This window comes from Neopelma chrysocephalum, unplaced genomic scaffold (assembly GCF_003984885.1).
Source record: "Neopelma chrysocephalum unplaced genomic scaffold, ASM398488v2 Primary Assembly neopelma1_96942, whole genome shotgun sequence".
Classification (NCBI taxonomy): domain Eukaryota; kingdom Metazoa; phylum Chordata; class Aves; order Passeriformes; family Pipridae; genus Neopelma; species Neopelma chrysocephalum.
Window position 1 is genome coordinate 1,820,424 of NW_020925585.1, and position 144,179 is coordinate 1,964,602.

The following is a 144,179-nucleotide window of genomic DNA, read 5'->3' on the forward strand; positions in this document are numbered from 1 at the left end:
TAAAATACCTGTCCAACACCAGTGTGCTGATAGGAGTCCAAATGACTGATCAACAGTTTTTCAGTAACTTCTCAAAAAAAAAAAAAGGGCCTTCTCATTCTTACTGTTTTTTTCACCATTAATAGTTCTAACCGACTGCTGTAATCACACAGACATATAAAACTAAATTTCCTCAGAGTCCTTCTGAAGATTAGAATCATTGGCAATTAAAGGCATTAATACATCCCTATTGTCAGGCACCATGCACGGCTGTTTTTCCGGAATCTAGCCCAGAGTTCTGGGATATTTCTGGGGCCCTACAGTGTACACTAAGTTTGTGTACCTGGCCAGGTTGTATGGTACACCCAGAATCTTGCACACTGAACAAAACATTTCTCACATGTGGCACTGTGAAAACACAAGCCCTAACACACACACAAGCCTGAACAGTGCAATGATCTCTTCTTGTAGGCAAATGGTCTTTCTCTATCAAATACTTATTATTGCTTTTCAGCTTAACATTAGTGAAACCAAGTAAAACTTTATTTACAGATAAGTAGGTTTTAAAGGAATTAAATGACAGTGGCTTTAAAAGTGTCTTTTCTATCATGGAAATAATATTAGAACAACTAATTCAAGATGATAATATTAATGGAAGTTGATAAAGTGTTTGAGTAGACAGTTGTATGGATTTATCAAGTAAAGCATGCATATTAAATGTATTAGAAAATGATCTTCTTACACTGATTAAAGATGTAACATTTCTTTCCACCAAGAAGTGCTTTACATCTGGGAGACTGTAATGCATCTTGCAAATGGCTCCAGTATTTCCCAGACAAATTGTATGTTTTTCACTTCCATGTGTTCTGTCAATAAGTGAATGGAGGTGCTAGGAAACTCAGCTCTAAAAAATGTTCACTGGATTTTTGTCCAAAATAGCACTTTCGTTACAATCCAACCTTTTTGCAAGGGCTTTAATCCATTTTGAGATGTTTCTCTTGCATACCCTTAGCAAGCTATGACACAGTTATACAGACATGAAGAAACTTCAGCCCTGTGAACACTTGCTCACAAGAGACGTGTAATCCCTGGCAGTAGTGCTTAATCACATTCCTCAGTTAGGTGCCAAACAGAGCAAAAGCACAAACACACAAGCAAGTTTTGTTTAGAGGACCTCAAAAAACCAGCCAAGTGGCAAATTTGGACATCTGTACTAGACTGCGGCTGTCCTGTTTTTTCAGTCTAATCTGTCAGGATAACCATTTCCCCATTCTCTTAAACAAACACAGACTTCCTTGTTTAAACACTGCAACAGTTCTAACAAAGCACAGGTTTTAATCATTCTCTCCTAAGTACACTAGCAAAAGGCTCAGAAAAGAAGCAAAAGATCCTAAATGTAAGCTGCTGATTTTGCTGTGTGCAAAAGAGCAGGGCATGTGACCCTCAGATTTCAGATGAACCCTAAACAGTGGACTTGTAAGAAAAAATAAAGCAACTCAAAAAGAGATGAGCTCTTTTTCGGCCCCTTAATTAAAAGATGCCAAATCAAATTCAATTCCACTCTGTAGGAATAATTGGAATAATTAATCTGGGGGGGGTGTCACTTTTCCTATAGGGTATCCTTTCCAACAGATTTCCTTTATTACTCAGATTATATTAATATAGCACTAGTAAAAGCTATTCCATGTGCATTAGAATAGTAAAATGTGATAAATATTGCACATTAGTGCAATAGATCTAGTCTATAGATGGCCATTGCTTTTAATACCAAAATCTCAGAAAATATATCTCTGACAGAAAGACTATTGAATATTGACAAACAAATCCATTAAAACTCATAATCTATTTTTTTCTAAATATTGACTTATCTTTTTATTCTTTTCAGTCTTTTCCCCTTCTTTTCTCTTTTTTTTCAGTTATGATTAATTTCACTCACATCTCTATTATTTATCTGAGGATTTTTTGTTGTTCCGCATGTTGTTCTCTTGCCTTTCTCTTCAATAACTATTTGTTAATTTTCTCTCTGAAAGGAGTACTTCTTTTCCATTCAGTCTTTACTGCTTTTATGCTTATCACCCTTTACCGACTCACACATTTTTTCTCCCTTTCCTGTGATCTTTCTCTTATTTTCTTTTGTCTGATTCTTTTCATGGCTTTCTACTCTTTCTTTCTTGTTTTTTTTCCTTCCACATTGATTTTTCTGTGTCCTTTATCCCCAAAATCTCCTTTTTCTTGCCATTGAATCCCTTGCTTTATCTCTTTCTCATTAGGGGATTTCCCTACATCCTAATCCTACATCTCTTCCTATCCAACATATGGTGTCTCCCACCCTCCCATTCCTGATGAGCTCCTTCTTCCTGTCATGCTTCAGAGGATAGTTTTACACTGACAGAAATTCTATTCTCCTATCTTGCTCTTTCACCTCCTGCTTTATTTACACCATAGCACTGTCTGAGTCTTACCACATGCTTGCCAATCAGTCTACTCAGGGTTTGGATCTTGTGGTTCCCCAGACAAATGATCCCAAATATTTTGTACTTATGAGCTACCTGTGTATAATGCGGGTGCAGTGCTTCATTGAGAACCTCATTCTCCCTTGGGAAAAGGGTCTTGGACACATCAGTGAAGATATTCTCCATCACAAAGTTTCCTTGGTAGTTCATATAGATTTCTAAGGGCTTCTCTTTCATGGCACTCTGGTCAAAAGCATTTCTCCTTTGAAACCATCATTAAAGAAAATAACACATAAGGATGGAATTTTTACAACACTTTATTCTCAGACAATAAAAGAACCACACCACAAACAAGAATACCTGTGTATGTCTCTCAAATAGAGTTTATCTTCCTCCCCTCAGTGATTCTGCAGGCTCAATTTCTGATTGAGGCAGCTGGACTCCTTTCCTCTTCTTCATTACTCTCTTGTTTTTCAAAATCAGCTCATCAATGAAGCAGGGACAGAGAGCAGGTAGGTCCAGATGCCTATTTTCTGATAAAACTTTGCTCACCTGTCAAGTTACTCACCACCTTGTTGCCCTGGTCAAAAGGTTCATACCTAGTTCTCAGAGAAAGACTGAGACAACTGGCTTCCATTAGCCAGTCTGACTGCTCTTGGCAAAGACAACAAACAAAACATCTCCTTTCACCTCTTACATTCAGGTTAAAAATAATTAGGTGCCTAGGTTTTAGTGGGATGAAGCAATCCAGAAGGAAAATGTCATGGACAGCGAATATGAAACACAGTCTGAAAAGAGATGCAGACAAAACATCACGTTTTCTTGCACAGTAACGTATAGACATTACTTCATGAATGACATATAGGCATTGGAAATAGCACGTCACATACCTGAAAAATATTTCTTCTACCCAAAAGGTGTTCTCCTCAGATCAATGCTTCAGATTGAACAAAACAGTAACTCCTAAGTACTCCGGTGATATAGCTACTCTTTTTGCTTGGTGCTGAATAGTGCAAACTCCCAAACTAGCTTTCCAGAAGTAGTAGCAGCTGAGGATTATGGAGCAGTTCAGATATGGAAAAAGCTGGAAGGTGTGTACCAACATCCTTGCAGGCATAAATTCTCAGAAAAACCCCTGGAAAATAAAAAGGTTGAAAATTCACCTAGAATGTACCCCCACAGGAAGTGCTAGTCACAGCCACATGAGGCAGAAGGGAAAAACCAGGCCTGAACTGACTACTTGAGGGTGGGAGGTAGGAGGGGGGGGAAGAGGGAAACCAACAAAAATACCCCAAACCAAAAAAAAAAGAAGCAAAACCTGGCTAGGGCCTGTGACCCAGGTTCTGATTGTCTTCAGAAGTGAGTTCCCCTCATACTAATCTCATCAAACTCAAACTGCAGATTGTTATAGCAGTTCCTCAAAGTCCCAATTGCAGAACAGCTGGTTGTCCATACTCACCCAACTCAAAACAGCGATTTGAAGCTTTGCAAAGCTTTCTAGCAGTACTTACACAGAAACCTTTTTTGTTGTTGATCAGTGTGAGCATACTTCGAAAACCATTGAATTTATGATTTATATAAAGATAGGCTTTAGACACTTCTAAAATTGTACTGTACTCCTCTGTGCTTACAAAGATGTCTATCTTTGGGTCTTCTTTACATGATATCATCTCAGTATTGTGATAAAAATGTTTAATGTTTCAAAATTATAAGGTCTGTTTTGGAAGATTTCTTCTGCCAACTTTGTTGAGGTCATCCATCAAAACAATATATCATTGATGTGTGGAGTCTCCCACTTAGTGTTGGAAAGTTCTGCTGAGGGCTTTTATGTTTATGCAATATTATGATGTGTTCCATTAGTTCTGATAAGACTAACAAATTCATGGAAGGATCTCTAATTAGAGACACAACATTCAGATTTCCTTCCATATGTTCCTTCCAATCCTGCCCTACAAGGGGGTCAACTAAACAATTTCATAATCCATCAAACGCTTCAACATTCTGCAGTTATTAATCACCTGGGGAAATTTACAGCTTGGGGAAAAGGGCATAGTTCCAACATGAATGCAAATATTAGTGAGGACTGAGGTTATGAAGTTAAAGGATTTTCTCACAAAGGGAATATTGTCCTGAATATTTAAATGTCAGAAGTTTATGTGGAAAAATACTATCTCAGTGAAAAAAAAAATGTGGTTTTCATAGATCTAGATGCAAATAGCATGAAGTAAGGAATCCAGAGGAAGACTATATTGTCACTGCAAGTGTTCAGAATTGGAATATAAAACATCAGAAGCAACAGAATGGAACAAGTGATTAGAAAAGAGAAATCTGAGAGTGAAGAAATAGGGCCCTGTGAAATATGGTATATCAGTCTGACTATCTGGATTTCAAACTGGTGTCACGGCAAGAGCAAAATTTGTCCTAATGTGGCCCAGAACTAGCCTGTCTTGCTTCTAAAGCACACAGCTACCTCATGCTCACCTTGTTGCCCATCGGAAGCCCCAGAGTCCCTCCAGGCAGACTGTGCCTTTGCTTTTGACTACTGTGTCCCAGGAGCAGGAATTTACATTTCCCTTTGTTGAACCTCACACAGCTCTTTACAACCCAATCTTGTTGCCCATCTCTATAGAGAGGCTATTCCCTCCTGTGTATTCACAGCTTCTCCTGTTGTGTCACACACAAACCTGGAGCAACAGGTGCATTAGTACTAGCATCTGGGTCGGTTATAATGATATTGAGCACTGCTGGTCCCAGTATTTACCCTGTGGAGCTCTGCTTATGAGCAGCAGACAGTTTAACTTTGAGCCATTGACCACCACCAGTCAGGTAAGACAGTTTTCCATGCACTTTGTGGTCCATGTGATCAACCCTTAACATAATAGGTTATCAGCAAGGACAGTATGGCAGGTTGCATCAAACATCCTGCTAAAATCGAAGTAAGTGATATCCTCAGTTCTCTGCCCACCACTAAGTTGTTTCACCATAGATGGTGACAAGATAGGTCATGCACCATTTATCCTTGGTAAATATGGGTTGGCTTGTCCCAGTCACGTTGTCCTTCAGAGGCCTGGAAACAATGGCTTATTAGAGGACCTGTACCACATTTTTGCTAGGGAAAATAGTAAAGCTCATGACATTCTGGATCTGCATCTGCTTTGAGAGAATTGTGATTTCTTCCAACCGTTTTCAGTTTAACACCATATGCAGTGGAAGGACACAAAGGCGGTTCTTTCAAAGTTTGTGTATAGCACTTGAGGATGGGTGATGCAAATTGGCACAGCAAATGGAGACGCTCCTGTAACTCATTCTGTCCCTAAGAAGCTCTTGAGGTTCTTAGGTCTTAGAGCATCCTATAGATTAACTCATGGAACAATGGGAGAGCTACAGAGGAAAAAGAAATTAAAAATACTGTCTGAACTGTGAAGAATATCTTTAGTACATATGTCAGGACAAGCACCAGTGATGGTAACTCTCCCCTTTTCCCAGTGACTTCCCGCATGTGCAATATTGTGTTGCTCATGCACACATGGATACAGAAGCTGAGCATGGTGAGGTCTGGTGGGCCTGTAAGGCCAGTACCTTCACTAGCCTGCCCTCTATGAGAACATATGCTTGTCTGTTGGGGAGATAGGCTGTCTGGGAGTGTTTATTTATTCAGGCCATGATATTTTGACCTGCAGCGTCAGATATCTCTGTGTAGGAGCTGAATCTCTTGTTCAGCCACCTTAAAAACCCCGGGGAAAGCACTTTTTTGTTAAATTCAGTCGAACAGTTATCTGAGTGCATTTCTTATAAGACAACACAAAAGATATATATAATAGTAAAGGAATGAAGTTGTTGCTAATATACTTCTACTATGGTATATCTCTGTTTTTACTTTTAGGCAAGGTAATTTCACCTTTTACACTGTACAGTTAGTTCATAAAGTCACATAAAGGCTACATTCTTTTCCAAATGCAAACATTAGCTATTCAATAGTGAGATGGATTCGAGACCCATGTTGGCACAATCGATAGAGTTTTATGAATACTTAGTTTATTAGCATCATATATAATTAATTTAACCCAGGTAGACTCTTTTAAAAAGCAATTTGCTAAGCTGTCCAACAATATAGCAAAAAAAAACTTTGCTAAGAGGCATAGTTTTTAAAAAACATTAGTTAATAGATTAAAAATATGACAAATACTTTTCTTCTGAATCTGCAGTTCAATTGCAGTATTGTCTTCACAAAAATTCACAACTACGATGGGTGGAAAGACAAACAAAAGATATTATTTTAAATAATAAAGATTTTAAAAACATAACATAGTACAAGAGGTATTTCCAATCTAAAGGAGGTAGTAAATGAATGCATTACTTAGTTCAGAATGATTTAAATATTGTTCAATAATTAATGCGCTGCTGTGCTAATGTGGCATTATAGAAAACTAATTCAAAACCAATTAGTAGTATGAGATGAAAGTTTTGCTTTGGGGACTTTTATTATTTAGATGCTACTTTTTATCATCAATTTGTAAACTCGATAGCTTACACTTAGGCTTATATTCCTCTATATGTACTCTCTGCTGGAGATGCATATACTTCAGCTGGTCAGTCCTTGCAGCTCAGAGAAAGCAATGCCAGAATAGCTCCCTGAATTCAAGCTGTCCCATGGGTGTGCAAACATTTTTAACCCTGCCACCTCCTCACTATTGTAGCTAAGATATAAGGGAAGAATTCAGTATCCTGGCATTGTCCTGCACTTCAGTCCCATGGAGAGGCAAAGGTTAAGAATGAGGAAAATTAGGCAGACAGCCTTGTGTGGCCCAGAGAAAGACATGCTATTCTGTGGGGACAAACTCCCCTTACATAGATGGGAGAAAGCTCTATGAATGAGATCATTTTGACTTCCTTTGCTCACATGCTAATGTGGGCTTTCTTCCTTTTTGCTAAAGCAGGTCAGCCATGCAGGAAGGTTCAGCGACGATACATTGTGAACCACTTCTGAAGCCCCAGTGCCTCTCCTGCAGCTCACATCCTGAAGGACGTGGCTCGTGAGGGCTTTTCCCGCCCTGCAACCAGTGTGCTAGGGTCCAGCATCTGTGCATCCTGCCACCCTTTTCCCAGCAAGATCCCTGCAGTAAGGCCCTCGGCAGCCCGCACATTCACAGGAGCCAGGGAGAGTAGGCTGGATTTTAGACCCCCTCTTAGGAGCTGATTAAAATCAGCTGGTGTACACCCAGCCCTACTCAATAGCATTCATTTTCAATAAGGGGGCAGCTCCCCAATATTCAGGAGTGCCAGGGATCATGTACTAGTCACAGTGACAATCTACCAGACAGACACTCTTTCTGTTGCTGTTTGTTGCTGACTTTTTTTAATCCTTGGATTACTTTACTCTCAAACTCTTTTATAGTTTGCTCGCTGAATTATGTTCACTCCAGAGAAGTGCATCCAGTTCCTTCTGTTCCCACAGTAATCATCAATTCAAGCTGAAGTGAAAGGGTCAAATTTAAAGGCAAGAAAACGGTGGTGTAAATTTCTCATTAGCAAATCAATGCAAATCTGTGAAATTCAGTGTCATTGAACCACAGTCAGCCCTGCTTTAAGTGAAAACAAATTCCATTAATTTCTGTGGGAATAGCATATTTTTTACTCTTCATTTGATCTACTGGGCCAAGTTGCCTCTATACCTTTGACACTGCTGTGAATTTTGAATTAATTAGGGAGGTCAGCATCTCTGGCACGCTGAATATAAATCTGTACACTTCACCTGCTGAGAGGGGAATGGAGCTGAAGTAGCAAAAAAAAAAGAGTCACGATAAGAAAATAAACTTGGCCACCATAACATTTTTATCATCCCTTTGAACCTCGTTGGTGGTGGCAGCTTCTACCTCCTCAAAATGTGCACTGCATTAACAGATCCATACACACAATGGACTTGATGAGCAGATGGCTGGGAGGTAGGAGACGAAGTACCGAAAAGCAGGCTGCTATGCATACAAAGAAAATGCCATCCCTGCAGCCCCAAATTCAGCCCTTGACTGGCACTGCCCCTCAAGACCGAAGTGGCACGACCACTCTGGAGTATTGGCTAAGCCTGTGCTGACAGGCAGTATGTTCTCTTACATATATTAAAATCCTCTAATCCTAACACACAGCCCAAAACCTAAAATATGTCCTTCAAGCAAATAAAGAGTCACCTCACAGCTCTCCACAAGCATGTGCTGTCTGATTTCCTTCCCAGTGGATCACTGTGCCTGCCCTGCCAGGGAGGGTGAAGGGAGAGGATCACTCTCAGTGCAGTGATGAGAGTGGTGGTATTTACTGCTTCTGGAGCAAGAAGGGGAATCTACCACAGACATCAGCCAGTGCTGGGGTGCACTCTGGACCAGTGGTCAGCAGCAGCTTACCACTACTACATTCATATTCTTTCTCTGCATATGCTGGTGAGGATCCTTAATTCTTGCTGGTTTAATTCAAAAATAGACTCTAAGGCTTCTGAACTTATTGGGACATTAACAAATTATTTTACTTATGCCTTTGAAAATACAACATGTATTTAAATGTCTGAAAATCAGTTGTAGTTTTACATATACATGTGCATGTATACATACCTACACACATATCTATTTAAACGGTTTAAAAGTAGATTTACATATAATGTATATACATACATGTAATACTAGAAATAAGAAAAGCAGAAATAAATACATTTGACTGTGAAATTTGGTCTACCTATATGCTTTTCAATGAACCTTTAGTCATTTAAAATTTGCATCAGAGCCTATTTTGTCCTCTTTTTCAAAAGATCTTAACTATACTCTCTCACATTACTAACCCACTTGTAAGAGACTTAAATTCTTGTAAAATGCATGCATCTTGCCACCTTGGTTGGTCACAGTCAGTAGTAATGTTGTCAAGGAAAGGTTGCTCTTTTTTTATTATTTATTTTTCACACTGTGCAGATTTGCTTGAAATAGTTTTGCATTTTTAGCACCATTGTCTCTGAAAGCCAAGATGAAATGTTATATCAGATTCATCTTATTATCTCTGAGATAAATATAAACAAAGGCAAATATGAAGTGTAAGCAGTTTGGCAGTAATGCCGTATTCAACACTGGAAATATTCAATGGATCAGATTCTAGTTGGTCCCTTTAGGCAGAACTGGTTTTTCTGCACACGCACATACAGCTCATACTAATATACTTTTAAAGGAGATTTGTGGGAGCTTTTTGCACTTATCTGCCCAAGAGTATCACACAACTCCTATAGGGGCTAAAATGAATTTATGAAGAAGCCAAAACAGGATGATAGCACCTACAGGTGTAAAGGTCACAGAACTGTGTGCCAAACACAGAAGGACTTGCCCCTTTTCCTGCAATAACTGTCAATATATGTTTAGGCAGACCTTCTTGTCTGGAGTAAACACTGGGGCCTGAGTCACTGTCAAGTATGTAACTGCAAAACAAACCCAAAACTGGAGCTTAGTTTGCAATCTGCAGCATTGTTCCTTTCCTGACACTCACTAAATGCACTTTTCTGGAAATGGTAAAAATTTGCAATAAATTTCAGAACTGTAAATGTGAGGACACACAGCTGGATTAAAATTCTTGGCTCTGAATATTTTAAATTTCAGACCTGGATCACAATATAATCAGAAAGTCACTGTTGGATTTGCTGTAGTCAGCGTCTCATGCAAGCTGTCAATTGTATTTCCTATAAAAATGGCAGGAATTTTATGAAAGCAGCTCTTCTAGAGAGATATTTTTTTTTTTTGTTCTCCAGACTGATTTCAGCTGATTTATCTTTACCTACCCTGTACCGTACTCAAACTCTGGAAAACATACTTCAGTGTGCTCTGTGGAGCAACTGAGAGATGAATCTGTGTATCACCAGCAAACTGAAAAGACTCATCTTCCCACTTTACTTGCTGGTAGGCTTAGGAAGAGAACTGTGAGATGTGGTATCTAACATCCAGCACCCTGGTGAAGACTCTCTCTGCCTCCCCACTGCAGAGCTCCATCCCTTCTGCTAGAAACCACAGAAATATCAAGAGCAAGACACAGCTGCTGGAGATTGTAAGACCTCAAGCATGCAAACTAGCAGTTAAAACCTCGTCTGGTCTTTGCAGGTCCACTCAGATGGAAATCACTTTAGTGTAAGTTGGAGCATCCTGCATTGCTTTAATTTCTATGAGCTTTTGATGACCCCCTCTGGATCATTATTCTATTAGGATTGAACTTTGTAGCGCATATGCTCTCTGCTCTGGTACGTACTGTAGATATTACTTCATTCAACTGATGCTCCAGGAATTAATTAGTTGCTCACTTCTCGTGCAATTCTTTAGATCTAACTGCCTATTTTTGAGTAACCTAATTAAAAAACTTGTTAAGGATTTATTTCAACTCCATGTGGATAACACTCGCATCCTGGTCCTGTACCAATTGTTACTAAAAACAAGAGCTGAAACATCCTCCTGCTGCTGGTGCAGTCAAACCTCTTTGTGTCACATCACCTCTTTGTGGCCAAAAAGAACTGGGTTTGTTCAGCCCTGAGAAAGGAAGGAGGAAAGGAGATTTGACTGCTGTCTACAGCTATCTAATGGAAGGGTGTAGAGAAAGTATAGCCAGACCCTTCCCAAAGCTAGACAGAGGAAGAAGAAAAGACAAAAGATACAAACTGGAACATGGGAAAATTCAACTAGGTATGATACAGGTAATTTTCCCCATGAAGGTGGTGAAATACTGGAACAGAAGCCTAGAAGGGTGTGGGATTTGCATCCCTGAAGATAAATTTCTTCAGCCTCAACCAACCTCTTCTAATCAAAACTTCTTTGAGCTGGATGCTGGACTACCCACCTTCACAGGCCTCTTCCAGCAGAAAGTAGTATGTGATTCTAAGAGCAAAACAAGGAGGTAGATTTAACAAAATATGACTGAGGGTACACATTTCTCATTTTCCTGAGTTGTTTTCCAAAAAGTCTCCGAACGACTATGTTTCATTTGCCCTATTTGAAGTGTATCTAAAATCTCAAGACAGTTCCCAGCATAAGATTAAAACACCAAAGCGCTCCCAACCCTAAGTGACTTTACTTCCCTTTCATGCTGGTTGCATTTTCAAGCTTGGCTCCTGTATACTGTTTCTGGCAAGGGCAGTCCTGCCTTACAAACCTCTCGACAGTCAGTGGATCGATGAACATATGGAATAGGGTGATTCAACCAGATTGCCCCTATGACATCGTCTACTTGGCTTTCCAAAAAACTTTTGTCAGGGACCTCCACTCTGCCTTTTAAAGAGACTCAAAACTATAAAAACACATGTTGGAAAGACACCTTGCTAGAATTAGGAACTTAAAGGTAGGAATAAATAGGCTGTTCTACAGCAGAAAGATAGATATGAACATCTAAAATTATAAAGGATATACTAGAAACAGAAAAGTTTCAGAGAATAATGACAAGGATGATTAGTAGGTTCCATATAGGAAAAAATAAAAAAAGTACTAGGCTGGGAGTCTTTAGTGTGGAACAAAGATGACTTAAGGTGGAATATGTTAGAGCCTAGAAAATCATGAGAGCTATGGAGGGAAGAAGACTAGGAGATAAATTGTTTTTCAGCTAATTCCAGTACAAGAATTCAGGGTCATCAAATAAAGGTAAGAAAGACTGAATCCAGGACAGAGAGAGGGTCTCTGTGTGGTGGGCAAAGCATAAGGGAAACTCCTTGGCAAACAGGATACAAAAAACTCGTACTGAATTCAAGAGAAGACTGAAAAAGCACTTTGGGGGGAAAAAAAAAAGCCTTGTAAATTATTGTATAGAGAAACTACACTAGAAACTCCCTGACTAAAAATTGTCAGAAGATGGAAGAGTATTAGTTGAGATACATTCTCTACTCTTGCTCTTCCCTAGGCATTTACTCATGGTCACTACTAAAGACTGAGCTAGACGGAAAGTGGTTGGGTTTATGTTCTTTGACCTTCCCTTATCCAGGGTACAGAGCAGATTAGAGATCCCCATGCCATGCCATGCCTGAGTGCAGCTGACTCACCCACGGCCATCGGCTTTCCTGCCTCCTGGTCCCCAGCACTTTGGACTCCCAGGATGGCCAATGCACATATGATCTCCTGAACAACGTAAGCGTGTCCAGGAGCTGCCACGTAAATCTTGGCCATGAAGCTAAACAGCAGACCTGAGACTGTGGAAGTGGGAAAGTGAAAGCACTGGTGGCCTTAGCTGTGTGGCCTGAACCTTCCTATGGCAAGAGAAGCTAGATTTCCAAAAGCATTTAGGCTCTTCGCAGGCATCTCAAAATGTGTTTCACAAGATAGTTGCCAGATGCCTAACTCCCCTTGACTACAGTGTGATAGCACTTCCGAAAATACATGAGGCACCTATCTACATCTTTAGGTCCTTAAATCTCTCCAGTGTGCTGACCCTGTGCCCTCCAGAACTTAAAAATAACTCTGCTTAATTGGGCTCCTACTTGACCCTGTGTGGTTTGAGGCCTGCTCCATCTGCATAGGCTGACAGGGCAAATGAAAATATATTAATCTGAAGTGAAAAGCACTTTTTGCAGATGGAGTGGGATCCCTTGAGATACATTTCTGATCCCAAAGTTACGGACAGGCACAGCAGTTTTAATATTAATGTTTTAAATAATGGAGAAGCTGTGAGATTATCAATTTATGGTTTAACAAAATACAAATCACACTGTTATACACCAGATTAAAGGACTGCAGTCTATAACTTTTCATGATTCTCTATTACAAGATACTATAGTGATAAGTATTACTAGGCAGGAAATTGCGGTATTTGGGGCTTTTTTTCCTCAACACAACAAAAGAGACAGAATAGAAGAAAGAAAATGTTAGGGACAGGATTCTCTCTGCAAATACGTTTGTGCAGCACTAAATTGAGCAGGTTGGAAGCTTTGGTGGGCAGGGTAAAATAATTTAAACTCCAAACAAAAGAGTTCAGAAAGACAAAAGACAGAGCAGGAGACATGTCAGACAACAGTATTACTGTGTGTGCACATGTGCTGAAGCTGTATCTGATCCCCAGATGATCTCACATATATGCATATTTATCTATTGTTCTACTATTTTTTTCTCTGAGAGAGTACTTTTGTTATCAGTTACTGGCTTTCCCATGTATGGTACACTCAAGATTCATTTCCATGTCTTTGGTAGTTTTTTCCTTTATTTTTTTCCATTTCAGTATAAGGCAGTGTAAACATATTTTTTTGGCCGATGATTAAGCAGAGGGATCTTCTTGTTTAACTCAAGGATGCGTTCCCTCACATTTTCAAAGCAGATGATTAGGTGAAGGCTTTATCAAGACAGTGGGAGTTGCATAACTAAATCCTTGTGCAGGTCTTTGAAATTATTCTCTCTTGATACCTGATTGTAGCAGCTGACCTTCCCACTTTCACATCCATCCAGTTTCCCAACAATATTGCAATGCACAACCTACTATTCCAGTTATTCAGTAGCCATTATTTGCAAAACTCCCCAAGAAAGTTTTTTATCCTCCATATGTAGTACACTGCTTTAAACTCAAAAGCAAGTAAATGGGCAGTGTTGCGATCCTGTATCTGATCCCACTCATCTGACTTCAGTGGCAGCCCAGAGGTGAGGATATTGCTAAACACCAGTTACTATCCTAACCTTTTTAAAAAACGAAAGTTATGCTCATGTGAGAAGCAGCCAAGCAGGTGGTGAGGCTGTGCCCCAGCCCTCCCCAGCCTGGGACAGCCGTGGGCAGCTCTGTGCCAGAGGACGTGTCCCCAGCGAAGTGGACACATTCAGCCATGAGGGTGTAGAGCACGTGTGACAGGAAAACTCTTCTGTTACTCTCCCACCCTCAGCACAGGCAGTGTGCAGAGCACTTGAAGGGCTTCTTTGGGGTACAGTAATTATTAGCTGAATGTTTACTGGGTCACTTCAGACGGAAACAGCATGTCTTCAGCAACACTATATGGGGCAATTGGTTAGTAGTGGAGATGAACCTGTACCACAAACTCAGATACAGAAAATTTATGTTCAGTCTTTGTGGCTGTAACCGTGGTCAAGTCAGGCTGTCCTCTTCCCCCAGCTATTTATTTAGCTGAAACACATAAAGCTCTTGTTAGTGCAGCTAGGGCTGGATATTTCCTTTCTCTCTGTTCCAAGAGAAGTATTGTTCTACAAGACACAGCTTGAGTCTAAAAGTAAAGAGGTTAGCAAAACAGTTGGTGTCAATGGGCAACAGGAGCACTCTGGGTGGTTAAGTAAGAAAATAGAAGTTTGGCTTTAGGTGCCCAAGTTTGAAAGCATTTGCCTGTGTTCCTCAGTGAGTCCTCTTATGCCCTAATTCAATTCATATCAACCTTTCTGTACAGCAGAGTGGTGAATTCTAAAACTGGATGCTTTGTTGTAAACAAAATTAAGAAAAAAAAGAGTCATGGCTACAAGTTCAATGATAGTTATTTGAGCTCATCACTGTGGTGCAGGTACATTCTTTGCTTGATATTTCCTAGCACTGAACGCACATGTGCATGAAAGGGAAAATGATCCCCAGCAGCCACGCCAACCTCATTTGAACATTAGATTATTCACTTTCCCAACTAATCAATAATTGTTATAATTAAAATTGATAGTTGCAAATAACATGACAGAGTGCTGCTGCCAGAATACTGATTGCGTATTTGGCTTGAAAAGATAGGCAGTAGCGTGAAACACTTATTTTCCAATTTGCTTTTAGCTGTGTGCAAATTGCTTTAGCTGTATCCAGCTGATTTAGACCTTGCCTGGAGGTACACTAGATTAATTGGGAGCCACACACTCATTGCTTACAGAATGGACTCTGTAATTGGTGAAATTTGTTAGTGCCAGTTATAAAATAACTATATAGTTCTGCTTTTTAGTTGTCCTTTCATTACTCTTTCAGGAAAGGGAAAAAACAATTAGAACCTTTCAGACGACCAAGATTGCTTTTTAAGTCTTTATGTAAAACCACCAGTGTGACTCTAGTCAATATTTTATGCAAGCCAACGTTAGTGTGAATATAGTATTGATTTTTTTTTGAAACTGAAAAGCTCTTCAGCATACATAAGAGGGATATTTTGTCCTTTTTGTGACTGAACTTTAGGTAATGAAACCATTATGCTGTTACTATCCAGAGCTTTTAAAAATAACTTTGTTGGGTTTTGTATCTTAATTAGCTTATTATTAAACTAGAAAAAATCATTGTTGTTTCTTGGCACCTAAAAGCATTTAAAAAATACTATAGACATAGTTTTTCTTAAATCCAGGCTCCTTTTTTGCCTATGTGTAATAATAGTGACACATAAGTGACACATAAAGCCTATAGGTAAATACATAAATATAATGGACTGCTTCCAAGTTACATATTCTTGTAATTATTGATGGGATTTAGGATTTAAGAGCCATGCCTTCGGTTTATTTCAGTTTCCCTTGTTCATAATTTTAACCTAAACCTAAATAAATTGTGAACCAGTTACTTTTCTATACAACAGCTATGACACTGGATATGTTTTGCATCTTGTGATGCAGAGCATGGTGCAAGACACTGGAGTGATTCCACAGAAAGGGTCTATGCTTGGCCCTGAACATATCCCAACTTTGTAAGGGGAAAAGAAGATGTTATACTCACTGACATTCTTAAGGTTTTTGACTGCTCAGGAGACACACACAACAAAGCCATGCAGAGGAGACCCTTGCAAAGCTCTCATTTAAAGTTTGTGTGACCCTCTAACCTTTCCGTTCCACAAAACATTTTAGCCTGTTTACCAGTTGCAATTAAACTAGGTACTCCAAAGACACTCTTTAATTTCACAAGTATTGGTAAAAAGACAAAGAAGATATGGCCTGTTAGTGCCTTCATTTAGGAAAAATTTAAGGAGTTCACATTTTACTGAACACCTGAGAGTCCAAACAGGAAAGAAAGCCATTGAAAATTGGTCTTTACTAACTACACTGGTCACAGAACTATTTGTAGTTCTTCAGGTCTCCTTTCCTTGGTGATTAGCTAGCAATTTGCTTTTGATGTGTAATTCAACTGTTGATTCAAGTAGAGCACAGGACCTTGATGCTATCACTAGGGACTAATGCATAGTAAACATAAGCAGCAACCTGGGGGCAAAACATAATCTAAAAGGGGTGTAGGTTGTGCAAGGGAGATGGGATGTGGTCTGAATCCCTAACTTCCATCAGCTACCCCATAAAACCTCCTGCGGAAAAGTGTCCTGTGTTTGCCTTATAGATTCAACACAGAGAAGATTTTCACTTCTTATCTTACTGATCATTGTATACAAGTCCAATGAGCTTTAGTGTGAGTCAGAGGGATAATTGTATTATCGATAAATGCTGTCTTCATGAAATCAGTGTTTTTTCGAAATTTGTTTTCCCTACCAGCTACCAGATGCTGCCAAGAATCTGAATTATCTGTGAATTAATTCTGTCCTTTAAAAGAAACGAGGGGGGGAACAAAAAACCATCACCAACTGTCAAAGTCGTGGAAGCTTCTTTTTCCTTTCAAATGAACAAGGTTTGAGGGGAAAAAAAATAAAAAGCAAAAAAAAAACCCAAAAAATCAACCCTCCACAAAAAAAAAGCCAAAACCCCAAGACTGTAAAACATTACTAATTATATGTGGCACTTAATTTGAAATTATAGTACCAATTTTGAACATAGGAACATACAAAATACTGCATCCTGAAGATTCAGCTGAGAGTTCGTCTAAGCTGCACACCGAAGTGCTAATGCTTAAAAACAGAGCAGCCAAAACAAAAGCACAAACAAAACTATTATATCTTGTGATGGAAATATCATTTTTTCAGAGAAAAATACTCAAAATGGCTTCTTAAACCTGTATCAGCCAATTAATGAGGAGATATGGGCCCTTTACACTGGTAACTAGTAATATAATATTGCCATTTAATGGGCCTCAAGAGAATGTAAGAATTAATAATGATACTAAACAATGAAAGAGAACAGTACCAAAGGTTTCAACTTACTGCCACGAGAGGAAGTGTAACTGGAGACACACACTTCTGGTTTGCCGTGTACGGTCTCCTGGTTGATAATTTTCTACTCTGCAATAAATTGTTTCCCTATAATTTACTCCTGCCTTCAGATGGCAGCGAGAGAAGGTATATTTTTGGTGTATGGCAGCCTGAGGCAAGAGAAATCATGTTCCTTTGGGGCAGGGGAGTTACATGTAAGTAATGGGACAGCTGTAGTGCCTTCTAAAGACAAAGTTGCCAAGCCATCCTTGAACTTTAAGACCTCATGCTTTGTTCTGTCTTATCCTCTATAAGTTGCTCAGATGTATTAAGATAACTCCCACCACTCTTTGGATTGCAAACATCCTGTCTCTTGATGTTGCAGGCCTGTGCTACTGATAAAAGCAGAGCATACTGAGATGGCAGTTCCTAAGCCAGTGACATGTGAGCCTGGAGCAAGCACCCAAGTGCTTCAGAATGGTCAGATCTGCCCAACGGCATTTGCTCCACGTTAGCTTCATAAGGAAGGTCTGCTTGTCCAGTGCCAGACCTTCCTTTACCGGGACCCATTGCAGTTTGTAGTATGACTGTTTGGGGACTCACCTGCACTTGCCCAGTGACTGTCAATGCTTCCCATCCTTCCTACCAATTCGGGCCAGCTTTAATTGTTCTCTCCCCTTTCTGTATGCAAATATCTTGATGATTTGCCAGGCCAACACACTGACATATATATCTACTGCTCTTCTTTAATAACGGAGATTTTTAGTCTATGTGCACTAACCCTTTTACAAGTAGGACAGGTTTTAAAAGCTTGTGACTACTGTGAAGTGCAGATACAAAACTCTATAAAGCTGAGCAGTCACTGGTATCATAGAGAGCTATTTTATTGCCAATGGGCTACAAAAAAACCCCTAAGCAAATTGGTATCAAATCATGCATTTATGTGTGACCCCCTAACAAAGGGGAGAGTGAGTACATGAGTATCTGAGAAAGACTTACATGTGCATGTACTCAAGGAAAAAGTAAGGAGCTACACCGAATAGCAATTACTTGTTCTGCCTTGAGGGACCAAATCCTTATCTGAGTTGCAGAAGCAGAGCCTGCCTAAGTCTACTGAGAGTTGTTCTATCATAAAGAACTGGACTCTGTCTTGCTATTTTTAGTGTTTTCTTTCTATAGCACTTTCTTCTACACTTTGTTTCTTTAGGGAAGTAACTCCAAAAATGGGGACAGATTTTGGCAGATCAAAGGGAAAGTGTACATGTATTAAGAGCCAGCTGCTTTTACAGCTAATTGCAAATCTTGTCCCTTTCAGTCACCCACACTGGAAGAGGAGAGGAAAAAAAATGCCTCTCTACCCTTAAGTTATCTCTAGTTTCACTCAGACTCTTAAACACAAGTTTATAAGATTGAGGAAAAAAGGGTTAAAAATTAAGGAAAAAAAAGGGCTGTCTTTTTCATGACTGTCATTAACTACACAGGAGGTTCTTCAGTCTGGGGCTTTTTATTCCACATCTCATTTCCACTGTTCTGTAATAGTTTGATTTGAAACACATAAAGACAAAATTCCTCTTTAACCTTATATTTGTCTATCTAAGAAAACATTAGCAAGGGACTCACTGAAGCCCTTTTCCTGCATACTGTTCTAAAAGAAACAGCCTAAACCCAAGACCCATAAGAGCAGAAATGGCACATCCTTGTTCGTTCTGAAGGTTCAGCCAGGGCTGGGGGCTCGGAGGCTAGCAGGTCCCATCTCACCAACACCAGCCAGGGGACAAGATAACTACAGTGCAGCTCTAGCCCAAGGCATCTTTATCCCTGGGTTAGGGATGAACAGAGACAGCCTAGACTGAAATGGGAGACCTGGGCCGAGGAAGGGTGGGGGGAGGAAGCTTCATGGGAGGCTGGGCAGGTTGAGTAAGGCGTGGTAATGCCCTCAGGGCACTGGAAACAAGAGAACTGCAGTAATTTACTCCACTTGTCAAGATGGATGCTTTAAAATTAGTCTCCTCCATTAAGGGTTTAAACAGGCTTTCAGGGAGTCTTTGCCTACTGATTTAATTCTATTTTTTTATCAGGCATTGCAGCACTGTTTCCTGAGTAAATCCTACAGCATTATGCTCATAGCAGTAAGTAAGCAGTATTCTACCAGTAGCAAATTCAAATGACAGAAATCATGTAATTAATTAACATACATCATTATACCATCCAAAATGACCAGAGAATGCTGCTGAAACGTCTGTGAGGCTTCTGGAACTGAACTACAGGTATCAGCTTGGTCTGCTGGAGTTCATTTGCCAATAAAAAAATCTGCTTTCAAACTCCCCAGAGCACTTCTCTATCATATTATGGTGGAGACCAAGTTTTCTGCATGACAAATATTGTTAGGCTGCAAATAATAATTACCTTTGCTAAATCCTTAAGTTTGCTAATTTATCAGTGCAGGCAAGAAATTTCAGAGTTGCTACTGAATTTAAAAGTCTTATTTAGCATACATTGCCCAAAAATTACTAACAGCCAGTGTAAGGATTTTAATGGTGTCTATCTCTACACCACTGGAACATGCACATCTTCAGCTGATTCTCCTCTCCTGAATGAACGCTTCTTGCATTTCTTGGTCATAGTAAGATTTCCACCCCACCTCCAAAAATAACTTAAGAAAAAAAACTTCACAAAGGAGCGCTGTAACACTAACGCTTTAGAGTGTTTACTAGAGAAAGTTACCTAAAGTGCTAAAACTGAAATCAGAGCTCTCTTTCTAAAGCAGAACAAAGCTGGCACATTAAGTAATGACTGTATGTCTCCAGTTCCCTCTGATGCAGGCAGATATAGCTTCAGACTTCCTATGTGGGCTTGGTATCATTCACAATTTTGAGTCACTAGATGGTTTCAAAATACCTTTGAAAACTGTAATGGTTTTTGTCTGTTACCTTAAGCTTCTTGTTAATAACGGTCTGTACTAGCTACTAATGGCATCTTGTGCTATCATCTATGAGATGCTATAGCTATTATTCAGAGGTAACTATAGATATGAACTATGCTGTATGAATTTGAAGTGAGATATGTTCTCTGTCCCAAATACTTTAGGCTAAAGAGAGGCACAGTGTAAGCTACAGAAAAAGGCACAAGTTAAAGGCAGAAGTGTGATAAAAGGAAAGAGAGAAACTAATTAAGGGTCAAGATAACAAATACATGCAGAAGGTTTTTAGATGTGCAAGTAGAATTTTGATAACATCAGATGGATGTAAGAGGGCTCCTTAAGTGGGCAAGTGACACAGAGAGGTGAGAGGAGAAAGGAGGAGAGAGAGACTGGGGCAAGTAAACATTAGAGTGAGATTATAAGACAGAAAGCTGAGGACAATACATTTGCTAGTTGTGATAAAGATAGTGACGAGACAGCTGATGCCAGAAGGAAATATGAACTAGATTTCCTGCTTGACTCCACTGGTTCCACGAGAAGAGCCACAGTGGTGAGCTACAGAAGGCCAGTGTGGTGTCCTGTGCTTATGCCAGCTTTTGTGCTATCAACAATCCCTGGTGTGTGTTTTAGGATGGATTTGGGGATTCTCTAACTTCATGTCCTTTGGAGGCCCTTGTTCCAACAGCACTTTCAGTGTGACAAGTGGGACTACTGACCCAGTGGTTAAGCTTAACCAGTGCAACTGTCAGAAACAAGGAAGGGATGGTACGGCACAGAATTAGCTCAGTGACTTCTCAGGTGCTACCCAAGGCCACCAGGGGATCTTAAATTACAAAACTGGAGAAATGTTACTCCTAGCCCTCATTTTTACCAGATCTAGTCTAACCCTGATAGCCAGCCAGCTCTCTCAGTCAGAACCCTGTCCTCTTTCAGCCCCTAGAGCTACATAATTGTTAAAAAAACACCCCACCCCTTCTCTGTTCAAATCCATTTTTTCCCAGTGCAAGCACCACAGGCAGTAGCTCCCTGGCTGGGTTTTTCAGTCTGTGTGATGGGCTCGCACTGACAGACCTTTAATTTCTCTAGCTGCATTTGCATGAACAGGCTAGAAACTCAAATTAAGTGTAATGCATAAGCCCAGCTTCACCTTTTCAAGACATCCAGCAACAACTGGAGACCAAGAGCAAGGTTGCTGATAGCTGCTGTTGGAAGGGCAGAGTGGTAAATGTGTCAGCTAGAGGTAACAAAAAGTATAAGCCCATCCTGTGGAAAACAGAGTGCAAATATATCTGTATCATGATGCTTCTGCTGCCCCTTTTCAGTGACCAGCCTCTGTAGGTCTTAGTTCCCACATGTGTAAACTGTGTTCCTTGTGTAACTGCTTCAGTTTACTTATCTTTTGGATGCTCACAGAGCAGTGAGATGACCAAGTAGCTGCACATCTATGCTCAGACATGGATACCTTTTGGCTTTGGGGAGTGCTGAACCACAGAGTCACCCTCACTGTGGCACAGCCTTTAAGGAGGTCATTATGGCAAGTGTTAAACCAAACGGAAGACAATACAGCCAGATGAAGACAATAATCTTAAGTGGAGGAAGACAATAAATGGCAATGGATGTTAGCCACTCTTACAGACCTCAAGGATACAATAAAGCTATAACAATAATTGCAGTTTTAACTGTTGCTTACCCTGTATCAATCAGAGTAATTCATTTCAGTTACTTATGACACTCAAACCACACTAAATCAAAATCACCAATAGTGTGAATTTATAAGATGTGTTTTGCTCTGGAAGCATTACTGGTCTAGGCGGGGAAAAAAAAATCAATGGTACATTTCAACACAAAAGCCATCTGAGCCTTTACTATAGAAGTAATAAGGCATTTATTATTTCAAGAGCCCTGCATTCACAATATCCCCTTTTTCAAAGAAAACACCCCTTCCTTCCCATTTTTTATGAGGCTAACTTGTAGTATGTCACCACTATGAGACTTCTGAATGTGTTCAGAACAAGACAATAATAGTAAGCCACAGATGAATGATGTGTAGTAAAAATCAATAAACCTTATAACTATGCACTAAGGGAACTGATTTTATGCCTATAAAAATAAAACAATTATAGCAATATTAATGGCAGATTCATCATAGTAATATAAAAAGTCCAAGTGTGCTTGTCTGTTGGGAATCTTTAATTCATCCTTCTGTATTAAGTATTCACAAGGTAGAAGAAATGGAACTGACTTCAAGAACAACCTTTAAGTTGCAGCAATTCACCCTGTCAAAAAAAACCACCAACAAACACAAAACAAAAAAAAAAAAACAGTAAAACTTTAAAAAACAGTTTTGACAATCAATGTAACTCGGATATGCAGAAATGGACCAAAGTTAAAGCCTCGAATCCTGACCAATAAATCTGATTTTTTTTCATGTCATGATTAGTGATTTCATATTACTATGTGCTGTGTTAACCACATTGTAACAAAACAATATAACTATTTTGTGGTAATGCAGATTAAGCACAGCAAAGGAATTTTTTTTTTTAATTGACAGCTCCTCTGCTTTTAGGCATCTATTCAAAATGGGGGAAGGGGGACAATACAGACATAATAGGAAAAATTTGCCTATAATTTATAGCATACAGAGCTGCTCTAAAACAGGTTCCACTAATACCATCCAAAGTGTTACTATGGGCCTTTTTTGAACCTATCAGGGTCAACTGAAAGAGGCCCACAGCCATCTGGCCTGGGCTCTGCATCGCCCGCTGGGACAGGACAACAGCACAGGCCCAGTAGGAGCACAACTTGTAGCTGTGTCGTTGCTGCAGCCTCTGCTATCTACAGCTATGACACATCTTTCAAAGTGGCCCATAGACACCCAGAAATTAAAAAAAAAAAAACAACTTTTTTTCTTTATTCTGATTGCCGAATTATTTAAGGCAAGTAAAAAAATGAAAGCATTCGATATACGTTTTACATAAAATAAACTAGATTACAGCATAAAACAAGTAAACAGGTAATGGCATTAAAGTCTCTCCTCTAAATCTGGGTAATTGTAAACATTAAAAAAAAGACTGCAGGACTATTCAAGTAATAGAACAATCACAGATGTCTTCTTGTATGCAGGCTATTAGGTCATCTGCCATTCAAGATTATCAAAAAAGACATTTCATTATTCACAGATGCTCATTATCTCCATTTAAAATCTATACATTATATACAACACAGTTTTTGTGGTACTAGAATCCCCATGCCTTCCAAAGGTATATTTTTCACAATACACAATTACAATGAAACAGTGAATACAGTAACATTTTACACTGATGCATCTTAATAGGAACCACCAAATAGACATCTACATTGTACCAAAGTGTCATCACAGTTAGCCTCTCTGAGAGCTTGTGGGAAATATCAGAAGGGTATGCAAGGTTCAGGCACACTGATACATAACATTATTTATTTACAATTGGAAAGAAAAAAAGAAAAAATAAAAAGAAAAGGAAGAAAAAAGAAACAAACAGCCTTTTGCAGTTAACGCTTTCTAAACGTGACAAATACATATCTCCATTTACTGTGTGGTTCGCAACTTAGCAGCAGACCCTGTGTGCGAGCCTTGGTACTGATACAAAAAAAGTAAAGAATATATATATATTTTTATATATATATGTATATATATATATACGCATATATATATATATATAAAAACAGAAGTCTAATTACAGCAACATTTGTTACTCTGTGATAAAATCTGCAATTTACAAAAATGAAATGACTGGTTTTTGCCTGCCATTAAGGCATTTCAAATTAACACCATGGAACTGATGTCTGTAATAAAGCGCTTCCTCATGTGATCCAGTCACATGACAATGTTCATCCCCAAATTCATCATTCTCTGAAAAGAGAAAGAAGAATGTTTTAGTAAGCAGCATTCCTTCTTCTTACTTTTTTTTGGCACTTTGGATACATCATGAAATGAAATCTGTACTAGTATTCTCAAACTCAAGCAGCAGAAATGGCAAGCCATGTGCTAATCCCTCCCCTGCCAGGAACAACATACAGAAAAGTAACCTGTGCTGGAAGTTACCTTATGGATTCTGATGCCCTATTATCCATCAGCTCTTTAAGGGCTACAAACCTTTCTTACTCAAATAATTCCAGCTAAGAGCCTTTCACAGTTGCTTGTTTTCAGAGTTAGCTTTCAGAAGGAAATCCATAACCCTGGAATTTTCAGCACTATTTAATACATTAAACTCTGAGGCTTAACACAGCAGTGATGAACAAAACCCTAATTTTAAAGATGCTTTGGGTTTTTCACTTGAGATGGGATCATTATAATACAGGAGAGTCTCTTTTCTCTTGAAGAGTAAGGATGATAATTGAAGAGTAAATTCAACTGAAAACCTAGAAAATAACTGAGCAGCAAATATGTGGAAGTAACTTAAATAAGAGTCATCACTAACGAGCTCTCAAGCAAACCTCTCTGAAAGCAAAATCACCAAACGAGGCAGACCTGCAGAAGAGATAAAATCCTAAGTTTTCCTGGTCATAAATAGAACCAACTGAACATTAATTTTAAACTAATTTTATAAAAATCTGGATCTTATTATTATCTTAATCTCATTATTATCTTAAATTATATTTCATAATCACTTGTTTTATCTTAATACAAACCCTTAAGGGATTCTCTATGGAAAATCTCAGAAGACAGACTACTTATTCTTTCCTAATGATCTATGTTACAGTTAAAGGACACAACTGTGTCACCCTAAAGAGAACAAAACTGCAATTAACCCAAAATACCAAGTTTTTCCTCAACCTTAAAAACTGTGTCATATAACGAATTGCAGACAATCAGGCTAAAAAATCTATGATTTGCTTTCTCCTCTAAATGATATGATATATAATTTACTGGCTATTTACCTTCTTTGTGCAGGAAACATACCAGATGCAGATGCCTGTGCAGCCACCTGCTGAGTGGCAACAAGGGCAGCAGAGGTCAATCCTGAGGGAAAGAAGAAACAAAGGAATGTTGATGTACGTCTGGTTTTAATGGATTTTTGTGCTCAGAGAAATGGTAGGAAGCATCTCCAAGGCAAACAGCCAGAAAATAGTGGAGCTTAACACTATATAAATGGCAAATATTCCAGGCAAAATTGTTAAGACAGTCTGTCCAGTGTGATCAATATACCTTTATTTAATAAACTGAATTGTCCTTGACAGATATTTTACAAGAAATTACAGCATTTCTACTTATACTGCATTCCTTTCCAAATACTGCACTGCATGATGCTAAGTGGTTTGTATGAGTTCCTGAATAGGAAGCTCAGTAGAAATTATAGGTACCAGGAAACAACAAGAATCAAAAGACACAGTGAATTACAGAAACGACATGCCAGCTGCTCAGAATACAATACTTTCATAATAACTTACAATTTTTACAGTTTTGCTACTGAACAAGCATAATGCATCCCAAAAGGCACACGGAATCACTGAATCAAACTGAGAAATGTCAAGACTTTTACACAGGAAAAATAAGTACTGAGGCACCAAGTGAACGTAAAGAAACATTGTCATTTAGCCACCGATTGCGGTAGCACATACTTTGCTGCAAGGGAGGAAACCTCTTTTTCATTCAGCCGGAGTCCACAGTTAGAGAAAAAACATTCAAAGACTGGTACAAAACCTAGGGAGAATAAATTGCATCTTACTGTGCTTTTTCCCTGACTGCAACTTTGTGCACGGCATTTGCCAAAATACAAAGAGTCCTTTTTCAGACGGTCAAATTATAACAAGCACAAACCCTTGTGACTGCAATGCCTTGTACATAAAATATGTTCAGTACAAAAAGCTTTTGTCTTTGCTACACTTTCTCCATTGCTTACACAACCCTAATTATACAAAAAGGAGGTTATTTGGTTTGGATTTTTTACTGCCTTTCAGCCAGTTAGTGTCAGTTTGCAGGAGGAATCAAAACATTCATGTGAATGACAGCCTAACTGGTACATCTTTAATAATGCTCTGACACCCAGTTTCGGAAACAAAAGTTGGTATTTCTCAGACATGAAGCTATTAATATACTCTTAGTACATGCTGTGAATTTTCAAGCCCTCTTCATAAATCAGCACTTCTGATTTAACAGTGGGATCTCTACTCAAAATGCTTCCTGTAGGCATGATTTCCAATGTCAAGGCAACAATCCTACAAGCAAGCCAATCCCACCACTGGAAATTTTCTGCTCACCTTGAAATGGGTCATATTGTCCAGGTATGAGGGGGTAACCCATTCCAACATGTGTATGATGGTGCGTATGGAGATGCCGCTGGCTAAAAGGAGAATGGCGGTCTCGCTCCCTTTCTGCTTCCCGTTCACGCTCAGCTGCTGATTTTTCCACAGGCTAGTAACAGAAATTGAAATAAAACTGATGTGGGAATTTTAGAAGGGATGAAATCACAGGAAAACCACACTTACCCCTACCTGTCAAACACTTTTTGAATACAAATGATAAAGCTAATTTTTTCTGAAGAAGTCTCTCTACTGATTATTTGCACTTGATTCTAATCTAAAGCTAGTCTTTCTAGCTAATGGAAGATTTTTCCAAGGCACAGAGATTTTGAGGCAACATACTGCAGCTTGAAGCCACCACAATGACTTCTAGTTTTTCCCTGAAGCTTGGCTGGCTTGCCAATGCGTGGACAACCTAGCTGAGCTGCTGAAAGCTGATGTAAACGAATCCTCAAGCCTCTATAGCCCTCTGGGGATCAAGCCTGACTGAATAGTCAGAAAACCTTTTAAAAATTATAATTACAGTCAGTGACTTGCTCACAATTAAAACTAGCACCAACTTATCTGAAAGTGAAATATCAGTATTTTTTACAACATGTAAATCTTCAGAAATGGGGGCTGGTAATCTGCTCCTTGGAAGATGTGGATTCTTGGCAAATACAAGGAGGGGATATTACCAAATCCCATAGCTCAACTTCTTATTTCATTATCTGTTTCCAAACAGGAGCTTCCCATTTAACTACAATAAACTATGCCCCAGGAAGTACCTCTGAATCTGTGTTTCTGTATGAATCCATTCAAGACAGGAAGATTCTGAGGACAGAACTGTGTCACGTGTCACTTCCAGTTTATGCCACGGAAGCATCCTGACCATAAATTGCTTTTATTTTAAGCAGTGCTATAAAGAAGAATCATGCATTCACAGCTTGATGCCAGATTGTGTGCTTCTTAGAATTATGTTCTTTCTCTACCCCTGCCCATATGTAACCCTCTTACATATGTAACAACAGAGGAAGCCTTACAACAGGTGACTTGCTGCGATACTGGCTGGCATGCTGCTGGAGCAAATCCAGTGCTTTGGACTCAGTGGTTGCTTTTGCATTGATGCTTGGGCTGGTATTGACCTTCTCTGTCTCTTCTCTCCCTGACATCTTCCCATAAACAGGATAATGAAATCCTGGAGAGAGATAGGCTCCTGCAGGTAAACAATAAATACCACATCAAGCTACTGTTTTTACATTTTGGTTATATCAAGGTAGGAGAAGGGAATGTCAGAACAGAGCATAACAGCAAAAGTAGATCACATGACTATCAAATGGCATCTTTGCTCTTCAATTTCATCACCTAATTTACCCTGATGAATGGAGGTTATAAAGAGAGTTCAGTTGATGACCATTTCAGACATTTATGGGTCCTCTTTAAGTGAAAGGAATAGTAATTATAATGTTTCTGACAGTAAGTGCTTAGAATATTTTTATAGGCAATAAACTATCTGTCAGCCTAACAGCAATAGCAGACTGTCAAAGGTTGAGAAACCTGTAGCTGGGAACTGTGAGAGTTCATAAAAGGACCATCTTATATTAAATCAGTTTCATTTACAGAACTTTCCCTAGTAGAAGCACAAGCAACACAACGCCACCCATGAAGCTTCTAATTTACCCTAGCTACTAAAAGAAATATTAAAATGTAGGCTTTACTGCAACTTGAGGGTGAAAATTTTAACTACTGGTGCAAGGCAAATTTCAGAATACATACCAGGATAGCTGTGCATTAGGACAGGAGAGACTGCGCGATAGGCTGGATGGTTGGGATCGTACATCTGTGGATACGGATAAGCATGCAAGTACTGGATATATGACTGGTGCTGACTCATTGGTGAGGAAACTGCTACTCTAGCACCCCGAGAGTCCTTCCAATTTACAGGAGTCTTTTGATCATCATTTTTTATCTTGTTCTCATCCACTGATTGAGAATCAGAACGCTTGACCTCTTTAGGCTCCTCTTTAATGCTTGCTAATGAGACAGGAAGGTTAGGCAGGGAACTTTCCTTGTTAGGTGTTTTTCTAGGGCTGTCTTCTTTTAACTTTTTCTCACGGTCAAGTTCTTCTGATTTTTGCTGATCAAGATATTTGGGCTGATAGACATAATGATGCCATGTTCGTGAATCTGGATCCTAATACAGAGGAGAAAAAAATTTTTCTGAACTTAGATGTTGAAATAAGTTCATTATTGATATTTCCCATACTTCAGTTATTGTATTTTTAATAGCTGTTTTAATACCATATCCACATTACAGAAGAGAGAGGTTTTCTTGCTACAGAGTGCCTTGAGCTCAAAGTCAAACCAATATTCCCATGAAGGAGCAAGAGACTATTATCAAAATTTAATTCAATTGCTTCATCTTATATCCTTCTTCATGCCTTTAACTAGTTTAATCATGAAATACATATGCATTGTAACAAAGTTCTGAGACCATGCTATTCATAAAACATTTTAATTAAAGCCCACAGAGAGATTTTCCCACTAGAGAGCAAAAAATATCTGTGAACCACAAAATTAAAATTAAAACTGGCTAATGATATGCTAGAGCACTTAGAATACCTGGAACAATGCACATGAAAAACTGATCTAGCTGAAAAGATGCTGCCTCCCATTTGGGAATCAGCAGAAGTCAGACATTAAGGCAGACTTCTTCAGCTGACAGTCCTATTTCAAGTTTGTAAAATTACACATGGGTAATTATAGGATTATAGATAGGTAATTACAAATTATAGGATTAGGACCACATGGTTTAAAGAGCATGTACTGGGCACTGTAAATACCTTTTTACACATTATATTACACCAGCTTATAAACATATCATAGGTACGTGATTTCTTTAAAACATCACACCAAATCAGTACCAAGAAGTAACAGGAAAACTTCTTTTTCTAACACAGAAAATGCAACAGCTAACCGTAAACATTTTCTCCAATTGACAGATATTTATGGCACATGCCACAAAAATATAAGCACACAACTAGAGGTTTGGACAGTCTGGTTCAAATACTCATTTGAATCAGCAGAAATCTTCTCCTGCCTAGGGCTAACTCCCACTCCCCTGACCTCACTGTATCTTGAAAGACAGTCCGTAAGGGTGAAGTTTGCGATGTACCATACACCAGAACATGAAAGCATCAAGCATTGAGGCTCCAGTTCAATGCACAGAGACAGTCACATTGCCTCAAATGAAGACATCTAGGAAGGTCAGCAGGAAGCCACTGGATAAAATTCTGGTTCCACTGAAGTCAATGGCAAAACTATCACTGACTTCAGTGGAGAGAGGATTTCATCCATTGTGTAGGTCTGTAGGGGCTTGAGGTTGGTTGAGGAGAGAAGGGGAACTTAACTGCTTCAAAAAGGTCACCATGGGTTAAGATAAAGAGCTATGCTTCAAGTCAACTCTTCAAAGAACCAGCTCACCCATCTTTAGTAAATGCCAACTGTCTTTTAACAAAAAAAAGAAACACTTCAAACCATGTTTCAAATCTACTTTAAGTCCTCTCACAATGAAAGCTGCTTATTTTTCTTGAAATTTCTCATTTCTCAACTAAGCAAAATGCTTAGAATTTACATCTAAAAGAGAAATCTAATTCTATTTTATTCATGCATATAATTTAAAATAGTCTATTCAGGTCTTAAGCATAGCTTCTGTCACCACCTTACTAGAATTTTTAATTTATTTTTTTATTCTTTTCAAATAGCTCAACTAGAAGGTCTATTAGTCTATTTACAGACTACAATACTATCCAGTGTAAAAAAAGGATGGTGGAGCTTGTTTGGCTGCAGAGGTAGAAGAACCGATCAGAACCAAGGAGAAAATCTCACATGACTTAAAGATAAAACAAGACTCTCTTGTTTCATTTCCTGTGATCTCACCTGTTTAAATCTTGTGGTTGGATCTACTCCTGTTTGCTTCATGGAGTCCATAACAGATTTCATCTCCACCGCCTCCTTTATAAGCTGGTGGTTTTCCATTTGTTTTGCTTTGAAACTCTCCGACTGAAGCTGCTGCTGGTGATTGGAAAGGATCTGTGACTTGCTTATCTCCTCACCTTTGTTAGGAACTGATGACCCTATTTTAGTGTTGTTTTTGCTGGACTCCGGAGTTGAAGGGGCCTTTGAAATAGTGGCAGATGGAATATTCTTCTGCTTGTTGTCATCCTTCCCAATCTCCTTCAAGGGGGGGTCATTTTTCCTTTCACAGTCCCTCCCAGTTTGTGCCATTTTCTGTTCTGCTAGTCTCTGGTCCTCATAGTATTTTTCATACTGCTGCCTGTAAGCAGGGTTAGAGGCCATTAAGGACTTTTGGTCCATATAGAGCCCATAGGCATACTGTCCATAATAAAGTGACTGAGCAAGTGCAGGGTGCCTTTGCGTTATTACTGACTGATGTTGTGGTGGCTGCAAATTAGAGGAAGTGTTTTCACTTTTCTTGACATCTGATGCTTCTGCCTTCTCTTTCTTTTCAGCCTCTTCCTCAGCCTCTTTTTTGATCTTCAGTGTCTGTGGGGTACTGCTGTTCCCAGCTGCTGGGGCGCTGACCTGTCCAGAGTGCAAGTAACTTGGGGAATAATACGGATCATAGCCATGGTAATAGGGAGAATGAGACTCTTTTGCTTGAGCCGACTGTGCTGTGGTTGAAGAATGTCCTTTTACAACACCATCTTTATTAGAAATAATATCTGATGGAGAGCTGGCCTTTGACCTCATGCCCTCTGACCTGCTGTCAGAGCCACCATCATCAGCTGCATCAGAAATATCTGAGTAAGCAGGGCTGTTGGTTTTGGCAGCCGTGCTATCTGTGCCATTTTGTGTCAACACATGCAGTGGTGCCATGGCAGATTGTCCATTCACCAAAGTGCTGCATTCCATCCTGGAGGCACTCCCTATGGAAGGGCTGGGCGCATTGTCTGTGAACGTGTAAACTTTATCAGCTTCAGCCTTAATACTTGCCATCCTGCTCTCTTGAGACTCTGACAGTCCATTAGCTAGCACTTCATTCTTGTTGAGATGGTCCTTTAAAAAATGTCCAGATAAGTCCTTCCCAGACCCTTTTGAATCCTCCAGCTTTCCCAGCTTAGAATCCATCTTGGGGCTGCCCGTCTCCTTGCTTTCTTTGTCCTTCAGCTTTCTCTTCTCCTTTTTCTTTTTGTCTTTGAGTGATGTGAGAGCTGGGTTTACAGTGCTTGGCTCTCCCATAATTGTGGGCTTTGGTTGAATAGGTTTCAGTGGAGGGCTCTTTGGTGTAGCCTGAACAATAGTAGTTGTTAGAGAGGGCAGTCCCGGTATTGTCCCTGTAGTGGTGGTTGTAAAGGCTGTAGTAGGTATAGCTATTAATTGGGGAGGAGTTGGTGCTGGCGCTGGGGCAATGGGCCTGGCTGTTTTCAGTTTGGAAAGGTTTTTATCCACTTTGCAATTGTTCGATTTCTTGCCTTTATCACCCAAACTCTTCTTGTCAATTAAGCCTTCAGCCTCCAATTTCGGCATTTCAGTTTGCAAATTGCCATCTGCTACTGAGCAATTATCCAGTGTGGCTGCCATATTAGAAATTACTGGAAGGCTGTTCAGTTCACTGTTCAGACCCTTCTTTTTGCCAGAATTCTTTCCAGTTTTGGAACTGATAATTGAACCAGGGCCATTGCTGGTCAGTTCCCTCTTTCCCTTGGGAGTCCCTGGGGTAGCAATGGAGGAAGGAGATGTTGGTGCTTTTAGTGGATCAAAGCCTGGCAAATTTGTGCTTTGCTCACTGCATTCAAGTGCCACATTACTCAGTGCTTCCTCACAGTCTGAAATTTTGTCTTCACTGTCAGGTTCAAACTCCAGCTTGTTTTCTGGGTCTAAATGTGCATGAGCCTGATGATAACGTAATCCATTAATGTGCTTGTACTTTTTGTTGCAGTTGGGGTGAGGACAGTCAATCAGCACCGGAGAAGAGCAGCCTTGGTCCAAAAAATTACTCTCGGGTTTCCCCTGTGGGGTGGTGGGAGTGCTTCTAGAGTTAGTACGAACACGTTTTCCGGATTTATTGTCCTCCGAACTGGAGTTTAAATCTAGCTCCATAGGAGGTTTAGTTTTCCTCTTGTTCGTGGATGAGGGGCTTGCTTTTACTTCATCCATGGCGCAGTTGGGGGGTGTTCTGCGCCCACTTGAGTTAAGGCTGCCCCTCCTCCCTTTCCCATTGGCACCACCTCGATTCTTATTCTGAAGCCCTCTGGACTCCGTAAAACTTGCATCATTACCAGGTACAGTGGCAGCTGCAGCGGACCTTGCCCGCTTTCCCCTGCCCCGTCCTCCTCGCATTTCCAGGTCGCTTGTTGGTGATTCACAAAACCTGTACAAACAAGAGATTTCATCAGCAGGATCATGAACTAAAAAAATAAAAAACACCACTCCTTCCCATAACAGAACCTTCACACATGTTAAAGGAATGATGCCCTTCTGATAAATGAGAATGTTACAGTCTTAAAGGGAAAGTCATTAAAAAAAGGACAAAAATGGTAAGGACACATCCAACTAATTAGAACAATGGAGTGAAAATTTTTCAAAACTTACATAAATGCATTTCTAAAGTAATTGCCATCTGATGAGTCTCCTGTAATTCCCCTTCCTTCTCAAAAATACAAAAGAAAAGTAAAAAAGAATTTCCACCCCACATTTTAATCCGGAACTACTCGTTTCACTGGTGCATGTTTTCAATTATAATCAGTTGTGTTTTACTAATCCCTGTAGAGTCTCTTGGCCGAGACTGAGGGTTAAAATACAGCAGAGAAAAAACAGAATCACAATGTTTGCCTACCTAGGAGGGGCCCAGTCATGCTTTGTGCAGTCCAGCAGTGTTCCCACGTAAGTCTTGTTCCTCCATGTAACATTTACCACTAGGACACCTGCCAGTGGGAGTAAAAGAAAGTATTATCACAGTTAGAACAATAATCGGGGTAGGCTTTTTGTTTTGCTTTTTGTTTGTTTGTTTGGGGTTTTTTTGTTTGGTTTGATTTTTTTCTCCTTCCTCACAAAGTGAGACATTTACTCTCATTTGCTTTCAAACACTGTGGTATATACTCTTCCTCTTTTCTGGTTTCAGTGACCTCAAGTTAAAACCCACAGGAAAGACAGCAAACAAAAAGAACAAGAGCGTGTGCACACACATGTATGTGTGTAAGAGAGCATGCCTGTGTGACTGTGTGTGTAATCAAGATAGAGCTGACAGAAGGAAATGGGTTTTGCCATGTCCTGCTGTAAAACAGCAACACTCACCTCTTAATTTTGCTATTATTGCACAAAATTGCTTTCACTTGGCAGCCTGCCAGCATAAACTAAGCACCAGTTACAGTGTTTAAATCAGTAGGTGACTGAGAAGAATCTGCTTTGCTTTGAACAATATGATAATGATGCTTCTATTTATTTGAAATTGCACATATCCAAACACACAAACACACACACACATATGCACTGCATATTTTGTTCAGCAGATACAGTTGAAAACATGTATTATTTGCCTTGCTTTTTCTTCTGTGGAAAGCAAGGGACTAGACATGAAACTTCAAACATATAGTAAAGCTAAGAGTAATTGCAATATATATACATAGGAAGAGGGATCCTTTAAAAACATATTGTAATTTAATTGCTTTTCCAGTTTTGACCCTCATTAAAGGCAAATTGTCTGCTCATCTAAAGCAGAATTCTAATTTTGGTTTATTTGTATTATCCCTATAAAATGTGTGAATGGTAAGGATATCATAAGTAACAAGAAAATAAATGTGGGGGATGTCATTCAAATGTTTTCAGGTTGTCCTCAAACGCTTCTTCACATAATTTATCATCATGTTTATGAACTAGCCAGCATAATGACCCCTTTAATTCATTAACTGCCACAGATAAATACAAGATAATATTATTGAACCAGACATCTCTTCTCATTAGAACACACACTAATATAAAAAATATATTTTACCTAACAAAGAAATGCACAATACAAAATGTTCCCAATTTATGAGAGGCATGAAGACACCAGCTCACAGCTGCCAGCCTTGTGACTTGGTTTTCCTCTACACTTCCCTTATTCTATCTGCAGTGTTTCTGTAACAGATATGATGATGGCATTGTGCCAGAATGTTTCCAGCCTGTCTTTTTGCTTTGTCTTACCAGCACAGTTTCTAATTTTGCACTAAAACCATCCCTCTCTGCTGCACCGAGGTGAAGTTAACACACAACCAGCCGCTTATTTCCTTGGGGGTCTTTTAGCAGCAGGGAAGTAATTTTAAGTGTTGTTAGCAGAGGTACCAGGGAAGAAGGGATTTCCTTGAAAAGTGTCTGTAACAGATTTGAAATTTATCCCCCATACGGTTTTTCGTTGCCATTAAGATTACATGACTGGACTTTTCTCTGCTGGGGCAACCTGGTCTGAAGCAAGAAAGATAAAGAGCGCTTCCAGTCAGGGTCAGAGCGAGAACTTGAATACCTGGCTCAAAGAAGGATCATGGTGGAGTCACCATCCCTGGAGGTGTTTAAGAAAGACTGGACATGGCACTTGGTACCCTGATCTAGTTGGCGTGGTGGTGTTTGGTTATGGTGGTGTTTGGTCACAGGCTGGACTCAATGATCTCAGAGGTTTTTCCCAACCAAACTGATTCTGTGATTCTGTTATCAGGGTTTAAACACCATGCTGTATTTTTATGACCCATGCCAACTAGGTGGCCTGCAGAGACTCCCAGGGTGCTTTAGCCTCACCCCCTCCATAGGTGTGGAGGCAGCCTGGGGTACTGGGGGCTTGAGAGGAGGAGGAGGAGAACACCCCAGTACATCCACAGAGGAAATACCTGTTGGTGGAAATGGCGTTTCTCGCAACGAGCAGCTCCAAGCTATGTTCCCACCTGCCACTCACACACTAGAGAGGGGAGATTAAAAAGGTATTTCTCTAGTAACCTCGATGACCTCCTTCCACTGTGACAACTTGTCATCTGTGACTCCATAAGGCTCCAAGAGAAAATCACAGGTATTTTCCACTGTTAAATTCTATTATGTCATGCAGCCTATCTCCCTGTAGCAGCACCGTTGCTCCCTCCTGCCCACGTACCAGTGTTTGTCCAGTCTCCTAAATGGACAAAGCGAGGAGGGCTTTCTGACATCCCACAGCGATGTCAAAAATTCTCCCACTGGAGAATTACCTGTGCCATTTATTTTTCCCCAGATAGTTCACCTTTATCCTTTTGTTACTTGGGGGGGGGGGGGTGAGTGTGGGGATTTTTTGGGTGTGGGATTTTTTTTAAATAAAGGTTTATTTTGACTGAAGCATCTATCTTCCCTGATATTTGTAGTCTTGTTGATCTCTATGTGCACTTTATTCATTTATTAATTTATATACCAGACCTAGGGATAGTCATTTACCTATTGATAGAAAAGAGGACAAAGTAGAAGGCATAGAATAGGGATAATAATAAAAGCCTCTGAAATCAATACATATTTCAGTAATTCATAGCAGACATTCAAATGACCTTCCAGGGTAAGAAAGTCAGTATTTCAAAAGCAAACTCAAGCAAGTTCCTCGTTTAAAGTCAGTTACATTTAGCATCTCATTAAGTTTGTTAGTCTTAGAAAAGGTCCCATATAAGTCGGAGAGAATATTAATCTCTATGATGTGTTAGAGTGGCAAGGAATAAATTTCCTTTTCCTATTGGACAGTACGTTGCTCAGCCATAAGTAAGGTTCCACAGAAGTGGCAGTGAAGGTAGCTCATTTACTCTTCTAAGATTATCATAGAAATTAAGAGAATATATGTACCATGGGAGGTAAGACTGATCTAACAAATCATGCAACTGGTGGAGGCTTATTGGACCAAAGTACTGGAAAATGATAACTGAGGTGGTAATGTAGTCCTGAAGAGAAGGGATTATTCTTGCTGCACCAAGTCAGGGTGTACTCTTTGTCCTGGCAGAGTTCAAGCTCCAAAGAAGAGCCTCTGCTGAGATTGCTCTGTCAAGAGCAAGAATAGTACTAGAGCAGTCTTCACCTCATCTCCAAGTATTGCCTCTGAGTACACTGCACATGCAGTCACAGATGCACTAATCCTTCTCTAAGTTGTTAGTTTCTCTCTTCGTGCATGTGTGTCCTGGGGCATAGCTGCCCACATATTCGTCCATCTTGTGAAGTAACATATCACACATAGGATCAAACCTCACTGGGGCTGTGTCAAGTCATAAGGTCCTGTAATAAGACTTCCTCTTATATTACACTATACATTAGACTACACATCATGTAACAATAATTTATTTAGCATTGCCTGAGCAAGAGAGAAAATTCAAAGAGTCTGAGGAACCCAGAAGTTTCATATTGTCTGAATACAGATATGTATTTTCTCCTTAAAAAAGCCTCAAAGGCTAAACTTTTTAAAATACCTATTACTGAAGGATGGGGGAAAAAAAAGCAGATGCTTCTAATGCAGTGTAACTGAGGGTACACTTTAACATTCCGGTTCAGGAGGAAACCTAGATAAATATCTAATCCTGTTCTTGTGAAGTTGGATGAAACAAAAGTGAATATATTTAGACTACATGCAAATGCTTCTTTGACCAAGTAAGGGTGTCAACTCAAAGAGTTTGGCCAACTACCATAGGACAGTTCACAAGAGTCAGATGCAATAAGCTTATCTCCCCAAATGAGGGTGTAAACTTCTTGGTTAATTTGGTTTATCATTTCATTTGCAAAGTATGTATCTATTCACAGTTACAGTATATCTGAAATTAGCAATATCTTCTACAGTATTTATTATCATATGTCCTGAATTAAAGCAATCAAGAGTAAGAAAATCAAAAGTTCTAAAGTTACTACCTATGCTACTTTTTATCCTTAAGAAGTAGACACAGTAAGCAGTGAATGTTTTATATGTGGGATAAGACGAGAAAATGGGGTCATGTTCACCTACTGTACCTTTTCTGCCAAAATCCATTTTTAGCCAAGGCAGGATCATACCCAAGAGCATTAATGTACAACAATGGTACACATGGTATGTTACCTGGTGCCCACCACTGTTAATAGAAGTCCCTCCTTTATATCAAAGGTAATCTCATTAGCTTGTTAGGAGCAAGAAAAGATTCTGTATTTTGCTGTTTTCCTTCACAGTGCTTGTACTATTAGAAGCTATTTTTCTTAACTCATCATATTCATAATCACAATGTTTATGGTAAAAAATTTCCCAGACAGGAAAAAGCCAACACATGCCTAGAAGAGCACAAAACCATTTTACATAAGCAATTCTGATAGATAAAATGTACAAAACAACTATTACAATTTGTATGGATTTTATCATAATATGAAATGTCACATATCACAAAAGCAATCTGTAATAAAATAATTTCAGAAACCCACAGAAGGAAGTACTTTTTATGAGTTCTGTGGATGTGATGTACCTGTTCTCCTTCCTGTCTGCTCTTCCTCCTTCTCAGGAACTGCATAACTCAGATCAGACCTAAAATCTGCTATTTACTATTAACTGTATTCAGAGAGTGAAATATGTCATCACAAATTGGAAATGAACTAACTAAGCCTTTTGCTAACAAATGCGTATGTGCTATTTTGACATAAAGACATCACAATCTCAAGGCATCTTCAGTACCCAAGCAAGGGTACCATTCATGTTGACTACTTTGGCACTGCACTTCTAGCAGCCACCTTAGGCTTGTAAGGATCTACTCTTGCAGGTTCCTTCATCTAAAGAATAAAAAAGACTGAAGTATCTAGTCTAAAACAGATTTTAATCTCTTTGCATTCTTGATTCTGTTTTCCGCAATGAACATAAGCCACTAATTTTTTTGGCTTTGTATTCAAGACTTTGAAAATGAGATCATGTGGTCAGGAATCAAATTATCACATTACTATCTTAAATGCAGGCCCTAGTTTTTGAAAATCCTGGCTTTAGAAAAGAAACTTGTTCAAATTCCAATATAAGTAGACATTACTCAATTAATCCGACTGGAAAGCCTGACAATGTTCACAGCACAGGCTGCTTTTTCGTTGGTTTTTTTTTCAGATCAAAGCAAAAGCTGCAAAATCCTATTTTAGTTCAAGTTGATTGTTTTCCCAGAGAACTCAGAAGACCAGTTATCTGAATGGGTGAATGGGTACACTTTCATTTTTGTAAAAGAAGCTGTTCCCTCTGTTCTTAGCAGAGAATCTAGCTAAAAGTATCTGCAAAATTCTGGAAAAAGCAGATCTGCACAAAATCTTTCTGAATACTTCTGTAATTGATTTGTTGAAGAATATTTAAATGATCTTTCAAAACTAGAAATCATTTGTCTGCTTTTCAGGCATCAAAAGTCATGTATGTTTAAAAAGTCATGTATATTTAAAAAGCCACATAAGTCACTTACGTTTAAACATAAGTGGAGTCCTATGTGCTCAGAATTCCAAAATTAACCATTCTGCATACTGTCTTTACTATTTTGAGTATCATTTTAAGACAACTTTTGCTCATGCCAGAAAAGATCTCCAAAGTATACTATGCTTTGCAGTATTTTTTTGTAAAATTACTTCTTTAAAAGTTAATATGATACATTCTTGTAGTAAAAATCTCTGTGGCATAATAGTTCTTTAAGGTTGAGATGCAATTCTCAGTATTGAGAAGGTATGACATCAACACTTGATGATTACAGCAAAATCGATTCCTTGAATCTTTGTGATTAGTGAATCCACAAATTTGTTTGCAAGTTAAAGTCCATTTACCTTTTGTCCCAATTTTGCCAAGTACAAATAATACAGACATACCTGGGATAGCCAAACCATGCCATATCTGTTATCTGTGAGTACACCACCACCATTGATTAAACATGTTTTACTCTACATCTGGCACTTCAGTTTTCTTAGTCCTACATTTGACATCACTTTCTAGCAATAACTAAAGTATATGAAGTGCAAAAAGCTGCAAGATGAAAATCTACAATCTTGGGATTATCTCAAGCTTTTTCATTGCCATTGGTTTAGTAAGGGCACCTCACCATCATATCCACCACATCATCATCAATCCCAGATCCGCATATACACCTGCAATTCATCCAGGCATAAAAAACACAGAACAATGTTTATATTAGATTTGCGGTGCAAATGGCTTATTTCTCATTGATTACTTCCATCAAGAAAGTACTCTAAAAATAATAGTAAACATTCTACATATCAAACCAAGTCTTCTACACTGAATGCTGATCTGGTAGACATACAATTTATTTACTACTTTAATCACACTCTCGGTCTAGCATGGCACAAGAACTTTACAGCTACAGCAGGTGCACATGTAACAGGCATCAACATCAGCAAGCCCGAGAATGTAATGATTGTCAGGTGGCCTGGAAATGCAAGACTAGTGGGGGGTTTTCGTTTGTTTTGTTTATGGGGTTTAGGGGGGCGCTTTTTTTTTTTTTAAGAGCCCTACTGCTGTGGTGAATGTTTGAAAAGTCACTCTAACCACATCCTGTAATCGAACCATCTGGAGCACAGATCTGCAATTAGTCATCCTGAGCACTGGACTTTATCTGAATAAATACTGTACAGCAACGAAGATGAGAAGATTGGATAGCATTAAGGAAAGGAGGTATAATCAAATACTGCTGATACAGTCATAAACCTTTGAGACGCTTAGCTGTGGTGTTAATTTTGTATTTTATGAAAGCATAGCAAGCTTAAAGGTTACTGGGCTGAGAGGCTAAAACCTGCTATTTTAGTTAAGCTTGCCCTGCTAACATTGTTGCCCTGGTGGTTAAAGCTGGGCTTTAAACTACAGCAACTTCTGCAACAGCATAACAAAGCATGTTCATATCTGTATGATTTCCAGTTAAGTTCTGAGTAACAACAACCTAAATTTCATGGATATACTTTCTTTTCTCCTTCATTATGAAGTCATTGGTAAAATATATTGAAAGTAGCAGCCACTGTCCTAGTTTGAAAGTAGGCTGTTATACCTTCAACAATATACAAACACAGCATATGTTCCCTGCATTCGCATTACATACTCCCATTAACATTTAAATACAGTGAGGATTACCTCTTGAAACCATGGAGTTGGACCATCAAGGAGTCAACAACTTTTTCATTCCACCTAATAATAACTGTTGCACATTTTCTTAATCTAGAAATTTACCCCAATGCAGATAGAAGAATAAACACTGAAATAACTGAAGAAATCCTGTTTCCCCGTGAGCCCACGTGCTTAAAACACAAAAGAACACAAGCCACTTTTATCACTGTCATGTCTCCTGCAGCCTTTGTTCTGAAGCCTGATGGGCTGTATTGATTTGGGAAAATCATTGAACTTCTTGGAAAACTAGACTCTAGCTTATTCACCACCATCTATTTCTTTCTCATGAAGACAGCTGGTCAATATTCAGTTGAATGGTCAGCTAAAAGAAGCTCTGGTTTCATTTCTTTTTCTTGCCTTCCTAGCAACATTACCCTTTTCCAGCTTTAGTATAAAAAAACCTCACCATGTTAGAAAGACATATTGCTGAGGGTAAGCTGAAATGGTAGTTACTCTGGACTAAGCTAGGACTGAAATGCCGGAGAAAGGTTAGCTCTGGAAAATAAGACAGCATCTAATCAAAGGGCTCATGTCCCTTACTAGTTACAATGACACTATAATTTTTTTTTTCAGTGTGCATTTCTCCTAAAGACAGTATGCTTAACAAATGACCAATGCCTAAGATCTAAATGCAAATGGAGAGTTGAAAGAAATATTAATAGTCCTAATCAAATGAAAGACTAAATTTCACACTCATTAAAAGACCAATAAAAGACTCAATGAAAACAGAGTAATGCCCCAGAAAGTACATCAGATTGGTTCCCAAATGGCTTGTTGATTAATCCACAACTAAACAGCTCTACTGAAATATGACTACTTAGAGCGGTGATTTCAAAAACTATGAAGCCACAGCGACCCACATAATTTTCTCCTGTCAAATTTATATCAAAGTGATCAGATTCTGGCAGAACCAGGAAAATTTTTGGATAAACGGCTGTTACACCTCTTGAATGACAGACCACGTTTGCAGTGTTTACAGGAAAATGTGCAATTATTATTATTATAAACTAACCATAGGTTTCTGACATCTGGAGTACAACTAAAGAGTTTATTTTTGGGCAAACCATACCTTTTCTTTGGCCAGAGTAACTGAACCACTTTTCTGTTTTACTGCAACTTGAGAATGAAACTGCTGTCTTACTTTATTTCAGCTGATACTAAAAATGCAAGTTGAAAATCATTTAACATCTGTGTGTTCTGAAGAAAACCAAATCTGCTTCAGAAATATTTTGTTTCTAGCAGATTTTTTTCTCCTTTAGTTCAGTAATCGTAACTGTGATTCACATTGCCTGTCACTGAAAAGTGTCACATAGTCTCAAACTTAGAAAAAGGAAATGCTGTTCTGTAGTCCTCTGAATTTTCCACTCGCTTCTCAAGGAGTGTTATTTCAGCTCCTCTATGGCTGGCCTGTTGAACACATGGACACTCTTCCGACTTCTTGCAGAGCAAAAGAAAAAGAAGCCCCACAATCCACTGTCTTTTCTTTTAATTTAGGACCATATGTCTCTTGAGATAAGCAATAGAACATAGGGCTTTTCAACTAATCTGTCACACTTGCTTCCTGCACTTTATATTAATTACAGGATCTCTTCAGCTTCTTACTTCTCTCCCATACTTTTTCTCCTTTAAAAGAAAGTAAATAACAAAGCAAGACACACCTGGATTGTGGGGAAAAGCGCTATTATTTTAATATGAGAAGTAAGACCAAAAAAAGGGAAAACCAAAACAAATTTTTCTCACCCCAATAAGCATTCACGAGTTCCTTTTAAGAACTATCTGCCTCATTTCTATTCTTCATCTCAGACACCAGACCACAGAAATACTGTTTTCATCAGCAGACTGTTGAGAAACAGCTGCAGAAATAGGGAAGCTGGTATAAATTTATGTGTGTGTGTGTGTGTATCTATACATAAAAAAAAAAGGAAAACCAAAACCCCAAAACCTCTTAAGGAGCCCATACATTTTTTTTTTTATTCCTAACGTAAGTGTTAGGACATCTCAATAGAAGTTTGTGTCCCCCCCCGAACTCTGCTACTCTAGGAACAATTTACCTGATGAGTAAAACCCAAGCAAATAACAGATAACTAAATGCAACTATAAACCTTCAGGTGTCTTTGGGGATTAGTTCCTCAGTGCTCTACATCATGATAAAGAGCTGCCAGGTGCAAACACTGGTACAATTATTTATCAAACAGTTGAGTAGCTAATGAAACATAAAGGAATGAAAGATAGAAGAGAGAAAATTTGTGGAAAAGAAACAACATGAATAAAGAAACAATTCCCATCCCAAACTATGAAAATGCTTCCAAACCTGTAGACTGCAGATACCAGAATTTCAATTGAGCCAGGCAGACAATTCTGCTCAACCTCAAAGAGCTGCTGCTGATCCATGTACCTCATTGGGATTGAGACGCAGAGCCCCTTATAAATTATGATGCTTTATTTAAAGTCAAAGCATTTACTTGCTTTCGTGCCAGCTTTGGATCCTTTTCATCTCTAGCTACCAGGCCCAAGAGAGAACACACTCCTGTAGCTCTGCTGGCAGCCAGCTGTGGCCTCAGTAAATCATAAAGCCTCCTAACAAGCCATTCCTTACAAAGGGTAACTGCAGTTACTAGACATGATAACTTCTCTATTATTCCACTCACTGTAATTTAAAATAGCAATTTAAAGCAGTGGCCGAAAACACCGAAATCTACTGAATTGCATTTTACATCTCTCTCTCTGCATTAAGCTTCACTTATTTCATGAAGGCTTAGTTGTCTTCAGCCTTGGAAAAGGACAGGTAAACAACCAAAACAAAGGGGAGGGAAATAAAAACATTTGGGATTTCTTTTACAGAACTCCCTTGGATTTTCTTATTACAGCTAACAGGAGACAAGTACCTCTTCTTTTTTTTTCAGTTTGTGGGACTTGCAGTGACACATCTTTTATGTTTGTAGATATAAGCTCTATTAAAATCTTAATACAATAATATGCCACCATGAAACTTCACAGCAAAATACATAAAGACAAAAATGGTGTATAGTCAAGAATTGGGTGTATATAATTCCTATGAAAACTGCAACTGTAAATGAGGAATCCTGTTTCTTCTACCTCTTTCCCACCCATGCATTGAATAAGAATCAATTTAGTATGGTAAGGCCCAGTATTCCACTTTTTCCTCTGTCTAGGAAAAGCAGATCGAGAACCATACACATCTGGGACTCTCCTTCTTACACAATTGCTCCAGTTTAGGGTCTGGTGTAACCTCATTTTAGGATCCTCTGTTGCTATAATTAACAGATTAAAAACAAAACTATGCTTGAAACTTCATCTCCTAGATTTGAAAACCACAAAACAAATATTATACATTGCCAAAGCTAAATGATACATAATTTTTACAGCTCTTGTCCCATAAACTGGTTATTTCAGTTTGAAAAATAATAGGCAGTGATGTCTTTCCTATTATAAAATTCCTGTATTTTCATGGCGGAGTTATGAGTATTTCAGTTACACATTTAAGATACCAGTTCAGTTTTGTAAATAAGCCTAATGAACTGTGACTAATAGTGTTCTCCCTGAGCAAAAGAAAGGTAAAAGGGCTTTTGTTAGCATCTACTGAAGCAAAGTCATTCTGCCGGGACAGAACAAAAGTGAGCTACTTATCAACTAACCTACTTCCATAGGTGTCAAAGTTCTGCAGAAAAGTTCACTATGATTTTCCTCCTGCGTTTTAAATTACCTCCCAAGTGGATAAACTAGTAAAACATCTAGTTAACCAGTTGGCTTATTCCAGCTGTTCATCTACACTGATGCAATGCAAAGGCAAGCTCCCAGCAAAAGAATTTCCCACTAGTGACCAGTATAGTTTCTGTGAGGCTTCCCTTTTTCACCAGCAACTGGTTGAACAATTTTCCTGTTAAGTGTCCCTTGTGCATGCTGTCCCATTTTCTCCACTTATTAATAACAGCCTGGCTAGTTTACCCAGACTTGCTGTGATCTATGACTCTACTACAGCTTCTCTTGGTTTTTTCATGCACTAGAGCTGGTCAACCTTTGACCCTCATAAGTTTGGAAACAAAACTATTTAGACACTGAACACAGCCCAGTGTTGCATAAAATGTAAGCAAAAACTAGGATTCTAGGAATCAGTTAAAAATCTCTACATTTATTTTGGCAATGTAACATCCCTCAAAGGATTATCAGAGGCATGCCCACCCTCATCAAAACTAGAACCAACATGATGACAGAAAAAAATATTTCAACACTGGGAGACTATTTTCCCATGCCACTAAAAGAAAAAAAAATAAGACTGGACTTTCAGACATGACTTAATTATTTCCTTGGTCAGACAAACAGTTTCAAAATAAAGCTTGTTTTACTCCAGAATCTACACACAAATTTCTGTATAAATTATTGACTGCACTTTGGCCTCATCTGAAATGCTGGCCCCGGAGGCTGATAAGCTCTGACCCCAGGTGACACATTCAGCCCTCTCACAAGAGGCAGGAACATTATTGCTTTGCACTGAGGACTGCAACCCAAGAGCCAATCAATCAAGCTCCCTGACAGCTTTTACAGCCTCCTCACATTAGGCCTAAATCAAACTCCATGGCTCCTATTGTTCACATTATTCTTTTTTTCCTGTGCTCTGATGAAGTTAGAGCAAGTCCAAGGCTTCAATGAAAAAGAAAGGCTATTATGAGCAGCTCGGAGTTTATTGACTCTGAGCCTTACAACAATGGCCCAAAAGCCTTTTCCCCCCCCGAAAGTAACACATTCCTGATTGCTAATAATCATCAGTAACAAAGAACAGTCCTTAAAACTCAGAAGTGTGTGAAAAAAGGTGTATCACTGAAATAGCTAGACTGATCATTTTTACATACTAAGAAAGATTTCCAAAGATAATTTTATGCACAACAAGAAGGATAACCTTTCAGTCAAACAGAACTGTCATATAAATGTTGTCATGTACCGTAACATAGCTTGTGTATTAGAAAATCAGTGACCATAACAGATTTGATTAAAAATATCCCTTGTGGAATCATGCTATGCTAACTATGAACAAATGGATATGTTCTTCTTTAGTCACTCTATATTATTTCAAAATCAATATCACATTGTGCTTAAAATGGAAAAACACTTTAAGAACTAATCATGACGTCATTATTTTTTCCTAGTGTTCTTCTGCAGTCTGAAGATCATTTAAGTGGGACTCCTGCATGACTGACATGGAAGAATATTGACTTGTCTTTAAAAACATTCACCTTTCATTATTACTATTAAGTTTAAGCAACTGTGTATCATTTCAGTTGCATGCATAAATCTTACTAACATCAACAGGTGCTGTCACCACATACACAGAAAACCACTTTTGTGCGAGAATTTCAATACTGTGTAACATGACTAGATTTTACAGTTGGCAAGTCTTCCTTGCCTTTTTTTCCTATTTATCAAAGTTAAAACTGAAACAAAAATAAAATAAAGGCTGCTTTTTATGGACTTGTTTTGATAGGAATGGAACTTATAACCAAACAGCAGAAAACAACTGCAGTAACAAGAGATTAGTTTTCCTTGATATTGAAGAGAGAGAAGGAAGAGACTGGGTTTGATTTTTGTGGGTTTTGTTTGTTTGTTTGTTTTTCTTTTAATTAACTCAGCTTTTAGGAAAGGATAATCTGATTTTAAATTACAGAGAAGAAATTGATAGACATAAGTGAAGATTTATTTACTTTCTTAAACCCACGTATCAGTACTAAGACAGTGAGAGATATTTTCAATTAAACTGTTTCATCCACATATTTTTGGTGCTCCGACTTCACAAGTGCACTGAAACCAGTGGTATAAGATTCAGAGAGCTTTCTGGGAAGGTGCTGGCTGAAAGAACAGCCGTTTCCTTCTGCTAAATCCTCTGACACAGCAGCTTGCCTTTTCAGCTGTCATTCAGTCCAATGTGGCTTTTCATACAAAACCAGAGGAGATCAAGTGCAGACTAAAAGCTCATTTCAAATGAAGGATTCCCTTCCCTCCCAGGCTTTCAGCTGAAAGCATATTTATGCCCAGAAGAATGAGAAGAACTCATAATTCATAGTCCATCAAATAGCTTGTTTCCAGACTGTGCTGAAGACAAAGTTTCATTTATTTTGGTGGACACCTGAACAAACAGCTATTATGGAATAGCATAATAACAATTAAAAATACAGCAGGCCTTTCAATTTATTTATGTAGTTACTGTGGATCAAACAGTCACTGTATTAGTAATTTAAGTTTTCATCCTTATGGATATTCTCTTATTCCCTTTCTTTAAAACAGTACCAACGTTAAAGTTCTTGTCCCTACAGGGACATGGCTGAGAAAAACTGGCTAAGCAGTGTGAAAAGGTAAGCACTGCAGCACCCATGACTGTAGACTTGTAGTGTGCAAAGATTCCTGTTCACAGTGCTGTCAATTAGCTCTCACTCCAGGCACTGCATTCAGTTTTAGCATTTTTTTAAGGCAAATAAATGTAATGCTATTCTTGTCAACTTAAAAAGCTGAAAAGTAATGCTGCTATATTTAACCTAAATGATGTTTTTCATGGATGCTCTGTAGGATGAATGATATCTAATTTAGAAAAATGACAGTGATTTTGCTGAGCTTTCCAAAATCAACACCCATTTTAGCTGAACAAAACAAAAGGCTGCTGAAGCACATTTATCTCTCTGATGATGTATATTCACTAAGTACAGCCCATAACCCACCGACTCTCAGCAGCTTTAGACAGCTAGCCTTACCCACACCTCCTTGCAATTTAATGAACAGTCATATCCAACAAATCTTTTACCAATAGCTTGATGGTACTTATTCCTTTGGACTCCAGGCCCAAAAGACAAATCTGTCACTGCTTAAATAAATTTTACAGATGTAGCAGATAAAGGCAATAAAGAAAACATGGCTTTTATAAAACAAAAATTGACAGAGCAGAAATCTGTTCCTCTAGACTAGGCGCAGGCGCGCTGGGCTTCTGTGTGCTGAAGCAAAATAGACAATGAAGGTTAGGAAGCATGAAATGACAGCCTTCTTTGCTTTTCAGGGAACGTAAATTTTATTCACAGAACGTAAATCTCAAAGTCATGGTTTTCAATCTGCATGCATGAACACACAAGATTGATTTCAAGGAAATTTGGAAGTATTTAACTCATTGCTCAGAGATGCAAATCCCATCTTGTACAATCATTATTGTATAAATAGAGAAAAAAAAATTGGTGATGTTTCAACGGCTCTGCCTATACATTTTCATTTTTCAGATAGTCACAGATCATTAAGCTTCCATTTCAAATATGGACATGTCTGTATTGAAGCACTCAAATAAAGCTGTGTAACTTCCTTATGTATTAGGGCAGCTTAAAACTCTTAATGAATAATATAGCTTAAATGAAAGACATTCCTGAATATAAGATGCCCGTTCCTCCCTAAATGAGCAGGCACACATCGTTCAAATGCTTCAGTAAACATGGCAGTAGACCTAATGTGGATGCAGTGCTGAAAAGTTTTTGGAAACACATATAAATATTTCTTGACTTTGGCACATCCATTGCAGCTCACAGTGGGTTTCTTACAATTTGATACCTCTTTCATGATACTTCACTGCTTATCATAAAACCAATCAGAGAGAAAAACTGTTGTTGTTACATTAAAAATCCCAAACCACAGATTCTTAAGCATGGTGTGTCAAGTTAATACACTATAGTATTAAAAATATCTCTGAAGTGCAGCCTTCTCTAACAGAAAACAGATCTACTCTTGAACGCAGATGAACCTCCCCTGTGTCAATAAACACAAACTGACTCGGTTTAAAACACAGAGGAAACTGGTTAATTTCTATATCAATAAAATTTATGAAGCAATAAAAACTTTGTAGTACAAGCTGCATGGTTTGTTTCACTTCCTTATCACGTGAATTAATGAGGAAAATTCTTCCCTTCATTCTTTTATGCAGATTGGTGCTGGGGAGAGCACCGTACGCTGACCAAAAGCCCCAAGAGCCTAATTCTGATTTCCACTCCTCACTCACTACTTCCTTGTAAAGTTTGGCAAGGAACACTTCAATTTCCCATCTTTGTGATGACACTGCTTGTGAACTCAGATCACCACTACACTGTGAATTGTGCTTAGTAACACAGTGTAACTTTTGGCAGGGCAAAAGGAAAGGAATGTCATATCTGAACCAGGTTAACTCACCAGATCATACTAGTATTACCCTTCATCCTCTATTTATGATAATGAAAATGTCAAAAAATTTGAATTTTTGCAACTCATGACTAGGAGTAAGAGGGAGAGAGGGGGAAGTGAACTGGATGTCAAAAAATATATGCCTGTAACAGCAGGAGCAGAGAGGACTGATAAAGACTTTATGCATAGTATTTAGTCAGATTAAATACAACTCTTCACTGCATGTTTTATTGTCATTTATGTTCTCTCTGACCATACAAAGAAAGCTGCTTCTGACAGGCCACAAAAGCAAGGCTTCTGGGAGTGTTTTGTTCTTTTTCTTCAAATCCTCTAATGCATTAATTTTCTGATCTCTCTCCTAATATAAAATTACAGCTCACTCCTTACATGATCATCTTTGTCAGAACAACTTCCACTCAGACAGCAGCTAATCCACTACAGCTAATGGTTTCTGTCAGGATGGAAGCAAGGGAAATGATGCCATCATTTACTAAGTGGAATAATCTGCATACCTTAAATAGACCTCCCCTTTCATGAAATGCCAGTATGATGTATCTAACCCTTATAAAATCCAGCTACCTCAGTCCTAATCTGTGAATGTGGTTTCAAAAATACATTTAGCTAATGTATTTTTCCTTATATCCCTGGAGACTGTGGGGGTTCACTGAGGTGGATATACACCCTTCTCTAGGCTGGGACACAACTGCATGGGCAGACTCCTCCCTTGCTCTCCACACTATTTGTATAGTTGTTACAATCTTTCAACTCACCTATCTGCTTTATAGAATCTTTGTGTTTCAGGACACACGGTCATCTGAAGATGAAGAGATGGGCAATCATCAACTGTAGGAAGCTTAAAAAGGGAAGCATCGGATTCTGCACTTGGGACAGGGAAGCCCTAGTTGTGTGTACAGACTGAGGAATGACAGGCTGGAGAGCAGAACTGAGGAAAAGGATCTGGGGGTCCTGGTTAATGGCAAGTTGAATATGAATCAGCAGTGCGCTGGCAGCCAAGAGGGCCAACTGTGTCCGGGGGGACACCAGGCAAAGCATCTCCAGCTGGTTGAGGGAAGGGATTGTCCCGCTCTGCTCTGCACTGGGGCAGCCTCTTCCCGAGTCCTGTGTGCAGTTTTGGGCATCAGTATAAAAAAAGACATTAGGCTATTAGAAAGTTTCAAAGGGAAGGCCACAAGGATGGTGAAGGGTCTGGAGGGAAAGCCATACAAGGAGTGACTGAGGTCACTTGGTCTGTTCAGCCTGGAGAAGAGGAGACTGAGGGGAGACCTCATTGCAGTCTGCAACCTACTCAGGAGGAAAAGCGGAGGGACAGGTACTGATCTCTTCACTCTCGTGACCAGTAACAGGACTTCAGCAGATGGCATGAAGCTGAGTCAGAGGAGGCTTAGGTTGGGTATCAGGAAAAAATTTTTCATCCAGAGGGTGGTTGAGCACTGGAACAGACTCCCCAGGGAAGTGGTCACAGTATCAAGCTTAAGCTCAAGAAGCATTTGGACAATGATCTCAGGCACATGGTGTAATTCTTGGGGAGTCCTGTGCAGGGCCAGGATTTGGAATTTGATGATCCTCATGGGTCCTTTCCAACTCAGTGTACTCTATAATTATATGACCATCTGAAACCACAAAATTAATCAGCAAAAATAGTACTGTTTTTGCTCCCTTGTACTTTTTGTGCAATATTCATCAGCAGATTAAGGCCACTTAGAGGGGAGGATGGAGTAGAATCTCTCAGATTCAGGACATTTCATCAGGAAAAGAAGGCAGCACTGAGAGAGAAAGTTTGGCAGTGGGAAAAAGGTCAGACTTCCATATGTCTCCACCCATGGGTTCCTGTTGATGGATCGCATCTCTGAGCAGTAGACAACCAAATGCAGTAACAACAGATGCCATGACAAGAAGTTTGTAACACTTTGGGAAGGTGTGAAAGGAATGACAGTTGGCTGCCTATCTCAAATCTTTGGCAGAAGCCTCTCTCCTCACCCAGAAGGCAGCCAAGACTGTGGCACCTTTTCCTCACAGTTTTGCTGTGTTCAGAGGTTCTGCCAATGATCTTTGAGTATTTTAGTTACCTAGATTACAAAGGCAGGGTTTCTTTCTCATGGACCCTACCTCTGTAACAGAGACAGAAAAGAGTACTAGAGATCAAGGTAAGAACATACATTTTTTTTAACTATTAAGGGACACAAGAACATGGGGTCTTTCTGCCTCTTGGGAACCGAGCAAAAGTAGGACTGGTGTCCATTGGTAAGGGGATGTTTTCTCCTAGAAGACCTTTACTGTTCTGGTTGAAGACCTTCTGCAAATGTAATTTTGAGAAAGAAAATTATCTACGAAAACACCACAGAAGGAAGAGACCTGTCTTTGAAACAAGGAACATCAGTGGAGACTTGAGGACTGCAGATTTAATAACAGGAACTGATATATTCTTAACAAAGATCTGAAACCATCTAAAATAGCTACCAGACTACTCAAAAAAAAAAAAAAAAGAAAAGTTAACTAGGTTTTTCATCATTGTCCACGGAAAACATTTGTAAAGGCTATGTATTTTTCCCTTCACTATACTACAGACATACCAGATCCAGTCAGCATTACTTACAAGAAGCCTTATTTTTCTTTGCACAGACCCATGCACAATGCACAATCAGAAACACTCTTTTTTTAGGAGAAAACCTTTGGGGCTAGACAGATAAAACGGCTGCATGATGAATTGAGTCAGAAACCAAGGAAGAAGGTTGGAGGATACAGAAGAGCTACACCTAAAGAAACCCACATTAGGTTTTTGTGATCTCTTTCTACATGTCAGTATTGGTAGGCTGGTAGAAAGCTGCTACCTTTACCCTTCATTTGAAGGTTTTAAAAACAGTAGGATTCTATGGCAAAGATTCCTTGTTGCCCAACAGATCCATTCTAACTTTCCTTAAGTTTTGCAAGCTTATACTATTTTTAGCTTCTGTCCTCCGAAAAGGCCTTTTTTCCTCTTCTTGATAAAACCGTTTCATGAATGAGAACTATTTCTGAGAATATCAAAATCTGCATTTGGTCGATCAGAAATGCAAACTTGACCAAAGAGATCATAAAGACTGTTAATATTTTGTTTACACTGATGGGATCCTGAAGGTATAAGCACTCTCATGAAATAATTTGTATTTCCTAAACATGAATTTAACAACTATTCCTTTCAAAAAGTTTCACTTTTTTTCCTGAAAATATTTTTTTTTTAAATTATCTTTAATCATCTAAAGACTTGCAAAGACTTGACTCAGTATATCAGATGAAAAATGACAAAAGGCAAATCTGCTTCAAACTTACTTTTCTGATTCTACATCTCACATGTCCTGCCTAGAGAATGTAGCAGGCACAATCAAAAGTTGTGTGTTCTTGGTTAAAGATCTCTTTTTTTCAAGGTCTTCTCAATGGGAGACTAGTAAACTATCTATCTTCAATACTCTTAGAAAAGCAGGGCTTTTCTCTTGTTGTCCATGAGAAAATATCCTCTTTTTCTTCAAGATTCTAGACAGAGAGAAATGTAATGTATTTCTAAGCCAGTTGCTCACTGTCAAGAAGATTCACAGTTAGATAACCAAATGGATAACAACTGCTCTTTGACAAAAGTATATAGCAGACCAACTGAGAAATTCATGAGATATTTAGACTTCATAAAACTTCAGGAGTGCAAGGGAAAACTGCAGAAAGAACCCAAATGAACAATGAATCAAAGAGGACATTATTGGTAAAGCTCACTATTACTCTTTCTCTACAGAGAAAACAACATAGAACTAGAAAAACCTTAAATACTATTACCAGTAGATTATAGGAAAGAATGAGCAAAGTGAAAAGACTAAGAGTGAGATTCTGCCTCTTGAGGGCTGTCTGCCAACTGTCTTAGAGATTGCATAAATAAAATAGACCGGACCATATCTCTGAGACCTCGAAGAGTTGTCTTTTTTCTTCTCTCCAAGCAAAACTCAGCATATAACCCATACCCCTCAAAGAAATAAACAAACAAAAATGCTAATAAATATTTACTGCTGGAAAAATATGTCATTGAAAATAGTTTGATAAACTGAAGGAGAAGAGTCATACATCCTCATTACTCTCCAAACGGAAACCAAATGGCTGTCCTCTCAGAAGGAAGATTAGGTGTTATTTATGTGCCTCACTCAGACTTGAATAGTATTCTTGGATCTCAATGTGCTGTGCTATGTTTGTAACACTGTCTTCCCGCATTGCTCATAAGACAGCTTTAAAGGATTGTGTTACAGAAAAGCAAAGGTTACTTGAGAAGCATCCTTCAAAATTATAATGAGATATTTACTAGCCAGGTATCGCTATGAAAAATTAAAGCTTAAGCCAAGCATAGGGGTAACAGTCCAGCAAAGTGTATCTGCACTCACTCCTTCTTCTTCCTTCAGCTGTATTGATTCAACAGTTGGTCTCTTCATTACTAGGTTGTCTATAAGAGAGTTGTTCTCTGTTCCATATTTAGTTCCCAGGAGCCCTTGATTAATAGCTGTCTGCTATAATTTATATATAGCCCTGGTTTAAGCAGCAGAATTTCCTTTTTGTGGCCATTTTAAAATATTTCACTAATTCTGTTCAACTAATTTTAAACCTAAAAAAAAAAAGAAGGTGACACACCATGTCCTAATTTCTTAGGAAATCCCCATGTGAGAAGTAAATTAAAAAAACAAACAACAACAAAACAAACAAAAAACCCCACAAACAAACAAAAAACAAACAAACAAAAAAATGAAACCAAACCCAGAATCAATTATGAACTATCCTGATCTCAGAACTGGACTACAGAGCTAAGAGGACTTAGCTAAGAGGATCAGTCCACTCCTCCTTCTTCTGAAGCAATATCACTATTTATCCTAAAAAATGTTCATATAAGTTTTCCTCTTATGGAAGACTCCACAAGCTGCTAGACAACCTACTCCACAGCCTCATTATCCTTGCTGCTAGACATGCTTTTCTAATGCCTCACTTTAATCTCTCTTGCCACAATTTAAGATCATTATTTCCTGCCCTTTTTGCCATGGTCACAAAGAACAGACCTACCTATGATAAACAAGATCTCAGCTGACTTAATACCCTCCCCAAATCAACTAAAAAAAAAAAACCCAGAACAACAAAACCAACTAAACAACAATTAAAACCCAGACATGAAAAATCAGTACTGTGATATATTTTCTAAGCTATGCTGTGAGGTTGTTTTTTAACCTTTTGTAGTCAAGATTTGGGTTTAAATAGAGTTGAGGGCAAAATGGAAACTTACTAAATCCTATGATTAGGAACATAATGCTGTTTACTAGCCCATTTCCACCAAAGCTGTATTTCCTGCATAAATGCATTGTGGCTGACCCAGCCTTTCTATCATAAACACCTTATACTACAGCAGCAGTTAAGTATTACGTATTTTCCAAAAAGTATTTCAAGGAATAGGTGTGGAGGGTAGGGTTTTTTTTAAAGACAAACTAGGAAAGACTGTTTTGCACTGCTTATAATAGAAACCTCTTGTGAGGTCTTCTAAAACAACAATTCAGCAAAAAGCAAATGCTGAAGCCACTGAGTCAGCCCCTATAAGCCCTTTTCTAAAAAAGGCAGCTTTCAATGAAGCCAATTTAAATGTTTCTCATCCCCCTTCCCCAGTTATTTTATTCTTATATAGAAACTCTCCCTCCCCACCTTTTCTTCTTTGGAAATTTGGTAACCATAGTTTCTGCGTCCTGCTGAGACTTGCTATGTAGAGCTGTATTCTACCTGCTATTTAGCTGCTGATAGCAGTGTTTCTGTTGCAATTTATGAGAAATGTCAGTTGAAGGCAGAAAGTATTGTACACACTATATTTTCCCAGCTGGATACCTTCGTGAATAGAAAGCAAAACCATGAATACACATGCACCATACATTTGGGGGAGGGTAGGAAAGAGACTGTAGGGGAAAAACGGCTGCAGGTTAGATGTGATGTTGGGTGGTCTAAAGCCAATAGAAAATGAACTTGTCAATAGGAAGATACATCTAACATTATTAGAAAACACCAGAGGTTCTTAATGCAGCCCTTAGTGCTCTACCACCAACACAAAGACCTCTCTGTAGACTCTGCAGATGCCTCTTTCCTTTCCATATATAAATTGTATTGTTGCATTTTGAAAACTGTCACATTCAACTATTTGTTTCTCTGAAGCAGGTCTGCAGATTCTTGTTAAATGTTTAGCACAAAGACATTTTAATCCTGAATACAATTTAGCCACTTAAACAGTACTTATACCTGAGGGTGTTTTGGGGTCACCCCCAAGTAAAATATAAACCAAGTCATCAAGCACAGGAAATACAGTTGTGTCTCATCATGTTCATCAGCAGCAGTTCTTTGTACCCCGACAACAGTGATATCAGATAGCAATACATTTGTCGGGGAAAGTATTTTAGTCTTTCCTGGATAACAAGGACAGCAGTTTTCATGTTTCTTCATCATACAGACAGCTGAAGGAATAGACTGAACAACAGAGGAACTGAAGTCCAATTCAGTAAAGAGTGAGTACAAAGTAAAGCAAAATGTTGGTTCTGTCTCCCAAACACATGATGAGACCATTACTTTTTCTACACCAGAAAGTATTGAAGATTACAGTAGAAGGTATACACCAAAGATTACTTGTCTTTAAGCACTGCCTTTCTGGAGATCAGTTTCGTGGCCATGACCTTCTTTCCAGAGAGTACCATATTAAATCAGAATTTTGCAGGCAAATAGTTCAACAAACCCCATAATTTATGTCTACTTCACAATTCACACCATACAGAAACATTCACCTGTCAGTAAGGAACTACTCTAGATGCAAAAGCCTTCAGTAAAAAAGCAACAGATTATTACAGCAGCAAAATCATTCATTATGGAACACACGTTGCTGAATTAGCTTATATCCGTTCCCAAAAATTATTAGCTCTTGTCTCTAGTAACTAGCTTCCAAATTTGCAATTAATCTTTGTCATTCCCCAAATCACCTCCTCCGTTAGAAGCACAGAACTGAAAATAATGAAAATCCCAAGTCTACTAAAGTTAAAATGCTCACAAGTCAAACGGAGGATAGATACAATTACCATTTAAATAACAACATGAAACTCTTTGAAGGAAAGGCCTTTTGATCTCGAAGATCCAAATGCTGAGCAGTAAGAATCTGAGTTCTTTAAATTTCGAGGGAAAAAGCTACAAAAAAAGAACTATGACCCAGGCTGTCAGTCATGTGCTTAAAACCCTAGCATTTTTTACTGTTAAATGTAGCTCTCTTGGCGTGTAATTAGTGGCTATGCCATCATCAATACCACAGTTAATAAATGCTTAAGTAACTCTTTTCTTGCTGGTCATTCTGGTGTGGAGGTGCAGGGAGTAGTAAGAAGTGATGGGAGACAGACCAAAGGTGAAACACGGGTTGTATTTTTCTTCTTTCCCCCTGTGGAATGTTGAATTTAGGATTTCCAAGCTTTGATCAACTCACAGTTATTAATACAGGTTTGAAAATTTGAATGTCTTATTAATTTCAAAGACAAAATAGTGTAAGTCAAATGGCATTAAAAATCTCATTTGGGTAGAATTACAAGCCCTGTGCCTTTTGAGTGGCAAAGGCAAACAATAACTCTGTACTGAACTGCAGTTCAAATTTCTGTCATTTTTTAATCCTTTCTCTAGAGAATTGTGAAGGAAGGATGCTTTGAAAAGTGCTTTAGCCTTTGACAGTCTACGGAGTTTGCTGATGTCACACTTCCTAATTGACACAACACAGGGTCTGCATGGCACACTGCTACAACATTTGTTTCACAAGTGCACATTTCACAGGAAACCAGCGATTAATTTCCCAAAGACTTACAGGCATACATTTCCAAAAAGGGAGAAATAAAACTCTTACATATCCATAAACTCAAAATTTACAGAATCGTGGCAGTCAGCCAGCAAAACTACTCCAGGTCTGCTTTCCCATCTGCTTGGCCTGTTAGCTGAAAGAAAATAAAATCAAATTGCTCCTTCTGTAACTAATTCTCAGAATTATCTAAAAAAACCAGCTTCCAGGACATAATTTTTATAATGAAAAATGTCTTAAAACAATCAGTAAACACTGCTAGCACTGTGCAATGTAGACACAATAGCTTGGAAATCAGTATTGACTCAAGAACAGCTCCCTCCTCCCCAACACTAAAAAGGCACTGTGCCAGGCCACTGTTGCTGATCACACAAGAGACCTCCTCATCCTTTTAGCAAACGGTGCCCTCCAGCAGATCAACTTGGCCAAATCTTGGTATAGTGAATGTTACATCTTCCTATATATCAGCCCCAGCCCTTTGCTTGAGGCTAGGGACCTTGGAGCAGGGAAAGGAGCAATGTGTGTCAGATCCTTGGTCACAACATTAATGTAAATGACACTAGAGCTGGCTTATGAGGTTTGTGAACTTCCTGGCACTGGGGAGAACACACAGTCCCTGTTGTTGCCTCTGCTAAAGGGGAGGTAACTTACACAGATCAACTGGCTGAGCAGTTGAGGTCAACAATGCCTTCAGCTATTTGTCTGGTGGAGCCCTGACAAGTGATTTTCGGTTTATGGCAATGTACCATGTCAAAATCATTACTTTTTCCTCTTAATCTATAAATTAAAAATGTGTCGTAAAGACTTGAACAGCTTTTTTCTGTCTACATTGCAATGATATACAGTAATTAATATACTACAGGTTTCTACTTCACAGATTAAAAAATAATTTGACTGGGACCACTTTCAACAGCTGCCCATAAATCAACCACTCTCAAGAGTTCAACTCAAGAGTTATTGTGTCTATTGTGCATCTTAAGGTTCAAAGACAGATTATTCATGCATTCAATCATAGCCAAGAATGTATCCCAGCAATGAAATTTACCCTTCAAAGCTGACCCAAGCTTAACCACTGGATTGACTAAATAATTTAATTGCTCAATGATGTGCTATATCCCTTCTCTGAAGATTGTAGTTTTGGTGAATTGAGCTAGGTTTCAACCAACGGTATGTTAATGGCACATATTCCAAAAGTGTAAGCAGCTGCTGCCCACAAACAGTGCCAAACTGAGTAATAGAAATGCAAACAAATCTGCTGGTGCACAGTTAGGTTTTTTTAAACTACTTAAAAATTGTAGTGTTACAAAATTACTTCTGTGAAAGAAAAAGGCAGAAAATAGATGAAAGTAAAGCTGTTATTTACAGAGAGCCCCCAATAACTGAGTAACGTTGCCAGTGCAAGAACATTAATTCTGTCACCTCCTTTCATACCCAACAATTTATTTTCCATTCTGAGCAAAAGCATTTCTGCCACTAGATGTAATAATGAAAAGAACAGCAAGCATTCTCCTCACATACTAGAAAGTCAAGAGTCCTGGAATAACTTCTCCTCGCCTGTTAGGATAAGCTATCTGGTGCAGCAAAGACAGTCAACATTCCAGCCTTTCCTACCTACATTAAGCCAATACATCTAGACTGAAGATTAAGGGGAAGGGAAACAATTACATTGTGTGTTACTGCCAAAGATGCAAAGACTCTAAATCTCCTTGAAGCTGAAAACAAATTAGCAGCTTTGCCTACATCAAGCTGTCTGTCCAAATGGAAGTTTCTTTTCACAACAGCATTACTAACTGTGCTTCTCAAAGATAACGCTTTGGGGATACAAAAACATTTTCTCTAAGTTATTTCCTGTCACTTGCTTGTCTAGACCAACAGAACCATTTGTAATGCAATCACCACCCACTGCCTCGAAGCAAAACCAAGCAGATTCACTCCTGCCCCTCAAGAGTCTCTCTTCCCCCTTATTTTTACTAATTTCATGTGCCACTTGTGTGGGCAGAATCAAAGTAAAAAGAAATGGTGTTAGACTACTCGTTCATGTTTCATAAAAATGCACCAGTTGATAAATTCGAATCTCTGTGCCACCTTTAATCTTTATCCAAGGGAGAAACTGACTGTCAGTTCCAGTAGAAAACCCTTCAGTGGGTATCATGAAATAAATTACTAAAATGCTATACAACTTCATTTCCACTGTCAATAGGAATGTGTTTGCAGGGGAAATGCAATCATTTAAAATTCATTTCAAGTTCCCTGGCACCTACAGTTTCCCTGTTCAGCAAGAAGCAGTACTTTGGCATAAGAGTGCAGTTGCTGAGGCCACCAGAACTTAAGTGCTGGAATAAGGAAAATTCAAGGAAATCAGTTCTGTCCAGCTTTTGGGATACACACACAACAAAAAAAGAAAGAAAGAAAAAATAAAGGGGGAAAAGAAAAAAAAAAAAGAAAAAACCCCAGGAAGTTAGGAAATTTCCAAAAGAGCTGGACTGGATGAAAATGCCTGTGGTCCAATTAATGCCTCCACCCTTGTGCACTGGCCAGCGGAAGCCCAAACACTGTGGAGATATCTCAGCCTTCCACTAATACTTGGGAGGATGGGAAGACACCACTGCTGCCACATTTTCTCTCCCCCCTGAAGTATGTTTGAATACTTTCCCAGATAAATCTGTTTGTAACCAACCTTGACTAGCCAGTTTAATGAATAAACTACCATGTCACTGTATTTTAAACCCAAGATCTTTCACTCCCATCTTAAGTAGCCCTGCACCCTGGAAAAAGCGTGGCCTAGGTGGGGTTTGCAAAAAATTGATGAATTTGAGAAAGCTCAGAAATTGGCTACTCTCAAAGAACTAAATTATTTTACCACTTAAAAGTCACACGTCTGCTGTGCTTAAAAATGATGAATTCTCAATTTTTATAAGACTATCAAGGAAAACCTTTTCTTTCTTTCACACAACAGCGGAAAAGTGAAAGGCTTTCTCAAGTGTGTGCAGGCTATGCGGAAAAGCCATTCTGTCTTTCAGAATTCAACAAAAATAATCTGATTTTCTTTAAGTAATAAACATTAGTAGCACTGTCTTTCCTTCAGATTTTATTACCTCTAAACATAGGTCTCTAGCTGGGAATTGCTGCAACACAGGGAAAAAAATTTTTTTTTAAATTGCTTAGTCTTGTAACCAATGATTCTTTTTACTCTAAAGCTACATGAAGTCTACCAATAGCTAGTGGTTCTTCTGGATGAAACTGGCTTGGATGGAAACAAACTTGTACTGGCTTCACTGTCACAGGTGGCATTTGAACAAAATTTCTCAAGAAGCAATATTAATTTATTGCAAAACTTTCTCCACAGAACCTACAGTCATAACTTTCAGGACTTTCATAAAACTGCAGAGGATAACCTATAAAGTAAGCTTCATTTTAAAATCCGTAACACATTAGAAGTCATACTCTGCTAAAAGCTGACATCAGCTTGTCTCTTCCCTAAGGAAAACAGCTCCTTTAGTGAAACCTGAGACTCTTCTTACTGTTTCTAAATCCCAGCTAGAGCAGATCACATAGCCTTGGGCTTTCAAAGATCCACAAAAGCCAGCTCTGTATGAATGCAAGGTTAAGAAGTACAGGTTCAGTCACTGCAGGGGAAAGTAAATAGGCAGTAAAATGTAATTACTTGTTTCAACGTACTTAAATGCAGAAGTTTTAAGTGTCTGGGGGGAAAAAAAACCACCTTAAGATTAATTGAAGATTGATCTGGAACTACCCCTGCTTGAAACTGATTCTCCACAACATTTATCCTCAGTGTTAGGGTCTGGCTGCAGAACTGCCATCTCCTGACAACTAATGTCAGTTCCATTTTATTAAAGGAGATGTTTACACTATTAGCTAAATCAGTAGAGAAATAGCAAACCACTTGATCCACCTCTAACCCTCAAAGAGAAACAACAACAAAACTCAAACAAAAGAAAACCACTTAAATACACTAAAATACTGCCCCAAGCAAAGCCCTAGTAAACATACCAACTAAGCTTAAGAAGTAACTGACATCTCACAACAAGGGGAAGAAAAAGAAGGGGAAAAGAAGGTTTTTCTTAAATATTCTTTTTTATTCTGATTAAATCTTTAATAAGGGTGGTAAAATCTGCCCTTAGAAACTAATTCTGCAGCCTTTTATTTCCATAGCTATATCCCTTTTAAATTCCTTTGAGATTTAAATTTGAAGCTAGTAAATACAAACCAATGTTAATTTTGATGGACCCATAAGTGATTTTGCTTTAGTTGATTCTCCTTAGGAAAAATAAAAAAAAAACAAAACCAAATTACAGCAAAGTGCACTAATACTGGCCTTTTGTTTTCTATCCCAGATACTTCTTGGGTTCTTTTAATCCTAAATTTCATGGCCCTTGGGGATTTAAGATCGATTAACTTCAATTGTATTTTCCATTGCAACACTAGCTTTAGTAAATCTAGATCTAGTTTTTCAGACTAAATCAAGAAAGTATTTGCCTTGAGCTTATCTTTTTTTTTATATATGTATTCTTTTTCTTCACCCTCAACTTCTACATTTTCAACCTCTACATTTCCTGTCTCCTTCCTTTAGAATAAAAACTTAAGATGTAAATTTTATTAACCCTAAATGTCAAAGAGCTCTTCACTGTTCAAAAATTTTAAATTGAGTTTTTCCTTCTGCTTTTGGGATTGCCACTTGCTACCAAAAATTACCAAAAGTTACTAGTACATCAGTAATAACTGGAAAGAATTATGAATATCCCTCAGGATGACAAAATATAAGTTTCCACTGTTTGTAAAAAATGAAGAGCTGGATGTTAGATCAGACACTGATCTTACACAGGAAAGCTAGTCATGATGGTAAAGGCAACTTTTCACTATGTAGCCTGAAAGAAAGAAAAAAAGCATTATTTTTCAATTTTATATTAATCTGTATTAGTAAAAACATGTAGTCCAGCAACTGAGAGAACCTCTCATTCACCGCTGCACAAGATCGGCACTGGTTCGAATATAACAAAACTGGAAGACAACAGCTTGTCCTAACTAGTTAAACTATGCACAAAATTAAGAGTGACTGTGAGAACAACTTTAAATAAGTCTTTTAATCCCTGAACCACACCAACTAAATGTGCCATTTCAGTTGTGCTTTCATCCCTTACTTTAGTGGTATTTACTTAGTAAGAAAACACTTGCAAACATACATACTTCATTAGCAGTCATCTCTCCCCCTGCTATCTACAAATCCAAACATGTTCCAAGTATGTATTAGAACAGTCTCACTTCGAAGCAATCTACTGCTGTTGAGATTTCACTTCTGAGCAGTAAATGCTCAAAACTGTTGCTTTTCTTAAAGCAACTCCTTCAGTGTTCATAACCTCACTGCTCCAGCAGGCTCAGTTTCACATTCAAATAGCCCCAAGCAAATGTTTCCAATCTCAATTATCCTCCTTCGTTTTTCTAGGCACCCTCCCTGCTCCCATATGCTTGTTTGTAAAAGGAAGAATTTTCTATGTATGTACAAGCAGCACGGGGAGTCTTCCTCTGTAGCAGTCTGGTAATATCCACAGTTTTATGTAAGCACTGTCTGGAATTTGTTAAGTTTTTTCATTCTCTGCTTTGGTTTATACCAAGAGAATTGCACCCAGTTTCTCACTGACTTTGTAAAATATGGCATTTGCAAGGTCTTTTTAGATATGCTGGCCATTACTACCCAGGGTAAATACGACACTTCTGATATTTTTGGTCAGTTATCATGACCGTACTGTGGCTATGCTCTGCTTAGCATTAAATCAGTACTCCTAAGAGTGAAGCAACAAGAGAAGCACTAGGGAGTAAACAAATTTCACATCCTTTCATGCAATAGAGACATGCAGCCTCTCTAAACAAAGCTGAAAGACTAGCACTAGTTAGACCCTGTGGTGTGTTTATGTTCAAGAAGGAATACTGACATTTAAATACTAAATTTAACATTTAACAGCACAAATTTCCTAAGTGTTTTTCTTCCAGGGTTGGTCTGCAGTCTTCAAAAAGCTGAAGCAATGGTGTTGGGAAAGAATGGAAGGAGTGATGAGCTAGCATAATTTCTCTAGTGCATTTAGAAAGCCTGGAAAATAGCAGTGGTTCTGCTTTCAACTCTTTTTTCTTTTTTTTCTTTTATTTTCTTTTTCTTTTACAGATCTTCACTAATCTGTGATGCTTTCCATTACCTAGACAAACAGCTTTAAACTTAAATTTATGTTTAAATGAATGACTAATTGAACATTTTTGGAAAAAGAAGTGTTTTGCAAAAGAATCAAAATTAAACTCAAGGAAGTAAAAATATTTCCTATCAGACACATATCTCCCTTCCTCTACCAGCAGAGACCATCCATAACCTATTCTGCATTTCTGCTTCACTGAGAGGGTTTACACTGACATGATTTATCTACTGTTTGCTATGAACAAAGAGCCTGCAAAGGTTTGGTTATTGCAGCCCAGCTGATTCATGGCAACTCATTAGAGCCACATCACAACCATGTGCACCTGGTTCATAGTCAGTCCCAGTGGTTTAAAACCATTTGAGGGGTTTCTGTGGATACTCTAAAATTACCATTTGCTTCATTTACTTTAGATAGAAACATCAAAAATAGACTACAAGTAGTAGGCACTCCTTACCTCAAACATCGGCCAGCACTGTATATTTCAAGGGAGTTCATGAGAAACAGTGCAGAAGCCAGTTACAGGACAATGTCAGAATTTATGTCCCTAAACACGTGCATAGTCTGATAAGGTCGGGCACACTGCTGAGATTTTTAACTACAGCTAAATCCGTCTTGCAGTCTGAATCCTGTAACATTAAACTCTTGAAACTTTTCTCAGATAGTCTGTGTACTGAAGTGCAATCTCCAGACTCCTTTTGTAAAGCACACAGAGCTTCAATAAACCACAAACATTTTTATGCCAGACTGTGGCTACCCATTGTGAGATTCAGCCCATTTCTCTTCTGTTACTAGTTTCTATGTAACGCATACTAGGTGTCAGACTCTTAAGTGCCTTTAAGCCTATAAAGAATCTTATATCTCTGGCTCCTTAAATCCATTGATTTACTGGGTCTGGTATCACAAACAGTAGAAAGAGGAAACATTAAACAAAACATCTGAAAATATACATGTAAAGACTCTTTCTGAATACATGACATTTTCATACTGGTCGACGTTTATACTGGGTCAGCAGATGACTCACATGACAGTAGAAAATAGCTGCGTTTGAGGTGTTCTGTTAATGTAGCTAGCCAAAAACCCCTACTTTCTCCACAGACCACTTCTCTGCAACATGGACATAACGAAGCCTCATTTTTGAGCAATGTCTAACTTTATGCTTCTGTCATATAAATATACCCACTGTCTTTCAATTCTGAACTAAATATGATGGTTAACAAGACCAAACCTCCACTTGCTGTACACAGCAAGCAATGGTGTAGATCACGCAGAAAGGAGAGAATATAAATGCACCCTGTCTAAAAGAGTATCTGTTTTTTACAACTGTATCACTTGGTTTAATAAAGGATATTGCCTCTCTCAATAAACCTTGTTTGAGCTCAAGACAGAGTGATTTAATCATGTTTCTCTGAATTTTGATGAATTGTTGTAATGTTCTTTGATAAAACAGATTTTTTTAAAACTTTTTAATGTCTACATTTGTTTCCTTACATATTTGACACGGCTTTCAATATTTCAAGTTTCATTGTTTCATCATGCCTTTGTATCTATGAAAGGAAGAAAATGTGGTTGTTAAACCACAAAAATGGCTAACGGGAATAACAGGCTGTCAGACTAACTCTCATTCTTCTAATTCTGTTTCTATTGACACATATACACACATGTATATATACATGTGTGTATTACTTATACACACATGTACAAATGCATATCTAACCAAAGACATTTAAAACAGACTGTTCTTTTAAAGTAGTTTTTGCAAAACTAAGGCCACATAGTAAGGCAGGAAGGAATCCACATCAGCTCTGTGCAATACATATGTTTTCAAAACATCTATGGATATTAGCTGCAAAAGTGGCAAGCTGGGAAACCACACACACAACAAGTATCAGCATGCCTCTTTGTCATCTAAGCCTTCTCTTTTCTACTGAAAATTTCACCAAAATAGTGTCAGAACTGATGCTATGATAAATTTGGAATACTCTGAAAATGATCCCATCTGAGATTTCTGAGATCCAGAAGATTCCTATTTCTTGTATTTGTCAACAAGCTAACCCCGATAAGATGACCCTTTAAAATATACAACTAATTTCCCCATTATTTATTACTGAACAACAGCAGGTTGTACCCGAAACTGCAAAAAGAGGAAGAATGTCAGTGCAGCAACGAGAGAACTCCGACACCGCACGTACGCATCTTGTTCTGCACACAAAGGCAGCAAGTTGACGGATGGCTGTCTCCTACACAGATTTCAAGAAAACAAGACATCATCAGAACTAGTGCTTCTCACTTCTAAAGGTAGACTTTACTACTAGATGTAGAACCAAAAACAGGACATGACCTAGGGCAAGCTAAACAAAAAAGTGAGCTCTAAGCAATTTAGAAAGTTTGTTGGCGGTTTCCCTTTTTTTCTGGGTCATTTTTTTTCTTCCAGGCAGTAAGAAACAATTAATGTTCTCTTCAATCTGTTTTCCCAGAAGGTAATTACATGATTTAGTAAGTACCCGATTCTAGATAAACCTTTTTTCTCATTATACCAATACAGACGTATAGCAGCTGTTTCCCAGAGAATCAACATAACCAAACAAACCAAAATACACACTCCAGTTAACACTACCCAAACTGCTTATTGTGAAGGACTTTTACGGCACCATGGTTTCTGGTGTCAAATATCCGCATCACCTGCCAGTTTCAAGTTGACTTGCCTATAATAATTTTTTATTCCTCTACTATAGGGAAACCTCAGCTAGTTCCTTCAATGCTCTTTTTTAATGCCATTAACTTTACTTTGGACACATTATCAAGTTATATCCAAACAAGGTTGTTATGCAGACGACAATGCCTACAGCATACATATGCAGAAATTAAACACTACACAACTTAGTAGAGCAACTGAGAAATACCCAGCAGTTTCAGTCAATTATATGAGTAACCAGCTATGGTTACCAACCTTTGTAATTAAATGTCACAGACTTCAGATGCCAGCTCTCCTCTATGCATTTTAGGATTAAAACACCCTGGAAAAAAAGGTCTGATTTACTAAATCAAGTTAACTGAATAGACTGGTGTGGAATAAATGTAAAGAGCTGTAGTAACAATGCTCTTTTTAATCTTCCACAGTTTTGTCTGAAATCCAACATTACTTTCTTCCCCTGCCCCTCTCTTGGAGTGATTATCTTAAAAATATGACTAGTACATCCAAATATACTCCTTTTTCTAACCTCAAAGAACAAATGCAACAGAATGTGACTACTTGTTTAACACACCTAAAAGAAAAGTTATTTCACATACCTTCATAACATAAATTCTCAGTATATGCCTTCTCTTCTATAAAGTATATATTACATTTATGCTAATAATGAGTTCTACATAAACTATTTGATTTTAGGACAAGAGGGTATGGTCTTAAGCTGTGTCAGGGGAGGTCAAGGTTAAATATTAGGAAAAAATTTTTTACAGAGAGAGTAATCTGACTTTTGGAATGGGGTGCCCAGGGAGGTGCCAGATTCACCATCCCTGGAGGTTTTTAAGATGAGACTGGATGTGGCACTTAGTGCCATGGTCTAGTAACCACAGTGGTGTTGGATCAAAGGTTGGACTTGACGATCTCAGAGGTCTTTTCCAATCCAGTCGATTCTATGATCTTTCTCCATTCACTCTACTATTCTTTTTGTAATAACTGTGATTCACCACATCCTGTCTGTATTTGCATTCCCGCACCTAGTTGCTGCAGCACATGAAGGCTGCTCAGCAGCACATTAGGTTCACAGTTCTTATATGCCACAAGTGCAGACATCCCACAAGCCTATTCCTACCACCTCACAACTCATTTTACACAGAGTAGCTAAACCAGATAAAGAACAATTTTAATATCTCAAAACAAAAGCCAAGATTAGGAACTTTCATACCTTAGCTTTCTAGAATTGTTTTATGTTAAAAAGCTATCAGCTATATAGCCAGCTAGAGAAATGTCAGATTATACATGTTTTTATTAAGTTTTCGAAAGCAGTAAAGGGAGTGAATACCGTAGAAACATATTGACATCATAAAAGAAATTTGTTTGTTAGTTGGTCATTATGAACATCAAGATGGATTTAGATGTGCCTAATTACAAAGATTTCAGTTAGAGCAATCTGAATCTACACCAGTTTAGGAAAGGTCACGTTCTTCCCTAAAATCAATATCATAACTAGAGAAAATGAATATCTGATAATCTTTTTTTCTCTTAAAGATAAATAGAAGACCCATCTGCACCCTGTTTCCTAGAATTTGGCAGAAATGGCTTCACACAAGCTGCTATATAGTGCTTTCATGAACATGTCAGAAAATTTGAATTCAGCTAAATATATACATATATGTGTGCCCTAAACATCAAAACTTAATTAAAATGCAAAAATTATTATTAGGAATTATTTTTTCATAATACAGTGTTGATTGTGAACACTGGGAATAAACAGTCAAGTTTATGTTATTTTCTTCAGTCAGTAGGGTCTGAAACAGTCAAATACAAAGAGCACAGCCACACAATATGAAATCATATCAATTATCTTCAGTCTCTTAATCTACATTCTAGCTATATTTCTAGAGTATTTTAGAATCCCGTTTTATCTGTATTTGTAGTCACTCATAGCTGCAGTGTTGCCAAACAGTATTTGTAAAGCTGTGAAAACAGGCACGTCCAAAACTGTTTTGCTCAAGCATGCCATCATTGAACTGAGTTGTTTCAGAAAATTTTTTTAGACAAACTAGGAAAAGGCTGAGGTAGTTAATTCCCATTAACTAACAAGAGTTTTAAAATCAGTAGAGTGATGAGATACTGCTAAATGGAATGTCATCCTGACCAGAATGCACTCTTTTTTAATACTTCATTTTTGGTGCCAAACCACTCGCAAGGAAGGCTTCTTAAATTCAGTGGGGGTCAGAAGTTTAGTTTATTCAGCAAGAATAACACTATTAACAGCTACTGCTCTTTCATGTCAACATAGTTAACACCCACACATTCCAATTCTGGTTAATGCAGGCCAGTCAAGGAAGATTGCAGTTGCTAAGGGCAGTCATCTCTGCAGGGATATTTTAAAACAGAATTTATACTGTGCTTTAAAAACAATCTAAAAGGATCAATCTGCCTTATGAATCTGCTGTAGACATACACAGAGAGAAAGATGGATGGATGAAAGTATATAAAAGCAAGTAAATCTGACTCTATTGATTTTTGAAAGGACAGTGTAGAGCACTTTGGTGAGGTCTTATATATCACTGCAAAGGACCAAATACCATTTTGCATATGGTGTGAAGCATGTCAGGATTTATCATGAAGCATTACACTGCTGTATTCTGTCATTATATGATTTTGTAAATAATCTTGTTTTCACTGTTGAGGAAGGTAGGTCACTAAAAATTAAATAATCCTCAAAAGCAACATAAGAAAAATCACAGGAAGACTTTCAGGCAGGTATAAATGGAGACATATGCTATTATTAAACCACAAATTGCAGAAATTTAGTGTACACATGCAGTATTTTTAGCAGGAGAAAGCTGGTATTTTAATAATGAGCTTTTGAAAACCAAAATGGAAAAATCTGCATATCACAGCATAATCCTCTTCCTACTTTGTTCTAATTCATAGCAAATCAATGCTTAGTGTTAACCAAAGCTCTCCAGCACTCCTACTTGGACAAATGCCTTCAAAGGATATTGAAGAAATCACTCTGGTTTAAATAGCACTTCTTCACCAGATGGAACACTTTTCTTCAAGCAAAAATGCTTTCATCTTAAATTGTTATATTTCCAATAACCAAAATGCAAACAATAACCACATCAATTTGAATTTCCATGGGGTCTCTGGGGCTTCTATTTTTATGTAATGGTGGCATTTCCTATCATAGTGTCTGAATTCCAAAATATTCAACTTTCTAAGCTTTCATCTAAAATATTCATATATCCACTCCCATCACATATACACACCCTCATTATATATATTTAAATAGCACATTTATGCTATTTTATTAGCGATTTCTTCATATGCTTTTCTTAATACAGCAAGAGGATACAATTCTATTGTTAGCTTGGGTTACATGGTAGGTCATTTGGAAAACACAGTTGCTTTAAATAATAAAAAAACTGCCATTTGTTTTTAAAAGAAAAACTCACTAGGTGAGCCATACAGCTGTGACTGCCATTGTACATAATGGCATCCCAACAGACTAGCAAGCCTTTAGCTAGCACCAAGGCACATACAGCAGAGTCTCCTCCTTCTTAACACATCTCACAGACAAACCTAGTGGAAAAAACAATTTACCTTCTTCAGTTTCATGCCACACAATTCCTTCCAAGTTCACGCTGGTCCCAGGCTCACAGGGTCCAAGGCATTCAGGTTCTGTTACTACTCCAACCTCGCAAGTATTTACACCCACTGAACGAGTCCGTACCAAAAGCTGCTCGACTGGTGCTGCAATATTGGATGAAGATGGGGAAAAGTAGGAAGGCAGAATCTGAGGTGTGATACTGCTGGAAATCGGAGGTGGAGGTGCAGGCACTGTAAACAGGGGATCAACCTGAAAACAACAGACAAACTTACTATAATGGTGCTGTGAGAGTTAAAAAAAAAAAAGTAATAGAAAGCCTAGTTTGCTGAGACTGCATTTCTGTATGCAGGGATTTGGTCTATCACAAGTAATTTCAGTCTTATGAGTTCAATTTTTTTGACATCAGACCAAATGCTGCACATGAAAAATTTAGTACATAAATATCTATCATGCTTAACAAGAGAACCTGCTAAGTTTCTACTAGACTATTCCCTGTTGTCATAGACTGCTAGTACAAAATAATAATAAATTTTTAAAACAAAGATTAAGGTCACTTTTCTCTTGGTGCTGACAGAGACTGATTTGTGGATGGAAATTAATTTTGCAAACTGGAAACTTCATTTTCTATTAAAACAAAAACATTTATAAAGACAGTACAAAGACATAAATGCCATTCTTTCATGTGCATTATAGGGAAATTAGCAGTTGGAACAGTTCTAATATCCATATGGCAGCAAGTATAATCTCTTGTCTTCCAATCATTTAAAATACATTAGGATCACCCACCTAACAGCTTACAGTCAACATTTACATCTTTCTCCTTGAAATAACAGATGAGGACTTTTATAACAATCTACCCAAATCATCTAATTTCTCAGAGTTTCCAAAAAGCGTATTTAGAAGAATACAATGTGCCAGACAAGCAGTCTGTACACAGACAATGCACAGAAACAATAGCTATATATGAACTAAAGAAGTTATCTTTCCCGTATGACTTCCAATATACTTAGTAGCAGATTTTCTGCATAAAGATTTGGCCCAAGGATTTTCAATGTTTTACTATGGCATAAGGTCCTTTGCCACATAAAAGATAGCTAGATGAGGATATGAGTGTGCCCATTCAAACAGCTAAACCACCTAAAACTCCACTGGATCATAGACATCACACAAAGAAATTACCCTTCAATCTAATGATTTTTTAAATGGTTGTTTTCTAGCTGCATTCAAATATGTGATCACGTGCCTTCAAGTCTGCAGTTTTTAATACTGGACGTCACAAGTAGACTCAACAGAAAAGACATAATGACTCAGCGTACATCATCTAGGTTTCATTCTAATGTATCTTAATGTAGGTGAAAGGTAATTTGCTTTCTTGTAAAGCAAAATGGGGATACAAAGAGAAGGACAGATTAAAGAGTATCATCCTTGTATTATAAAATTTTCATATCACAGATCAGCTCACTTCATCATAATGAGAAAATAAAATGGAAATCAAATAAGAAGAATTTTTTTTAAAGTGTAACAATTGTTACCATTGCCCTTTGTGACAATTCTTTGCTTTGAGTATTATTCATAGATACAAACTGAGAGCCAAGGCTTTTAATTGTGCACGCAAGCCTTAAGCATGCTAAATACTTACCAAGAACATAGCAGAAATGTTTTGTATGATCTTTATATGACCAGCCTGGATTTCAATCTCAATTACACTAGAACTAGGGAGGAGAGAGGAGTGACCTATAACCACAATCTTCTCCAAACTAGTCCTCATTTAGAGGGGTTTCTTTTTATTGAGAACTAAATCTTCAGGTAAAACAAAGAAAAAAAAAGAAAAGTTAAAAAAAAAATAACACCGAAACCAAAGCAAAATATGAATACTAAAAACATACCATCAAAACTCTACTGATTAAAGCAGAGTTTCTACAGCATAAGAACAATGCAGTCAAGCAATGGTATCTTTATTCTTCTCTTTATACCAACAGAGTTGCAAAGTTAAAGCACAGGCAGAATGCTTTGCAGAGCAGTCTTGAATGCACTCGGGCAAGTCAAATATGAACTGGCCCCCAGGAGCAGCTGTTACTTGCAATATCTAATGGTGCGCATCACACAAAACCATAACTGTGTATGCCTAGCATGGGGAGACACTGATTCTATGCTACACAGATTCTGGCTGTCTGATGCCAAGTGGAAGCACATGGTTGGATGGCACAGAGCCCTGCTCCCTGGCACTGACTGTGTAATGATGCTCTGTCAACGAAATGGGGTCAATGTGTACCCCAGGCAGAATTTACAGGAGTTCTTAAGATACCTTACTTGAAACGAGAAGAGAATCCAGATCTGTAATCGGCAGGTAAATGGAGCCTAGCACTTAAGAAAAGCTAAGCCATATCCATTTATAAACCCAAGAACTGCTGATGAATGGCCTGTTTGATAGTTTACATGGAGTTTTGTTAAGTTGTGCAAAACCTCCTACTACACATGCAACATTATTCTTCCATCACGAAGCCAGAGGAAAAAAAAACAAAATATTTGCTATTGTCATTCTAAATTAGCCAATGTTTTAAACGGATGTAGACTAAATTGGCAGATGTGTTTTCCATTTTCCCAGTATTATAAACAGTGAGAGGGAGCTAAAGAAAGCATGGATCTAACAGTGTATCCTATTAAGTTCTTTGTTACAAATATTTGTACTCAGTTCTGGCTTATTTAGACCTACTAATAAATGTTCATATTTTCCACTAGAAACATTCACCCAGGACAAGGCCAAATAGTGGCTCTTGAACTAAAAGGGGCTGTTTCTCTGTGAATTAAAACACTAAATTTATGGTCAAGAATTAAGTGGACATTTACTGTCCCCAAGGTGCATGTTCATTACACAAATATGACCTTAGTCACAAGAAAAAAATATGCTAAACTTAAATATTGCTCTAATTTTTACCATGTTTTAGTATTATCCCATGTTGTTTGATAATCATAACATCAGCACAGCTAAGTGGTGCTTCCTAGCGATCATTCTGGTGACACAGTTGTTTTCATGAATTCTCCAAAGGGCACTGATGTAAGCCATTAGAGGCAAAGAGAAGCAGGAAGGCCCCCAACATCCAGTGGAAAAAAGGCACATAAGACTAACATCTGGTGGTGGCAGTCTGTTAAACTGAGGAAAGTTAATGTCAAGACCAGATGCGCTGCAGTTTCTCACTGTTATTTTTTCATTATTATTCCCAGGTGTTGGTGCATATTGAGCAGTAGCTTTGCTGTTTATCACACAAGATATTCCAATATGAGATTGAAAATCTGAATCTGAGGAAAGTTATTTACACAGATGCTCTCCTTATATACACAATCAAAGGAGTACAAAAAGACAGAAATATTGAAGTAATATTTACTTCCCGTAATTCCAAGAGCTTTTGAGAACTGACTGCTGACAAAGGCTACAAGGCTGCAGTGTTATTCATGGCAGTTTTCCACTGCCAAGTGTTTAACTGTATCAGAGAGCTATGATGCTTAGTAGCAGAAAGCTCACAGAAAATGAAGACAGCTTGCCAAGCAATGTAGCCACTGCTCCATGGAGCATTCCTTTACCTGAACACTCACACACACACAAAAAAAAAGAAAAAATCTATCTTGGTGATGCATAACATTAGTCAGTATGAGGAACAGCACACATAAGGGAAAGGAAATATCATCCTAACTAAAAATAGGCAAGACTTTCTAATAAACAAGGTTCTCCTTCAGCTGCCTCTACATGCTGGAATCAATTTCTCGTTATCAAAATTCACCTTCCTGATTTAATCAAGATATGTCTTTGAAGATATATCTCAACCATGACATAGTCTACCAATCTAAGACCAAATGGGGTCATACACTACTGCAGTGTCACCCACCAGGTGATTTTGCACATGCCAACAACCATTTAATCCCTCTACCAATACAGAGCCTGGAGGGAGGCAGAGGAGCAGGTTTAAGGCTAAGCGTAAGCCCTTCCCAGAAAGTACTGCTTTTTAAATTGAGAAAAAAAAATCTGCTGTAAGCATTCTCAGTGGGAACATCTGCATTAGCAGAAAGGATGTGAAAAGAAGATCAGAATCCTATTATAGGATCTACCCAAAAAACAAAGCCTGACTCTTTGCAAAACTAAATCCTTCCTTTAAAAAAGACACCAACATAAAGAATGAAAGGAGTAAGAAACTCCCAACCTTGAAAATTACATTGACAAGTTCTTTAGAATTATGAATTAATACTTCTAAGAATCACTATGTCTGAAAAGGAAAACAGGAACTAAAGGAATTCAGCCCCATATAGTTTATCTCCTACAAATTGCTTTCTCTAGATTTTAAGGTGAAAGGAAGACTAGCTTGTTTTTACATAAGGTATGCTTGCCTCTACTTCAATTTTCTAAAGCAACAGTGACCTCAGAAGACCTCATCGTAATCTCGTGCACAGCATCATAAATCAGAAGTAATTCTAATGAAATCAATGAAACTACTTCAGGAGAAAACAAATGTGGGAGAATGTGACATGAAAAAATGTCTGTGTGCTCAGCAGTGTGTCTGCATTTCTAGACATCTCAGTGATCTTTAAAACTCTTCTTGTTACAAACCTTGCCCCATAAAGAATTTGCACCTCTAAAAACCAATGCTATTCTTTCATACTCTACCATTTAACAGAAATTAACCCTATGAAGAATCTCCATTTCAGCTGAATTATCTCAATTTCATCTCAGTTCAGTATTTCTTGCATATAAATTCACATTAGACACCATCTCAGAAGCATTTTGACACCATGCCTAACAGAAATTATATTTTGTTTCTTCAAATATTCTACATCAAATTGTTGGGGGAGGAAAAAAGGTCAGTGACGTGAAGGGCATGCATAGAAAATAAGAAAGAAATACTACAACACATAGATGTAGAAAAGAATTTCTGTCATAGGACAGACATATTCATTACAAGCCTTACATTCAAAATACAGGCAGGTCAGAGTACTAAGAATGTTATTTATTTTGGTCAACTTAATTGAGAATCACAAGAGCTTATATACAAAAGAAGAATGAAGATTTACACTGCCTAAATTTCATACAAATTTCAGACTTAAAAAACATATGTTCAATAATAATAATAATAAAAGCTTATGCTTTAGAAATATTGTATTATGGACAAGAAACCTAATGCGTAATTGTGTTGAACAGATTAACACAAGTAGCATCTAATTGGAGTTTCCAAGTATGTTCTACTCTTAAAAATAACTTCTCCAATCAACTGAGTAGTAGGAGAGAGCAAAAAGACACACTAACAGAAACTGACACAATTTTTCCTAGTAAAGCAGCAAATTATCACGTCTGGAATGATTTCAATATTCTGAACATTTGTTATTAAGCAAAAGAATATCCACTTAAAACTCTTACTTGCTAATAAACTTTTACTATATGGAACAAGGAAAAAAATCCCCCTTGTACTCAAGATACTCTATGCCACCGGCATCAGCTGCATTAACCAATATGCACAGTTCTGCGAACTCCTAATCTTTCCACACTTACGTGTTCTTCCTACATATTAACCTTCAGACCTCCTCAGACATTAAGAGACTGTATCTGCAGCACCTCCACCTCGTTAATATTTTATTTTTAGGACAGCATTAATATAAAATCAAGACCATGATGAACAGTCAAAGCTTTGAGTAGGGTCTAATGCAGCACAGTGGTGCTAAACAAAAGACAAGCAAACTTCCTTGTTCTCTCTTATATCTCCTATTCTAGCTCAGATGCTTGGGATTTCCCAAAGCCATTCACCCATTTTACTGAGACAAAGATTAGCATTTGACAGCTGCCAGTGATATCCTTCTGCCAAGACTGTGCCTGTGAAAAACTGTATGTCAACTCGAATGTTTGGCAGAGTCCTGGGAGGATGCCCAGATCACCACCTGCACATTTCTAGTAAAGGCATTTCTTCTCATTCAGCCCCAGAAAATCATGTTCATTGAGATAATTGTCTCTAGAACACCTTTCTGCATTGAATCTTCATTTCTTCTGGTCAGCTCTTCAATTTGCACTTCCAAACTTTTATACAGTCGGTCAGCATGCTTTAATATAAAATAAACAAGAACTAAAATTCTCTCAAGATACCTGTCCCGTGTAGAGAGGTACACTGTATTCCACAATCAAGAAATGAATTTTTCTGGACAGTCAAAAGAGGAATTTCTCTGAACTGTCTGGGATTAGACAGAATGTGCATAAGATGTTGTCCAGTATCTGTCAGTGTCACGCAACTGAATATGGCAAAAATCAAGGCATGTCAATATTGTTGGTAAGGGTTGGGTACCGCTCTTTCAAGTTATGTGACCCTTTAGGAGCTTCTTATTTGAAAGAAAAAAACCCCTTCATTTTAAAGATGACAACCACCTCTTTTTCTTCCAAAATTTCTGCTACACTCAACCTGTCAGAGTTCTGAGCCTGAAAATAGATAAAGTATTTTCTTATGGAAATTTCATAGCATTACAAATAAATGTTATCCTGCATTTTCCAATGTTTATTGCTATCAAGTGTGAGACTTGTAAGAAAGAAGGCATGGTTGCTCTATGACATATCAAGACACCACACGACCAGGGTAAAATTTCTCACTCTTAATTGTGTATAGGAAGATAACAGTTAACTTGATTGCACTGTTTAACAGTTTCATTACAAATTTTCATCAATATTGAGAGTTTTTCCAGGAATGCACAATGTATAATAGAGTGGCAAACAAAACTCAGAAGAGAAATGGCTTCCTTGCACCTTTCTGACTTTCTGCATGTCAACTGCCTTTTAGCCATTTGCCAACCACTCATTTTGCGAGTGCGAAGTTGCACACATTATGACTCAGGCTGTTCTTCCACAATTCAATAAAATTTTGTTGGGAAACATCAACTGAACTATTAATTTTTCTTCCAAAAGCTTGTCAAAGAACATCTATCATCTTCAGAAATAGAACTGAACTTTCTTGATGTTCTATGTATACCAAAAGCTTTTACTTGCCTGACTAGATTCTTATGGATGACGTTTTTAGCATGTTCTGAAAATAGAGTATTTGGCTTGATGGCCCCATATTTATTGGTGTCTACAGACCCTAAGATTTTTTATTTATCTAGCCCTTAGGTTTTTTAGGCAAGACAGGTGGGTCTTTGGCTAATATATTCTTGTATTATTGCCCTACATCTCCGGCTTGTGCTTTTTGATAGGGTATAGATCCCATATCAGTTAGTTTTTCTTTATATTTCTTAGACCGACTTTACAGTATTAGCTACAAACTACAAAGTGTAGAATATTGTGTCCTAATTTTATTTAAAAGACAAGACAGTATTATTACTTTTAAGAATGGGATGTACACATTATTATTTAGCAAGTCACTAAAAGAAACACCTCTAAAATGACCTTTCAGCTTTCCTTTTCACTGTGATAGTTCAACTGAAAAAAGAGCTGAAGCATTAGTGTTTAGCTCTCCCTGAAATTGCCTACTGCTGGATATCTATAGTTAAAAACAAAATCTTAATTCTCAAATGCAGTTTGATGTATTTACATTGCCTTCAGGAAAGACAATATATGTCTTTTTTTTCCCTTCTCAACTGGTGTACACCTTCGCTGGTGTTAATCTAAAGTAGTTCCACTCAACCTTAACTACAGGCAGCATTTGTACTGCAGTGGTTGTTTTACCACTTAGCATTTCAAATAAAAGCTCTAAAAAAAATTCTGAAAATCATACACGGATAGTGAAGATTTTTAAAAGGAAAAGAATCCTTATGAGGAAGAAACTGCTGTTTCCTCCAAATTGCTAGGTTAGTGTTAGTTTTTTTTCTTTTTCTAAACTGAACACAGTACTGATGCAAAGTGTTCAATAACCCTTAACAATGAGACTGATGGATTAATCTTACAGCATGAAGGCAAATACAAGAATTGGAATCAGCAGGGAACTCCTTTGAAATTTGCTTACCCACTTGCCATTAAGTAAAGAAACCCAGACTTAGTGTTCTCATAGTTCTTTCTCATGAGAGCATCTACACTATCAACACGAAATTATCTGATTACAGGTTACCTAACACCCAGCCAAATCTTGTCCTTTCAGTGGCTTAGAATGAGGTCGCCTTGAGATCTCTGTTCTCATGTCCCTATCTCAACAACATTTTTCACTAGTGATTTAGATTTAGTACCTTGAGATCTTCACTAGCATGTTCTCTAGGAACTCAAACACAGACAAAAGTTTATATTTGAATAATAAGGGCTTATGATTCCTGTCTTACTGAGAAACAATGCAGGCAAGCAAAGGACCTCACTTCACACAGAAAATCCCACACATCATTTTTGAAAACACCTTGTGCTTCAGTATGTCCTTTCTTACACTCTCATAGATTATTTTTATAGTGTAACAGCATGATCAACACCTGCTGCAAAAGAAGCTCCTTTTCTGTCTAAATAAAGCAAAAGAAATCAGCAGCTCAAATATTCCACTTTTCATGTGTTATATTCTCCAGTTACTTGCACCTTCTAGTCTATGCTCTGCCCTAACTGTGCATATCCTCTCTAATCTATCCACTGCATAATGAGCTCATAACAAAGAACAAAAAAAAAAAAAAAACAAAAAAAACCACACTTTTTTATGCTTGGTAGAAATTCAAATGTCTTGCTCAAAAAAATAAACTTAATCTAAGCTGTCATGAAATCATGAAATGGCTCTGGCAGTTGTATCAAACTATCCAGACACGAACAGATCCTTTGAAGAAATGAAACTGCAGTTTATCAAGTGTGATTTATAAGCAACACTGATTTAGCTAGGAGATAACACTGCTGTCTAATCATTAGTAGTCAGACAACAGCCATGTGAACACATCAATTATGGGCCACTGCCAAAAGCCCTTGAGATCCCAGAGATTAACAGCCAATCCTCTGTTTTACAAGCTCACATCAAAAAGAATATTAATAAGAGGAGGGGCAATGTGAAAGCTTGTCAGAGTAATTCATGCACTAAAACAAGGCATTTTTCCCTTTGCTCTGCCTTGAACTGGTCCATGAAAAAAGCTGGCATCAGCTACAAAGCATGAAGCTGCCAATGTCTCAGAAAATGTTTTTCATTAACATATGGGAAGTTGTGAAAGGCTGGAAAAGCTCTATTTGGTGGACAAAGGCGACAACTTCTATCTGTTCCTTTCCTGAATGTATCAATCCTGCAACTATTACTCAGATATTTGAACATGCATGCACAAAAGTGCTTGATGACTTTTCTCTCCCTCAAAACCAGACCTATTTACTATTTACAAAACAGACAGCCTTCAAGGCATCCATTTACTTGTTTTGCTAATGACTTTGAAAAACTAATGTATAAATGCTACCAATTTATCTTCAGGTTCATTTTGGTGTTCATATGTGGGAAAAAAAAAAACAAAATTATGCCTTTCTTACTGACTTCTATGCAGAGTGGTTAACTAGAGGTTTACTCTTCTTACATATAAATGAATGGAAATGAGACGAATATAACTCCAAAGACAACAGTTACTCTTCTGCACAAAAGTAAACATGCCTATAAAGATGGATGTCAAACAACTTGTTGCTGGCACTTTAAATGCAGCAAGTTTACTGGAGAGTTTAATCCCATCACTGGCTGCTGAGAGTCCACTCTCTCTGGTCTCTACTCAAGGGCCTAAAAACAGAGGTCTTAGAGTATGGCTGCAAAAAACTTACATTCAATTCTACCAATACTGTGTACTTAAGGGAAGAGAGAATTTCGTTTTGGGGGATTTTCCAGAGCTCCCTTTATACAAGCTGCCTCCGTTACTGCTAGTAATCAACCTCTGAGCAAAGAGGAAGCAAGACACAGGAACCTTTTCAACTGTCTTTGCTGCTCCAGAGCCAGTAGCTTTAGGCACAGCTCCACAATACATATTCTGTTTTCAGAGGAGCCAGTTTAAAAGTTCCCACTTCGTCTTCCAGACACTCGTTTCCTTCACTTGTTCTTACATGGAGTATAACACATACACATCCTACTGCAGGATGGCGCACTGTTTGTCAAACTGACACAGCTAAGAGAGTCTTAACTACTCAAGGAAGCACACACAGGCAGGACGTGTTTCAAGCACCAGATTCACATTGTGGAACTCCCCCTTTAGTAAACAGCTGGAGCAAAGAGAGAGATCAGTCCCAGGCTGTTTGCTCAAGCAACCATGGCAATGTTAGCTTCCACAGCTTTATTGCTTCAGGGACACTTGTAATGACAATTTTAACTAAGGGTACAGTCTTGCATCATTCCTTGTGTTACTGCATCTGTGGACAACTTGTATCTGGACAGAATAAAATCCCACAACTTGTCCACACTTTTGGTGGTATTCATTTTGACATGCCAGTTAATTAAAAAAGGTCCATGGGAAAATGTGACAGAGATAGCCCAGTCTGAAATCGGTTTCAGAGGTGGAACCACAGCCTATGTGTATGGTTTGGATGGAAGGAGACAGAAGACTCACACAATCATTCTGACAGCACAGACATGGAGATGGCAACTGCTAGAGAAATGAAACATCTTAAACTCACTTGATTAAGCACAACTGATGTTTGATAGCTTAATACTGTGTAGGAGAGTCCTTTGCTAACTTAGGTTTGCACTTATTTTTCCATAGCAAAAGCAATGCCTGGAACACACCAGGTCCTTAAAGATCTATCACCTGCAGTTTAACGACTGACACAATTTTAGAAATATATTTTTTCTTACACTAGACATGTTTTGGGAGTATATGTACTGTTCTAAGAGACTCTCTGATATACACCCAAAAAAGAACACCATGCTATGAGCGTCACCCAAAAACATCTCAAGTTTTTAATTTCAGTGTGTTCCTTCTTTCTGTCACTCTCTGTGAACTAGTGATTTTGCAATTCAATCGCTTAAAAGCTAACCTGGGAAAACATTTATCAGGCAGATCTCTTCCAAAGCAGTAACTTCCTAAGCTTATCATGAAAAAAGAAAGTGATTCGACCATTGTAGAGTTGATAATGGTGAAAAAAAAAACCAAAATATTCTGAGGCCATGTTTTTGTTAAACTGGCTGAGACAGGAAATTTGTCTTCCAAGCATTCTCTAACATTGTTTTCAAATTTGAATGCATTATTACAATAGCAAATGTTGGACTTAATGCACCAAGTGACATGAGGTAAATTTGACAGCAGTGACTTCCCAGTATCTAGCAAATAAAAAAAGAGACTATCTATTTTTAGACTACTCAAAAAAGGATCAATTTTTTAAGTTTCTGATATAAAGACAACATTTCCAGAAACCGCTGAACAAAAATCCAGGAATTTTCAGATGTCTCATACTAGGCAATTAGATCTCTCATAAATCATCATTGAAAAATTTAAGAACATAAACAACATAGTCCTTGGATCAGTGGGATCCTACCAGAAAAACAGAGATTTTATGTGACTGCAATGACTCTTAGATTGGCTCTTACTATACCTCCTAAGTCACTACCAAGAAATGGAGGACAAAACAACAAGTGAAAAGAAACCCTTTTATAAAGTGGAGGGCAACACTCAAATCAAGTTATTTTTGGTGGCAATCCTGTACAAGTGCTCTGCAGGTTCTACATGGCACCACTCTCAAGGAAGTGTCAAAACAGTATAGACAGGAGTGCTGTAAAATGGGGAATGTGTTAGAATAGAATAATCGGATGACAGCCCTAGTACAGAGCTCCTGATGATGCACAGCAGCACGATCTTTATTCCAAGCAACACTGAATACTTTTTAAATTTACTATTAGAAAGGTTTTCAGCACTAAGTGTGTCAAGCTCTAAACACTTACTTGCTTTAAGGCAGTGTTAATGAGTTGGCTAATCACACAATTTTATAGTTCTATAATATACTGTGCTGTAAAAATTAAATCAGTGTTTATTACACCCCTACTACTTTTCCTTTCCTTCTTACTGGACTGACTCTTGGATGTATTAAATGGATTAAAGCAAGTACTGTACTACAATAAAACCTAAAAAGTGTACTAAGTTGACAACAGTTCTCAATATGTATGTAAACAGTATTTTAGTTCAAAGCCTATCTGCAAACAAAGTGGTCCAAAACACTACTTTCACACGCTGAAATTAATGGCATGCTTATTTTTCAATTTGAGGGAGCTACTCCACCAGAAAATGTAGCAAATTGTATCAACAGTAAAATACACTATAGGAATACCAACAAATTAAAAATTAAGTGACCTTGCTTATATTATTACTAATATTTTTGGCAACTGAAAATCAAAAAGTTAAATTTTCTTGCCATTGTTTTTATTTCCTTCTGGAATTTCACTCCTCTTGGACATTAAAACCAACCTAGTCAGTTTTCCTTTCTCTAGCTCAAATATAAAAGGTGAAATATAACTCAGCTTGTATTTTCACAAAATTACACGTTTTCACAAGGTCTCTTTGATATCAACAATGAGTATGTGACAGACCTTGATACTGTACTGTTAAAACTGCATTGAGAACAAAGCTTTCTTTATTACTGAGAAATCAATATGACTAATGGCCAACCAGAAGAGCCTGGATCAAAGATACCTGATGATGCATTACTTGTGGGAGGACAGAGAAAAAAAGCACACACACACAGAGACATTGGCATACACAGACATCCAAGATACAGACACAGAATTAGTGGATCTTTGAATGTAAGCAAAGAACTTCATATCCATTTTTATGTTTCAACCTAGCTTTGCTGCAGAGAAAAAAGGACAAAAAGAATCAGATAAACAAAAGCTTCTTTGATCTCAATAGGCATGATACAGAAAACTCTTCCCTCTTACATAGCAAAGAAATATGTATTTAAGCTACCCTACACTGGATTAACTTGAGTATCTTCTGAAGACTGACCACTTGCTTTCAATATTGTTTATAATTAGAAGGAAATCATTATGGGTTTTAATAAAATTAGTACTGTGGCACTTAAATTGTATTTGTTTTCTGTTCCATAGAAAGAACATAATATCTATAGTTTTGCCCACAAAGAAGTGAATATCTTTTCACATTCCCAAATCATGTTAAAGAGTCTGATTACAATACAGGAATGGATACAGTCAATTCCTATGGCATGGCATGGCTAATTTTCATGCCATAACGTCATCATTGCTTTGTGGTTCTAAAAGCTAGGAATTCCGAGATAACAGACTCATTTGGTTTGGTCTATATTTAGGCTCTAGAAGACACTTTCAAAGGAACTATTCAGTATGGAAATACATTGTTCATTTTCAATAACTCTATCATCTTGCCATCTCAATTTCACTGACTATAAAATGAGGAAGCTTTCTTTTCCCTCTCCTTCCTTCAGTGTATCGTGAAGCTTATGGCCAGATTGTGTACTTTATTTAATTAGAACTTAAAGACCAGAACTGATGCCAGATTTTCAATACAGCTCACAAATCAAAACAAGGGGCCAGGTGTTCAAAAGGACAAAGCACACTAGGCGCATGAGTTTCCCCTCAGATTCTCATAATGGTAAAAGTAGGTGACAGTCTGTTCAAAAAAATCTTACCATAGTTGTAGGTGTTAACCAGATTAAAAACCTACCCTTCGTAAATTACTTGTAATACCTACAAATGCTTTTTGATCCTTGGAAGAATAATGAAATAACCATGCATTGAAATATTTAGACCCAGTTCCACTTTTCATTCCCAAAAAAGAAATACTGTATTTAGTCTTCTCACTGTTTGGGGGCTTTTAGAAGCAAGGAAGAGACTGTTTCTTGACTAATTTTTTTCCTTAGTATCACACAGAAAGATTTCTGTTTTGGTCGGTGGGTTTTTTTCTGGGGGGAGGACATGTTTGTTCTAAAAAAAAAGAAGAAAAGACACTAAAACTGGAATAGGATAGGATGCCACTGGATAACTGAAAAATTATGCTGTTTTCTTCTGCCACACAGAAGCCTTCAACTTAGTCCAATACATCACATAAGCACAAGGGAGGAGGATGTATTGGCTTTTTCTGCTACACTCGCATTTGCATGAAAAGGAGCAGTCCAACGAAAATTAAGCACTTAAACAGCTTAAAAAAAGCACTGGTTCAGAATACTGTACTTCAATAAAACATTCATTGTTATTCAATGCTTGGCAAATGACATTGCCATCACATACTAGCAGAAGAACCGTGAAGAATAAATGCTATCTGAAAAAGAGGCTTGTACTTATGCAGCGCTAATGACCATCTAAAAGAGCGATTCTGCATGGTTACATCCTCTTTGAGAGTCACAGCTGCAGCTTCACAAGAGCAGCCATACATCATAATCTGCAGCCATTTTAGACTACCCCGTGCTTTGGAGAGCAATATGGGAAGTAAGGAACTTCTAATCTGCAAAGTTACAATCAAAAATAACTTTATTCAGCGGTGATGACTAAGTGTGACGACCCACCTTCCCCTTAAGGCTGAGTCGTCACGCTGAGGAGGAGGAGGTATTCAAAATTTAAAACTGACAACACCCTGTAACAGCAGTGACACATAGGGAAAAGATCTCCACGCTTAGTTTCATCAGAGAGAAAATGTACTCATTATTAGATTTTGATTTCTAATTCATTATAACAGTGGCACGGAGCAGCACACGAACAGTTATTTTAAAAGGTCAGATAATTGTATTTTAAGATTATAACACGTTTTAATTAACGTGAAGAATTTGCTTATTGAACTGATCCTATAAACATAATTAATTAACTGAGATGCAGTGACTTTTCAGAAAGTTAACAGCTTGTGAACAAACATTATGTCACCACACTTTGAAACTGTTTGATAATCAAAGGCAACGTTATTATGCAGTAGATTAATCACAGATTTTGTAAGTGTACCAGGTTGACCCTGGCCGGATGCCAGGCACCCACCAAAGCCGCTCTCTCACTCTTCCTCTGCAACTGGACAGAGGAGAGAGGAAAAAAAAACATCTAAGGATTCATGAGTTGAAATAACAACTGGGAGAGGTCAGATACCGATTACCTTCCCGGGCAAAACAGACTCAAAATGAGGATAGTACTTAAATTTATTACTAATAGGATAAGAGCCAAAGAAGAGAAATAAAACAATCTTAAAAGCACCTCCCCCCCCCGCCCTCCTTCCATATTCTCCCTCCTCCCCCCAGCGGTGCAGAGGGACGGGGAATGGGGGTTACAGTCAGTTGTTGTTTCTGCCGCTGCTCGGAGAGAGGAGTCCTTCCCCTGCTCCCGTGGGGTCCCTCCCACAGGAAACAGTCCTTGATGGACCTCTCCGGCAGGAGCCATCCCTCGGGCAGCAGTTCTTCCCAAACTGCTGTCCCATGGGTCACTCCTCCATGGGGTGCAGTCCTACATGAATGAGCTGCACTGATGTGGGTCCCCAAGTCCTACCCGGGAAAAACTGCTCCAGCGTGGGCTTCCCTCTCCATGGGCTGCAGGTATCCGGCAGGACCCTGCTCCATCTTGGGCCTCCCACGGGGTCACAGCCTCCTTGGGATATCCACCTGCTCCAGCATGGGCTCCTCCATGAACTGCAGGGGCACAGCTGCTCCACCCTGGTCTGCACCACGGGCTGCAGGGCCTCAGCTCTGGCACCTGGAGCACCTCCTGCCCTTCCTTCTGCACTGACCTTGGTGCCTACTTTGTCCTTCCCATGTTCTCACTCCGCTCTTCCCTGGCTGGAATTTTCTTCTGTGCAACAACCTTCTTTTCTTAAATATGTTATCACAGAGGCGTTACTGTTACTCCTGATTGGCTCGGCCTTGGCCAGCGGCAGGAAGTCCATCCTGGAGTCGGCTGGCATTGGCTCCACGGGACAGGGGAAGCTTCTGGCAGCTTCTAAGCCACCACTGTAGCCCCGCCCCCCTGCTACCAAAACCCAGCCACAGAAACCCACTACAGTAGGTAAACCAAAGATAGCCTTCCCTTTCTATATGCACAAGATTTATAGCCATACGCATCACACCACAATATTGACTCCAATTATGCACACTATTTCAAGCTTAGTTCTATGGAAGCAACTATGGCTCTCTACACAATACATATCTGTGGCTTAGTATTAAAACAACTATCTGGATCATTAATTAGGCTAGACAAAGTACAACAGTCTGGAAACTGCTGTCATTACTGTGATTGTTTGCCTCACACATTAAATATCTTTGTCTCTACAACTACCTAAAGCACATTTCTCAGGACAGGTCAAACAAGCTAGCCCTCCACTGCACTGTAAATGGCATCTGTCATCAGCATAATAACTCCCACCATAGCTGTATGTACAAATTTGGAAGAGGAAGCTCTGGAAGAAATGTGAATGGTGCCACTTTAGGCTGTCAAGAGTTCAACCAGAGGTTAACTGTAACCAGGATAGTGTTTTACTTTCAGCCCTCAGTACATATACAGTCAATATATATCTCTTGTGTTTCTTAGGCTTCTCTTGCTGAGATGAAAGTAGCTTGAAATCCAAGTTACTACAAACATAAGCATCTATATGAAAATGGTGGCATACTGAAAAAAAAAAGAAACTTTGGTAATCAGTGGCATAGCCTGCTCTGCACTTTGAAAACATATCTAAGAGGAATACACAAAATGTTTGTTGATTTATAATGGTTACTGAGAAGCTGCATTTCAGCATTAAACACAGCACCATCAGTATCTGGCTGGGGCCACAGAAGGACAAGGAAGCCAAGGGTCACTCTGTGCCATGACTTCAAGTGGGTAACACAGTTCGTGGAGAGACTGTCCATCCCTTGCCAAAGGCTTACAATTGCTTCCTCTTCCTTTACAAAGAGGTGCCTTTTTATTTCTCATCATGGAATAGCTTAGAGAAGCTAGCTAACGTGCATTAAATGCAGAAGAACAAAATGCCATTTCCACAGTCACACCTGGATCCCTAAACAGCACATAAGCACAGAATTTGTCAAGTTGCAATGCTTGCACAAGGAATCCAATGCTTATGTATTTCCATAGGTTACCATTAACTATTTCACTGGGTACACAGGGCAATCAACAGACCAGTGAAGGACCAAAAAAACTCTTTAGCACTCAAGCATGCCATAAAGACAAGGCTGTTCCTGCCTTGTGCCAGCTACAAACAGGTTTTCCAAAATCTAGTGGCAAATGTGCAAAGTGTGGCCAAAAAAACCCCAAACCCAAACAAACAAAAAAAAACCCAACCAAAACCAAACAAAACAACAAACCCCAACCAAAACAAAAAAATCAACCAAACAAACAAAAACACCAAAAAAACCCCTCCTTATGACCATATGACAGATGTTGCTCAATTTTCTCCTACCCTAACCTCACTCCAAAAGAAAAAAATAAGCTTCCCCTGAAGAAGTGAAGGGTGAATTTTCATCTTATCTAAGTAAGCTTCATTTATACAAAGTGACTAAGTTCCAGCTCGTACCATTATGCCTGAAAACTCTGTCCTTCTTGCTGTGATATTCTTAGTTACGTCCAGAAAAACCAGACAGCCAGATAAGAAATTTCAAATGGTACTAAAGAAATGTTGCCAAAGAGATGGAGACATCCAAAGCAGGGCAGGAAATGAGACAAGGATTTCAGCAATGAGGTTTCTACAAGCACTGTCCCTTCAGGTTAATGAAAGCTTTTTAAAAAGGAAAGCCCTGAGAGAGCATTCCAGATACAGAGCTTACCCTGGAGACTTCTTACATTTTTGCGGTTTCACAACACATTTTCCTTTAATTTGGAAATACTTTTCTCTCCTTGGTAACCATTTAATAAGTCCACAGAAACAACAGGGGAAACTGACAGAGTACACCAGAGAACTAGAGACTTGACTACTTACACAATTTAACAAATGAACAGGAGGGTCTTAAGGAGACTTTTCTCCTTATATCCCCCCTCTTCTACTACCACTGAATAGAGAAAAAAGATGAGGAAAATATTAGAAAGGTACAGCAATGTACAATTAAAAGGCGAGAAATTGGTATCTCACAAATGCAAGCAGAAGTCAGAATTATCACTCATCTTGTTGAAAGGAGGAGAAAGAATTACACATAATGCGTAATGTGATGTGATGGCCTTCATGAAGAAAGCAGGCAATGTGATGTTGTTTTTTTTTAATAAATTGCTCTGTTTTTCCAGGAGATAGCAAATGTTAGACTAAATGCTCAAATAAACTCAATACATATAGGTTGTAGTCACATAACCTTCTACAGCTGCAGCTGAGGTAAAGTGAAATGAGGGTATTGAACCTAGCTACTCATCACCAGCCCCACCGCACCTATTCTGGAGATCACTGCCTTTCCCTTCTCATTGCCCATGTAACCTCACCTTTCATCCCAATCAACTTGGACACTGCATTAGAAAAAGCACACTATTGTGATCACCAGGACGTTTTTTTTGAAGCAGGCTAAAGAAAGGCCCACCCTGAAGAAATACACATCAGTGATGAGTATTGATAGTATTCTGTGTAGATGCTGTTATCACCCTGAGTGAGATTACAGCTCAAGTTTCATTTTCAGAAACCTAACAAAACTGTTCACCGATACCTGCAGGCTGAGGTATGCTCTCGTAATCAGCTTCCAGTTTGTGCTGGCACTGCTCCACTCCTACGCATTTCACAGGTGCAGCTTCACTACTTATCCAGATGCAAAGACTAAGGTACAGCCAAGACATTTGCAGGCACTCTTTTGTAAGACCACTGTGCAAAACCTTTTGTGAAAGAATTGAGCAAAAATGTGACTTTTTGTGTCCAGAACTGAAGAAAACAAGATTTACCACAGCCCACTTCCACAGTGGAGAAGCCATATCAAAGAATTTCTGTAGTGCTGTAAGAGGAGTTAGTCTTGAGGTACTGGTTCCTCTAAGCGCAGCCTGACTTAAACCATCCTAAGAAATTATGTTTCCCTACTTTAAAGACTTGTAATGACGTTTTGCTACTGCACCCCAAACCAATGAATGCAGAAATTCAACTCTAAACTGGGCTATAAGTTTAACTTTAAATAAAGCTGCAATTTAAAAGGAGATTCACTTAATCTGAAAGTAACTAGTATTTCCTCCCTGATCATAGCCTGGTCTGTTAGCAAACACTTTACAAATTTAGTAATGACTAAAACAAATTAGCCTAATTACCTGGAAAACCTAGTAGACTTTCAACTGCCAGATCAGATGACCCTCTCAAATCAAAACACTGAAAATACTAAAAATACAAGAATGAACCACAAAGGAATTGCACTTCTCATCCATTGAGCTTATTTTTCTTCACGAAAAGCAAACACAGTGACTCTTTTGTGCAACAGTGTCAAGATCAGATCAAAACCACCTATTGGCAATAAAAATGCAGGCCAAATTGGACAGAGGAAATTGTACTCTCACCTCTATATTTAAACTTAAGAAAGTTGTCCCCTCTAAAGTATTGAAATTTGTTAGTGCAAGTTACACCACTCACTCCACATTCAATTCTGAATGTAATATTGTATTGGCATGGCTCTTCCTGAAAGGATTAAAAGATGCTAAACATAATTATAAGAAAAAGAAGCCCTTATGCCACCATATTACCCAGAACTATAGTTATCTTACTGAGTTAAACTGTCAGCAATTTCCTTTTTCTCAGACTTTAATCATCTTCTTGGCTTCCAGTACAAGAACAACAATAAAAAAAATTAAACTAAACCTGTATCAAATTTCCCAAAATTCTGAGATTAAATAATTTCTTTGTCTTAAATTGTTAATTTAGACTGCAAATTTCCTTTTGAATTTACTGAGACCACATTCACGGCAACATTGCTTAATCATTGGTTATACTCTACCAAGGATACAGACAAGTTCATTATGTCTATAAAGCATTTGGTTATGGTGCTACTGCTGAAGGAATCCCTTAACTTTCTATTACACACTTCACTTTGTTGATAAAAAATGGAAGACCTAGCTTGGAGTGAATTTGCCTACTGGTAGTTAAAGCTCACACCCCCACACACACAAAAAAAGAAATAATAATTCTGTTTTGAGAATTTATGAAACTTCACCTGTTATTTCAATGTTATAATTTTTAACTTGTGGTATGAAGACCATCCATGTATCTGTTAGAAGCAGTAGCAATAAAATTATATACTTGTAAGTAGATGCAAAAAATAGAATCATTGTGCCTTAAAATTTCCTACTGCAAATTTCTTATTAAAGACTGGGTTTATAGTTTTGCTAGTCACATGATACAGGTTTTAAAGTATGATGTGAACAAAATCACAATATCAGCACATAAAGTTCTTTAACGGTCATCACTGAGAACATTGCTTTCAATCACTTCAAATATGTCAATGCTCTTTTTACCAAACAGGTATCAGATAATAGTCTGGTTTAATGTTCCAACAGAAATAATCATTTCACAGCCTAGTGAGAATACAAAGGGACATAAACATACACAAATATGCTTATAATTAGACTACATATAAAACACACAAGTCTTACATAACTTTCATGGCAGCATTCTCCTTGCAGAGATGTTAGTGCTCATGTTGCTACTCATTTTGAAGCAACCAGATTCTGTGCCTAAATACAATGGGGGAAGTGGCCTGTTACTTGGGAATACAGCTACATCCACTTCACCATGCACTCTCTCTCATTCTTGTGATCTAGAAATGCAGCAGAAACTAAACTTAAAGAAAGAAACACGCTATTAAGAAGAGTACTGTTCTTAGGGTTACTCTTTAGTAGACTACAATTTGAGGGAAAAATATTTTAATAGCATAACCTACTGGCAACCCTCTCTATATTTGTTTATACATAAGCAGAGAGCAATATTTTATATACTGTCAGTGAATTTCAATCAAGCAATATGAAAAGAAACAATGCACAGCATTGCTAAGCACTTCATGAGAAAAATTACAGTGAATAAGTCACAGAAAATTCAACAGAAAAGATAAAATTTTTGAAAGGTTATAAATTACTGAAAAAAGGAATTTCAACTGAAAAAGCTTAAACAATGTTTACTGCAGAGGTTACTCCACTTCTGCTATAATGCTTTCTTGGCTTTGATCTTTAAACCAACGACTCATGAAAATGATATCTTCAAATTTACAGGCCACCAGTAAGCGACTCTGTAAAAAAATGTTGTACAACAATAAAGCAGAAACCACAAGCACTTCCTAACCATTTGAACTGTCAACTAATTAATTATGATACTTAAACAAAGGCCTATTTAAAAAACTTGCTCTTAAAAAGGACAGAGGAGAAAAAGAGAGAAGGAAAAAAAAAGGGTGGGGCAGTTCTAGTGAGCAAGCCAAACTGCATATTGGGGAAAGAGGTTCAAGAAAATGTATTATGTTTGCTCAGATTAACAGAAGCATTTTTCCCCCACCCTATTCAGATGGAAAACAAAATAGGGCAGCTCTTCTTGCCACAACCGGTGCCCCTTAGCTGGAAGCAGCTCCAGTTGTCAGGTTCCTGTCAGCACGAAAGTGCAGCAACACTTCCCTTCTCCCACCCTTTTGTTCCTACTTAATATGTGCAGTTTGTTCAGCAGTCTTTGCTGTTAAACAATTCATTTTTTCCTTGTCTCCTCTGCTTTAAGAGGAAGCAAAAATAGCAGGACTTAGTCACAAAATATAAAGCTCATTTCCTCTACCTTAGTGCCTCATTCTTTCACCTCCTTGTCCATAGGATTTAGCTACCAAATAGGTCTTAATCTGTAAACAAATGATTTGCTCTACAATTAAACCATTCACTTCTGTCTTTTTTTCCCCTCTCTTTCTTTGGCTGCTTGGCTGGTGTCCAATGTGGAGGCTCATAGGTTCTCCTATTATTTAGTGCTGGTTAAAAGGCAATAAGCTCATTTAGAGTTTATAAAACTATAAGCTATCAACAAAAGCATTTAATGCTTCTCTGAAGCACTGTGGCTTTTGCCTGAAAAATTAATAATTTGTGGCTGCATGTGTATATGTGTGTACGCATATGTGTGGATGTGCGGGGGTGTTTTTTCATATTTTGGCCTGGTTACTCACTCTGGATGTCTTTAAGTCAGCTATTGTAAGCTACAAATATATGCATTTCACTTGAATTTTAATTGTCTGTGTACTTTTTTCTCAAAACTTGACAATCACAGGAACTGCAATTCACCGTGGCTACAAAGCTGAACCTCAAACGCTTTGATGTTGCATGAGAAAAAAAATGTCATGCTGCTGCAGTATTTCACAATGTTTGCAAATATTGTTTCTTTATAGAATGATGTTATGAATCACAGGAGTCTATTAGAGTAAGTAAAACCTTTAGAGAAATAAATAACATGTTAGCTTTTCATCTCTGCAGTTAGAGTCATTCATGACTCAAGAGAAAATAAAATAACATCAAGATAATTCTCCTTTATCTCTATTTTTACGTTTTTGTTCTTGGTAGAAAATAAGTTCTCAGGGACTACAAACCAAAACACAGCATGTGTGTGCTTTACTTCATGCAGATGCTCATACATACAACATAGGGCTATCAGGCTACCACCTTAATGTGTCTACACATTTAAACATGTCTACAAATAAGTGAATTATTGTAAATGAAAAGCTAAATTTACAGGTGTAAATCGCATTTAGAAATGAGAGGTACTTAGCAACTTCAACTTAAGAAATATACTTCCAATAAAATTCCACAAATCTATTCAAAGTCTATTACAGATGCTGACATCAATCTGCCAAGCTTTAGTGTGCTAATCTCCACTAAAGATTTTCACTTACAAGTTTAGCTACTGTTATATTTGAATTAAATACTCTGTGTTTGTCTATATAGGCAAATACAGACATAAGGCATTAGAGGTGGATAGGCAATAGAGCAGAATTGTCATGGAGCCTCTAATGCTAGTTTTGTCTGAATAAGGAAGTTCAGACTGCCACTTAGATTCGTCTTCTCAGTGTTTTAGTCCTGATTTCCACACTTACCACTCAAAATTTCACTATTTCCCCAATGAATACAACATCAGAGGCCATACTCCTACTGCAGCTGCTCATAGGAACATGAACACCACAGAGAACCCCTTAAAACTCAATTTATATATAAGATTTTAAAGGTACACCCATGTACTCGTGCACACACAACCACAGACATATACAAAAGGACACACAAAAAGCTTTTAATTAGCTATACCTATTAAGACTCATCAGTCTGTTTCCACCCCCCTCAGCCAAATGGCAACTTCTGGAGTTGCAGATAATAGATGGCAGTCAGACAGGTGTCAGGTAAGTATATTCGTCCTGAAAAACTAGTTAAAGGTATAAACAAACAAACAAACAAACAGTGCTTAACACTGCAGAGAAGTGCCTCTTAACCTAAACTGGCACAGCAATCACATCCAAATTTAAGCATTAACTATATGTATTGTTAACTTTAGCTTATCACAATACAATGTATCTTTAGTAATTACCGACCAGCTGGAAAGGTTTTGTAAAAATTAACCAGTAAGAGGCATTTTAAACTTCTAATAAATATTTCAGTTTGAGGAAAAATAAAAGTCTTGGATGTAGTTTAAAAATAGTTTGCAACTTTTCCACCCAGAGTAAATCTGAAGGCTCAAAATAAATATTCAAGAGCATTAATTTGTTTCTAGATGTGTGCGTGCAAGTAAAACAGCAGCTATAATGTGGAAATTTGAGTCACATTTTGCAACTAATTGAAAGCAGATTAGAACTCTGCCTCAGGGGAACATTGTCAAACTAGAAGCTGGAGCAAATGAAGAAAGAGGTGAAAGCATCGTGAAGAGCTGACAGATTTACAGTGCTCAAGGCAATAAACGGGTACTAGATGAAAATGAATGTGCCTCCCTGTACTGCACGCAGTTTTCAGTCATATCTCAGCAATAAGAGCATACAGCCATGAAACAATTATTTTCAGAGAGATGGTGAAGGAAAGAGGAAGAATGAACAAAACACTACTCAGTGTGCAAAAAAATATAATTCATACAGTGGCTCACGTTGTTACAAGAATAATCAAACTGGTCATACTGGGCCCTATTTTGTAACCTGGATTCACATCAAGTAAGGAATTACACTGACATAACTCAAGTTCCTTGAGTTAAGAAAGGAGCCCTTGCGCAGTGTGAGTAAGAGTCAAAGCCTTAAGCTCGTAGGAGAAAAAAAAAATCACACAGATTTTACATTTTTAAAGCTAAGAATAACACAGAACCCTGCAGACAGATAAATCAAAGGCAGGAGAGCAAAAGCCTTTTTAGAGGGTGATTAGAAAAGGTTGGACGAGATTATAAAATGAAAAGTGCAGAGGCTAATGTACCAATGCTGTAATGGAAACAGCTGCTAGCTTTCTCCTTCAGTGTTTGGCATCCATTGCAGCGTCACAGGAAAGACTGTTAAAAGATCTGGACATGAAATGTAAATAAAACTATTAGCCAAAACTCAGTTGCTGTATTTATAAAACAGTAGCAGCTCTTTTTTCATGTGTATGTATGTACATATATACATATATATATATATCACCAGCATATATTGATATACGTTCACACACAAACATGTATACAATCCTGTCCTTAAACAGAAACGAGTAGCACTACTACGTAGCTGCACCTTACTACTGGCTGAAGTGGGCAAGAACATGAATTTAGGTTTTTCAGTAACATAGGGTGTGTTGCTATCACCTTCACTGTTCTCAAAATGCAGCAGTATTTTTCCTTCAAATTCCAGAACTCTAGTGGAATTCAACATATAGTGCCTAGCGTTAAACCCAGGGCAAAATTAATCAGTAAAACTTCATGTCAGATATGCTCATTATATCCATAAATACTCCTGGAATATTAGATCCTTGTCATCAGTGCAAACTAACTGAACAAATCCCTCAACATTTACTAAATCGGATTTAAAACTCCTGCCAGCAAAACAAAGTTCAATGGAGTAATGAGGTCCATTTCTAATTGTATTTGCTTCTAACTACTACCTTTTGTTGAAGAGATACAGATCTAGTTTCATTTCTCTCCTTCAAAAAGGAAAAGTTGGCAAGAACATTAAACCCCGAAACATGCAACTACTGCCATTGCTTTACTGCTAAAAGCCCATAATAAAGCACAGATTTGATAGTACTATCCATGTAGTGTGGCGAACCACACTCAAATAAACAGTTCTCCATGAAGAATGAAAACCCAAAGGCCAAACCCTTCCAATTCAAACATTATTGTTGCTTTTAACATAAGCCATCCACAGAAATCAGCCAAGGAGGTGACAGGAAATCCAAAAATAATTTGGTCTGGCCCTACACACTATGAGAAAGGAGATTACAAGTTGCTTTTCACTCTTCTTACTGCTTGAGGGAAGTGGTGAAAACTGTAAAAGCTGTGCTTACGTAACAAGCAACTGTGGTATCTACAGTCCTATTTCTACCACAGTTCAGCACAGCATCAATGAAATTCATCAATAAAGGTGGCATTTGAATAGCTTGAACTTGTATTTGGGGGGGGATGGGCTTAACAAAACCTCTGAATTAATTCAATGGATAATGCAAATGACTAAATGTGTGCAAAATCAAACTGTCTAGTGAACACAGTTAAAGAGGCCAGATGTGCCTCGAAATTTCCTGGGAAACAGAGCCTAAACTTGGCGCCTTCTTTTATCAGAATGAAGAAAGCAAGCCCTTGGAGTTTACAAAAGTGTGACCAATTGGAGCTTAGTCTTCTGTTGCTAATTGAAGCATGAAAAAAAGAGCCAGTTTCTGAGGGCAAACTACAAACATATACTTTTTATATTCCACTGCCACATGATAAAAAACAGAATCAAGCTGACTGGTAGAAATTTGACTGGCAACCAAAGACCAAGCTATTATTTCAAACTGTTATGGGAAAGCAATAAAATTGCTACCAGGTCTCCTCATGTTACTCTTCAATAAAAAGAAGCCATCAGGGAAATAAGAGGAAAAGAAAACACATCAAAACCTCTAAAGTTTCTTTAAGTAAAAATACACTTCTCTGGTGTTATGCCATCTGCTTCTTGGTTAACATGACAATTCAACAACGAGAATACTAGCGTTTTGAAAACACCAAGTAACCACAATCAATACATTTTAGTTTGCTCTTTTGACTGCAAAAACTGCATTCACATGCCACTATTGGCATCTGCTTCAAACATCGTCATGAGGTCTCTTTCCTTCCATTATTATTTGGTAGAGTTTCTCAGGAGACAAACACCTCAGCCAAGCTGGGTTTGTGCACACAATAAGATTTAGGCTAGGGAGACTCAGAAACGGGGAGAAGATAAGGGAACAAATATTTGGTATTCTTTTTCTGAAGATCAGCTAAGGAAGATTTCTCATGAAGGACGTATAATTCAACGTAGCACATTTTCATATCAAAATTAGAGAAACAAAGAGCTTCATATGTGATTCCCAGTAGATGTTACATACAGGAGGATGCTAGAGAAGTTGATCCTTTCTTCTTGAGATTTAGCAGTATTTGCCAAATTAGAGTAAAAGCAGACATATTACAAATCTCTGTCACTGAAGGCAATATTTTATTTTTATTTTTATTAGATTTTAAAAATTTAATCAGCGCCACACTGACCCTAGACCTGGAAAACCTGTCTATACAGTTATCAATCCTACTTCATTCCATTGTCCTGTGTATTCACTTAGATTGTTTAATCAAGTAGTCTTAGCATATGTAAGCATATATATTATGGATGTGTACATGTATATGCAAACAGGGGCAACAGAGGAAACTACCTATTCCCACCCCCTTGATATTTCTCTCAGCTTTTTTAAAAAAGAAAACAAAAATTACAAAGAACTTGCTCGTCAGTCCAGTGGCACTGGATAGTTTTACAACTTTCATTCAAATATCAAGGCTTTGTTCCAATTGCAAAGACCGCTTTGTAAGAATTGAAAGTGCAGTAGAGAGTGCTTACTGAAATCCTACAGCACAACCAAAAGTCATTGTCTGACCTTCCTATTTGCCCAATTGCCTTCAGTAAATTGTGGTTTTAATTCAAGAATGTAATAATAATTTTAAAAATCCCATGATTTAAAATCTCATTTAAGAAAGCCCCTCAAGTCTTGCTATGAAAACTGGTAATTATCTGTATTAAAATTACCATGTTTCAAACATATTTATAAGCAAATTAAAGAAGGATAGCTTGCATTATTGTTCACTTTGGTGAAAGGCTGCACTGCAAAAGAGCTGCACTAGGCAGAAACACTCTGGTGCAAAAGGAGTAAAAACGTTTAAATGACCTTTGTTGATTGTTAAAAAGGTATTTACTTTTTGCAATTATGCATTATCAGACATTTCCATGGAAGACCATTTTGCTATCTTTCACCAAACAGAGAATGTTATGTACAGATCACATTTTAAAAAAAAAACACATATATTTTCGGTGATTGTTAGGAAATAACTCTTTGTCATGTAAACACACTAAAACAAACAGTAGTTTTTAGTAAAAACAATGGCCAGCCCTACAACTGAAGTCACTGCGTCCCACAGATCCACAGGTGAGACCCTATCTGAGGGAGGATGTATTTCTGTTGTAAGAAATAAGTTCAGGTAAGAAGTCAGATAACCTTTCCACACTTTCAGGGAACACAGCAATATATCACCATGTACATTAGAACATCATATAGGTACAATACAAAGCTGGTACAATGCTAAGCATATTACGTAAATATTACGCTTATCCAACCTGGCTGTTGGATCATCTGTACAAAGTATCTTAGCTCAGAGCAGGGTAGACTCTAAAACTTCATTATAATCAGCAATTCCAACTGTATATCATGAAATAAATCTGCAACACGTAGCTGACGTGCCATTCAAAAAGTGAGTTCTACATCTGAGAAACACAGACCATGTGGCAATGACACAAAGCTGCAGAATTCCTGCAGAAGCAAGCTAACCTTTTTCAAAGGTGGGTAACAGAAATCCAAAATATATATGTCCTTATCCAAAATGGAACCACAGCTGAAGGATAGCTGAAATGTTTGTACCTCCAAGATGATATTTCTGATGATGCTTGTAAAATACTTGCTCAATACCAATAACCACGTGAGATGTGGAGAAACACAGATTTTATTGGTGTTTTTATTCTTTTAACCTACTTTCAGAAATGCAAATCACATGGCTAACACAGAGCACATAAAGGGTAACCTGCATTCAACGTGCAAAGGATGTGTCCAGTTAACAGAAAGCAGACCCCAAGATCTCCCAGAAATGTCAGTACTATGGAGATCATCTATTTCTTATGGGGAAAAAAAATGAAACAAAAATGGCACGAGTTTTACCACGCAAGAAATCTGCACATTTCACATTTATGATTTACATTATTGTCGATAAAATAGCTTTCCAATTATGAAGGCCGTGGTAGAAGAAGCTGGAATGCATTCTGTGTTAATGATCACAACCAGGGGTCCAAGCTTTACTCTTTTGTCAGAGATACAGCAGATCCTCCCCGCAGCTTCACCATTAACATGTCTGTTTCCTGTCAGACCACTCAGAGATAATGTCATTTATCTCAGGGCGGCACAAGACCAGTCATTAGCTTCAGTAAAAGACCTCAAACAAAGGCCGGATGGCATTTTATCCAGGGCTCATAGGCTGCAGCCAAGAATCTCATTGCCTAGCAGTTTAGAACAAGTTATCTCTAAAAGAGTAATTTTCTCCCTATCAACAATTCTAGAACACTTCTCTGAAGAGCAGAAAAATATACATGGAAAATTTTAGTCAATGGTTTTATCATATGCAATTAGGTGACTGATAAAAGCTTGCTAAAGTTATCCTTTGAGAGTTTGTTTTTTGTTTTGTTTTTTTTTTTGGGGGGGTGTTCCTCCCTTCCCCCCTCCTTTTACTTCATAAGGAAAGACACAGTAAATCAGATTCTACCTGAACAGTAAGACCTTTGAAGAACTGACCTTATTGTGTTTGCCTGCAGGAGGTGATTCACTATTATAAATTTTTCAATGACTGGGCTTCTGGAAATCTCTTTAAATGAAAGTAGTACTGGTTAACTGTATGTACGAACATATGTTTTCACAGTCTCTCCGGTATTATTGCATTTCAGAAAGCTTCTATAAAGTGCCAGGTGAACTTTTTAAAATAATGATAATAATAATTAAAAATAGAAAGAAAGTTGAAAAAATACTAACAAATCTCAGCTATTCAATTCCTAGGCTTATGATGAAAACTAGGAACAGATGGTACTTTCCATGTTACTTGAATCTGGTTATTGAACACCTCTATGGTTACGGGAGATTTTGCTTAGCACTTTTAACATACATTTCATTTATTGGACTATAAAATGCTACTTTGGAAAAACAAGTCTTTATATAGCTATAATTAAAACAGTCTTGCAGGAAAGCCCTTTAACATCGAGAACATGGTTAACCTCATGACATCTGGACAATCAATCCTTTCCTTTTTACTGGGTATTTATGAAGTTATTAAAATTGTAAAATTACCAATGCCCAAAATGAAATATTTTTCTGGTAGTTCCGAGTACGGTTATCAGATGGCTTCCCTACTTGATTTGATAGATGTTCTAGACCAGCCTCCATTGTGCTACGCTAACTCTTGCTTTGCACAGGAATTCAATAGCAGACCTGGTCATACATATTGGCAGAGGTCAGCAGGTTCACACGGAAAGCTTTCCTCAGCCAAAGGGCAACACCTCTTCACCCAGCTCAAAAAGCACCGTCACACTACTAGACAGCACTACAGAACTTTAAGAACCTTGAGCTGTGCTTATTGTTAGACATCCATAGTTATCAATGTTTTTAACAGCTAAATCCCTTATGTAGCTTTCAAAACAGTTTGCGGTCAAACAACAATAGACTTTGTTCTTTAATTACAGCAAGTGACCTCCCTGCCCTTTTATTTCACAGTGAATAAACTACACACAAGGCCGGCAAGAAAAGTACATGAAAAGCATATCTCCATAACATCATTAATCAAAGCATGTACTTAAATAATTTACATCAAGAGGAAAACACACCCAGAGATTCCTGATGAAGTGCAAAACACCCTCAAATCCTGCATTTAAATAAAAAAAAAGGGGAAAATAAAATAAAGAATAAAAGAATACAAGCCAAGAACGTTAATCTGTTGAAGACAACTTTCAAATGAGAAATGCAGTCTTAATGAGAAGCATTTGAGCTAATAAAAGAGAAAAATTCAATCCTGGAGTATCACTACGTTGATACATTTAGAACTGTAACTAGACCCCTCCAATTACAGCTTTGTGTCTTCTGTACTATTTTAATGTAAACATACTGATTTTCCCATACCAAATACAGTTTTTCCATATCTCAAACTGTGACTGAATCCCAAAATCTCCTCACAACGCACACAAAGCAGTTTTTGTAGATACCCTGAACACTTTTCAATATAACGGTTGTTAAAAATATAGAAAAACTTAGCTGAAACAGATGAAGAGTTCATGCTGACAAACAGTCACTAACTGTGCTAAAAATGGTATGGATGAGAAATGGAAAATGGAGACAGGTTTTAACACCAAAAATCTTAGGAGTGGTTAGCCTACCTGTCAAAGCTACTTATTCAGACATGTCACTGGTGGCTTAACCACAAAATGGACTGCACAAATATAGCTCAAATATCTTAGCATACTTTGACTTTATCCACATATTAGGGGAGTGGCGACTTTTACAACATACTTGCGGTTTCCGCATAAAAGAGCCAGCAGAACACAGTCATTGATTTAATTAGGCTTCATAAGATCCAATTTATCATGTTTTACATGACTTTCCGCAGCAAGGAAACAGAATAAATAGACTAAAAATAGACATTGAAGCATGCTGTGAAAGCTAAACAGTGACTACAACTCCTGGGAATCTGTTCCAAGCTTTTCACAAATAGTAAACAAATGCAATATTATATTCCACACCACATATAAAAACCTGTAGATTTTGAATCAGCAGGCATGAACTCATTTGATTCTAAGAGGAAACTTCCAAATTTACAAGGCATGTCTTGCACAACAGTAAGATAACTGGAAATTGATTTAACATGCAGGCTTGAAAATCATATATTTACCTACAGACACAAGGTGCTTTTTGCAAGTACATCAGATATGTTCTAGTGCATAAACAGTCAAAGCAATAACACTTCGGGAATATAAAACCCTTAAAAATATATTCCTAATGATTATTAATCATTTTTGGGAAAAAAAGCCATAACAACAAACATAAAACACCCGAGTGTCACTAATATTGCCGCTGGCTGGACTTCAGGTATCAACCATTGTCAGCAACAAGCTGTATTATTAGCGTTATTGTTCGTCTAAAAGGAAACATTCCTGGGTAAGAAAAACGCTAAGGGATGTTACTTAAGACAGAAAGCAAGCACACCATTGTGCCAGACAATGGCCAAGGCTGCACGACTCTGATGAGCAAAGCCCATGTTAAAGCCGGTGTGTGCCAACAGCAGTGGCTGTCGCTGGAAATGCAAGCTCCAGACCTCCTCCTGGAGCGACATCTACAACACACAGAGTGTACACTGACGCTGAACCCCTCCATACATGTTTGCTCTAAATTTGCATGCCATCCCATTTACATTGCACATAAGATTACTCGTACGTTTATGGATTCTTCATACAATTTCCTGTGTGACTATAGAGTTGAAAGAACACAAAAACAGGAGAAACCACACCACCCTCTAATCTCTGTTGCCATGGCAGCAGCCTTTGAGATACTGAAATGTTCAGATTGCCAGCTAAACAAAATTGTTGAATGTGAACATTTGGCTGAGAGATTAAAAGGCTAAGGAGGTTGCAAAAGGGCAGTACCTCCCACATTCCAGGCAGCCACTGAATCCAATCAAATGGCTCTGACTCTTTAACCACAGCCATTGTGAAGACCGGATTAGGGCAATTTATCTAGATAGTTAAAACAGATTAGAGAACTGCAATTTGAAGACTATTGGCAACAGAAGTAAATGCCTACTGTACTAAGTTAATAAAGAGACCATGAGATTTTAGGACACCTTTCCACCGCGAACAGCACTTTTCATAAATCAAAGCACAAACATGTACACACGAATTACACAGCAATCTGGTTTTCTCATCTGCATTTAGAAAAGGTCACAAGGCTCATTCAAATTCAACCACAGATATGCTATTTTAAAAGCAATAATATGCTACAATATAAAATTTAATTTGATCCTCGCCTTGAACAAAAGCCCTTGAAATTATCTTGTAGTACTAACAAATATCTCGTGTCACAAACACCCAAATCTAATCTTCTAGTCGACTTAGTATTACAAAAACTCCAACATGACCAAAATACAAAAAGCCAGTATCCCGGTCGTAAAAAGACATAACTTTTCCCCCGGGACCTTCAGCCCTCCCAGACACTTGCAGGCCAGTTAACACCGACCCAAAAGTTTTCCCATCGCTGAACATTCAGGCAGGGAAGTTGTAAAAGCAGGTAATTTAAGACAACAGCTGACAATACAGTTACACTCTAACACCCTGAGATTGTTCATTTGGAAGGTGTTAGTTTGCTTTATTTTTCAGGCAGACCAGGTTACCTTTGTTTAACAACCTGTAGAATTCATTGAAGTTGTAATCCTGGGCAACCAGTCACCCTCAGGTCCCCCAGAAGATGCCTTCTGCCCTAGGGACAGAACAATTCCCACCAACACCAGAACCTCCTTGAACTAGCAGTTAACAAAAGACAACAAGCTCTCCCTCTACCCTTCCCAGAGAATAGAGTCATGGCCATCTATTCTTACAGAAAGCATCCTTCGTAATGTAATAGAAAGGAATAAAAACACACACCCCCGTCTGATTTCTTTCATACATTTCGACCACTCAACAAACGAGTACTTCAAATCCAAGAGCCAGCGCAGCTCAGAGAGGAAAACTCCCCCAGACAGGAGACAAACTGCACCCCTCTGTTCCAAAAGCTGTTTTGCACACACATAGCACAAAGTGCATTTCCCTCCTCCCAGCATCCTCCTTCCAGGAAGACGAGAGGCACCGTCTGTCTGCTGGCTCCTTCCTCCCAGTCAGCTACACCAGCTTCTGGGGCCTCTGGGGCTCCTGCACCACAGGACCCCCCAACATGATAAGCATCCTGCATTTCCACAAAGGGCAACAGCGGAGCCTGGGTCTCTGCTGATACCTCCTGTTTCCTCCCCCAAGTACAATCTCAGCTCCAGACAGTGGGTCAGAGAAGGAAGAGGGGTTCCTTTAGACTTTGGGAGAGGAACAGCCACAAATGCCTGCCAGTGTTGGGGAAGAGAGTCAGCACATACAAGACCTGCTGCTCCTGAAGCATGAGCTGTGCACACCCCACCCTGAGAACACATGCCATCCCACTGATACCGCTGCTTTCTGCTAAGACTGGGGCCAGCTAAGTCAGGGTCACCTCGAGGTTTCTCCTTCTGGGCAAGTGCAATCAAAAGGAACAGACAAAAGAGAAACATTCTCCAAGTCTGAGGACAGGGAGAGGAAATCATAAGGAAGAGCAGCACACTGAAAACATGGTGTCTTCTGTATAGGGAAGAGGTCTCTGGGTTGGTTTTGGTTTGGATTTTTTAAAGAAAAGAGGAAGAACAGACGCATGTCACAAATACATAGCAGAGAGAAGGACACAGGCGCCAGACGCACGGTCATGGGACACTTATTATAGACACAGGGAAACACAGAAGAGGTGGAGAGGAGCTTTGTCCTACCTTTTCTGTTTTCAATTTCTTGATTCGCCTGTGGCTCTCCTCCTCCTCCTCTTCCTTCTTTACCAAAATAGAGTTCCCCATTAACCCTGAATCCGGGGTACTTTTGCTCACCTCCCCCACAGCAGAGGAGGTGCAGTGAAAGGGGCTGTTGCTTCCACCACTGCCTCCCTTGGCCCCAAAGCCATAGAGGTGCCCAGAGGAAACTTGGCTGCTGCCACCCCCACTGCCATTGGGGTGGCCCTGCTGTAGGTCATGCTGCTTGTCCTTCCTGGATTTTCCTGCATCCTTATCCCGCTTGGAGCCTCTGCTGCCCAGGGCTTTACCTGGTTTCTCCTCTTTGTTTTTCCCACAAGAGGCAATGGTGGTGGTGTTGCTGGTGGTGTTATTATTGCCGTTTGGGTTACTGCTCACGCTTTGACCCAGTGCTGAATTCATGCCAGTTGCCTCTCCAGGGCGCCCTTGGACTTCCTGCCTCTTGCCAGCACTGCTGATCTCAGGAATCCCATACAAGGCAGCAGAAGGCAGAGATTTATTAGCATCCTTAGAAGTTTTACTCCTTTTCACTTTTGATTTGCTAGTCTCTTTGTGAGAGGAATTCCCCTGGGGAGCAGAGGGCTGAACAGAAGCAAATTTTAGGCCATCAGCTAAGGCTGAGGTAGCATTAGCCCCACTGGAAGCCAGACCCCCACAATCCTTGGAGCTGGTGTTGCTGCTGCTGGTGGTATTAGTAGAATTATTCATCTCAAATTTCTGTCTGTCCTTCTCCAAATCGGCGTCCAAATCGATTATTAAATTCCCAACACCGATTTCCCAATCATCGCCACTGTCATAAGTGTCAACTGCGTTTGGATCCACACCTTTTCCTGCAGCGGAAGTGTTCAATGACATCCTGAATATGAGATCTCTAGAGTAAAAATCTGATGAACTTTCCTTTGGAGATGTGGGGACATTCGTTTATCTCCGTTGGGCTCTCTCTTAAGTTCAACTCTGGTCCTCCTCCCTCAGGTGTGTCTAGGCTCACAACGTGCAGTCCACGTCCACCTTGTCCTGTGAGGAGGGAAAAAGTCAAATAGTTCTTGTCTAGGTGTTACCAGAATATAACATGACTCAATAAAAAAAGGGAAAGGTAGGGGGAAGCGAAATCTTTCACCATTGCCACACTCTTTCCTTAAGTTTGCTAAACCTGAGGCAGTGGCTGTGATGCTTTTATACCGAGCATTTTTAATCTAGTTGTATACCAACATTCACAGTCTCTCTTAAAAAGCTATGTCCACAGAAGAATAAAAAAAGGAGAGAAAAAGAAAGAAAAAATTAACTACATGATTCAAATCCACAAAGCTCAGTCTTAGAAGTGGTGCCTAGCTGTTGGAGCACATGTAATCTAACCCCTTGGACCACCACCTAGGCACGAAAGAGAAAAAAGGAAGGACACGGATTCACTCTTCACTGCATTCCATGGATTTTGTGGCTTTAAACCAGACCCTTGAAGTTTTGTGACTCTCCTATATTATCTTTTACCCCCCTTCCACTTAATCTCTTGGGAGGGGGAGGAGAGAGTGCTAAGGGAAGTGGGAAACCTCATTTTCCTTGCCACGATACAGCTTCTGTTAAAAACAACAACCTATAAACACAAATGTTTACTGGAAAATATTAAACTCCATAAGTTAAAAAAAAAGAGAAGAAATAAAAATTTCCTTTAAAAAATATTCTTAAGATAACATTTCTAAAAGCATTTCTAAGGTACTCCTAGGTCACAAAATTGTTAGGTCTGTTAAATATAGTATTACTGACTGTACAGGAAACTGATTAAGACATACACTTTAAGTGATCTGCACCAAGGTGGCCTGAGTGACCGCAAATGAGTGTGTGTTTGACAAAGCTTAGTTAAAACGATTTTTAAAGGGATCTCTCCCTTTTACAGTCGACTGCCGAAATATTTATACATATATATATATGCATAATGCTTACCTTTAATCCTTCATAATTTTTTAATTAAACCAGCAAATCAAAATGCTGTTCCCACTCGTCTCAGCAACAACTCTGTGCCTCATTTTACTTAAAGAGCAAGTGATCAAGAAGTAGAAAGCAAGTATCATCTCAGCCAGTATAAATCGGTCAATAACATATCTCCCCTAGTTTGGCACACGGATCAGAAGTCCTTTTTTGATTTTGTTTGTTTGTTTAGGTTTTTTCCTCCTTGTTTAAAAAAAAAAAAAGGAAAGAAAAAAGAAAAAAATGCTGTGCCTCACAACTTTACCAGCTGGTAGGTAGTATTTCACATTCAGAAGTGAAGCATCACGGACCAGATTTTTGTTTGTTTGCTTTTCCTGGATAAGCACCGAGAGGTAATAATCATCACAGTAATTAAAAAAAAAAAAAAATGTTTCCCCAACTTCACACTCCGTCTTCAGCCCCGGACCCGGGAGCCATCCTGATCAGTAAGTAATGATCCCATGAAACAAACCTACAGGCGCCCGGGTGTTACAAGACAGAATGTGCTAACATCGGGATAAATTAGTGAAAGGGAGGAAGGAAAAAAAGAAGAAGAAAGGACTGAAAATCTGGGCTGGATTCCGCCTGTTAGTTGGGAAGTGGCATTTTTTTCGCCCGTCCTGACAGATCTGATTTCTTGAAGTAACTTGAGGGGAAACGGGCGGGGGAGGGGGGGGAGGGGGGGGCGAGGAAGAGGAGGAGGAGCGGGAGGGGGGAATCACTGATCTGATAAACCGGTTATCAAAACATTTTGTGGGAGGGGAGGAAGGACTGCGTGCTCTCAAACGAAGTAAATTTTCCCAGGGGTAAGATTTCGGGGAGGGGGGTGTCTGTCCCCGTCCGTTCCTCCCTCCCCCTTCCAGCCTTAGATCAGCTCTTTTTAAAAATAGGAATACAAAAAAAAGCACAGGCACGCATCAGAATTTCGAGTTGCTGTCTCGGGGAAAAAAAATAATAACAACGAAAAACCCGTGAGCTTGGGCTAATCAGTCATGCGGTAAGTAATTCAGTAATTAGAGTCCGAGGAGATAAAGCAGACGACCTTTCTGTCAGGACAGATCGCTCCCACCTTATTGTCTCGGCAAACCTCGCAGTCTACCGCTATCCTTTCTTCCCCCCCCCCCCCCCCCCCCCCCTCCCCCCCCCCCTTCCCCAAGTCAGACGGTCTCGGAGCTTTAGCTTAGTATTTTTAATTAGCCGGCGATGGGAAGCTAAAAGCCGTAATGAATTGCCGGTGGCGGGAGGGCGGGAGCGGGGGGTGGGGGAGGCGCGGCGAGTCCCGCCGCCCGCTCGCGCCGCCCGCGTCATGTGACGCCGGCGGGCTCCATTGGCCGCCGCCAAGATGGGAGCCGAGCGCGGCCGGCGGGCCCGGCCAGGCTGTGGCCGCCGAGCAGCACACCCAGCCCGCCCCGGCGCTCACCGTCGCCCCTGCGCCGGGCCAGCGGCAGCTCCTGGAGCCCCGGGGCTGCCCCCCAGGAACACCCCGCGGAGCCCCTCGCCGTCTCCCCGGAGGGCGCCGCCACCTCGGGGCTTTCCCTTCCCCGCGCCTCGGGGCTAGGGAGACCGAGACGGGGCTGGAATCGGCCAAGGCATCAGCCACCGACGGGCGACCCCACACACGCACCCCCCAGCTTCAGCCTCGCGTTCCTGGTGTCTCCGTGTGACTGGCGAGGTGCCTCCCCGTCTGTCGGTGCCCCATCGCTTCTGCGAGCGAGCGCCGTGCTCTCGGGACCGAAGGGGGCGGGGGAGCTATACAGGGTTGTCTGTAATAGTGTCACTTTTATTCCCCCCCACCACCACCTTGCTTAGTTAAAATCCCAAAAAGGCACTACGCTTTCACGCCCCCCCAAGTGCACCGTCAAGTATTTGTGTGGCTACATTGCTTTCGCCCTCTTAGTTCCCTCAAATAACTCACCCTGTTTGTGGGATTTATTTTTTTTTTTCTGTTTTAAAAATCCCAAAGAACCCTAATTATCTCAACTCCCAAAACTCCCCTTTGCAGAGAAAAAAAAATCCCCTCTAAGTGCTATAGACACACCACGCAACCGTACTTACGGTCTGTATTGGATCGAGTTGACCTTTTCCTTCTAACTGCATTGAGTGTGTTTTTGTTGCAGCCGCTTTTTATTTTAGGAAAAAAAATCTAATGTCTTCAACAGATTTATTGTGTTTGAAAGAAGAGAGCACCAAATAACCATGAACCTTCCTTTCTTTCTAGAAACAAAATTAAAACAACAAAAATAAAATATAATAAAACAAAATAAAAACGGGGCAGAGAAGGCAAAAACGGCATGTGTGTCTGTCCCCTCACAGGCTGACACGCTCACAGGGGACAGGGCGCTGCCCCCACGGCAGCGGCCGAGGCGGGGGAGTGGGAGCTCCGCTCCGCGCGGTACCTGAGAGGGACTTTTCTTTGTTCGCGATGCCCTTTCCCTGCCGCCCAATCACAATCCAGCTTTTATGAAACCAGGCCCTCCGATTGGCCCGCCGCTCCTCCTGCCTGCCGGCGAGGGCGAGATACAGAGACACGCACTCGCTCACTCGCACGTCGGGCACTCACTCACTAGCTGAGACACACTTCGTACACATACACACATCGTACACACACACACACGCAGCCCCTCGCTCCGCAGCCCTCAGCCTACACCGACCCGGCAGCCTCCACGTTGCAGCCAGCTGCAAATCGTGTTTCCCATTTCAATTATCCTGTATAACATTTAGGGCTTAGGGAGAGGAGAAAAAAAAATGAGGGGGAACAAAAAAAAAAAAGAGGAAAGAGAGCATGAGGAAGAAGGAAAAAAACAGAAAACCAAGGTGGAGAGTAGCTCTGCCAAGACTCACATGTCGGGAGGAAGACTCCCTCATTTCGTTTTAATTTAATTTCAGGGCAGTTTTCGAAGCGATGATGAATGATTTTTCTGTGCCGGTTTCAAAGAGGCAATTTAGAATCTCAGTCATAATTTTTAAATGCCCCCTCATTCAAGATTATAACAGCTTGAAGCCAGTGAGAGAGGGCTGCTAATACACATGTGCGATTATTTTCGTGCTTAGTGGAGGAGAAAAGCAAACAGTGTCTGGAGGAAGGGGCTGAGGGGAGGTTCAGGGCAGGGCAGCACCCCCACCTCTGCTTGGGGCGGCACCGAGCCGCTGCTCCGCTCTCGAATCAGCCCTCTTTCTTGCATCAACTTTCTACAGCTCCTCACGTATTTTATTACTTGTTCGTTTTTACAATATGGCTTAAGTTAGGCAGGTCGGGTTTTATTCTTTCTTTCTTCCTTTCTTTCTCCCCCTCTCTTTTTCGGAAGGAGGGGGAGCAGAAAATAACCCTTTTGTTTCCAGACTGCTGATTTACTGCCGCACGCACTGAAGTGTGAATGCCAGCGACCCTATAACTACCACGTGAACATCCTTTCACAGGAATTAGTAACACAAATCTTCCCTATCGGGCTTTGTGTAGGTCGAAAATATCCCCCTTAATCATTCCTTTTGTTTACGTTGGGAGCCATTATGCTACACCACTGCGTTAAATTGCGTTTAACCCTTCGCGGACTGTGGGGGTGGGGTGGGGGCGGTGGCCGCCCGCGGGCAGCGGGGGGGGGGGGGGGGGGGACGGGACGGGACACGGCCCCTGGCCCCGCAGGCACCCTGTCCCTTTTCATACACTTAAGCATGGTCTATTTTTTTTCCCTCTCTCCCCCCTACCCTCCCCCGCCTTTTCCCTTGATCTCGCTGGGACTGATCTCCCTGCGAAAATCGATACGGGATGTTTTTCTTGCCAAACGCACGCGTTGCCCAAGTCAAGGTTTCCGGCGAAAAGTCAAAGCGTGGCATTTACGATGTCCTGCACACCTATGACAGGGTGACAAAATACCTCCTTAGGATCTCATCCAGCTGAGCAAACCACGCGCGTCCACGTCCCCGCTTTACACGCTTCCCATCAAGGGGTAATTAGCGGAGAGGTACCGGAGGAGCAAACCTCCCTGAACCTGCTTTGCAGCGAGGGCTTTACAGAAGGTGAAACAAGCCGTGTGGGGGTAAAATCCCCCCGTGGTGTGGCACCCGACCATGCCTTACCCACCAGGTCACCACGACCGGGGGCCTCGGGAGGAAAGGCTGCCCTCCCGGTCCTCTGAGCCCCGGGTTCCGATTGCCCCTCCAGCCTCACGCTGCCGGCACTGGGGTCACCAGCACACGCGCCCTTGAGAGGCCTTGGAGCTGCCCGAACACAAACCGCTCCAGTTCTCCTGGTGTAAAAACACTTCCTTTTCAGGGTCTGATAATGAAGGGTTTATTAGCAGGGATAAGTTTATTGTCAAGGAGGCCCTTGATCGCATTAAATTTTTAAACCATTACAAAGGGGGTGGAGGGAGAAGGAAAAAAAAAAGGGCACGGCAACGTATGTAGCACAAACAAAAAATGTGGAGGTGTGAACAGTGAACACATCCTTGCCCTCCTGCCCGGGCCATCAGACAACCCAGGGATACTCGCAAGGAGGGCCTGCGACGGGGCCACTTCCCAGCCAGTGTGGCAGTGGAGAAGGCTGGAGGCACTGGGAGTCTCCGGCCAGGGAGGGGCCACAGCATTTGCAATTCGTGGGGTAATAAGCATGTATAATATTACAAGGTATCGAAAATCACTGTTTCCCCGGGGTAACTCTTGGGTGATGTCACTCAGTGGTTAGCAAAATTTTAAGATCAGCAACACCAAACCTACTTCTTTTAGTTGTGTATCACTATTGCTGTTTCTCTACTGTATGTATTTTTCAGATGTAGGTAATGGCCCTGATTTTTCAGTATCGACCTCTGTTTAGACACGTTCCACTTTGCACTGCTTCTTGTCTGCAAAATTACAGTCATTTTCACATTGTTATACAGTGAGTAGGAGACAGTTTGTATTTAGCATTGGGTGGGGGAAGGGGTATTATGGGAAGTGATCTGCTATGGTCAGCACATAATTTCAGCCCAAAGAAAATTGTTTCTGAATAGATGGTCTGTTAACTAGCCAAGGAACAGTCATTGGGAGAGATTGCAAAAATGCCTCTGCTTTATCTGCCTTACACCATCATTTTAATTTTCGAAAGCAATGGTCAGTGAAAGAGCTGCTTCTCCAACCACAGACGACAACTGACGGGTAAAATATCGTTACAAACCTCCTCAGATCACAAAATTCGGAGAGGAGCATCCCCTCTCACCCTTCTCCCTCCTGGCTTTTGTATATGACTCTACAGGGAAGGAACCTGCCCAGCGTACTGTATGATTACCGAAGCAGGGTTTTATTTGTCCATTTCTGTGGCAGAAATCAGTAAGACTGCTCTCAGGCCCGTGGGTGCATCTGCAGCAGCTGATTCCCAGGAGCGGCTGCAAAAAGACCACTTAACTCACATTGTCTTGTCAGGTTGAAACTGTCAGTATTTCAAAAAGCGGCCAGTGCCCGCTGCGTTATTTAGTAGTTTTCCCGACTTAGTTTCTACCTGTTCGCCAAATTAAATTACAACTTTGTATTCCTGTACGTTTTACGAGACAGACAGAAGGCCAATAAATTAGTGATGTTTGTCTAAAATAGGAAATCCGGCGCTAATTGGTGCAGCTGCACACCGCTAATAATCCCGAAGAGATGCCCACCCTCCCCGGCCCCCCTTTCGTTTTTGTTTTGTTTTAAATCTTGCCAGACATGTACCAAATTGCCGGCAAATGTCTCTTTTTTTAGCTGAAGGAGTGCAGAGCCCTTATCCCTCCCTCCCGGGCGGTTTAACCCCGCATTTGTCCTGGGGGATCGCCGCTCTCCCAGGGCGGCCCGCGCGCTACTCGCGCCCCTGGCCGCCCGCGGGCAGCGCCCAATCACCGCGCCAGAAATCGCTTTCCCGGGCTGCCATTGGCTGGACGCGGGCGGGGGCGTGGAGCGGGCGGTGGCCGCGCGCTCCCGCTGTCCGCGCTCCCGCCGGCCCGGGGCACCTGTGTCCACAGGCGGCATTCCCGGGGAAAACGCGGGATGCAGCGAGTGCTTGTCCACCTACAACTTCGGGAAGGGCTGTTTTCAGTCCTCGCCGGGGCCCCGTTAGCGCTAATAGGAAGAACTTTAAGATCACTAGTGTTAAATTTACTGATGTATGAAAATACCACCCAGTCCCACTGTCATTTGCAACACAGCCTTAATTACTTTCCCTTATTCGATGTCTTTCTACTGCACCCCTTTGTTCCTGCAGGAACACGGGTGCATGTATGTGCTTCCAATCTCAGCGTTACAAACAGCATGTCTGCAGACATGTCTGCAGAACCATTGTTCTCTTTCTCCTCAACTTTTACACTAAAGAGAGGACAAAAATCCATTTCTCGTCAGGACTTATTTGTTAGACTAATTTGGTAAACAATGAGTGGTGTTTCTCTTTCGAACAACGTTTTGCATATAAAGGGTTTCTCACAGCAGATTTGAAAATAGTACACTGGAAATAGTACTGATCCAAAAATTTTGGATTAGCACATCCTTAGAACCCTCAGAATGTATCACACCTAACCCACAGTCTTATGAACAACTTTTAATTGATGTGGGCAAACTGGTGGCTCTGCAGATTAATTGTGGGTAATTTATTACAGCATTGCTGACTGCCAGTGATCCATAGGCCAGAGTGTGGGAACTGGTGATACAAACGTACAGAGGAGTCATTATACACTTGGCAGGTACTTCTGATACCACTTTCTTTTTTTGGTAATGGTAACAATGTTTCCTTCTTCTTTAGAACAGTTTGTACACTCTTTTACAATTATCAGTGTATTCCCAAGGAGTCTCAGTTTATTATCTGATCTAGAGGTCAGTGTCTCTGATGTTTCAGCACACAGATATAGGTTATATATGGAAACAAAGTGCTGCTATGTTGTTTATTGAAGAGCGACAAAAATGGCCTGGCAACTGGCAACTAGAGAGAATGATTTATGAAAGAGTCTCTGTGTGTGTATGTCTATTTATTTGGGGGGAGGGAAGAGTGTAAAAGGCAAACAGTGTAGAAACTATCCTTCTGAGAGCACAGGAAAAAAAGGAGAAGAGAAGAAGAGAAGAGAAGAGAAGAGAAGAGAAGAGAAGAGAAGAGAAGAGAAGAGAAGAGAAGAGAAGAGAAGAGAAGAGAAGAGAAGAGAAGAGAAGAGAGAAGAGAAGAAAAAAGAAAAGAAAAGAAAAGAAAAGAAAAGAAAAGAAAAGAAAAGAATTCTAAGAAAAAAGAAAATCCTAGCAGGGAAATGTGCTAATCAGTGAAACAAATAATATCCCAAAGTTCTTAAATCCCATGGCTTAGGATTTGAAAATTAGGCTGGAAAAAGCCTAGAAATGAATACTATGGGGAATTACTCCATTTTGGCATTAGAATTGACTGAATGACCTAGTAAGTCCTTTTTATTTTGTAACTTAACAGTTCTGTGAAGTTCTGCTGTAGAATTTGAACTACAAACCCTTTATCCAGACATGAGTATAGCCTTTGGTTCACTGTACAGATAGTCAATTTCTCCTCAAATAATTTAAGCAGCACATTTATTTAAGTAGAGCTTGTGTAAACATTCAGATAATACTAAAAACAAGTATTTCTTGTATAATAGAGGGTGTGCTATGAGAAAGGAGCAATACATGTTAAAACTTGTCTTTTGTCGTAGCCTTAGCACTCTATAGCTTAATGTTTCATAGCTGATTATAATTTGTAATAGAAATGATGGATGCAGATATTCAGTATTTTAGTAGGGCAGCATCCACATTATAGTTGTGCTAAGGTGAAAAATATACAAAAGGACAGTGACTGGGTGCCATACTCCAGATTTTCTGAGAGAACTACTGAGCATGGGGAAATGAAACTGAGGCTTAGTGAACAGAGTCGGATTGTTTTATTCACAAAAAGGTTATAAATCATGGACCAGGGAGAGGTAAGGTGAGTCTTGAAATGGAATTTGCAGAGAAATAGCCAGTTAGGCATAAGGAGTCTGCAGGAGAAGTGGGTTTGAGAGGGATTTGTCCAATGTGAAAAGAGAACAAGAAGCATAACGTTTGATAAGCAGAAGGAAAAGAACAGAGATAAGATCAGATATCATATACAAGGAATAAGATAAAGTTGACTAAGCTGCAGAGTGTGGAATGTCTGGCAAAGTGAGGAATGACTCTATGAAAGTTTTCAAAGCCAAGGTTAGATATATCATCCTCGGGGGAGGAATGAGGAAACATCCTGCTAGATTTTTGACAGAAAGGAGCTTGAAGAGGAATGAGCCTTGAAAACTCACCAAAGAAGTTATCAGAATGTATCTGGGAGTTGACACCTGGCAGAATTAAAAACTGCAGTGGTGTGGAAGAAGAAAAATACATGCTCTGGGAGAAGATAAATGCCTGAGAGAGATCTTGATAATTGGGATGAGAAGCATTTTAACAAAGTGAGTATGTGGGGTACTGGAGCTGCAAGTGGAGAGAGTATCCCTAAGAACGTGTCTACGTGTACCAGAGCAGGCAACTGTGCCCTCTTACTTTCCTGACTGTCCTTGTTGGTCTTTTGTTGTTTCCTTTGCTGTATTGGGGCAGGAGAGAAACACAAAGAGAGCTTCCTTCTGTCAACTGCACAAGAAGGGACCTGCTGGAAAAGAGACATGAGAAGGTAGGGAGCAAGATATTAGGAAAGAAGGAGGGGAGAGGCGGTTGAGACCAAGACAGGGAGACAGTAAAGAGGACAGTGTAAATACAAAAAGGGAAGAATGATCTCATTACTGTGGAGGATGGGGAATTGGGGCAATCTGTTCTCAGCTGTGTCATGCATGTGACCATGGTCCTTCTATGACTTGGCCATCTTGCCTTGCAATGGTAACTAAAGCCATGCATGGATGTTAAAACATCCTGAATTCCTTAGTGAAAAATAATACAGCTATGTTTTTGAGTGGATGATGAGACACCAGCAGGTAATACATTACTCACTTTCAAGGTTTACATTCTCTATGGAGCTACCTGAAACAGTGGAGAACTGCATTCTTAAAGTTTGAGATGACTCATCCAGCCTTTAGATATTTTCTGCAGAGGCATGGTTGCAAAAGTTTAATTTAAAAAGAGTAGAAGCCTGATAAATAAAGAGAAAAATAAAAAAAACCTCCAAACAATGCACAGAGTAAGAAGTAGTTGTATGACAGCAGGGGCCATGAAGCTTGGCTGATATTACGCACAACAGCCGTGGTACAAGAAAGTAACAAACATCATCATACCTGCTTGATCATTCTTCTTATTAGGGAAAAAAGTTGTGATTGGCTAAACTGAATGCATCACATATGTCTATTTTAGAGCAGTGTCAGGTGCTCAAGCTGGCACTGTTTGTGTCAGACAACAAGGCAGAGGTGATCTGTTTGGCTGCTGACAATCTGGACTTTGAAACCTGGGGGTCTTCTCATTACAGAGCTTCTGCTTCCTCGCTTGTAATTTTGTGTAACAGTGATTGCTTACCTTACAGGGTGCCCTGAGGACTGTGTTTGTTAAGCATATTGAGATCAAGTGTAATGTGATTAAGAACATCTGCATTAGATTTAGACATGTATTGCAAATAGCTACTATTAAAGCAGACCTTCCAGTGACTGAAACTGCTCTCTTCTTTGGGACTAGAGAAAAGAATGACAAGTCCCAAGAGTCACACAGGGCTCTCAGCTTTATCTGTCTTATGTAAAGATGCTCTCTGCTTTCAAACCATTTAAGAAAAATGGCAGCAGACTTTTTGTCTTGATCCCTGAACTGCCTGGGGATGTGGAAGTAAGAAAGACTTGATGCACTTTTTGTGATTCTAGTGGAAGAAATCTTGAGTCCCTTGGAGATGTATAGGAATTTTTCTGGAACCTATGGTTTTCTGTGATGTCCTGGAGCCGGAAGTGCTGTTTCAACCATCTTCCCACAGATAGACTATAAAAGAATCTGGAAGAAATTCTGTGAGGATCACTGCTTCTGCAGATTGTATTGTAGCTCGTATTTATAAAAATGTCCAGAGGATTTCCAAATTGTGCCTAAAAGACAAGGATACTTACAAACTATTCCATACTCTGGATCATGGAATATTATATTGCAGAGTACACTCCTTCTCTTTCTCTCTAGATTTTAAATTTAGGATTAAATTATGATTAAATTATTATTAGTATTAAAATGATTTTTATTATAAAATTTTGCCTTTTAATTTTACACTTCTATAAGTGCACAAATGTAATGCCCTCAGAATTAAAACATTTTTGTTAATATGTTGCTCAAAGCAAAGTTTTATAGCATTTAAACAGTGTTGGGTTTTAATTTTAATGGTGATATTAAAATATATCTGTAAGTACATTAATTTTAATCAGGTGTATTAAAATGAAGTTGTTTTTATTTGGAGAAATGAGTTCATGTGAACTCTTTCTAGTTGTAAATCTTTTCATCTAGCACTCTGTATTTTGCTGGTTAAAAGCATTCCCCTGAGGTCAAATAAAAATTTGTAATCAAATGCAGGCCAACTCTCTCTTGTACTGCTGCTCAAAATGGTGAACTAGTTCTGAAATATAATCTGTTAACATATTATTAATGGAAACACTTAGCACTGAGGTCAAGGGAAAAAAAAACCCAAACCAAAACAGGGAAATGCACTTTTTTCTGGAGAATATTTGTTGTCTAAGCTTTCTGGTTGTTCTTTGTTAAAAATACAGGTTATTTTTTGGGGAAAATATTGTTGACAAGAATGTATTGCAAGTGCACAAGATAAGTGGACAATTGCTTCTACGTGATTATTTTGCAAGAAATGAGTGTTGAGCACTGCCCTTATCGTATTAATAGTTCCACAGGGTTTAGGATGAAGAAGAATGCCAGAGCATAACCTTAAGCAGAAAATATGTAGCCCTAAGTAATATCTGCCCAACATTTTTATATGTTCACATACTTCATAGTGATCAGAAACTTCCACGAGTACTTCGCAATATTCATACAGTGTCATAACAACTCAGAATACAGATAATTGTTCCTAACTTCAGTTCTCCAGAAGGTATTTATAGGAAGAGCTTTGAGGAAAAAGTGATTGTGTTCCTTTTATTTCTTTCTGTTTTAGCCTTATTAAAAGGAGAAATTATGCATCTGAAAAGAAAAACATGAAGAAGAGACCCCATTGCAATTACTTTGGAGAGCTGAGATGTGGAGAGTGAAAAAGCCATTGGTCTCAGTTTTAACTACCACAATGGCCTTTTATGAGAAGGATTAGATACGCCTAGAGCTGGTGCAGCATTCAATGCTGTCCTGGACAACAATCTGGAAAGAAAGACGATAAAAATCAGTTTGTCATAAGGTTAAATCACTACAGACTAGCTAGATTGGCTTTTCAGATTGTTTTTCATTTGGAGAAACAAGGAAAAAACAGAAAGAAGTAGAGAAATATGGCTTTAAAGCTGCTTGGGTTGTTGGTGGGTATTTTTTTACCCTTCTCTCCTTCTTCTATTTTCCCTCCTGCAAGATGTAGCATTCAGAAAACATGTTGAGCGAGTTGAGGCATTAAAAAGATCGGTCTTTCATTGCTGAATGAAAGACTGTTGTGCGTGTGACTCATACTAAACAGAAATCTGCCTTCAAAGCCTATTTTACTGCCTAATTATATATACACAAAATGTAGCTGTCTGTTTCAATCAAATCCTAGGAAAAAGAATAAAACTCCTCTTAAGCTGCAATTTTCATGGTTTTTCATAACCTTAGAACACACACCGCTAATGCAAAAGGGGGAAGTACAGCTGCAAAGTCCAGATAAGGCACCACTCATTGTTTTGTATTTTTTTTAATTATGACTTTATAAAGACATTATACCTCCTACTCAGAATGAGGAAAATTAGTGTCCTTTCCTTTTTAAGTTTGTTTTGGTTTGGTTTGGGATTTTCGTTGTTGTTGTTTTGGGTTTTTTTTGGTTGGTTGGCTGGTTTTTGTTTTTGTTTGTTTGTTGGTTTTGTTTTGGTTTGGTTTTTTGTTTTTGTTTGGTTCGGGTTTTGTTTTTTTCCTTGAAACCTTGTTGTTATGCATTTCAGGAACATCCAGCAGCTATGGAAAAGTTCTTTTAAGCAGTCTCTGTTAATAGCAAGCTTTCAGGAGGAATCTAGGAATTCCAAACCTCTACAAACCTTTGTATTGCAGTGAGCACTCCATATGAACAAAACCAAATATAGAGTGAAAGAATGCACCATAAATTATAAAATAATTTCTGGCAATTAGCTCTCTTGGAAATTTTCAAGCTGGATAGCATGTGTGAACCATTTCTTTTATGAGAGACAAAAAAATCCTAAGCTGATTTGAGCTCTTCCTGCAGTAATGTGTGTGCTTGTGTGACTCTATATATATGCATACATATATATAATTTTTTAATCACCTAATATTCAGAGGTCTTTTTAAATAACTTCAACTGTAAAATTTGATATGCCATTACTAATTTACATCCTCTTCCAGATGCAAATCATTAAAATGAAAAAATGTTTTAATGGCTTAACCAATATATATCTAATTGCTCCTTAAAAGTTTCTTACTCTGAAAATATCACTGGTCGTCTCCCTGGCAGACTGCAGCAGTGGAGATAGACATTTACTCTGCCAATCGCTGTCCCAGTGGAAGAGGTACAGCCCATCATCTGCCTGGGGTTGGTATGTCATATTCCCCCTTAAGCTGAAGAGTCTCTAGATCATTCCAACCAAAATGAGGGAAATTAGCAAAACTATTTTCCCCACGGTTTAAGTAGTTGAATCCACTTAGGGAGAAGTGATTTAGAGGGGGCTCTTACTGGAAGAGGTGATATTTAGTGATTTCTGGGAAGAGACATGGGAGTACAGTGATAAACAAGTCACAATAGACTTAGAAAATAATTCTATTTCATCTGCAATGGTTGTTTACAGCCCAATAGTCATGTCCTGGAGCTGCCTCTATTGTTGTTAAGCCATTGATTCTAGTAGAATATTCTTGCTAATTACTAGAGGGAATAAGGTCAAAACTGGTCACTGAAAATTTAATTCGAACCCACATTTTCTGTTCCAGTCACTGGCATTACTTGTGCTCACAAAAAGGCTGATCTCTCCAAAACAGGGCAATGTCTGTTAATTACAGAATTAATTAGATAAGGGCCCCGACATGTTCTGCTGTGTAATGTATGTGCATTCAGCCAGAAAAGTTTCTGGCAAACTTTTCTTCTACCTAATCAATGTCTAGTAATTTGAACTCTGACATAATGCAACGGTGGGATGAATGGGTTGAGATTTAGGATTTCTGCTTGGTGTGGAGAGCTTGCAGGTGAGCTGTATTTCCGAATGCCCTGGCAAATGGGCGTACAACTCGCGTGGATTGTGTCTTCTCTCTCCCAGACTCGTTGTTGAACACGATGACGGTACTTTAGACAGACAATGGGTATGCTAAGGAGATCAGCTGAAGCTACTTCCCTTACCTGCCTGAAGGGAGGGAATTTGGAGAACAAACACAAAACAAAAGACCTATGGATCAAGTGAAGTTACTGCAAAGTATGCAGGGGTGTGACTTTACGGCACACTACTGCACTTTCTCGTGTGGGCGTCCTTTGTGCATGGCAAGGGTGCAGGTCACACAGACACTTCAGCTGCTCTAACTGCTAGCTGCTGTCAAAGGGCGCAGTCCCATTCTCTAGGGCCCCGTTTTCCCACTTTTTCTCCAGCCCTTCAAGTTGTGTGGTCTCATCCTCTCCATTGCACAGCTCTGGCACTCATTTGACCCCTAAGTGAGTCAGTGGAGTTTGTTAAGCCAACAAAAACTGTTGACTGTTTTGTGGGGTTACTTTGCTGCTGGCTAAGTGAACTGAATGAGCGCACTCTGCAGTCAGAGGACAAGATGAGTCACCTCTAAAGATGCCAGTGGTAGCATGTAGTGGGAGTGAGTGTAAGGAAATGGAGGCCTGAACAGAGTAAGACTATTCCTTTTAGTTGCAGTAAATCATCAAATTGGATTTGATGTCATTTCATCTCGCTGTACCAAAGGACAGAGACCTGCCATCACCAGATCTGAAGGTCAAATTGCAAAAAAAAAACTGCAAAAAACCCCTCCCACATTTTAGACATAACCCAGTCCCATTCTTTTTTCCCAAAGCAGGCTAAGACATACTCATGAAAGCATCTCATTCAGAAGAACAGGTAAAAACTTTCAGTCCCTAGGGATAGAAACCCCTTCTTCTGGCATGGCTACACTTAAAAGAAATGATCTGCCTCTGTCCTTAGAGCATCAGCACTATGAGGGACTGAGTGCAGAAGAATGACTGTGCTATAAATTCACAACAATATACTTTGCAATAGCTTCCTCAGTTAAAAAAAAAAAAGAGAGGAAAAAATCAAGGTGGAACTCATGGACACTTGGGAAATCCTAAGCAAATGAAGGGAAGAAATAAGCCAGCTTTCCTAGCAGAGTAGGGAGGTTTGGCTGTTAGATCAACAAATGTAATAGATGATGAACTGAGCTGAAGGTGGTAAATGGTTTAGAATAAAAATGGTTTGGAAAAGTCACAGAGAATATTTGGGCCCAGGCTATTGACTACAGAAGGTTTCAAAATTGTAAGAAATCTTAGACATCCAAAGTAAATTTTGGTATGACTTGTGGGTGGAGCGTGTCACAAAGTGACCTGATTTCTTTCCATGTTATAACCACTACCCTCAGGCAGGCTGTTTATCTGTTGACTGGACTCACCCATGAGGACTATTTCGTGCTCTGTCTTCCTTGGCACTCAGTGCAGCAGTCTGGGATGCATTTACTGGCACACAAGGATTCATATTTTTTAACAGAGGATTTCAACGCTTATTTTTCACAGTGAATTTAGCAAAACCAGAACTGTTTAGTGACATTGTTGACACATTCATTTTGTCTCTTCATCTCTAAAGCTGAGCATGGATAAATATCTCTAAAAGGCATCCCTACTCTTAGGACTGATATAGACTTAGTGTTTATTCCAAATCAGTAATGGGGTGTCAGTCATTCAATTAATCAATCAATAGCTCAAAAAAAAAAAAAGGACACACACACAAAAAAAAAGACACAGAAAAACATTGTCAGGTTGTTACGGTGATGGAACTTTAACTGTGGTAATAATTCCAACACAACATAGTACTATGGCATCACCTGAAGCCAATGGGACAGGTACTGGTACAAATGGCAAGTTGAATATGAGTTAGCAGTGCCCTGGCAGCCAGGAGGGTCAACTGTGTCCTGGGGGCATCAGGCAAAGCATCCCCAGTCAGTCGAGGGAGGTGATTGTCTTGCTCTGTTCTGCACTAGTGCAACCTCACATTGTGTGCAGTTTTGGGTGGCACAATATAAAAGAAAACCTTAAGCTGTTAGAGATCATCCAAAAGAGGGCCACAAAGATGGTGAAGAGTCTTGTGGGGCAGCCTTTTGAGAAGCTGCTGAGGTCACTTGGTCTATCCAGCCTGGAGAAGAGGAGACTGAGGGGAGACCTCATTGCAGTCTAGAACTTCCTCATGAGGGGAAGCTGAGGGAACAGGCTCTGATCTCTTCTCTATGGTGACCAGTGACAGAACTTGAGAAAATGGCATGAAGCTGAGTCAGGGAAGGTTTAGGTTGGTTATTAGAAAAATGTTTTTCGCACAGAGAGTGGCTGAACACTACAACAGGCTCCCCAGGGAAGTGTTCACAGCACCAAGCCTAATAGAATTCAAGAAGCATTTGGACAACACTCTCAGGCACTCTTGAGGTGTCCTGTACAGGGCCAGGAGCTGGACTTGATGATCCTGATGGGTCCCTTCCAACTCAGCATATTCTATGATTCTGTGACTTTAGTCTTGGATAAAACCAGTAGTAAACTGATTTCCAGAGAAAATGTGGTACATGCAGTTTGATAAACTGCAGGCATGCAAGGTCCTGTCAGTTGACTTTTAACTTGAATTTATTAAGTTTTTGGGAGCAAAAGAGAGAAAAGGGAGACTAACTCTTCTCTTTTTTTTAAGTTTTATTACCTTTTATTTTCCACAAAGATTTGGTTTGGTTTATTTATACTAAACACCCTTTTAGAATATGAAGCAGAAGCCCAAAATATTACAGAGATATCTAGTAGACAAACTGCTAGATAGACAGATAGTATGAACAAGTGCAAGTTCAAATATCGTGTATCAAGTCTGTGGCAGAACTAGGAGCACAGTCAAAATCATTGAATTCCTAGCCATTTTTTAAGAGATCACCAGAGTGTGGGTTTGGAGAGGATATTGTACAAGAAATGCAAATCCCTACTATTGCAGCAGAATATGTATTCTACATACTACTGAAACATTGTAGCCCACAGAATTCATTCCCAAGGTCTACAGCAGGTATGAGACCTATATCCAAATATGGAAAGACACACCAGTATGTCCAAGGCAGACTTTTTTTATCCAGTGTTGTAGTTCCCTAATTTTTTAAAAACATTAATCTAGTCTTTTTGACATGTCAATATATTCTCCAGACGGAGATAACTCACTGCAAACTTCATGTACAATAGGGTTTTCTCTTTGGGGTTTTCAGTGAGAATTATTTGTGCTTCAATTATCCTTTTCTGATTGTGTAACATAGTGAAAACGAATGTTTAATGGAATTTTACAAGAATGGACAAATGAATTGTTCCAATCTACCTTGTAGAACATATAGTGTAAAAAGCATCTTTTATATTTGCAGCAACATCAGCATGAAATGCAAAGCTTTATGGTACTAACGTATGTGCACATAAGAAGAGAAAGTATGAAAGGATAACTGATTTAAAATACTACTTGATTATTAAATTTTCTTCCCTAAAATATTGCAGGAATTTATTACCTGTTTTTTAAAAATCCCAGAAGCCAAATATGAGTTACATAAGAATATATTAATGCATTTTTAAAATATATGAATAAATAAAAAAGGGGGGAAAATAATTCATATGATCTGGAAAGGATTTTAGTTGTTTTATTTAGTACTTCTAAAAATGGGTTAAATGAAGGAGGCAGCAACAAAGCCTTAGATATAGATGAGCTGACAAGAACATAGTAGGGAAAAATCTCAAATCATTCTGAAAGCTTGCTACAGCCCTGTAACATATTTTGTTTCAGCGCTCTCTTAGTCCTTCACCAAATGTCTAATTTCAGATCTGCTGCACGTGCTTTCCTTGCAGGGTTTAATGTACGTGATTAATCTTGACTCGGCTTAATACTGCTAGGAATGTGGCAATGACCTCAGCTGAACATTGGCAAAGTGATTAATGTTACATGAACTGGGATATTTTTTTACTCGGATCCTGAATAAACACAGACATGCTGTATTCTGTTACAGACCTTTGCTCAATTGAAAATGTACTATGGCTTCAAAGAGTAATGTTTCAGATGCAATAAACAACGTTAGAGGAAACATGGCTCTTGTTAAAGAAAATGCTGTTTCAGGCTAAAGTCCCAGTGATCATAAAAGATATATGATGCAATAAACAAAATGAGCCACAGGCAAGACAGGTCCATTCGATGACTAACCTCTGATTGAATTTTCCAACACTCTTTGACATTCTGTGAGATAAACTATTCACAAAAGGTCCCTATTAAATATAAGGTTGTAATTTCTTTTTTATTTTTATAGTGAGGTCTAAGAACTGTGTGAATGTCCCCCATTGGTTGTTTGTGTTTTTGAATATTTTATGATATGGGAAGACAGGCAAACAGTTGCTATGATTGTCAAATGTCTTAAATCAAGTAGAGAAAATGCAATAAAACACAGTTTCCATGGCAACACATTGTAACCTAGTACCTCTGGATTATGAACCAGCTCACATCTATGATCATTATTTGTTGACAGGCATAAATTGAGCCGAAAAGCATAAATTTCAGAGATAAAACTGAAAGGTTGAGCTAAGTAATAATAATATTTAAATATTTCCAAGGTAGTGGCAGCAAATCAAGACTAGTTATGTTGTCATTTGCATAATGTTAATAAGCTAAATGAAAATGCTTTTATTTTCAAGCCTTTCAAGAAAGATGTAACAAATACATACATCTCCAAACCTGCAAATAGTAATTGATGTGTGTTCTGTCCCACTAAAAAAATACAATAGGACCAATAATACAGAATGACATGCAAGACATTGCACTCAAATAATATGATTTTGATTTGCATTTGTTTGACAAAAAACTGGAGAAAAAAAGAACAAATATTTGACCAACTGATTGATAAGACCATCTCCTTCATCTTCACGGTATTTTTCCTATTGCCCATTGGACTTTTTTACAGGTCATCATGAAGCACTAAAGCAGAGAAAATGGAAATTAACTTTGTTGGCAGAATTTATATATGCCTGTCCTCACCACATACATTTCAAGAGCATAAAGGTGATCGCTTTGTCTGCTTTTCACAACTCAGTAAGAATTGACCAAAACAACCAACAAGGATAATGAATCTGTTTCTGAGTGCTTCTCACTCTTACTGGTCTCATATTCAAGATCATCTGAGAGCAGGAGTCCTTGGGGTTGCAGGTCTCCATTCACAGAAGCTCCAACAGAGAGTGCAGGAAGCTCAACCCCAGGCATGCAGGACATATTGCGAAATCTCTACAAAGCTACTCAGCAACCCCATAGGTGTCCCTGAAGCTGCTTGGGCAGTGATGGTCAGATACCTTCACAACACATTGGAGGTTCATCCATGTACTGAAAGTCTGATACTTCCACCTTACCGTGCAGTCACAGAAACCATCATCCATGCCTTTCAGTTAGTTGAGATTATCCTGTTACTATCCAGTTTGTTAAATCTATGGCTTTTCTCCAAGGAAGTTAACTTCTTTAGAAATCTTCTGGTGGCTCACCAACAGGTAGGAATGGATATTCATCTTTGTTGTTGCTGAATCAAAATCCCTGTGGTTCAAATGCTTTGGCATAACTTTCTTTAAGGCTGTGTGTCTCAAACACTGCCTTTACATTGTTGCTGGAATTTAGAGAAGACACTTGATAAGATAGATCCTAAGCATATATTTTGGGGACCATAGCTTAGCGGTCCATTTAAACAAAATTAATTTTTCCCCTTTTAGTTAAAAAATGGTCAGATTTGACTAGCACCAGGAACTAGAAAGGGCCAATTCACTAAATATATGCAACAGCTTTGGAACCAATGGAAGCATACAGCATGGCAGAACCATTTATGGCCTTAGAGTTCTATGTGAATGAATAAAACCTTCTTAAAATATGGATTTTTCTTTTTTTCTGACTGCATGACAACAACTTCATACACGTTCCTACAATATTTTGTAAAAACTTCTTGCCAGTTGCAGAAAGGAGTGACTCACAGAGGTTTTCCTAGCAGAACACACCTACTGTGTCTTCACGAGCATTATCATGTAAATATCCACTTGAAGACCTTTAAAAATAGAAGCTTCTTGAGCTTCTTTATGTAGGACAATTGCTGTGACATATCTTAATGTGTATAAATAATGCAGCAGGAACTCTAATTCTGATCCGTCATTGTGCCTTATGACTTTTGACATTTTCTATGGCTTACGGAAAAATGCAGAATTGGCTTTTGTACAAATACAGTGGAGCTGGAATTCTATATTCTAAAGATCACAGACATTCCCAGACATTGTCTGGTTACTAGAAGGGCAGCACCAGTCCCTAACAGGACTGGGGGAAATTTGAAGTATAAAAGCTAGTTACACCTATTTTTTGAAAATTTTGTGTGGACCTGTGATTCTTGTATGTTTAATGATTCACTGAGTGATGTATTGGGCTTGAAAAGAATCTTCAGTTCAGAGGGAACAAAATTATATTTAAAAATCAGAGGCATGTAGTTCTTGTCATTTTATCAGTTGCCTACCATAAATAAACTTCATGAGAGGACAAAGAATTAGCAATTAATCATTGTCATACTAGTGTGGGCAAATTCAGACCATGACTTTCTGTTTTTTTTAAATGAAGTTCAATGGCATCAACAGAAAGCAATGAAAAAGTAGAAACTCTGCATGGCAGGTTGTCCTTGAAGCAACACTTTTGTCTCCTGATCTCTCTGTGATCTGAACACGCTGTCCATAGTCTGAATCTCTCTGTTTTAGACTTTGGAATAAGCATCCTACTTGGATTGTTTATGCTGTATGAATATCTACCCCAAGTGCTAGGTGTCCTTAGCTTGGCACCTCTGCATTAGCCAATGTCTGAGATGTGCTCATGTGCTCCAATTTCCACAGAAGCAGCCCTCTTGCTCTGTGTTCTGCTATGCTGGGTCTCAGACCTTTACCTATCTTGCATATTGCCTCTTCTCTGTGGTTTGCTAATTATGAGGTGACTTTGGAGGTAATCAAACCTAGATTTTTTTTTATATAGTCTGAATTTTGAAGGTGATTTCTGAAGCATACTTCTATATGAATGAGTAATCCCACAATTCTGTATGTAGATAGACACCACTACAGTTCTCAAAACAGTACTAAATGTTCAAGCACTAATGTAGTGATGGACTAAGAGTAAAAAATCTATTCAGCTGAGACAGCTATATATTTTTCTCAATTATATTACTGAGAAAAGAGATTTTAGAAGAAATGTTACTATAAAGGCTGAACTTGGCAGCATCAAGCATAGGCTTTCTTCAGAAAAGACTGTGGTATTGTAATCTTTAGGGTGATTCTTGGTCTGTATTGCTTGAGGGAGATGCTTGTGATTTCAATGACAGGACCAAGCATTCTTCAATGCTCAACAGGATTAACAGTCACAAAGTTTAGGCCTGTTGCACTGCCCTTTTTTTTTTTTGCCAAAGTATGTGTCCCTCAAAGTCAGTACAGTTATCTGGAAGTAAAAGCAGAAGACCATAATTGTGGTTTGGAAAACCACCGGAACATCTATTTCGCTCATTAAATTCCCAATTAAACACATCATTGGTCTAAATAATTTGCAAAGGCCAGTGCAAGGTCATGTAGTTTATGTCACTTAGGCAGAATAGTTTATAGTTGGCATAGCTTTCCTGCTGAGCAGATGATATTCCCTCCCCTTCTCTCCCTTCCCTTCCCTTCCCGTCCCCTTCCTATTCCCCTTCCTATTCCCCTTCCTTTTCCCCTTCCCCTTTCTCTTCCCCCTACCCTTATTTTCTTTTTTTAATTGTTTTTCCTTCACCCCCCCTACTTTCTTTCAAACTACATATATACTGCTATGACTATTCATAACAGTTTCGATATATTCTGGCATATATGCTCGTGGTTTTATGCTAAAATCACAGTGAAATTTATAAAGCAGAATCAATAAATGTGTGAAGTATCCACTTTCTGTTTTAACTATTCTGTTTAAATGGTATAGCTCACTGAGTTCACTGAGAATTTGCACAGACAAAACGAAATTAGGACTTCAGTCAATCCAAATGAAATTACATCATACATAAGTTTAAATTGGGCCTCCTGCATCTTGTCCATTAACACCTGTCTCTCTGATTCAAAAGCAGCTTCATCTGCATTACAAAGTATTTCAGCTAAAAGGGATAATCTATGTTGAGTTACAGAAGCTTAGAAGTAATAATGCAACATAAAATTCATGCACGTTTGTGGTGCTGCTTTGTCCAAGAGACACTAGAAGGGATGAATTTATTGGTGGTAAATTCATGGGGTTTTGCGGGATGTTTTAACATGCTGCAGCTTCGTGTTGCAGCCTTTTGCTGGTCAGTGTGCCCCTTAGCAAACGTTACAGAAGGGCCCACAAGTGCATTGCTAAGCAGCCTGGATCATCGTCCTTGGTTGCAACACAAACCCCTGCGGTGCTGCCGTAACCTCCCGGGTGAGGTCAAGGCACCACCTCTTGAACACCAACGAGTTTGGCAGGGCAGCTCACGCACTGCTGCTCACAACATAGTTTCTGAGCCCCAGAGGCACAATAGCAGCTGACAAAGCTGTTTGGAAGCTCTCCTTCCTTCACTGTGCAGGCTGCCCAATGAATGGCACATTACAACCCTAAAGGCTTATGACATTTGCATTTACTCTAATGCAATTATGGCTATTGACTTGCACACATTAAGAGTATGTTGCACTGGGACCAAAATTTTTCAGGGCTTTCTTGATTTTCTTTTTCCCTTCATGCTTCACAGAGAATATTTTTTACTCTGCTGTAATTAATTTGCTCTTGGATTTGATTTAGAAGGTAAATGACGTGTTTGTCTAGCTGCAAGCATGAGTCCTTTATTCTCCAGCTTCACAGAATGAAGTAGTAGCTGTCATACCCAATCCACAGCATTTAATTTTCTAAACTCAGCTTTGAGAAAAAAAACACAAAACCAACAAACCTCCCTACCTTGGGAAAAGAAATAAGACCAAGCTTGAGATAGTTGAAATTATGATCTATTCAGATTAAGTGGATGAAGGAAAGGCTGCTCTACTGGCATGCCCTTATTCCACCTCCTGTTATCATCAGTAATTCTATTCCATTCTTATCTGATTATGCAGGGACATATTAACTCACTGGCAAATGAGCACACCATGGAAAAAAAACCCTCAAATGCAAATTAAACAGGAGTTGCTGATATTGAACACAAGGAAGCTTCTTGTACTCATGCCCATCTGCTGACAAGGAGCTGCCAGCCACCCTTCCTGCAAAAATAAGAGCTCTAATCTAGCAAATATTGCAGAAATTATGCCTTTCTTATCTCCTTGAATGAAATCTGATATTCAGTAAACCCTTAACATTCAGACTTATTACTTATCTGACATTATGTTTTTGAAATACCACATTTCAACCTTTAAAATAAAGAGCAAGCATAGATTGCAGGTATACATCAAGCCCAGTTGTTGAACCCATAGACATACTTGGGCCTCAGGGGTGCATGATTTTTCCGGAGGTAAAATCTCTCCCAGGTCAATTCAGTGACAACATTAAAACTCCAGCATCTTGCAGGGTTTGACAAGTAGGAAAAGAACCAACATTTTAATGTATTTTTCAGGGTTTCCATTCTTTATGAAGTTCACTAACACTCTTGTCTCGAGCTTTAATAGTAGAAAGTGTCATCTAGGTGAGAAAAATGCCAATCAAAACAAGGAGAAAAAATCCAAATAAAGACTGAAGTCCAAATAGACTATACACCAAAATGTACACACACATTAGAAAGTTGCTTGTAGCTTTTCTATTTTACTGCTATTCAGTTTTCCTTTTTTGACCAAGATAAAGTTCCTCCTAAAGTTGTTTTTGGAGCTATACTGGGTAATTTCTACACTTTTTTTTTTTCAATCAACCAGTGATTTCATGGTGAACGTACCACCATACTTTAGAAAAATGACATTTATTATTACTTTTTAATAGAGCAAAAGTCTAGCTGGGCAACAGATCATGTTATGTAACATGCATTTCTAGGCTCTTTGAATAACTGCCTGATTTGCAGGCAAAACAAGGATCTGTGCCTCAAGCAATGGATGCAAAACACATTCAACATTCAGGAATATTTGTTTTTGAAAGTGCATGCAATTCTATACGTTCACAAGCCGTTTGTGGTAAGCGGGTACTTGTACTGCACCCATCGAGACTGCCAAAAAACCCCAGCTATGTTGTCAGGTTCCCAGTCAAAACTCCTATTTTGTATGTACAATACAAAGCATTTAGGTAGCAAGCATGGAAGATGGAAAAAACACAGGATACAAATGGCAGCTTGTGTTCTTTGAACTGCTTTCAGAAAAAATGAGCTGATTTGCTGAGTTTCTGTGTGAACTGACTGAGTGAAAACAATTATTTTCTGTTTTATATATGTCATGTCATGTTACTCATACCTTTTTTATTTTGTTATGTTTTTATCTAACATACTTTTATTTTACTTCATCCTTCAGATTAAAGCAATGAAAACTAAGAACTGGCACAGTATGAACTTACAATTTATTTAATACTTTGACTTTCCAGAGCTCAAATACCTCTGATCCATTTGTTTCATGGTGTTAGTTGGCTTAACCTTTTTAGATTTCTCCAAACAAAATAACTTGAGCTGCAGCAAGCTGTTTTCCAGGGATTTGAACTCTGTCAAGAATGGGGGGAAAGTCATTTAGCTCTTTCAGTGTGTTGGAGAAAATATATTTACTCTCATTTGTGTGTTAGACTCCTGCTCACCTGGCTTCATTCTTGTTAATGTGTCAATTCTGCCTGTACAATATGTTTCCCTTTCCCACACTTAAGCTGGCAACTGCTCCTTGAAATGTACAGGGTATTAATAAAAATAATAGTAAAAATAGTATTCAATATGAATGCCCTTTTACTGTAAGGTGAAGTGTTAATATAACAATTTCTGTCTATAATCTGTATTTGTTCCATGGAAAAACTATCATTCCATGGTAACCGCATGAAAGGATCCCCTGTACTTGCTCTCGCAGATTCTCTACACATACTATTTTAAAACATGGCTTATTTCATTTTGACACACACTATGGCTTTTGTTTTTCCAACAATAGTAAGGAGAAAGGAACCAGACATACCATATAGCAATTCAGCTTGGAACAAAAAATAGAAGCCAGTGTTTGAGGGTATGAGGAAGACTCCAGCAGCTCTGAAAATGAGCTGGGGCTTGTGGGGAATAGTTAACTGAATAATAAAGCTGGGTGATTCTCAAATAAGGTTCAAGATATTTTTAGTAGGATGGTTTGTATAAGAGCACTGTGTTCACGGAGGATTTTGATATTCTAGAGAAAATGCAAAAAAGAACCAGAAGGGAAATTTAAAGACTGGAAAACAAGTCTTGTGAAAGATTTGGGGTGTGCAGTCAGTTTTATTTGTCACAAAGAGCTTAAATGACAACATTGGTCATAGTCACAAATTCCTACAAGGAATCAAAAATTTGATGATATGGAGGCATATCATCAGAGACATAACTGCGTGGAATGACTTGCTGATAAACTTAGATAAACTCAGACCACCTCAGTGCCATCCTTATGGGCAGCATTCATTCTAACAATAAATGTCATTAGCCATGTGCAAAGATTTTTGATAGATTTTCCATTACTGGTCCAAACACATTGCTGCAAGCAATGAGGGGAATATATACCCTATTCTAGTCATTACTTACAACCAATTGCTTCATCTTTCTTCCTCCAGGCTTCTTGGTCAGCAGTGCAATATCAGTGTGGTGCAGGACTTCTCTTTATGAGCAGCAGTGACCTGATACAACTTCTCAAGGTAGAAAGTGAAGATATAGCATGTGTCTTGCTTTCTGCAGTTGAGAAGGGGAATGACAAGAGGCAATGCAGGGCAGCCACTTGCCAGCATCTTCTGGTCCTGCTGCCACAAGTAGCAGCCATCACCCCTGTCCATAGCCTGACAGCACACACGGGGAACTAGCAGGGCTGGGGAATGTGAGGCATGACCACTGGATGCATGATATGTGGTACATTTGTTATACTGATGCAGCATCTCCCCCACTGTGGTAAGCAGCATTAGCTTCTGTGAGTGTGAGAATGACCTAGCCATCAGCAAGTCCTTGCTTCAGCTTGGGGAAACAACACAAGTGTATCTTGCCTATATTTTAGTTGATTTTTTTTCTGTGAGTGGGATAAACAACTGAGAAAAAACCCAAACAAATAAAGAGTACTAATTCGTTTTGTATGAGTCTCTAGGCAGTCTTCAAGTCGTGATGACATTGAAATACTAGTGACCCTGCTGGCATAGACTCTGCTTCCAAATGAAATGCCCATGTTATTTGAACATCCTTTTGACTGCTTAGTTTAAAATGGAACCATCTTGACACCATCAGTGCCCTTCAACAGCTCCACCTGAGTCTCCATATTATCTTCAGGTCAAATTACAAACCTCATTCAGCCAGTCACTGTAGCTGGCTCAGAGCAAAGAAAGTTACAGTTAGAGTAATAGGAAATAATTTCAAATAATATCTTCTTATGACTTCTGTGAATTCTGAGGTTTTGGTTTTCTGAAATATATATAAATATAAAAACACAGAGACACATGAAAGGAGAGAGAATGTTTGCCAGGTGGTGTGTTTTCCAGCTTTTTACAGCTCCAGAAATATTCTAAGGAAGATTTTATGGTGAATGTTTTGCAATTTAGTGCAGTTATAAAAACTGAATATTTGACCCGTTTTCCTTGGAGGAGTGTTTTCAATGGATCCTTATGCAGCAACAGTCTCTCTATTCTTGCGAGAACTGGGTTTGGGCTGTTTGGTTTCTTTGATTTTTTTTTTTAATTTATTTTTTTAAAAATTTAATGACTGCCACATTCCACCGCAAAAACATTATCACTGTACTCTTCTTTCCCCTTTACATCTCTGTTACTTTTCATTTCAGGTGGATGATGTAAAGTCATATTAATGAAGAAGCAATCTGTGATCAGCATCTGAGGGCTCTTTATACCCTGTGCTAACAATGTTTTGATGTAGTCTCCCCCTCTCCCTCCCCCAGCTGGCTTCCTTCGCTGCCTGGCGGTGTCTGCCGTGCGGCTGCTGAGCCCTTGCTGGCAGCCTGCCCAGCAAGCAGCTCTCCTGTAGATTTCAGCCTCTCTCCAGGAGTTGCCTGCCTTCAGCATAATGGGCAACATTGAAAGCAGCAAGGCGTTCGGTCGGCAAGGTCAGAGTGCCTTTCATTCCTGCAATAATCAACCAGTGTAGCTCTTCCTCAGACCTGGGGAGAGAGAAGATAGAGGTCAAAAGAGCAATTACATTTCACGTTGACTCCAGGAAAGGCTTGGAACACAAAACTGAAAAGAAAACAGCATAGAGCCTCTCTCTCCCACATTCCTTTTCCTGGTCATTATTATTAGAACAGTGCAGCAACCATGTCCATTATAAGCACTATAATATGAAGAACCATTTTCTTTCAGTGGATGAGATCCTTCTTCTCAGACATTTAGTGCTGTCAGCATATTGCAAAGGAATGTAAATGAGAACCACCATGTATAACCAGATACAGTGAGTAAAGGTTATTAATTGCATTTAAATTTTAACACCAGCCAACTCTGGAATAAGTAGTTTTGCTAATTTCCATCTGTAATCTGTCTTTGAATCATTGTAGCTTTATTTATTTAGTATTAAGAGGATAATTTAGTGAATATAACTTAGACAAAAATGTCAGTAATTTTCTTTTGCCATATTGTCCTTACAAAGCTGTCTTTATTTGACCCTACAGCTGCTGGGCTTAATTACTCTAGCGGCAATAATTGTAGTGACCATTGTGGTATTGTAGCTTTTAATTGCTGTTACTGCATAGCTGAGATCATTGCGAAATGCATCATGTTTGTTTCACAGACATCTTCCGTTGCTTCCTTTTATTCTTAAGGCATAGTCTGCCAAAGATTTAGCCAAAAAAAAAATCCCTGTGATGCCTAAATCTGAGACAGCCCTTTCAGCAGAGCAACCTGCAAACTCCAATGTTAATGTAGTGCAATAGTAGAAGAATGTAACTGTTCCATTTACTCATTGCCCTACCCTGTCTTTATGAAAGCTGAATTAGCTCAGTGTTGACAAAGGATTAAGAAACTTGGTAGTGACATTCCTCTCAGTAAACAAAACCTCCGTCATTCCACATTTCACACTGAAGGCAGCCACTTCAAGAGTATACACTTCTTTGTTTCCAGCTATAGAATGCAAACATGGCTTTATTCCATGGTTTCCTATGAAACGAAATGTGAGCACAACGTCTCTATCCCATGGAACACCTGGTATTATTCACTCCTCTGTTGAAGCACTGTATCACTAATGGATTGAGAAACATATTTATTTTATTAACTGTGACAAGCAACAGGATTTTTTTTTCTTTGCAATGTTACCGTGTTACCGCATGGTAAGCGGAAAAGAGACATAAAATTTCACTCAAATCTTTTGAGTTCAGATCTCTTGAAGTGCAATACAATTAACAGCCAACATTTACAAATCACAAGTAAACAGAGCATTGCTCTAGGCAAGCTTCTAAAACTTAGACCTAGCCAAGGCAAAACAAACCGAGGATTCAGGAGCAGCTGAATCAACATCAAATAGGGATTTGTTTAGGTGGCGGAAGCTGTTCGTCTCCCAATGGACTGTACTGCTGTAGCTCTACCAGCTCTGACATCTCTCTGGCCATTTGACCCATTGGAAACTCTGTTTAAAATCAGTTGTATGATTGTAACCATTTTCTTCTTTCATTTTAGAGATATATGCTGGAGACAAATTTTATTCAAATGGTTCACATAAGCTTTTGCAACTGTGGGTGGTGGTGTTTCTTTCTTGATTGTTTTTCCAATGGCTACCCTTTGCTAAAGGAATGAATATGAATTTGGAGTTCTATGGTGTTTATCGTCATAAAAGACATGGCCTTAAAACAATGGTTTCGGATGGTATTGTAATGGAAAATTCTGTTAATTCCCTTTTCCTTAAGTGCAAGTAAACTTTACTGATCTCTCCTGGACAGGTCACAGGAAATAAAGCATTTGTAAAAATGCTCCACAGGGAAAAATTCTGAAATTATAGTAAGCTGGGTAGTCTGCATGGAGAAATATATAGGAATACAAATGTTAACTTTCTCACTACTATTCTACGAATTATACACAATCCTTTCAGAATATGACAAGATGCATCAGTTTCCCCTTCTTGAAGATGTTTCCCTACCATAATGACATTTTAAAATTATTAGAAATATACATGACGCACCTTGAAAGTTTGCTCTGTCAAACAGATATATTGATTACTCACCTCTACATTACCTGAGAAAATCTTAACAAAGGAGATCCTGCATCCATAAATGATCTGTACTATTTCTGTCATTAAAACAGGTGATAAGAAAAGGCCATCCTGTATAACTAAGAAGAGATTACTTTAATAAAGAGTGACTTAACTAAATGACTTAATGTTACGAACAGAGACAGAAAGGAGAAAAATGCAACTCTGGTAAATTTTTTTTAAGTCTGTATTACCTGTGTCTTTCCATTCCTAGTTTATTTATAAGTTCTGTTTCAGTAGTATACAGAATTTTTCAGTCATGTCTAATTTATAAGACAAAAGAATCCATGGAGCCCTTGTGTCATGAAGCCTCATCATTTATTGAAAATCTTAGGCTTCAGGATTAGGACCTGTAAACTGGCAGTGCTGCCAAAATCACAGCCATTCCCACACTAGCATTGCCCGTTCCTGCCACTGTGCCAACCAGTAACCAGCAGCATGCCAGAAGCAGCACTTGTGAAGCAGAGACTAAAAGCAGCTGAGGGAACTTATTCATCTGAAACATGGAGACAGTTCATGCTGGGCTGTTCATACTCTCCATGTCTTCAGCTGTATCAGCTTTCTGGCCCCGGCTCACAGCACAAACACATAAGCACTTCTCCTGACTCCGGCTGCAAGGTGACACCAGTCTGGAGAGAATCAGCCAGCAGCTAGGAGGGCAGAGACTTCTCCAGCAGCAGGGATGGCATATGTAGACCTCGTAATATGGCTTTAACATCCTGGCGTATTTCTATGATCTATTCCTTTAACTCTTTTCTATATAAGGGAAGCTAACATCATAGCAAAAAAAAGCAACTTGGTAATTGGCTAAGTGTATCTGACAAGAGCATTATAAATGCTCAGAGATATATTAGTGATTGTGATTCAGATTGCTTAACTGCATACATTAAAAGATGTAATTTTTTCAGAAAAGTGTGTCCTACTTTATATGTCTCATGGTAAAAGTGGAAGCATTCCAACTGGTGGTCTTAGTGCATGAAAAGAAGATGAGCAAAGCCTGGATGTGGGCTATCCCCACAAAGGAGACTTGTCCCAGTTGACCTCACTTAGTGACTATAGCAGAGCTCAGGGTAAAGCTTATTTACTGAAATGAACATTTGGGGTGGCTGACTGACAGAAGTACATCTCCAGACAAGAAAGTCTATTAGACTCTAGTCAGACTCTACATAGTCACAACAAGGAATAGCTTAGAAAAGTACTAACCTCCCCAACAGCACACGATATAGTTCAGTCTGTAAAAAAAAACAAGAACAAACCCACGAAAACTAACCCAAAAACTTTCCTGTAAAAGTCAGGGAAAAAAACTCTCATGGACACTGTTCAGAACAGGAAAAAGATCAATAGTCTATAAAATGTGTGTGTACTCTGTTTACGGAAATCTATGCAATATAAAACATATGGTAATGCCACATGGAAAGAAATATTTCAAAAAAATATTTCCTATAGGAATAAGCTTGTCAAGGGAAGAGTTAGTGATGGAGCTCTTTAAGCAATGTTAAACATTTCAATCCAGACTTGCTCTCATTTTGTATCTTCATCTCTTACTGATCGGAATTATTTATTTAATTTCATTTTACTTTATTTTCTGGTAGCTATCCAGACTTCTTGGAATCCTCTAAAATTTAATACCCAATCAGAAAATGTAGCATTTCCCAGTAAAAATCCTTATTCATTAAATTTCCTATTATGGATTTTACTGTTAATAGATTCTCACAGACCCCTGAAGGAGGCTTGGCAATAGAACATCATAAAAAATTACCAAAGTCTCCTGTAATCTTTAGCTCCTTCTCTAACAAATTTGCAGACTTGCTAGGTACCTACAAAAGATAAGGACTTTACAGCATGCCCCAAATAGTAACGAATTTCAGCATGGGACATGGAAGAAACTAGTTTGCTGAACTACTGCAAAGTCAAGTCTTTTATTGACAGAGACTGTTCTTGAAACTAAACTTAATTCCTTTGAGGCTTATCATTATCTGACTATGACAACCTGTAGAACAACTATGATTTCACTATGACGTGAAATTCTCCTTGAAGAACTCCAAAACATGCCTAAAATCTCCACGTGAGCAATGCCTAAATCTCCAGTGATGTCTTTCCAACAGCCTCTCGTTCTCCATAAATTGCCAACAGGACTTGCTTTAACAGCTGGTCACCAGTGCTGGTTTTCATTGTTGTTGTTTGAAGTGAATCCTTACCTCTGACCGCATAGAAAAAAAACACAGCTTCTAAGAACAAACCTCTGGAAGCACTATAATAAGCAGCATAGGTTCTCAATGATCTTTCTCTGCCATCTCACCTGCATATTGTCAGCCACCAAAGTACCGTCTTCACCATACAGACTAAAATAGAAAATGGTCCAACTTCTGCTGTCACAACATTTCTTTCAGTGCTTCCAGTCGCAGCCTCACGTCATCTCATGTTTTCCTCACTGAAACTAAAAGACAGGGTAACCTGCCTGTATTACAGCTTGTAATTACATTGCTTGTTTTCTTTGATGGTGAAACAAGAGGTTCTTCCCTCCATCTGCTTGTTTCTACCTGCACACCAAAGTTTATTGGTCCTCCAGCAAGGATGGTTTAGTGATCTCAGAGGGTCATGCTACTCCCTAGGGCATGAAATTACATTATGTAAAAAAAAAAAAAAAAAAGTTGGGCTTTACTGTTTAGAGGACATCTCTGATACCTAGACAGAAAAATTGTCTTCAGATTCATTGCTGTAAAAGAAGTAACAACTGCCTTCAGGATGGAGAACATGGAGAACTGCTGAGGAATAGTGAGTGCCACATAAACCTAGAAGAAAATGCATATAGGGAAAAGCTGCACATTGTGTCCCTGCATACTTTGTAAGACTTCTATTAATTAAAGGCTGTTAGATGAAAACCAATATACATTTTTAATAAATTAATGCACAAGTGGTGTATCAAGGAAAGCTGTGAATTATTTTCTCTGATGGTGTTGTCCAACTTAACAGACAGTTATGACCTTTCAAAAATGGATTTCCAGATATTGTTGTTTTACCCAAAGTATAGCATGGAACATTGTTATGAATTCTGCAGGAGCTATTATGGATACTAGGAAGTCCACAGCAATAAATGACTGCCCAGTTCTTTAGACCATGAAAGGTAGTTAACTCAAATACACTTCAGGACAAAGGATGTTAACTTATTGGAAATAAAAGCAGTGAATCAGCGAAGTCTGGGGGGAAATGAAAGGGTGTTCAGATGAACACCACAAATGCATGAGAACAGGTATTATTTTTTTTTTTCAATAAATCTAGGTATCCAAATGCTTCAGAGGGGGTGAGCAATGATGCTTATGTGGTCGCTGAAGCTTCTGCAGCTTCTCTTTTTACTGGTTTCTCCCAGTCAGCACTCTTTACTCCTAAGTGAAATCCCTCTGAAGACTCTATAAAATCCGGGAATAATATAGTTCACTTTTTATGTGCAAGGGCCAGAGGTGCCTCCCAGCATGGCTCCTCAAAAGTGTGACTTGGATGTCAGGCAAGAATATCCTGCTGGGCATTGAATCCTGAGCTTTCCAGAATGTAAAGGGAAGGTTTTCGCAGACACGATGGACAGTCGCCTTATCCCTGAGCCAACGAATAAATAACACAAAGATAAATTGATATAAATACTAATATATTTTGTTTTACTGTTTATTTATACCTCATATTTTGATATCACTATATTTAAGGTTTATTAGTGATTCTCATTATTAATTTACTTATTTTAATAAAAATGTAAATAAGTAATTAACCTAGTTAATACAATTTTGGGACTTTTTTTTTTGCTATTGGAGACGTCCTCTGGAGACAGTCTCAGTGGTTCCTTGAAGCATTTCTCTAAATGGAAAATAATCCAGTAGAATTTCTTGTGTTGATTTGCTCCATTTTTTTTCCAATAAAATGTCAAGAATTGAGTTTTTGTTCTGTGTTGCTGTTTAAAGGTCTGTTATTGAAATGTCTTGAACAGCAAGCAATTGAAACAACAATTCATGACTGAGTATATCTACCATCTCTGAATTTTCTGTGCTTTTCTCATGAGGAAAAGTAGAATTGAAAATATACCCAAAAATGTGTGATGAAGCTTGGTCTGCTCATTTGGAAATTCAAGCTTGTGGCATGATTTCCTCACCTACTGGCTCCAATGATATAGACAGCTTGTCTATGATGGGTGCTACTCAATCTAAGGATCAGCAGTGCTAATTTTCCTCCCCTTTCAAAATATAAGGGACACAAAGAAAAGAAAAGAAACTTCAGAATAACTTCTTCAAGTAAGTTTTAACAATCACTGAGCAAAAAGGTATTTCTTCAATTTCCTTCAACAACTTTCTTGTAACTTTTGATAAAACTGAATCATTATCCATAGAGTAGGTGGTGTAATTTTGGTTATGATCTACATTTGCTCTTTTGCTTAATAAATGGATGTAAGCCTCATTTTATCAGACAAAGTCAATCTTGCTTTAACAGTGGAATGAATAATGGCCTCATAATTTTTCATAAATGTTTTTATTGCCCTTCTATTCTCTTTAGCTCCTTTCTTACTGTTCACAGCTTTAGGCCTTTATAGCTTTACTTTTCTCTATTCTCTTCAATTTTCTACTTTTCTTTTGTCCTTTCTTTCTGAGTAAATATCTTCTGGTCCTGCCTGGTACTTTCATCAGTCGGCAATTAGCTTTGCCTGTTTACGTTTCTCCTTTTTAAAGTTAGTATTTCATGCACTTGTTTAGTCCCACAATCTTCTAACTCTGCCTTTGTGGACTAATATAACAATAATTGTCAGTTTAATAAGATTCATCATATCTGTCTTTGGCCCTTTCCATACACATGTGCACAGCCCTTGAAGCAGAAATCAGAAAAAAATCTAGACAATCTGCTTTCACTCTGTGATCCTACCAATCTTATATTATTTTCTTTTAAATAAAATAGCTCCAGCAAAAAGGCTCATGAGTGCCTCAAATGAATACCCTTTCATTTGGTGACTTTGATAGGGAAGAAGAAGAAGAAGGAAGTATTGGTTTAATTTCCCTCTGGCTAGAGAGGTACCTGATGAGATGATTTTCTATGCAAGTTTCATACTTTAAAGATGTATTTAAAGGAGAGAGAAATGATCTTCAAAGGAAAGATTTCAGATAGCCTCCTGCAGGAGGGTGTTTCAGCCTGAAGATTCAGAACAAGGCTTCAGCACCAATTGGCCAGCTAGGATGGCAAATTCAGTGGTACAAGTGCTAGCTTTTGGGACATGCCTAATTCCCTTCAAAGGCATACCGTGCAGTCCACTCAAGAACCCTTCTCAAGGACCCCAGGTAATTTAAAAACTGTCTACTGGGGCTAGAGTTGTTTGGAAAATCTGGCCCTTAGTAATCTGAGAAAGACAGGTCATGATAAAATTTGGAAAAACACTCGAATTAAAGCACCTAGCTTTAGGAGGCTATTTTCTCAATATTCCTTCTACTCCTTCAAATTAGCAAAGAAAAAATAGGTTCTGCCTGATGAAGCAGGTCCTTAAACAGGCTGACTCACCCACTGAAGTCTAACATTCTGGGTACTTCTGGGTAGAAAAATAGCATGACATATAAGGAATACTGCCTTTACACTCTGCCAGTTTGGGGGATTAGATTCCACTGATACTCCAGTGTCACTTTGCTGATAAAATGCTTGACCTATTGATCTTAGTGTAGTAGCCATAGATATGAAAATGTATATTTCATTTAGGAAGTGTGTTAAAACAATTGTGATATGATACTATGGTAGCACAGAGGTAGGAGACAAATTCTCCTGGGTATTAGATGAACTATGATCTCTTCTACAACTTTTAAAATAGTTGCATGTAAGCATATGCAGATAGAGGTGAACACTGCTGACACTGGTGGCAGAAAGGAAGCCCTAATGATAATAATTTCCCAAGATCAACTGTTATTGGGTGAATCACTGTATTGGGCATATGGAGGTTTTATATAATATGACCAATCAGGCTATCCCAAATGTAATTTATGCATTTGCTGTAAATTGTTTATGCTGAATATCATATAGGAATTCTTGTGTTATAGATGCAAATTGAGGTTTCTGTCATGTTATTGGCTAGTTAGATGAATGATTTACCATTGCATTTGCAAGGACTCAGAGAATGTTGAAGATGTGTTTTCATGTAAAAATTGTGTCTATCTAGATATGTATATAGCAGATGAGGACCTGTCCTTGGGATAATGATATGGTCATTTTATTTTTTTAGTACTCTTTGGGTGAAATCTTCAAGAAAACTGTGAAAAAATATTCAAATTTTTCCACAAATTTAGTGAGTGAATTATTTTGCTTTGCAGACTTTTGGAAGGACTGTGAAAGGCCTAAGATAGCTTGTAATAAATATTGTCCAAGTTCTAGGGACTATCTCTAAGAATTCTACATAACTTCTATCAAGTTCCAGGTCATTATTAATTAAACCATTTGAATGCTACACAAAAACTAGCATTGTCTAGATGTCCTGGTGTGAAAAAATCAGTGGAGGAAAGGGTTTTTTCTCACATTCTCCCAATGAGACGGGGTGATTTTTCCTGCTCAGGTAGCGGAAGACACACAGTAAGGAATTACAGAATCACAAGATATTCTGAGCTGGAAGGGACCCACAAGGATCATTGAGTCTAACTCTTAAGTGAATGGCCTATACAAGAGATGAACAGATAAAAACAGCAAAGAAGGAAGCAAACCCAATAAAAAAAAAGGCAAGCAAACAAGCACTCTCCATGAGACAGATTACAGACCAGGTTGCAAGAATGCTTTTGTAAAAGAACGCTTTCTTGTAAAAGGAAAAGCTCTGCAAACCGTTTTTGTCCTGGCTATCCTTTGAACAAACAACTCTGTGGAGTCACAGACTTTTTCTTAACTGTGACTACTTGCAACAGGTTCACTGTGCCTTATTTCTGAGTCATGAAAATGAAATTAACATGAAAACAAAATTAAATGTGTAATACAAGAAGCAAGAGTTCCTCTAGAATCCTGGGGTTAACCACAGAGTAATAAAAAAACAAAGAGTAATAGTAAAAACAATTACACTGCTACAGTTGTATAACAAACAAAAATATTTATCACTGACATTTCAGGCTTGAATTTGAAAGGTCAAATGTGCAATCATGCAGAAAAACCTCACATGCGGCAGCTTGTGTAATCTGTTGTGAGTTGCCATAGCTGAGAGTGGATCAGTCTTGCTGCGTGCAGTTGTCTCTTGACAACTGTGTATCTCCCCACCTGCAAATATCAAATTCACATACTCAGTCCTTTTTTGGAGAGCATGTGTGCTTACATATGCAACATATTTCTGACTCTTTAAAACAATCAAAGTGCTCAGCCTGTATTTGATGACGGAAGTTCTTGTCCAGAAAGTGGCAGAAACTTGAAACCTGGGCCACCACCTTCTCACTTGTGATTGTTGGCAAGAGCAAAGCACTGAGTCCTATCCTCCGTGCATATGACCTGCCCCAAAACACTTTGCTGTAGCAAGGTAGCAAGCCTTTCATATAGAACAACAATGGGAGAACGAGTAACAGGAAAAGAGCGCAGGAGATCAAAGACAATTCTAGTCTCAACCATTTTAATTTCTTATATGGCAATGAAGAGCAACAGCACAGTTATAGTTACTTATTAAGAGAACCTACTCATTGGAAACCTGCAAAAACTCAGGTGTTACAAGCAATAGATGTGCAACATAATAAAAGCCCCAGCACTATACAAGATTTAAGAAGATCTTTTGACTTCCTCTGTAGTTTATCCACTAATATTCAATAGTGTGCTATCATAGTGCCCAGGGGTACTCTGATGAAGTTCTCAGAGTCATCTCTTCAAAGAAAACAAAGCTTTCTTCTGTAGTAGCTCCTTGTTAATATAAGATCTTTCTTCAAACTGAGGGTTTCAGTTGAAAATTTAAAACTCTTAGCTTTTTTACTCTGCAAAGTTAATTGTACTAGTTCCTCAAGATCTTTGTGTGTGAATTTAAAAGAAAGGTTAGAGTAGCTGATTTGGATGCTTACCAAAAGTAAGCATTTGCAGATACTTGCAAAATTTGTTTTTGTAAGCCTAGCTACCTGGTCTACCAGTTTCTATTTGCACAGGTTTACATGAGTGTTAACATGCCTCACCAGACTAAATCTGCTAACCGAAATCTACAACAAAGGTGCCCTCAGAAGCCCTGTGTTAAGACAACTTAGTAGTCCTCAAGTGGTACATCAGAGATTTGGCACTGGCCTGAGAGGGCATGTAAAAGGAAGGTTAGTTGTGAACTTCCTGAGCATGCCACTCCACTGTGTTTCCTGAGTCAGAGTTTTGCAGGTGAGTGATATCTACTCTGGGGAATAGGGCTACGAGCTCTGGAAGGCAGCTGAACAAGAGGCCCTGTGACTAATGCCGTGGTTCTGTCTACCTTGATGGCATGAAGCTGTTGTGCCTGCATTTGTGCTGTGCAATATGGTCTAATCCTCAGACCCAGAGAGCTTAATGGGGTTTGCTTGTAATTACAAACCAAAAGAAGTCAAGCAACGGTGACTCCCAAGAGTACAGCATTCCTGCCAAGGGCCCTGGGCTGTTTTACAGATCAAGCAAGGGAAGGAGGATGCAGAGATCATTCACAGCTATCTCTCCATAAAGCAGAGCTCAGCTGACCCAAAGGCATAGCTAAAAAAAGATAAATACTAGAATCTGCTTAGCTTTGTCATATTTATGCCTTGTAGGCATAATTTTGAGGTTATGCAAAATAATTTTGTGTCAAACCCACAAAAAACCCCACCCTGTGGATCTAAGGTTTTACTGTTGTTTTTATGAAGGAAGTCTCATATGCTATTTTCTTAGAAAATGAAGCTCAACTCATAGCCATATGATTAAAACAGAGTCTTTCCTCTGCCCTAAAAAAATAAAATCACATGAGCTCACTTACAAAAGCAACAGTCAAATCCTGGAGTTTGCTGTAGTATATAAAAACACTTAGCACCATTAACCATTTCCTGGGATAATCAACTCATGCAGCAGCAGTGTGGGTAAATGAGTGAAAGGCCTCAAAGGATTTTTTACTTCTTTTATCCAAAGCCTGGTGTAGATTGTATAAGGTAAAGTTGCAGGGACAGTTTAGTAATCACAAAAGCAGAAGAAACCATGAGAAAAGGGAGACCAATCAGACATGAAAGAGGGCAGAGGTGTGTCAAACACAAAAAACTTAATTTTGCAATTTTTTATGAAGGTTTGTCGTCAGGCTCTGTGACAATAGTTAATTTTTATTATTATTATTGGCCTTGAAACATTTCCAAATCCTAGGGTGAGAGCAAAATATTGCTATTTCCTTGGTTACAGTTTTGAGAAATGTACAACAAGGGTTTTTGTTGGGTTTTTTTTCCAACTTTTGAGGATGTCTTTGCTAATGGTCTGATTCTGTGTGGTGCTGTGTGACTTCCACTGCTATTGAGGCATCAAAGTGCTCAGTAACATTCAAAATAGGCCTTTTTTTTCCCCCAAAAGGTATGAAAAAAATACTCAGTAAACCCAATAACTATTAAACTAAAAAGACAGGAGAAGAAAATAGAGAAAGTCTCATAACTCCAAGGTATATACCAGCTGTGATGCCAAATGCTTTCTCTTACAGTGGTCTTGGCTTAACTTTCATGTCAGGACTGGCTCTGAACCATGCTTAGACAGCTCTGTCCACCAATGCACAGACTGTTTCAGAAAAGACAGAGCTGTTCCTTCACCCCAGCATCAACACCATGCTGTGCCGTTGTGCAACATCAAGAGGTGCTGATTCCAATAAAGGTCATGTTGTTAATAGGGGGAAGAAAAAAAGAAAAGTGTTCTCTCTGCAAAAAGTGCATATTAAACCTGTGATGTTTAATCAGATTCTGCTGAACTTGGGCTAATATGGACAGTCCCAAACTCATACAGTGCAGGAATTAATACCATTAGGAGATAATAACAATCTAATCTCATCCTCAACACCTCTGCAAAGAACGAGAGCCAGGGCATAACTGGCTTGAGTGTCAACTCCCTGCAGTGCAGTTCCTGTCAAGTCAACATGTTATAATATGAAAAATGGATGTTGAAATTTTTATGTCAAATAAGGAGGTGTAGGAGTACTCTTAGCTGAAATAAAACAAAACCAAAAAAGGGCCTTTGAAAAGCCACATAGCTACATGGTAAGATCCCTCACTATCTGTTCAGAGCTCCTTTTTTGCTGAAGGAAAGGGCAACCAGCTGCCTGGGCAGCCTCTCAGCTGAAGCAGGAGTACGTGTGGTATGGCACCCTGGAAATCTGTGGTGCCACACTGATTTACACCTGCTGAGCACTCAGCATGTCTTTATCATACCAGAACAGCTGATCAGTATACACAAGCTCCATTTGAAATTTAACCAAGTCTCACACATTTAGGTAATTGAAATATTGCCCTTCAGCTGAGTTCCCTAATTTATCTATTGAAGTTAGAACCATAACAGACCTGTGGAGCAGTTCTCAGCAGCCTGGTTAGAGTACCTCCTACTCCCTGTAAACATAAGGTAGCGGGTATGTTTGTTGTGCGAGTAACAAGGTCACTGACCGTTCAGCTGTAGGAGCAAACTCGATTAAGACTGGTGATAATCTTTTGAAAGACAGTAATTTATCTCCATTTGAAGAGCATTATCTTCGTTCTACAGCTATCATAATGGAGAGCAAGGTTAACAAATATTCCATGATGAATTTTTGAAAGCTTTAGTCAGA

The 144,179-nt window shown here is 38.9% G+C and overlaps 1 protein-coding gene and 1 long non-coding RNA gene across 6 annotated transcripts; one reads left to right on the top strand and one right to left on the bottom strand.

Annotated features, from left to right (window-relative positions):
- Window positions 1-22,204: 22,204 nt before the first annotated feature.
- ZNF608 (zinc finger protein 608) lies at window positions 22,205-108,947 on the bottom strand. Of its 5 annotated transcripts, none has more exons than XM_027670898.1 (10): window positions 108,921-108,947; window positions 102,851-103,897; window positions 69,274-69,529; window positions 33,456-33,543; window positions 30,536-32,990; window positions 28,373-28,790; window positions 27,640-27,812; window positions 26,576-26,729; window positions 25,256-25,337; window positions 22,205-24,227 (listed from the first exon to the last, which is right to left on the bottom strand). In XM_027670898.1, exons 2-10 carry the CDS (start codon window positions 103,736-103,738, stop codon window positions 24,221-24,223), a joined length of 4,521 nt encoding a protein of 1,506 aa, XP_027526699.1. In that variant the 5' UTR covers window positions 103,739-103,897; window positions 108,921-108,947; the 3' UTR covers window positions 22,205-24,220. The 5 variants fall into 5 exon arrangements, with proteins under 5 accessions (XP_027526699.1, XP_027526697.1, XP_027526698.1 ...); XM_027670896.1 differs by lacking the exon at window positions 108,921-108,947 and adding an exon at window positions 106,898-107,213; XM_027670897.1 differs by lacking the exon at window positions 108,921-108,947 and adding an exon at window positions 105,912-106,035.
- On the top strand, window positions 33,484-49,803 carry LOC113960942. Its single transcript, XR_003532156.1, has 3 exons — window positions 33,484-33,594; window positions 33,741-33,806; window positions 49,713-49,803. It is a non-coding gene; the product is annotated as an uncharacterized LOC113960942 (long non-coding RNA).
- Window positions 108,948-144,179: the final 35,232 nt, after the last annotated feature.

Coding starts and splice junctions, on each gene's coding strand:
- ZNF608 (XM_027670898.1), bottom strand. CDS start 103,738: ATGTCATTGAACACTTCCGCTGCAGGAAAAGGTGTGGATCCAAACGCA. Junction 33,544..69,273: donor GTGGCATGAAACTGAAGAAG/GTAAATTGTTTT, acceptor TCCCACTGGCAG/GTGTCCTAGTGGTAAATGTT. Junction 27,813..28,372: donor CCTAATGCACAGCTATCCTG/GTATGTATTCTG, acceptor GTTTACCTGCAG/GAGCCTATCTCTCTCCAGGA.